Source organism: Micropterus salmoides, unplaced genomic scaffold (assembly GCF_014851395.1).
Source record: "Micropterus salmoides isolate LMB-PRFRI ecotype aquatic unplaced genomic scaffold, ASM1485139v1 Ms_hic_scaffold_1, whole genome shotgun sequence".
NCBI classification, from domain to species: domain Eukaryota; kingdom Metazoa; phylum Chordata; class Actinopteri; order Centrarchiformes; family Centrarchidae; genus Micropterus; species Micropterus salmoides.
The window spans coordinates 19940392-20084570 of record NW_024040040.1 but is presented as its reverse complement, the minus strand read 5'-3'; the positions used below and the strand labels follow the sequence as shown (position 1 = coordinate 20084570).

Genomic DNA, 144179 nt, shown 5'->3' with positions numbered 1-144179 from the left:
TTAGGGTTCAGCAGTCGGCAGATGACAGGTATTATTTCATAACCCAAAGACTGAAGAGGGGTTGGTGGTGGGTCACACACAGTCTCACACACAGTTTTACTATCTGTTTGAATCATTAACTATTTGCTTTGTGATTTCCTGTTGAGTTTTGTTCAACATGAAATCACACACCATTGAGTTTACATTGAGTTTTGTATATATATATACATGTAAGCCTACATATATATGTATATATATATAGTTTTATCACCTAGAAGATGCTAATGATTCTAATGTTAAAAAAATGAATACACTCATGATGAGTTTACTTTTCTGTGTGGTCTTGAATTGTCAAATTAAATTACAGTCACCAGAAATCTTTAATTTGGTTTTGTGATTCCCTGAATTAAACCACAGCAAACACGCACACATACTGTAGCGCTCAAAAGTCACAGACTGGTACTAGCAGTAGCCTATACATAATTTCACACACTTAGCCATTGACACGCACACACACATTTATCTGAGGCTCCAACCAGCCATGTAACTCTGATGTCAGGGCAAATCTGCCTGGCAGAAAGTGCTTTTTGATGAAGTCGTTCATAAATTTTAATACAACATGTCAGCTAACATGATGTATAGACTGGCTGCTCATTCATATTTCAAACAGTCTGCCGTTGAGAAAACAGCAGGATTGTACCTTGCTCTACCTTAAAGTGCTGTGTGGTTACGGCTGACAGAGTGGGAGAGCAGAGAAACACTGCTAGCATGTCTGTTACACTTTAGATATTTAGGTACAGGGATTTTATTACAAATCAACCATGTCAGGCTGCATAATGGAGGAGCATTAAAAACACAGGGAGCTAAATAATATGAAATCTCCCAAAAATTAAGAAAATCTGATACATTTTGTCATGAAAAATATCTTTTTAGTCATAAATCATTAATTTGTTATTAATTATTTAATAATTTTAAGAGCTAGAAAATCATTTACATCATAATTCCCGCAGTGCAGCCTAATGCTAGCTTCTCTGTGTTTGCTAGGGTTCTAATTAGATGTGTTTACAGGAAGATGTTGATTGTTAGCTGTAAATTACACAGGTTAGGCTAATGCGATCTTCTACGAGTTAGCTGCTGTGCTAATCCAGTCCACACTCATTCCCGTCTAATGTCTATGCTTTATCACGTGTGTCGAAAACCAGGCTTTCACCCAGAAGACCACTGTTCGTTTCCTGTGTGAATCAAAAAGTCAGCACTGATTGTTACGTTACTGAACTTACTTAAGGTAAGTCACCTTAGAAACATAGTTCTTTTATCTCAAATCTTTTCCTTAACCTAACCAAGTAATTTTGTTTCCTAAACCTAACCAAATTGCAAAGTTATCAAAATGTTAACCATGTGCCATTTCACAACATTAACCACCAAAGTGTAACCAGATGTTACATAATGTATTCTTGCTAACTTGCAAAACGACGCTAAAGTTTACGAAGGGCGGTAAAAGCGACACCAAGGGTGTTGACCAAGCGTCCATGTGTGACAAGTTGGGAATAGAATGAGTTAGCTCATCAGATTGGCAGCAAGAAAGTCTTAGCTGTAAATACACTTATTAGGCACATGGTAGCTATTACATGTTAGTGAGTGTGCTAATCAGAAGTGTTATCAGAAAGATAATAATTGTTATAAATTATACAGATCAGGCTAATTTAAACGTATACTTGTTAGTGTGCTGATATATGCATGACTTGTTGAAAACTCATAAAATAAATACAGTATTATAAAAATGTACATTTGAGTAGTAAATTAACTTTGGATTTTGACGCGCTAGTAAGTTAAAGGATAGGCCTAATTTTATCTGGATATATTTTCTCTTCTGTCAGCAAATTCTATGAAAAGACCACAACCAACAAGTGTTGTCTTTAAATACATTCGCGACTGTCTTTGGCACTGTACCACATTAAAAAACACATAATACTGTCTGATTGGTGGTTGGATGGTTGGTCACCTGAAAACTAGCTTTTCACTTTAAAAGTTTCAACTAAAGCAATGTAGCCCCTTCCAAATTCAAATAAAGATCTCAGACACTGAGTGTTTCAAATGTGAAGAGTCAAAAGGAGAAATATGAGGCAGACGAAAATATTCATTTTGCAATCCTGCTCCGAACAGCTGAGCATCATATTGAATTCCTCTTCACATAACTCAGAGTGATTCTCGCCTTGCTGAGTCGAAGGTGGCCGATATCTGATTTTCCCAACCTTAGACTCTCGTCTTGTATGAAAATGAGACACATTACCGGTCCATTAATTGATCCGGGCGCTGCTTTGAAATGTGTACCTCGCTGAGAATCAGGAATTAGGGCAGAGCAGGAGCCAATTAGGTGAGTCTTTGCTGTGTCTCCACCGGCTCCTCTGACGCATCTCAATCAATCCAGACCGTCCGCAGGTGAAATGCCAGACTGAGCGGGTCACCATTGTGAATGCTAAAGGCGCTTGGGTCGTAATGCTATTCATGTCCAAATCATGCCATGCATACAGCACAGGGGGAAGAGGCTAATAGTCTCTCATTGGCTGGTTTTACCCTTCATGATCATCATGATGTTCTTCACTCAGTATGTGATACCACCTTTTACCTTCCTTTTTCATCTCTGCCAATAATAGCAGCAGCTCGTCTATGAATAGCAAAGAAGAAGAGATGAGGAAGCAATTATGCATCTGGTCCCTCTCTCCTCTCATTTTAGAGATTTTAAGATGTAATACACAATTGATAAGAGTTATGTAAAGTTTTATTGATTTTCGGGGTATTTTCCTCTTTCGTATGAGAGGTCAGACCTCATGGCCAGAGGTTCGACTTCACTAAAAAAGGTGAAAAAATGCAGTTTTTATTTCAATATGTAAACTCCACTTGTATCAGGATAATGTCTCTTGATTATTCTCAAAATGAGCTGTTTGCTATTGAAGTCAGGTTGCTAAAAGTTATTAACCTCATTTTCGGAAGAGCAGGTCAGCCATTAATGGTAGTGTTGGTGGTTTGGTCCCACACTCCTCTTGTCCACATGTCAAAGTGTCCTTGAGCAAGACCCCTAGTGTAGGTTGCATTAGAAATAAATGAATGCCAAATGTAATGTCAAGCTGTGCAGCCAAACTTGATTCAAACCCAAAAAATCTTATTTAAATTCTAGTAGAGATCCAAACGTTTTTGAGAATACCAAATATATAAACTGAAATTTGGAGAAATGTGTATAAATGATGAAAAAATTTTGATATTTGATTAAATCATGCATATAAAACATGGAGGCTGGGATTTGAATGTGGAATGAATTTATATGATACTGGTAGAGTGAAAAAGGATGAGATTAACAACCTTAATGTTACTTGAGGGACATTAATCAGAATATGGATCAATTTTATTGGTCAAGCCAAGAACAAATGTACAAGACGATGCACATCTAGCTAAAAGAAACAAAGCTAAACTTGCTAACCCTATGTACAGGTCAGACTGTTACATTAATGCAATAATGTGTTGAACCTTTCCTATGTGGGAGGGCAAAGAATGCTGAAATAAAGATTTCTATTCTTGAAATAAAAGCAAAACACTAGATAGTAAGGATTAAAAAACTATAAAACTATAAAAACTGCAGTCCTAACACCAGAAATGACCTGCATTTTTCTTTCTACAAAGTACTAAAATAATTCTTAAATTAAATACAGTGAAGAGAATATAGATTCTAGTTTTTAAAATGCCCTCCAGCTAAACCATGAACAGCATTGAGTTTTAAAATTCAGATCAACAGCGAGTTTTGGGGTGCTAGTGGGGATTAACAAATTTACAGTTTAAAATCAAAGTAGTAGATAAAATAATATTAAAAAGAAGTGAACTAACTGAAAAATAAAGTGATAGTATGCAAACAACTTCTCTGTAAAACAAAAATATTTTTTTAAATACATACTTTTTTCAGAAAATAATTCATTGTGCCTGTATTAATAAACATTATGACTCCCTGTCTGTCATATTCAGCCATATAATCCCCGGGAGCTGTCTGGCTGACCATGTGCTGTGTTCAGATGTGTCCTGCCACTCTAAACCCTGTTGTAATCCCGCGTTCAGCCAGCATGAGCCTTAATTGAAATAATCCCTGCCGATGAGCGGGGTGGTGCTGCACAAATCTGCAGCCGGAGCCAGTTTTATGATGGGTCCAGTTTAACCCACTGTGTGACTCTGACCTTTCCCTCGCTGCTCGCTGGGACCATCTGAACCAGTCCCAGTAAGGACATCTGGTCGGATACTGGGGAGGTCGTTAGATTCGCCTGGCTGGTCCCAGAGGCCTTTCAGACCCTGTCAGACTTACTGTACAATGTTGAGTGCTTCTGGAGGGGGACATGACACCAGCACAGTTTGATATCAGTAAAGTAAAGAAGGAGCTTCTTCTCAACTGTCTGATTTCTGACTACTGTGCCAGTAATTATACTTTTACCAAGACATGTTGTGACTGAGCAATTGTGCATCCCTACATTTTAAATCCCAAATGTGAACAAAGGGGTCACCCCTCAAGAAAAATCTAAAATATAGAACTGAGCAATATGATAAATACATTCGCAGTGAATGTGCATAAACGTGAAAAAAATATTTTATTAAAATTCAGTTAACTTTTACCAGGACAATGATATCAGTATCAATATTTCCAGGCAGTAGTAATAAGTGCGAAAAAACACCGTCAAGAGAGATGTTTCAAGTTATTTTATTAATCACGTATTGAGTAATTTGAATGTTTTACTTGTACAGATAGTAAAAGACAGAAAATACATATAAATTGTTCCATTCATATTGCATTGAGAGGATGTCTGTGTGTGCAAATAAAACACAAACTTAGAAAGGATTTAACAGGATTAAATATTTTGCTTAATTAGAGTAGATCTTAAGTGAGTCATTTTACTTTGAGGTGGTAAAAAGGTTCAGCACATTTCAAACAGTCAGTATAGAAGGATATTTTGAATTTTCCATCCCGTTAATATTGGCAACAGAGCAACCTATCTCATCTTCTATCTCTAACAACCAGCTTAATTATTCTGCCTAAATAAACTCAATTTAGTCATTTTCAGTTGAATTTTCAGTTAGAATATTAAATTGGTCAATAAATAAAACTATGAAATACAAAGTCGCACAAAAACTCTTATGTCCTCGATGTCTTAAACTCCTCTGATGGTGAATGTTTAAACACACATATTTAAGCTAATAAACTGTGAGACAAGATGAGGCTAAAACAAGTCAAGTCTATACATTGTCTGTTTTTAAGATTTTAAACATACCCTCTGTGTTTAAACAGCACTGTTTATAAAGCATCACCTCTGAATTATGATCCACCGTGTGTTCTTTGCTAATGAATGTGTTTCGCTCTCTGTATTTAGTTATTCTGCGTCTGAATGGGTCTGTCTCAGCCTCTTTTTCCTGCCACTGTATCTAAAACAGTGCATTAACATCTGCAGCCCATTTAGTGCTGCTGACACCAGGCTAATAACAGTGTGTGTGTGTGTGTGTGTGTGTGTGTGTGTGTGCGTGTGTTAGCGCATAGCTTAAGCACCAGCCAACAAGCACAGCTGAAAGGTGTCACAGAGGCTCCTACGCCTCCTCTAACAGTTACTGATTCAGGGGGCTTGGGTTTTTTTTCTTCTTCTTTTTTGTTTTTCTTTTTTCTGCGGCCTCAAACTGCCGGCTTTAAAGGAACGTTCTTCAGAAATGCTGCATGTGTTCAACATCCAGTTGGTTGTTTCTACTCTGGATTGGTTGTTGTAATGGCCGAGTTTTTAGAAGTAAACACCTCAGAAGGTCGACGTCGCCAGCACCTGAGGGACTAATTCTCATATCTGGAGGAGAATGAGGGAGTGATAGAGCTGATTGGTGCATGCAGATGGAGAGGAGGGGTGGGTGAAAATAAAACTATAACACAGTGTCCACACCCCTCGCTTATTTTTCCACTCTCTCTTTCTCTGCATTGTTATTTGTCCATTTCAAATTATTGATCTTTTACAAATATTTTTCAAGGTATCTTAATTACTCGCAAAAGAAGCGGCGCCTTGGCCAGCGGACAACACAAATAAGTTAATTTGCATTTCTGTGTTGTGAGTGTTTTGGCAAGCGCCGTGCTGGTCCAGATTGTAACCCCTATTTCTGCCTCCAAAAACCTGCCTTGGAGGAGCGTCCACGGAGGGATTAGGGATTTAGTGGGGAAGGTAAGTGTGACTACAAGCTTTGGCTCGCCATCTGCTCCCCAGCAGAGTTGAGGCCAACCTGTGCAGCCTGCAGCAAAGACCTGGGCACTGTGCTAACTCTGGTTTGAGCCAACCTGGCGCCCGCGGCCCCAATCACCAACAGTCTGCTGATTAGTTGTAAGAAGCACTCCATATGTAGCAAAGTTTTTTTTCTGTCTCTCTCCTTCCCTTCCTTCCTCTCCTCCTTATGTATTCTCTCACCACATTAAATAAATATGAATGTATGGAATCCTTTTTTCAGCAAATGGGGGATCGCCTTCGGTTGTCTGGCAGGGAGAAAAAGAGCCTGTTCTTCTAGCTCTTCCTCCCTCTCACCTCTGACAGAATACCAAGCCAGGGAAGAAAAAGATGAAGAAGAAGAAATTCTGGCTGTCCTCCTCTCTTCTTCTCCTTCCCTCCCTTGCTCTCGTTTGCCTGGCAGTGCCGAGAGACAGATGACAAGGGTTTGTGGCCGTCTGATCACCCCTGGGTGGGTATTTTCTAATTTATTTAACGGCAGCTTATTAAAGAAAAAACACGATGAAGAAGAAGAGGTGGAAGAATGACAAACACAGGAAGAAGACAGGTCTCTCGCCCCAGTGGCCAGGGGAGTCAACCCAGCCAAGGAAGAACCAACGAAGAAGAAGAAGATATGCCGACTCCCCTGGTAGAGATACCGAGAAGATCAAACGACACCGGAGGAGGAGGAGAGGAAGAAAAGGAGAGAGAAAAAACAAGAAACATAATGCTCATTATTAAATTGCATCCATTCCTGTTGCCAGGAACCTATTTCTCAGTATTAATTATTCATATTTTATTTCAGTAATCCAATACTCAGGTGAGAGCGGCTGTTCTTGATAGAACATGTAATTTTGAAGCTTAATAGCAGCAGGGCGGCCTGAGCAAGGGATTAGAAACAGAGTATAAATCACTAATGGCTGCACAACTGCACAGCGGCTTGAATCCGTCTTGCTTTGTGTTTACTTGTGTTTTATTGCGCTACGTTGCTCCGAGGGAAACACTTTGCCATGACCTTTCCCAGAACTCGAGAAACACAACAGCAAAAAGAGGGGGGAAGAAAAATAAAAAATCACGCGTTCCAGGCAAAGTAATTTCCTGATTTGTCCAAACAAAGAGTTCATCAGCATCTTTCTCTCTTTCTCTGGCTGACAATGAATATACAAAAGCAGAGAGCAGAGGAGGCCTGACATGTTTGCAAATGCACACATGGCCTGATTCATACAAATTATGTTTTTCAAGCAGAATAGCACCATCACTTACTTTTGATGCGATTAGCTTGATTCTCTTTTCTCCTCGTTTTCCTTCTGCTGCGTGAAATTCATCTCATCTTCACCCCAACACCTCTATTTGTCTGTTCGATGAAACACTTCATGATAATGACAATTTATGGACTTGCAGGAATTTGGTCAAGATTATAAATATACAGAGTTGCTGTCAGCTAACTGTAAAGCCAGAGGCTGTGGCTCTGTCACCCCCCTCCCCATCGCTCAGGCTGACAGTGCAGGAGGCGTTCGCTCCTTCTCACCCATCCATATTCTCTGCTACTTTACGGACATGGAAAAAATGGGAAAACATGATCATGACAGGCACACATGCTGTAATGTCAGACAGAAGAATAAAAAGCTCAACTGAATCATGATTATTCCTGGTTGTTTTTTAACACTTTTTTAATAAGGCACCCGTTAGAGTTAATAAGCAGTTATTAATGGATTTATAAATGGTAAACAAATCATTTCCTGATGCTTCATAGTAAGTTTTAAAGCCATTAAAAGAATTCTTTGACATTTTGGCAACTAAACCTGTTCACAGTTACATGAGAAGATTGATTTTCATGTCTGTACAGTAAATATGAAGCTACAGCCAGCAGCTATTCAGCTTAGCTTAGCACAAAGACTGGAAACAGAGGGAAACAGCTAGCCTGGCTCTATTGGTGGTTTCATGTGGGGTTATGTGCAGGATTATTTCTTGGCCAGGCAGAGTTTTATATGGACAAATGAAACATAACATGTACATTAACATGTAACATTATTGTAGAAGGATGCTGTTTGTCGCTGTTTTCAGTCTTTGTTCTAAGGTAAGCAAGCTTTATGCTAGCTGTAGCCTCAAATTTAACATACTGACATGAGACTTGTGTCAATCGTCTCGTCTGACTCTCAGCAAGAAAGCATACAAGTGTTTTTTTTTGTTGTTGTTGAAAATGTTGAATACTGTAATTCCATTTGCAGGAACACGTTTTAGGCTGCCAGGTTGAGGTCAATTCCATTATTCCTCAACATTTGGTTATAATGCAGCTATAATTGTTGGTAATAATTAAAAAATACTTGGATGGATTAATGGATTCTTACTTTCAAATACACTGTCAAGTCTGCAGTTTTAAATGTTAGAGTTGTTGATAATGGGTTTTTACAATAATCCTTCTTGAAAGAGCTAAAAAGTCAAAGCAAGTGTCATGCTGGAGGACAAACACAAACAAAAGGGATTGTTGATGAGTTTTATTCATAATAATGGCTTATAACTGATCTATAAAGCTTTGGTAGAATGGGTTACCTTTTCACAAAGGCAATGCTCTTTATCGTCATTTAACAAGCCAAGCTTGCTAAAAACGCCTCTGCCACGGGGAGCAGTAATGTCTGTGAGTCCAAACATACTTTAAATGTGCTGTTGTATCTACTGTAAGCTTAAAATGCACATGTGATTTTTTGACATCCCACGTTCTTGGGGAGAAAAGGTGCTGCACAGCGTTTAACCACACAAGGAAAAGGCAATTAGGTCATAGAATATGCACACATCTTGCATGCTCTCTGGTCACCCGCAATTTGGGCTAAAAAAAGTAAAGGTCAGCCACGTTAGTCAGATTGCGCTCGACAAATTCTAAAAAGGCTCGCTGGTCACGCCGAATGTATTCCCTGCAACATAATTAGCCCCCTCAATTCCCTGTCGTGCCAGGCTACCGGGTGTCTCAAAAGCCCCACCCCTTCCCCCAAAATGCCTTTCACCTCTGCTTGCTCTGTGGTGATGCCCCCCCTTCTCTCTTTTCCTTCCCTTCCTCTCACCGCTCTATCACACATTGTTGCTACCCTAAACTTGCTGCAGATGCGGCCGGCTGATGCATAAATTAGTCATCAACATTAGCATTAGCCGGCGCGTGGCACCCGGTGCCAACTGCTCTCCGAACGGCCATAAAAGGTCATGTTTTGATGACTGAATGCCACACAGGCACCTTGGCTCCCTGGAGGAGGGTTCCCCAGGTGCACGTGAAAGGTTAAAAATTACCTACCCGCCACCGCCTGTCTCTGGCGAAGGAAATAATTAGGGGGTTTTTAGGGAGCGGCAGAATGCCTCGCTGTCAGATGACAGAGCGTTACCTAATGGTTGTATCTGGGGAAGAGTCAACCGGCCTGTCATTCTCTTGACAGGACAAATGAGCATAATGGTGGCAGGGAAATGGGCTCCTATTCCCCCCTTCTTTTCAGCCAGGGAGGTTGGGAGGAGGAGGAGGGGGGTAAAATGGCAGCGCCTGAGCAGAATAACACAAGGACGTTAACCTTTTACATAAATCTGTTAACACGTGTATGAGTGCTGTTTAAAAGTGAGGCTTGATGCTCTCCTCCTCCAAGGTGGGCTGAGGCTCTTGAGTTATTTTCTGTTACTTTCTGCCTGAATGTGTTGTAGTATATTTCATCTTATTGCTACACCAAACTGTACTTTTATCATGTGAACTTACATCTGTTCTGGAGTTGCGAGAGAGAAGAAAACCTGACCAATTACAGGGAGGGCATAGATTTGTTCATTTAAGCAAACTAACTAACAACAATATACATCCAGAGCATGATGAAATACAAACTCTATTCAGGCTTCACAATATTTTCAAGCAGTAAATACTTTTTATCATCTAATCAAAACCAAAAAGTACTAATTTTCCAGTGAGTGATAATGCCTGGTTCAAACTGAGCTCTTCCTGTAGATCCTTCATATTAAAAGCCTTACAGCAAAGACAAATGATCTTGGCTTTTAGTATGAAGCAGTTTAGGAAGTATTGAACTGAAATTTCAGGTTAATTTGCCAGAGAGGATCTGTCAGTGCCATATCCGTACCGCCAGCAAGAGCCGTTCTTCACATGCGCAAAAGGGGTCCTGTCTGTCAAAGAAGGTTACCGCAAACGTGCCTGTTCATAATTATTCGTGTGTTGTTGTCTGTTTTAATCTCAGGGCATCAAATACTTACACATTATTAGTGTTATTTGATGCAAAAGGTACCTTTCAGTGTCCGTATGAGATGCCTCTGGGTTTGTCTGAATGAGACGCCCTGTCTAGACCGGAAGTACTAGTAGCTAACTATGTAGCTAGCTAGCTACGTTAGTATAAAATGAGTTGACAGCTTCCCAAAGCATCTTATCCTAACCCTAACCATCAGGATGTGTGCCTAAACCTGTAAGTCAGTGATTGTATGCATGTTGACCGGCTAACCCTAACGGCCGATGTTGCTCACAGTATAGTCATATTACATCATAGTGAACAGTGAAATCTCCATCCATCCATCATCAACCGCTTATCCTGCGTACAGGGTCGCTGGGGGCTGGAGCCAATCCCAGCTTACATTGGGCGAAAGGCGGGGTACACCCTGGACAGGTCGCCAGTCCATCGCAGGGCCACACATAAACAGACAACCACCCACACTCACATTCACGCCTAAGGACAATTTGGGAGACACCAATCAACCTAGACTGCATGTCTTTGGACACGGGGAGAACATGCAAACTCCACACAGAAAGGCCAACGATCATTTGAATAGGCAGATTTGCGGTAACCTTCTTTAACTGACCAAACAGATTTTGCGCTTGTGAAGAAAGGCTCTTGCTGGTGGTACGGATCTGGCACTTACAGGATCAATGGGTAGGAATTTAGTCTTTGGTCCACACTCCAAAGCAGAGGGTGGCAGTAGTGCACCTCAAATGTCGGTTGAGGATTGCAATTCACAATGAACAGAGGAAGAAGAAGATGGAGGAAGTGGTGAGGCATTACCATTGGGCTCATGTTAGTCAGGTTTTAATTAAACAAGTCTGAAAGAAGTGTGAATCTACATGTGGACATGTTTCATTGCTACTGTTTTGGTGAATTTACTTCAGTCACCTCCCATGGGTGCATTTTGCATTTTGGGTGAACCAAAAACATAATCAAGGTAAGTGACGCCTTTTCACCTGCTATGTCTGTTCAAAGATTTCCCTAACACTTCCACAAATATGTTTCTTGAAGAAATCAATAACTTAAAAGCAGATTGAGATTTGCTTCAAAGGTGGAGTTAGGAAAACAGGCAAACAGCACCCGAAGCTCACCTCTATCTGTTTCAGTAGGTGGTGAAACCTGTGGGACAGACTGATGAGAGTTAAACCAAAAAAGCATAAATACAGACAGCTTTTTAAGCTTAAGGTTTCCCTGCTGTCTGTGTTTCTGTGTGTTTTGTTGTAGTCAATTGCTTCAAGAAAAGTTCAGGTGATAGAGTTTTCAGTTTTTGACATGCTTCTAAGAAAATGAGGTCACAACGGACGAGTCTGGTAAAGGTTTTGTAGATCAAAGTTTTCTATATTTCAGGTAAATACGTAGTAGTTTAAGTAATTCCCATGTACAAAGTCAACTCTGCAGTGAAATGGTGTTAACTGTTAATGATATGACAGATCGTAAATTATTACTTCTGACTAAAAATAAACATAATACAGACACTAACAATATTAAGATTCAGAGTCTTCAGTAGAGCGTTAAGAATAAAACAAGGCATTAACATATTCTTTACAGCAAGTACCAGAGTTGCAGAGTAATGCATGCCGGGGTTAGGGGCTTGAATCCACCAGTTCAAGGCACTAACGCAGCTAGGGATAGGGATTTCATTTCCTGGATGAACTCGCACACAGTGCCTGATGCCCATGGGTTAAAAGATTAATTTCAAAGGTTGTTGGTTAAATTTTCTTGAGCAAGTCACAAATAGTACAGGAGTATCTCCACTGGGGCCATTTGTACTAAAAATACATACAGTACTTGGGTGTATTTATGTGGTTGTTTGACTTTTTTCAGAGTTCAAGTTCATCAATGCTGTCTTCAGCTGTGTCTCATCCACTTTTGCCAGATATCCAACCTACTGGTCACTGTGAAGCTCCACCGTGCAGATGTTGTTTCAGTAAGTAGCATAGTATTGGGTGTTTCTCGACCCTTTCCTGGTCTCCCTCAGTTTACTGTCTGTCACTGTCTGGTTGTTAACGTACAGGTATATTATTTGAAGGGTTCTGACCTCCTGCAGCAGTTGAGCTGATTTAGTCTTAGTTCAGACAATTTATTGACCATTCAGGTCTTTAAATTTCCAACCGTCTCAACATCTGGTACTTTTGGACTTTCTTGTAAAAGGATTTTTAGATTTGAACTTGAACATAAATTTGAGATCATTTCCATGTAATTGTGTTACATTCTTAAAGTAACTCTAGTGCAAATGTAGGGTTCTGAATTGTATGCAGATACAGATATACGAGATTGTCTGAGATATATGTTCTTATAAGACAACTTTCTAATCAGACTTGCTATACAATAGTGTGCTACTGTACTATTCAATATTATCATTATTAAAGCAATAACTAATGATAGTCAAGTTCTTTTAAAATCATACCCTTCTTAATTTAAAAACTTTCCCCAAAAATTCCTTGCACCTTGCACTGTAAAGGTTCTATGTGTAACTTTCAGAAAACCCATATTAACATAACTGAACTGCACTCAGGAGGCTCTCTTCAGCGTCAGCCCAAACAGTGATGTGACATAGGCAACATGAGACTGAACGCTGAAATGAACACTGAATCCTGGCCAGCCAGCCACAGCTTAGTTTAGGTTACAGTTATCTACTTGCCCCTCTTACCTTTCATCACTTTTAGTAGAAAGCAATTTTTAGTTATAGGGGTTAACTTGGGCCGGCTCGGCCGTGGCACACAGGCCTACGACAGGCCGAGGCTGTCCGGGGCTCTGTCCGAATTAAGGTTTCCTAAATAGAATCATTTGTTATTAACTTAATTTAAAATTAAGACCATAAAATCATTTTGTGGTCTAAATCTCTGGTGGATCTTGGATTAGACTCAGCTGTGTTGGTCTTCAGTTGGCTATGTTCAGTCTCATCTAAACTCCGCTCCTGTCAGCTATTTACACCTCTGATCAGCCTCAGAGGTTTCACTGAGGCTCTGAGGTGCAGTTTAACTCTCTGCTGCAGTGCTGTTTAATTCTTCCTGTGCCACATCCTGCATGCTAACAGAGGGGTTATTAACATAACAAACTTAAATGCCCTATATAAATAATATGTTCGCAGAAATGCAAGCCGGCTCAGCTGACACTGTTTAGGCAGCGCCTCCAACATCTGTTTATGAGCACTTTGCCTAATGATATCATCCGATATCATTAAGTGTGGCAGTACGCGCCGCAGCAGCAGGTGCAGCTGTTTATGCCCCCCCACCCCCCACCCCATCCCCACCAACACCTCCCCAACACACAGATATAGGTTACACACACACACTTGAAGAGAAAAGACTTTCACAGTCTCCTCCAGCACCAGCACCAGCACCAACCCTTCCCTCCCTTCCACCCCACAAATCGCCAAACCACTCATTAGGACAATTTTCCTCAACAAAAAAAGCGGCCCCTATGATTTCAATCTGTATATCACCTGTAATTGTAGTTTTTAGCGAGAGCCTGATTCCATACATTTAGCGGGAGTAAACTGCGACTGCGGGTGCAAGCTCTGAAAGCACGCCTCTCGCAACGGCCGCCAGCTGCAGAGGCTGTTTTTAGATGGCAGCCGCTTTCCGTGGGGAGGCTCTCATAGGCCTCCGTGTGTGCGTGTTTTCTGGAGTAGGTGTACCCCTGCTTTGTTTCCTGACTTGGTTTGCTCTGTTTGGATGCTGGAAATTATAGAAAATTATGGAAATTATTATTTCTGGCAGCAACAATGAGGCTGCTTCCTCTTCCTGACCGGAAGGCCACGTTCGGGGTCTTCACAGGTTCTCAGGAGCCTGATTTGATCGCAGGCGCTGCTGTAATTAGTCAGATGGTCGATTCAAATGTTGTGCGACACAGAGCTATCTGTTGCATTAGCACTGTACCCGAGGAGATTACAGTATTTATAGATCCAAAACAAACAATGCGTATGGCAAAATGTTAACTGGCTCCATCTTTGGTTTTATTTCAGGGAAGGAAACAAAATGAGTACTGTCAGCTCTCAGTGCTCAACTGAAACACTTTGCTTTGATTGCAATATTTTTCATTTATTAGCCCAGATTACAGTTCTTGACCACTTTACATTAGGTAGGTACACAGGTTAGTTCCTAGTACTCAATAATCAGCTGAGGACCAGAGTTGGGCCTGGTCCAAATTATTATATTAATTCTAATAAGGTCTGGTATTGTCCAGTTCTCCTGCCACAGGTCTCAGGTCTGTTTGTTTAATATGTCTGAGGTATTACTCAGTGGATCTGCGTGGACTTGCTCTCAGCTCTCATCAGGTGGTGCCTCTTAATTATGGAAAAATTACATGGATTGCATCTCCTTTTTGATAGCAGCTACTTATTGATGTTAATGCATCATGCTGCTGTTAGGGTTCTCTCTGTGTTTGGGTCTGTTTGGTTTGGCTGCATTTGGTCCAGTTATCCTTAAATTAATTCACGTTAGATTTGTGTATGTTTTCCTTGGCCAACTCAACCTCAAAAGCATCACTTTGTGTTGAAAAGTGGTGGGGACATAGGGGCTCAGATCAGGGGTGTATAGAGACACTTCGCTCGCGAGACATCATGATACGTGAGATTAGGTTCACGAGAACGAGATAAAAAGATCCTTAAACGGTGTTTTAAAGATTTCCTCAATGCCAAGATATTTGAGCAGGGTGTCTGGGGGAACTCCGCCAGGAAATTTTGAACATTAAACACTCAGTTTCCCACATTCTGGTGAAAGTTTCAGCCCCAATTTATGGTGGAAATGTTTTTATTTGTGTAAAAGGAAACACAAAATCCAGGCAGCATGTGACATTTCAAAATATATAAATAGAAAGCAGTACAGTTCTCAGGCATTCTGTGCTGCTTTCAGATCTGTTTCTCCTGTAGATCAACTTTTCTCATGTAATATCATCCTTGCTGGGTCAGCACACATGCAGGCATGATTTAGTCTTCGCTCCTCTTTTGTCATGTTCACAGGGAGAAAACGGAAAACTGTGTCAAGAAGTTGTTAAAGTTACTGATTGCGGCTGGCATGTTTTTGGGTCATTTTAGAATCAGCAGCTTGTTTTTTCAGCTTATGTTGCTTTTTTTGGACAATCCACATTTGTTTCTTCTATATTTTAATTGCATTGCATGTTTTCTTAATGTGCAAATAAACCTAAAGGCATTTACATTTGTTATTTAACTGCAAGCTATATTTCATGTAGTTTTTGAACAAATTATGCTTTAAAAAAGTGATGGGGACAAAATCAGCCATATCAAAAAGCGATGGGGACATGTTCCCTACATCCCCAGTGTAAATGACACCTATGACTCAATACAGGATTACTGACTGAATTTACATAACTGCGGCCCATTTTACAAACCAAGCTGACATCGACTTTTATTCTGCACGATGAATTCAGAAATGTTTAAAAGTTACAAATTCTAAAGCATACATTGGAAAACAGTCTGTATAAAGTATACATCATTTATATGGATAAAACCCACATATAGAAGAGAAATGTGTGCAGAATGAGTCCCTCTGAGAGGTGAAACTTAAATTATGCTTATGCTCTTACATTAATAAACCAAATATTGCAAAAACTCCCAAACATTTTAAGGAGTACTTTAGAATTATATTTATATATAATGATATGGTTAATAAATTTTCACTGAAGTGATTCTCCCTTACTCTTTGATACTTTAAAACTGTAAATATCACCGTCGGTCTTCTGCATTTCTTCTTCTCCAAATCTGAAATTCCTCACTCTGACAGTTCGACCCAAAGACGTGCATGTTGGCACCCAGAGGAGGAGTTTTATTCGCAGGCAAAGACCCCGACACTGAACCCGCTCTGAGCACTGAGGGCCGGCAGGGAATACACACCGATCACACAGACACACAGACACACGCAAAATAAGCTCATATCTACTCTCGTTAATGCTGAAGTAGCCATTTGCGTGTGCAAACACACAACAAAAACACACATACGACAGATCAAATATATCAGAACATGAGAAAACACACATGTGCACCACGAACACACACTCCTCCTCCTCCTTCCAGCTGTTCTCTAAATGTTGATTACACAAGACACCGGGGGGAGCTGTCTCCTCCTCCTCCCTACATCCTCCTCCTCAATCCGGTAGCCCGGCGATTCCCCCACAAGGAGGCTGAGCAGGACCGGCTGACCCGAGGTGCTCAGTGACCTGGGGTTGGGGGTCCAGAGAGGGCTGCGGCCCCAGGGCCTCTTGGCTGGGCTCTTCTTCCCCCTTTCCCTTCCTTCCCTCAGCTCTATGAGCAGCACATCTCGGGGTGGGAGACATGGGCAGAGACAGCAACGGCCCGGGGACAACTGGCCGAGGAGCAGAACACAAAAATAAAAAAACATACAACTCATCTCCACTGTCGAGATGCTGTGGTAACTTTGTGTCAAGTGAAACAGAGACGGGGGAGAATTAAATTGAGATGATTTTTATCCGATGTGAACCTGTTCAGGCGTTGGAGGCTTTTATCCAGCAGCAGAATAAGTACGTGAGGCAACATGTTTATAAGAAGTTACTTTTTATCAATCTAATCAGCAAGTGAACTCTCATTTTAAGTTATCTGCAACGTTATCATAACATCTGCTGACGACTACTAGGAGCTGCAACAACTGTGTTTAGATGAACTTAAAGACATTTTTATTCAAATGGTAAAATCAGAAGATGGACTTTCATTGGTCCAGGGGAAATGTGACACGTATGTCTATATGTGCCTGTGTATGTGCACAGAATCAATGCAAGATACATTTCAGAGGAATTTGACAAAAAGTGCCACTTTGTTCTTCCTGCCTTTGTAGGTCTACTTACTAGCCTCTTGGAGCTTTCAACTGTACTCCACATTCTTATATTTCAGCTGTTGTCATTGACCATTCACAAAGCCTTAAACATTCTTCGTAGTTAAGAGGTTTTAAAACAGAATGGTTGACTGGGTGAATACTAGTTTATTTAACTGGTTGTGCACACAAGAGATTATGATTACATTTATTACAGTGATCAAGGCAATGAAGATGTGCATATAATCTAACACCCTACCTCACTGCGTGTTTTATTTTGTGTTGTTTGTCTTTATCTGAAGGCATTCACTTCAGACTTGAACTTCCGAATATAGAATAATAAGATGGCCAATCAGAGCAGAGACCTTTTGTTAAGTTAAGTTTCTGAGCGTTACATAGAGCTCACAAAGTGTGTGTTCTCTATCAGATGTTACTTTACTGTTGTACTGCTTAAAAAATTCTGAAGTACAAAGACCTTATTACAGCAAGATGAGAAATTAAATGACTTACTTCCAGCGGCAGTACATTGGGATGTTGACATGTTTGTGCTGGAACAGACAATTAGAAATTGTCTGCCCACTCCTGAGTTTAAAGACTTCATCCCCTCTGTATGTAAAGTTGTGCAGTGAACGTCTCGGTACGATGGCACGGAGGAGCTTCATTTTCACTTCGCAAATCTCCTAATGGGGAAACTAAAGAGATCTCTGTGCTTTAGCACCCTCAGGCATGAGACAGTGGAGCTAACATTCAGCTTAATGATCGACCTAGCGCTGTGTTGTCAGAGTGCTAGATAAAAAAAGGAAAAGCCATCAGAGTGCAGAGATGAGCTGTTCCTTTCTGATTCTGCAGAAAATCTGCAACATTGTTTTTGAAGCTGATTTGTGTTTTTTTTTATGTACAATTATTGTGGTGAACTAAACTTCTGATTGCATAAGAGTGGACTTGCTTAATTTAATAACTCCATTACAAAGAGAAGGTGACATTGGTGAAAAAAACAAATAAAAAAACAGTTACTGACATAAAAGATGAAAAACATCACATTATTTTTCAAGGAACATTGAAAACAGTAGCTTAAGTTACTTTTTTGGTCAATCCAAATATTCTATATTTTAATTGCATTGCATGTTTTCTTAATGTGCAAATAAACCTAAAGGCATTTCCATTTGTTATTTAACTGCAAGCTATATTTCATGTAGTTTTTTTAACAAATTATGCTTTGAAAAAGTGACGGGGACAAAATCAGCGATTTCAAAAAGCGATGGGGACATGTCCCCAGCATCCTCAGTGTAAATAACACCTATGACTCAATACAGGATTACTGACTGAATTTACATAACTGCAGCCCATTTTACACATCTACTTTTATTCTGCACGATTTAAAATTCAGAAATGTTTAAAAGTTACAAATTCTAAAGCATACATTGGAAAACAGTCCGTATAAAGTATACATAATTTATATGGATAAAACCCACATATATTTAATGTTTTGAAACTGAGGAGAAATGTGTGCAGAATGAGTCCCTCTGAGAGGTAAAATAAGACCAAAGTGAAACTTAAATGATGCTTATGCTTTTTACATTAATAAGCCAAATATAGCAAAAACTCCCAGACATGCAAATATTTATGCAAATATGCAGCATGTCAATAAATGTATATTTAACATGATGTTTTAAATCATTTTATTTCAGATTGTCAAATTAGGCGATAATTATACTTTCATAGTCGACCAAGAGACATGTCAGTTGTTGAACACGTCGTCCACAATATGTGTGATGTGCAAAGGTAAAACGTTGTACAGTAGGACAGAGCCAGACAGTGGTGTCGGAAGCTTCGTGGAGCATGTCGCAGGCATTGTCAAACAGAGAAGTCTTTCCACTGGGGCCTTGTGAGGCATCCCACATGCAGAATCATTTGTCTTCCTCTATGACACACTACATGGGATAAAACAACAAATTGTTTTCATTTCTAACACCCTACATCTGTCAGACTGGGCCGTTATTGGGCTGATATCAGGATTCCTATATTGCTCTTTTTGTCTCTGAATTTTCTGTAAGCCAACTTTTACCTGCTACCAATGAGGTTTGAGGTCAATCCGAAACAAATATTAAATAATAAAATCAGTAATAAATAATAAAACCCGCTCGGTATGTATCTGTTCTTTCAAAAAACAAATCTAAGGCATCCATATCTATATTGTTGTTGATGGTATATTTTGTATTTTCTGCTACTTAGTACTTCTACTCTGCTACATCTCAGAGGGAAATATTGTACTTTTTACTTCACTACATTTATCCAACAGCAGTAGTTTGCATATTATTTTACATTAAAACATAATGTTGAGTTTATAAAATCCCATGCATTGCCCAAGATTAAACCAGTGACTTGTGGCCCCTTACAAAAAGCTGTGTCCAGTTAGGGCCTTTGTCACGTTTCAGATGTCTGAGTTGTTAAACATTTCACCAAAGAGACATTTCTTCTCAGATAGATTCATTTAAAGAGGTTGTATTATGCTCATTTTCAGTTTCAAAATCCTATTTAGAGAAAAGTCCAAAACATGAATATAAAAGTAAAAAGAATAAAAATAAAAGTGTGTCAGAATTTTGTTTTTTCTTCTTTCCTACCTCATTAATTATCTCACAACCCCTCAGATTTATATGTTGACCCTTTCGAGGGGCCCGACCCAGGAGTTGGTTACCACAGGACTCTATATATATATATATATATATATATTACACACACACGGATAATGTAATGTCACTCATGAAACACTAAGTACATTTAGCTGAAAATACTTCTGTGCAGTTGCATTTTAAGTGTTGTTTTTTTTGTTTTTTTTGCATACTTTTACTTGTAATAGTGTATATTTATATTGTTGTTGTGTTGGTACTTTTACTCTTGGAAAGAATCTGATTTCTTCTTCCAACAACATCACATCATACCCATAGTTGGATTAAACTGTTAATGGGCCCCTGGACACAAATTTGTTGCTGGGCCCCTGTTGACCACCCTTTGCACTAATGCAGGACCGTCTTTTGTTAATGTTGTCATTCAAATTCCCAAACAAATTTTCAGTATAATTATTGAAACCAATTGACACACAGTAAACGTAAAGCTTTTGTGGCCCCTGGGGGTCTGGGGCCCTGGTGCAGTTTCCCTTTTTGCCCGGTTTGTTATACATCCTTGCTGTCCCCACTGTCACATGCTGTAACGCTGATCTAGCAAACATCAAATAATCTCAAAACTAAAGCTGATTTAGGAAACTGCACAGCTGCTCAAAGGCCATGCAGAGGAAGCAGCCGAAAATAACTAAATTTATTAAAAATACAACCTGAAAAACAAGTCAAGCTTCTGTGTGGTGCAAGTACAAAATGTTAAAACGTTTTTTGAGCAGACAGAATTTACATATACATTCATTCAGCATTCAGTTCCTGCATCAGCTGTCTCCCAGCCTGAACTTCCTGCTGGTTAATGTATGCTCACTGTGCGTTTGCACGACCTGTCTGAAGTGATTTCTGACGGCCTTGTTTAATTAGCCGCATGTGTGTGTACTTTTATACATATTCATCGGCCGCAGATTTCAGCCGATTGATGTTGTAATTGATTCAGACGGTTTTATAATTCCTGCAAAAGCAGACCCAGAATTTCAATGACTTTGCAATTTGGGGAACAGGAGAAGAGGAGGAGGCAGGGGAGGGGGAGAAGGAGATCTGAGGGTGCCGCATCTACACCTGAGGAAACGTCAACGCGCCTCGGTCAGTGTGATTTCTATCATTTTACAGAGGGAAAAGAGGGAGAGGGGGAAGTCAGCTGCTTTGTTGTTCCTGTTTTACAAGTAAATTACACATTTAGGATTTATTAAGACAAGAAACCATTTTCAAATAGTGACTCCATGGAAGCCTCCATGGAGATGTGCTCATTACTCTGTAGCCCCAGGCCATGTTCACCGCCTCGAATGCATCCTTTTTTCCCCCCTTCTCCTCTTCCCCTCTGTACTTTGCGGCGCTGCGTTGCCATGCCTGATGTCGTAATGTCACAGCAGTTTGTTCAAAGCTGCGACAATGATTTGGGCTCCCAGCAGGTGCCGCCCTGATGTCTGTTCAATTATTAAAGTGAGGGCCACATGGATGCATTACAGTCGCCGCACCCATTAGATAAAAAGACGACGGCTTTTGACATGGCGCATATTTCCTCTCCGCCTCACAAAGACGCCGATGCTGCTGCAGCGCTTTCGTGTTGCTTCTTTTTGTTTTATTCATCACCGTTCTTGTGATATTTTTTTTTTTCTTTTGGTAGGCATGGAAATATTAAAGAGCCATTTGTTCCCTTTCAGTATTGTGGGCACAAGAGCTATCATGATCTTTTTGATTCCCTCTCGTCAAACTGAGGTCATGTCTGCTCCTTGTAGCTCCCTCTACTCTTTTTAACTTCCCAGCAGCCCCCCCGTTGCCCCAATCTAACCATGAAAACGGCCGGCGTGTTGATAAATAAATCATGCAGTGAACACAAAGTTAAACCTCGACACAATCGCTTCCAGCAGCTGCCTTTCTTCTCTTTTTCCTCTTCCTCAAGTGCTCAGATGTTCATACTTTGAGGACACTGTAATGACCAATCAATGCCTGAACAAAGTCCATGGCAGTTGTGGGCATCGGACCCTTTTGTGGCGGCATCAGCTCGACACTAAAAGATGTAACCTATGAATTCTTTATCTGTGATTTTGTCTTCTTTCCTCACTCAAAGAATCCCCTTAGACTTCACTTATTTTTTGTCTGGGTCTGAAGTCTGGGAGGCAGCAGAAAATTAAATGCAGATCCACACGAGAAGATCTGTGTTTTTAAGCAGAGGGGTGTAAGTCTAAACCTATGCGCGGGGAGACGGTGTGTTTTTGGAGGACAGATTCTGTGACAGAACAGACCTGTTACAGAAGCTGACTGACAGAGGACACGGTGACATAAGGTCACCAGCTCCAGGTGTGATGAAAGACTTTGGTCACGAGAACAAGACAAGAACATATTTTAACACTATTTTGAATAAGTATTTGATGATAAAAATGTATGTAATTTTGAGCATTAAACACTTCCTGCATTCTGGAGACATTTTCTGCACCAATTTATGGAGTAAATGTCTTTATTTATATAAAAGGCAGCACAAAATTCAGCAGGTGACAATTCAAAATATAACAATAAAATGGAATATAATGCAGTAAAATCAGTAGCTCTTTTTGTTGCTTGAGTAATTTTTTGGACAATGCACATTTGTTTCTTCTATATTTAAATTGCATTGCATGTTTTCCTATTGTGCAAATAAACAAAGCATTTTCTTTTTTGATTTAACATTTCTTGTTCTATTTTTTTTTTTTTAAAGCTATTTTAGAAGAACATATTTTAACCAATTTCGCTTTCAAAAAGTCTTTGGGACATGTCCCCAGTGACCCTAGTGTAAATGACACCAATGGTAATATTTTATGTATGTGACTGCCACACAATGCTCAATAGTTTTTTAAGAGCACACATGTTAATCGATTGTAAACACTTTGAATATAGTGAGAAATGTAACAATTGCTCAGAGCTCAAAGTGACACCTTCACAACGCTTGTTTTGTCCGTCTAAACCTCAAAATGATTAAAAATACTCCAAAAAACACACAAATTTGCACATGCAGTTAAAACAATAGCTGTCTGAGTATGTTGTAGAGTCTCTCTGTCTGTTTGTCTGTACTGCAGAGTCAATTACAACCCGAACATTTTTGTGTGACTGTTTTCTTCCTACCTCTACCACGCTCCCTGTCTCTGCTAGGCCTACAGTAGCATCCTTCCTCCCTGCACTAGCCCACAAAAAGACCAGGGCTCTCTGTCTGTACCGATTCCATCAACATCCATGAACATAGTAGACTATAGAACATTGCAGAAAAATGTTTTCTCACACACCGCTCTCAACATTGGAATGCACATGAATAAAAATATTACTCACCAGCCTACTTAATTCTGCTCTCCTTGCCTTCACTTCTAATATTTCCACACAAGCACGGAACATACACCTCTGCTTCAACACATCTTTCTTTTTCTCTTTCCCTGTATTTGTCGGCCCTCTTGACTTTCTCCATCAGCAGTGGGCTGTTTTATGAAGTGGCCGAAATGATACAGCACTCGCGATTTTCACCCGTGATACCGTTTTCACCCGTGGGTGCGCAGAGGAGGCTTGTTAATGAGGAAGCCAATCGAAACCGAAACCAACATTGTGCCCAGTTGCACCTGCACCAAAGTGTTCACTATTGCTTTACCTGGTCCATGCTTGTGAAATATCACCTTCTGAGTCTTATAACGTAATGGATGATCATTTCTCTCAGTGTTTCTCTGCAAAATGCTTAAATGGGTCGCCAAATATATTAGGCGGCCCTTAACGTACCTCAACGGCTGCCCAAGTAAAGCTTATGTGTGGGAAACACTGATATTAATATCAATCTGACCGGCCCACCCCGAAACATATAGTCCGGTCCCTCAGGCATATGCCAGAATTGCCAGGTGGCCAATCCGCCCCTGGAAAGGGTTGTTGATTCAGGTTAGCTTCAAGTTTTAACTGTTCAAATCAAAAAAAAATGTGGGAAAAGAAACCTGCTTTCAGATGCTGCCACCTGTCTACTAGACACTTTTAGTGTCTAGTTTATTCAAACGCTTTCATTGTTTTTTTCATATGCAGAGCAAGTTGTTTGGATTGGTACTGCATTGTGTTCTTTACAATGGTCAAGTGACATTTTAAAGAAATGTGATTTCATTTCAAGTTCAAACTCAATCAGAAGTCAATTTGAAGGTAGTTTTTCTAATATATATAGTATATTTATCCCATCTTCTAAATTGATGAGGAAAAAAAAGTAGTTGAGTAGTGGTAGCATCAGGCCACACATGCAATTCTCCACTCCAACACCAACACACCCCAACCTCTCCTCCTCTTCCTCCTCCTCCACCACCTCCTCCTTCTCGTTTGATTCTTTTCTGTATGTTCTGTACATGCCAACAAATCCTAATTGCACCCCACACTCTTTTCTTCCCACCGATGCTGCACGCTTCGTGCCACCAAATTCCTTGTGTGCTAATTAGGCACGCAACCACAGTGGATACACTCCTGACAGGTGCTGCTGGCCTGCCGGGGTCACACACACACACACGCACACATACAACAAACACACACAGCGAGAGACAGCGAGAGAACGAGAGAGACGCTCATGCTCACAGCATTAAAAATAAATGGAGAGAGGAGAATAACGAGAGAGGCAAGACGTGTTAATTTCTAGCTTCCATCTGTTATTACATAAGCACTGCCAACAACTACGCATCTCTGGAAGAACGGCAAAAAGAGAAAGAGAGGAGGAGATGAAGCCGGAGAGCTGAAACAGCCGTAACTGAAGTCTTCCTGCATGGAAGAAGAACTCCCCAGGGAGGCCGGTGGAGTAGAAATCAGATTGATCGAGGAAATGCAAACTTGAAGATTCATTTGGAGGTTTTGCTTCCAAGACAGTTTGAACACATAACCTGGTGTTCCTTGCTCAAAATGTGGCAAAAAAACCCCCCCAAAAATGTGCGGTCGAAAACGTTTGCTGTTTCAGAAGTTACGGCCTCCAGAGATCTGGTTTCTTCAGAAATGTTTAAAAGTGAGTTTTTAAACTTGCAAACACGTTTGCAAAAGAGAGAAACCAAGGCTGAAGAGGAGTTTCTGTGGAATATGTTTCAGAAAATTGTAGCTTATAATACATTACAGCTTCAACTTTGTTTTTTCCCGCTGGTCTGGATGAGACCAGGGAGAGAGACCCATATGCTATGCTACTATTGTAAAACATGTTCGATCACGTTTAAAGGCAAAGGTGTTAAACCTGTTCCAACGGGCCACAGTTGAAAGCAGGGTGATTGTCGAAGGCATCCTGATGTTACTGAAAGTGATGTAAGTTGTTGTGTGAAGAATAAAGTGAGCTTGATTCGATACCCAGTAACATTTTCATTATCACACATGATTTCATTTTCTTGCAGAGAGTTAGATGAGAAGATACTAATGTCTGACTGCTGGCTGTAGCTTAATATTTACCTTACAGTTCGCTTAGCTGAGCAAAACAACAGGCAACTGTGGGAAATGTGCCTGTGTCCAACAAATCTACCTACCAGCAAAGACCGGAAAGTGGTACCAGCCAATAAATAGTACATACTGAGGTCCTTATTTTGACATGTGGACCTGTATATTTAGATTTACTATTATTTCAGTATTTGCAGAGAACAAAAAACTTTATAATTTTGACAAGAATGAGCCACCCCTGCTCTGACGACTGATGTTTTATTAAATCTCAACATTTGTCATTTCCACCAGCTCTTTCCCGCTGAAGCTGTCCTGTCAAAATAATCTAGTGATGGCGAAGACGTAACATTTGTCATCTAACAAAAACATTTCCCTTTCTGAGGAACAATGGGACAAGCCCGGAAACAAAGAGCTCCGAGGAGTGATGAGTACCTCGAAGGGCCAGTCGGGTCTCTGCTACATGTTTGGGTTTGGGATCTTTTCCACCGACGAGGCGCTGAAGACGTGTTGATGTCCTGAGGTGCCATTTGTTTCCTGCCAGCGACGGTGAATGAGGTGCAGCAGACAGGAACTGTGTCTTTTGTTTTTCTGGATGGAAAGACACCAGGAGAGGCTGTGAATGTCTTGCATGTTTGCAGGGACAGAGCAGATTCTTTCCCAGGGTGGAGGGACAGTACTGTCAAGATACTCGCTGCCAGAATACACACAAGTCAACCATAGATCTTTGCAGCATTTCAACACTCCTACAGTGATATATTTTGGATTGGAGGGAAGCTAAACAGCACAAAAGTCTGTATCTGCTCTGTCTCTAACAGGCAGTGTGGGAACACACATTATAATTGTTTGTTCAATTATTTTTCTTGGAAGCCGCACCTGCACTTCACCAAGTGAACTCCTGAGACCGAAGTGCAATTAAGCCCCGCAGAGCAGCGCTGACGCCTGTTTAAAGAGCAGGGAGGGAGTCAGATAAATACCTTTTTAGCCCTCAAGGTAACAAGCAAAGGGTGACAGTGAGAAGGCTCGTGGGGAGCAATTTCCTATTTATTTGTCTTCTGATTTAACCTCTCTCTTGACAAGGTTCCAGGGCTTATTACTGTATCTGTCCTGAGCTCTAATTGAGGCCCATTACAAATGTTCAGCAAGCTGGAAGTGCCAGATGTGGGCGAAGGATAAAGGAGGCAGCTAGTCCTGCTGACCGGTGTTGACACCCTCTGAAATGTTTTGTGAGGTTTGAAATTTCATGGATAAGTAGCTCACATGTTTGCAGAAATTGTAAATTATGTTTTCTGACCTCTACTGGCCATTTTAATGAGATTCTTTGCAAAGTGAAGTGCAGAGATGTGAAGTTGTTTCATATGAAAGAAAACAAAGTTTACAGTTTCTGCTTCTTTGAGGAATGCACAAGAAAACCTTGTGTATTTCAAGTTAATTGTTACTCTATGTGGCTTTTATCAGCTAGAGTCAGAACTTTGATAGAAATTGAGTAAAGTTTACAGATGTTTTGTGATAACACAAATGACACCCAAAACTAAACTGAAAAAAATACTTTAATCTGCTAAACTGCACCTGAATGCAACTCTTTATCAATAGATAAATCCCTCCATATTGATATTATTCTATTCACCCTTTACAAGTAGCTGCAGTGCCAGGTGTAATACTTAATATATAGACCCAAGTTTCACCAGCAAGGATTCGCTCATCAAAACATTGCTCAGTAGCACTACTAGTGGCCAAAACTTAGCTTACCTTTAATCTAGTGCTCTGACCAACTAGAAAAACACATTCATATATTGCACATTTTAAATACTCTGTATTTGTATAGCGCCGTTCTAGTCTTTTTGACCACTCAGAGCGCTTTTACACTACATCTGCATTCACCGAGCCTAAGTGCTCAAACAGAAACTACAATTTGCACACATTCATACACTGGCGGAACAGTCACCAGACAATTCGGGGTTCAGTATCTTGCCCAAGGATACATGCAGCCTGGAGGAGCTGGGAATTGAACCATCAACCTTCCGATTAACAGGCAATGCGCTCTACCTCCTGAGACTGGCACATGATCAGACAGGTTTTGTTACTTTACAAAGTAGGATTTTTACACACAAAATATATGTAGAGTTTAAAAAATGTTTGTTAAACAGTGCATACAAGTACAGCTAGTACATTAGTCGATTGGCATTTATCAAAGTCCTTTTTCATGTAAAACAATTTCATGATTCCAGCTTCACAAATGTGAAGATTGGCTGCTTCTCCTTTGGATTATTTTTTGGAGTATTTTTAATCATTTTGAGGTTTAGACGGACAAAACAAGCGTTGTGAAGGTGTCACTTTGAGCTCTGAGCAATTGTTACATTTCTCACTATATTCAAAGTGTTTACAATCGATTAACAGAGAAAATAATCAACGTATGAATCCATAATGAAAATAATCATTCAATTAGTGTGATACAAAATAGTTCAACCTCAACCAACAGTAAAATCCCACTGTTACATTAATGCATGATATAATGATATAATATATAATAGTATAAAAGTCATTGAGTACTTTTACTTTTAATACTTTAAGTATATTTGCCTGATTACAGTGAGGTACTTTAACCGCTGCAAAATGTGTTCAGACAAAATAAGCAATTGGAAGATTTCACATTGGGCTTTTTTCATTCAGTTAGTTAAAAAAAAAAGTTGGCATTATTTGCCTCCCTGCTTTTCAAGACTTTTCAGTATGTAAGGTCTTTGACATTCTGCATTAAAAACAGTCATTAGCCATCACAGAGGATGTATTTAACTCTCTGTGACACTGTGGTCTATGGGTTTCTTTGGAATGACCATTTACATTCACAGACTATTTACTGCTGACAGTCGACTTATTCTGCTCATAGATGCCGGTCACTGTTCTATAGCTTGCTCTGGTTTACACTGACTCTGTCTTCAGTCACACAGCTATCATCCCAGCCATGCATACCTCCCTCTATGCTTTCCATGCTCACAGCCCTCCATGCATTATTCACAGCCAAATTAAAATACCGGGCCGAGAGTGAGAGCTGCATGTTAAGGCAGCTGAATCGGGGAGGTGCCGTCACAACAGCTGAAAGTGTCTGTCACAGAGTTATGAGGGTTTTTTTCCCATAGTTCCCCGGCAGTGCAGCTGCCTAAATGAGAAGGATTAAGTTAACTCCCTGTTTAGAGGAAGAGCAGGCCCTGGATTAGGGCACTGGGCATGGACACTGAGAGCATTGAAGCAAGAGCCACAGCTTTTTAAAAAAGAGACATGGGGGAGAGAGGAGGCAGTGGTGCACAGCCCTCGCAGGGACCGACGGCCGAGTTGCTTGAACAAATACATTGACAAGTGTAACGCCGCACCCGCGACATGGAAAAGTGTGTCGGAGCAAAGAGGAGGAACACTGGCTGACACGCAGACAATCACAAATGCTTTTTTTTCTCTCCCCACCTCCCACTTCCACCCTGATCCCACTCCTCCATCTTCTGTCATAACCTAAAACACTCTCTTCAAGAAATATAAGAAATATCTCCACTAGTCTAGAGGTAGGCAACAACAGCTAGTAACTAAGCTACTGAAGTCAATAAATGAAAATATTGCACTCTCAATCTACCCTCTTCTTCCTTCTCAATTATTTTTTTCTTATTTAAAATTAACAGGCAGAAAACCTTGGCCCCTGAGAATCTGGGGCATGTACATTATAAATGCAAAGTAAAACTGAATCTGTCTATAGTAATCTGCTGTGTGATCTGTACCTGATGAGCTACTACAAGTCAACAGGATACAGACACAGCGATCAGAGTGGGAAGACGGGAGGTCGTTTTTGCCCTGCTAGCACCATAATCTGGCTCTGGTGATCAGGGATGTGTCAAAAGATCAGCTTTACCTAAACAATGTTCACAGTTTTTAGCAGGAGAGCGTTTGCAGCCCCAAAGAAAGTCATTGAATGCATCACAGCATCTCATTTATATTTTGAATTGGGGTCAAGTTTGAAAATTGTCCAAGGTATATACTGAGAAAAACGTTGATTTATTTAATGTTGGACTAACTAATGGGCACAATAATTTACACATCTATTTTCAAAAATAACAATGATCTCTTCCTCCATCTGCTTCACTTGTTGCATGTTGTTTCATAATTTTTCATACAATTTCAATTGTTTCAATTTCTTATACAATTTCACTTGATACAGCAATAGTCAAAGCTAAATGTATACATGCCCTGTTCTCTGAGGTCTGAAAAGCTCTTCACAGAGAGGGGGGGGGAAACTGGGACAGAGTGGAGATGAGAACAGGTGGTGAAACAGTGTGAGAAACACAAGGGAGAAAAACAACAGACACCTGCTCGTGAAACCCAACCTGGTTCCTCCATCACATTCCAGCACAGTTCAGCTGACTGAGCTGCTCAGGCAGAGGCTGGGAAGGATACACTCAATCTCCTGCACTGAATTATACTGCTCACAGTGTGACCATGTGAGAGAAACAGCATTTATAAGGCAGACAGATCTGTATGGTTTTGAAGACAAACAAAAATCTTTTTAGAATAGTGACATTTTTGTGCCTAAACACCTGAAGTGGCATTTAGGTGATCATTGTAAACTGAAACCTGCAGTAATTCAGCAAGCCTTAAGTCTTTAAGGACAATTAAGTCTTAGGACATCTTATATTCTGATGACTTTTATAACTTAGCTGAATAATGTCACAGCACAGTTTTTGTAAGTGAAGAAACCCACAAATCAGAGGGAAGAAGTTAAATTAGCTTGCGGGTCCATATCATACAGAAGGATTATGCTGCTATTAACTACAGATTAACCAAAGTACCAAAATTGATAATATTATGTAAGAGAGTTGCTTTTAGTAGAGTTAAAAAGAAACACAGGAAACAGGCCGCTATTGCCTAAAATTGAATTGTGGGAAAATTATTAAAGGGTAATACAGTAAGTTAGAAAGTAGTTAAATGACTTGTTTAATCTTGAAATCTCTCTCAGACTTGGATTTGGATTCCGCCCTGTAACCCAACCAAGTGGTACAGACAAGTGAATGATTTTGGTGTCACTTTCCCAAAAACCTGTCTCAGTTGGATCAACCTGAATATTTGAGCAAATAATTAACCGCCTCTGATGTTCTTTGTCTTCTTCTTCTGTCTCTTTCTTGCTGCAGGGAGAGAACCAGGCGTCGGTCACGTCAGCTCCGTGACATCGAAGTGACCGTGACACCGCAGCAAACCAGCAGTGACGGATGCCTTTTTGTCTTCTGCAGTCAGGCCGGATCGCCTGACCCACGGACGACTATAATTGTACCGACAGGTGACACATCTGTGGAAACCAGAAGATGATGGCGGAGACTACATAGATCATGTGACCTGCGCCTCACATGCCTCCTCCAAGTATTGTAAGTGTCTGAAGAGCTTCACTGTTACAGTGGATGAAATTACAAAACCAAAATGGTGTCCTTCAATTGATACTGTCGTAATTTACACTAGAATGCTGCTTTTTTAAGACATGTTGAATGATAACTAAGAAAGATATTAAAAACTACTTTACATAATAGTAATTAAGTGAGTGTTTTTCTCTAATATAAGACCACATTACCCATCAGCTCTGCTGTCTCCTTTCCCTTCTTCCCCTACATTAACATTTGTTCCTCATTCTTTGTCTCCTTCCACCATCAATGGAAATTTTATGACTTGTAGCTGGTTTTGCTCTGGAAAAACAGCTACTTTCTACCCTAGATCAATCCAGTAGATTTTCTTTCAAATCTAAACCAGCGGATTACAGTAAAAACTCCAGGATAAAGGCCATTAGATACTCTGTTTAATTAAGTAATTTTACTACTGTATCATAGCTTATGTGATAAAGATTCACCCAACCATCCACTCTCTGCTTAGTAGGTTTTTCCTTTGCCAACCAACCACAGTTAGAAGTACTCTCAGTTGCAGCCAAACAAAATACAATTAGTCTCAGTAATATGTGGACATAGTTATACAGTAATAAAGTACACAGAGTACATGTGGACATAAGAACCAAACAAACAGTTTGGATACGTACACAGCCGAAGTGAAAATGCAAATTGTGGTACAAATGTTGCAGCAAGATCTTTTTTTTTTTTTAAGTAAATAGTTGACTTTGTCTTTAAAAACTAACTGCCAACTTCTTTAAAAGTAAACCATAAGAAATGGCCGGAGCTACAAAGAGCTGTCCCTGTAAAATGCAAAACTGTCACTTTATTATTTAAACTGTCCTCCAATCTTATTTATACCAAGTCTTGAAGCAGACTTATTGTTGTTCAATTCCTGGCATTTTGTCTCCTTGAGATGCTGTCAAATTTGAAATTTTTGTTTAAATATACAACAGTATAGTTGTAAATGCAAAAAAAAAGGATAATAGAAAAGTAAAGATCACTAGTTAAAAACATGTTCTAAGTAACTTAATGTTAATGTTTGTAGTCATAGACAATACTGTAGATACTACTGTATCAGCAAATATTAAGGCATTGAACTGCATTATAAGTATGTGCGTACTACTGCATACATAGACAGCAGATTTCACAGACATGTCAAAGTATCTATAGACAGCAGAAGACAAGTTACTGCATACAATGTAGACAGCCCACTGTCTATACACTATATGGCAAAAGTATGTGGAAAAATTACACCCATATCTGATAGCTGAACTTGATTTGTTTTTTCTGTTTTGGGCATTTGGATATGAAACTATTGGCATTAGAACACACTCAGGTTTTATATGTACGTATAACCTAATCATGACCAGTTCCCCTTGAATTCTTCTTTGAACCTAACAGCAGGGTGGCTGTGTAAAGTGCGCTGTTTGAAGCAGATGTTTGTATTTTGCTTGACGAACTTCAGAGACACTTTGTAGCGCTCTTTGTCATCTGTGGCCCAATTAGCAAACAAATTTCCCAGCAAACAGTGAAAGTGAGAAAATAAATATTCTTGTATGTAGATCATTAGTTGGAAATAAATGAAAAACCCCTCAATGCTACATCCTCACACCCCGATTGTTTTCTAAGAACAACTGCTTGTAGTGAGCTGTCAAATCCCCTCGTTGCTTATTAGTTGGGGCGTCCTCAATGGGTGCCGCAGAACCGAATCTGTAATCTTTGCTCCAGCTTTTCGTCTCAAAAACATCTAAGCCGGTGAAGCTTGTGATAGCCCTTCTCCTCTAAACAGAGCAAAAGACCCACAGGCTGAATTAGGAGATGCAGCTCCGTTTGAGCCCAGGGGAGGCGGGATCTGCTCCTATTTGTCAGAGCTTTCCATCGTCACTTTTCATCGACGGGCAGGCAGAGAGGCGGCGGGGGGCTCTAATGTACTCGGGCCATCTTCCTCCCCACATGAGTGTTTTCTGTTTGGCTGCTGTCACTGAGAAAAGACACATAAGTACTCGCTCTGTATCCTTTCACACACACACTTTCTCTCTGAAACACACACTCTGCAGACAGAGCGATGTGCTCTCCAGGGCTGAGAATTTCCCCCTCTCTGTCTTTATCTGCTGGTAAATGTTGGCAGACCACTGAACCTTGATGTCGGACTGTGACAGGCTTAGCTGTTTGTAAAGTGTTGGGGTGAGAAAAAAGGAGAAACAAAAGGGCCTCTGGTGTGGTGGTTAGCCATCATGGCTGCTCAGCTCGCAGTGAAAGGACCTCTAACACCATCGCAGCTCCGCCACAGAGGCGAGCGCTTGGCTGCGCCTGGGTCGGCCGGCTCGCAGACCATTAGGGAAATGGCTGAAGGGTTCTCGTATTTCAAACCCGGCTGCACCGTTCAAATTAATGAGGGGATTGTCAGCATATCAGAGTTGATGGGTGTGACGAGCGAGGCCCCAGCGCAGATCCTGAAAACAAGAACACTCAGGACAAAATTTACTTCAGTGAAAAGCTGATGTGACTGTTGTCTTGGGCCTAGTTTGTGCTGCAACTGGAAACTTAAGTTTTCCATTTGGGATACAGAAGTTTTCTATCATTTACCACCTGTCTTTTAGATACAAAGCCTCCGCTTTGTCAAGGCCCTGAAAAAGCCAACCAAAAGTCAACTGGAGGATCAAAGTTTTGTTTTCTGTTAGGATTTTAAAACTCTCATAAATGTTTGTACAGAAAATTGCAAAGAATCATTTGAAAAGCTGAATCCAAAATCAGCTGTAAATTTTTTAGCATTAATATTTATTAGGGGAAAGAAAAATCAACTATAGAAATAATCCCAATGGAAGTTGCCATAACGGGCATCCACTAGACTTACAGATGACAGAAACAGGCTTGTGATATGAACCAAGGCAATGATGTAGGGCTGTAGATAATCATACACTCATTTCAAGAATATAGCCGTCAATATTTAGAATACTTAGAATATTTATGTAGTATGCAGGTTAGGCTTTTTATATACAAAAATTGCACATTTTTAGTGTTTTCCATGGCAGTTTTCTTCTACAAGCACTGTGGCCTCACAGCAAGAAGGTCGCGGGTTCAAACCCCAGTTGCCCCGGCCTTTCTGTGTGGAGTTTGCATGTTCTCCCCATGTCTGCGTAGGTTGTCTCCAGGTGCTCCGGCTTCCTCCCACCATCCAAAGACATGTGGCCCAGGTTGATTGGTGACCCTAAATTGTCCTTAGGTGTGAGTGTAAGTGTGACTGGTAGTTTGTCTATGTGTGGCCCTGTGATGGACTGGCGACCTGTCCAGGTTTTCCCCCGCTTTCCCCCTAATGTCTGCTGGGATTGGCTCCAGCCCCCTGCAACCCTGTACGCAGGATAAGCGGTTGACAATGGATGGATGGTACAAAGAAGGCAAAACATATATATTGTTGTAGGTTGATGATGTTATGTCAGGAGCATTTTATTTCTGCTTGATCTGTTTGCAAATTATGTAGCACTGGTGTCAACAGATATGGAATCAGAGGAAGTGCTCTGCTTTTTTTTTTATCACACATACTTCTTGAGTGGCAGCTGGAGAGAGCATGATGGGGCGGAGTTAGGTGACCACGTATTATTGCTTGACTTTTCTTAAGGCTGTGTGTCAAACAGCGTCCTGACCGCATTTTCTGTCTCCCAACAAGCTGAAAAGGGAATTCACAGGGAGTTGTAAATAGGCAGTCAAGAAAAAGATGTTGAGAAGCTCTGGCCAGAGAGAATATAGGCAGCTTGCAGATGAGCAGCATCTTCCTGAACACTGAAACTGGTGTGTTGGAGACTGAGGATCTTTGATTTTTAAACCAACCAGCTGCAGGTCAGCTGCTGGAAGTGTCACCTCTCCTTGTTTGATATGCTTCTCCTGTTTTTTCATAGTTTCCACCTCTCCACTTCCTGTGGGAGCTGCGTTTTGTTGAGCCCTGTTTCCCCTGACGAGCTGGAGTGGGCCACGTCTGAACAACCCGCCAAAGCGACAGTCTATAAAGACACAAAGGTGAGGAGAGACAATGAGGTGCAGCGCTCGTCGGGTCTTGACCCGTTGCAGCACTGAGCTTTGACGGTGACAGCGTCTTCCGCCGAGGATGTCGCCCTGACACATAAAGAGAAACAATGAAGGCCGGGCGGGAGGATGTAACTAAGCAAATTAAATTGGAGTCACTGGGGTTCCTTCTGAATGAAGATGAAAATGTGTCACACACCTCTGTATTGGAGCTCTGTGGCACTAACACGGCCTACAGGGAATGAAGAGAGAAAATTGGATTTCAGCTGCTGATGTTAACCTGGAGGACAATTTAAATGTGTCCTTGGTGTCCATCCCTGCGAGCTTGCCCTTCAGTGAGACCATGCATGCTTGAGCTTTTAGTGAAATGTCAAGAGGTGGAGTTTCTTGGTGAAAAAGTGCTCAGATGAAACGAATCTCGTTAACTTGAACGAGAACTTAACAGCTAAACAGATCTGTTCCAGGAAGAATGGTGAAATGAAATTCTTTGAATATATAGATGTGCGGACAATTTAAACCGAGGCAAGTTCAAAAACGCAAGAAGATACGAGCTGGCACATTTGTGGAGCATATGTACATATTATCCAGGCAGTGCAGGGGGTGAGCATGTGACTTATCTGCTCCTCATCTGCTCTTACTTTACCATTTTCTTTTTCTTCCAACTTTCCTCTGTCAGAATCTACTTCCTGTTGTTTCAGCAGGAATTTGACTAGAGCAGAAGCATGTGGCAGCAAGACCGGCATCTACAATAGAAGTAGAAGGTAATGTACAGCAGCATCATTGTTTATTTATTATTATGAAATGCACCCAAAGAAATGGGATGGAGGGAAAACTTGCAACGTCTTTTCTACAACTTTGGAATGTGCTCAAGTCTTGAACTGTATGTCCAATTAAACTGCTTACAGCTTACTGCTTATCAGATTTTTGGAGAAAGCATCTCTTAACCAGCATCAAACTGTTTAGTTCAGGGCTGTTTCAGGTTTTGGTTGACATCAAGGAAACATCCTCCCACTAGAAAGTGTCTTGTCGTGTGTGTTATTACAGCAAGTTGATTAGAGACACTTGAATGCAGAGTTAAATGTGCAGTAATGACTCCTGACCCTGTTTGATCTGAACTCTCATGCGCTCACAGTGGAAAAACATCCAGGCCTTTAGATAGCTTTCACACCGCTGATTAAACTAAAGCTGAGCTCATCGTTTCTCCTCCACATCCTGAAGGAAGCTGTTTTCTTTCCTTGTCCTCTCACACATTTCCAGTCCTGTCCACTAGTTTTTCCTTTTTTTTCTTTCTCTCTCTTTCTCTCTCTCTCGCTCTCTCCTTTCCCCCTCCATCTCAGGGAATTCACTTCACTTTAATTGTTTGACAGTCTTTTCCTGCCTTTATGCCACGGCTGCGGAAGGTGCAGAGGATTTTTTCCTCCTTTTTTGAGGCATTAATAACATTCCGCTCGACTGATTCCCCGGGGCACAACCTCATTATGGCTTATAGGCAGAAAAAATAAACTGTCTGTACCGTCTGGCAGCTTTTTTCCTACTTTTCACAGAGAAATGAGGAGTTGGTGTAAAGTGCCTGCTTATAAAACAGTCTTCTTGTTGCTAACTAAAGCACATGTCCAGGGTGTTATCTGTTTCCATGACAGAAAGTGACTGGCTGCTGAGAGACGGCTGCTGTTGACGGCAGTCTGCACTGGGTGGCAGCACTGTGGGTGAGATCACAGAGGAGATAGGCTCAGGACTGATCAACTGGGAAGTTTGTGAGCCAGCATATAGAATAAGCATATTTTCAAGGGAAGATCTTTTATTGATTTGATGGACACCCTTTACTTTATTCCACCTCATCCACATTTAGCATTTATAAGCAAAAAAAGTAAATAAATGCTTTTATAACACACTTTAACTTACCAGAATGTAGTTGTTACCAGAAATATGCATATAAAATAACTCATACTTAATAATTGATTATGCACATTGAACAAATCATTAGTGTGTGTTATAGAGCATTTATTCACAAATAATTCACAGGCAGATTTAAAACATTTTTAAGCTTTTAAACTCGATTGTTTATTCTTGATCTTGGAAATAGTAACAACAACCACTTACTTGACATTTCCTGTAGTTTTCAGCAGCATTGCATGGCCTTCATCAGTGGGTAGCGTTTTCCTATTTGTCATGGAGACTGAAGAAGTATTTATACATAAGTAAATAATTTATTAATAAATAATTATACTATTTTAAATTATACTCTGATATATGCAATATATTGTATTTCCAACAATTCATTATCTGCTTATATACGTGTAACTGATGCACAGGAGGAGTTGAGCTGGAGATGGAGACTGATGCATGTTAACAGATTGACAAAGACAAGCTGATAAATATTGTGATACAGTTGAAAGCTCTGGGAAAAGCTAGTGCATGAACCTTGAGTTGGTGTTGTTTGGTCAAAATAGTTGTTCTGATTTTCTTATTCATTTTGAAGATACAACAATGTTGAGCATACAATAGGTATTTTAAAATGTGAAACAGGACTAATGCATAAATTATCTCATGTGTTGTTTTTTTTAAAGGGCATTTTATACTTCTCTCAGATGTAAAGTGAGCGTAGAGGAAAGTCAAATGAACAATTTTAAATCATCTGAGGGGCTGAGAAAGCACATCCGTATATTCATCTCCTACAGTTTATTCAAACTGGAAGCCGGCCAGTCCTCTGCAGTCGGACACACAGCAGCCTGGGGTCAAATGCCTTGCCCAAGGGCAGCCAGGCAGCGGTAGGTTGAGTCAGAGAGTATTTTCTCATTGACACAGAGCAGGAAATGTGCCCATTCAACACTAAAAAGGCCAAACGTGCGGTCTACTGACAGCAGCTTTGAATTTTACAAGTGAAGTATTTCAACTTTCAAAACATCACCTCTGTGACTTTTTGGAGAACCCATCGACATCTGTTGACCTTCACTGCGACCTTCTGGTTATAAACCAGCTTCTTCACAAACTCGAGTTAGAACCACTTTATTCAACTGTTTGAGATTATAGTATTAAGTACTATAGAAAGTAGACCATCAGTCATCACATTCTAACTATGGAACAGATTTTTATACCAGAGCTGCAGCAGCCATTCCGAAAAGGATTCATTTAACAAACATGCGAGACAATAAGTCAGCCAATAATCGATAACAAATGAGCAATGCAAAATAAGTGATTGTGAGTGACATTCATGTTAGGGGGGAGGGGGAGAAAGATTGGACCACAATCAGTCCGAACCTTATATCCAGACTGGAACTAATCCTTATAACTTTAAAGAAAAAAAATAATACAGACTATTCAACATTCTAAAGTCTAATGAAGACAGACTCTAAAACATTGTACCAGATTGTAAAGAAATATGTACTAAAGCTGCTACAGGATAGCCGAGGTCTACTCTGAATGGAACTTTTCTTCTTACTGATACCTTCTTTTGTTTCTCTAGACGTTTAGCTGTTCAGCAGAGAAGTTCATTACTTTCTTTGCATGATTTCCTTCAACACTCAGTTTGAAATTTGTTTTAAAGGTGACAATGTTTTTGTCTGCTTATGACAAGATTGCTTTTTTTGAGTTCTGAATGGAAAAGTTTTTGCTGTCAATTTAAGCAAATTGTGGCCTAATATCCCATAAAACAATATCAAAAAGCAGAATATATCCAAATGCATGTCTGTTAAATATGAAATTGAACATTTTATGAAGTGCTGTCTTTATTTTCATCCATGCTGATGATGATGATCCAAAGCAAAGCATGAAAGTCTGAACCCTACAAGCCCCTCCCCCTCCTCTTCAACAGGAGCAGCAACAATTTGTTGCTGCCTGAAAGCACCCAGTGATTGAATATTCAATATAACACAGATTTATCATATATATGCCATTAGTATAGTCTTTCCGGCCTCTTTACACTGTCACTATTTTAGACATTAGTATCTCTGCTTTTTCTTCACTGAGACAAATTTCTATACACTAAATGTAGATTCTGTTTATGAAAGCTTTGCTTACACTCAATTTATATTCATTCAGTTAAATTAAGGGTTTGGTTTGCTGGAGAGAAGTTAAGCGTCAATAAGACTTCAATCGGCCAGCCTGAATTTCAGGGAGCACCCGGGCAAGGTCCGCATGAAATCCCACTAATGTGCCTTCCAAACTGATTGTAGCGTTACTGTTATTGAGTGAAGGGTTGTAATTAAAGGCAGGTTCACATCGATGGATATGGGTTATTTAGCTCAAAAGATAATTTCTAGTGATGCTTTACATAATCCTTAATATACACAAGGAAGCCCTGCTCTTGTGGAAAAAATATAAATTAATGGGAAAGCTAATGGACATGTTGATGGCAATTCGGTAAACCTAATAAGAATTGATTCTTGGTTGTGAGAACATTTTCATTCCTCAAACCTCCCCCGTGCTTTACATGTGTAATGAACGTGCCTGAGCATTGATCAAAAACAAAAATTGGAGGAGTAAATCTGCTTAAAAAGCCTGTCTCCCCCTCGTCTGCCTGGGCTTTGTCCTGGCAACAGGCTGGCCAGCACTTACAGAGGTGCTATATGTCTCTTAAATTACTAAATTGCCTTTTGGCCCCCTTGCTTTTTTCCCCCACGATGGTTTGCGGGCATTAGTGGAAAGTTTTTCCCGCAAATATTTAATCCTTGCCGTGACTGACAATGTTGTCAGACCTCTGGACGGGTTTTATGCCGTTATTACAAGCGCTCCTCCGTCCGTGGCACTTTGGATTATTCAAGATTATGTTGTAATCCTTTTAATCCTCATTGCATTAAGATTTCAGTCAAAATACGGCAACAGTAAAGTAGCACTCAGAAGCAATGAGGTCTTAAGCAGGCGTCATCATTGGGCGGCCGCCTTCATTTCCTCCCTTTTTCTCTTTATTTATTCTCCAGTCCCTCTACATTGTCAATAAGCTGAGCAACAGATATGTATTTGCTTTTCAGAAGCTACAATGATTTATTCCAGGCGTTGAAACCCATCTCCAATCACTGCAGAGGAAAACACATATTTACCAGCATGTAGTGTCAAGGCGAGGCAAAGACAAAGTGAGGGCGGGGTGTGTTCACAAGCACACTGAGCATCCGAGTTTCCTCCAGCCTGTATCTGAGAACTTTTCTGATGACATATTTGTCTCCGGCTGTGTGTCCTGTGGTTACTGTTGAACATTTCTCCCCCCATCTGATGTTCTCCTGCTGCTCTATACAGCCCTTATCTCTCCTCGCTTGACTTCCCGCCATGCCAGAGAGCTTCCAGCCGACTCCTCTGTCTGCCTCTTGAAGCTACATGAATAAAACAACCTCCAACTTTGAAACTATGGATTGTTTTGACGTGTATCTATAAAAAGCAAATCCGCTTCACACAGCTGCGTGAGTCTTCGAGTCTTGCAAATCCATGCAAATATAGCAGTTTTTTATTTACAAATTACTAAGTGTGTGGTTCCTGATGGAATAGTCAACAAAAGACTTATTACAATGCCTTATGAGATGGTTGCGGTTTGTATCGACACTTGGTTGCACTTTCTCTATTTTCTGTTTTTCTCACTTTGAACCCACTGAAGCTTTTCCTGGACTGAGAGGTTAAGGTGCAGAACATGAACCGCAGCATCACTGGTTTGTGACTGGCTTGTGCGGGACATGTGTTGCGTGTCATTCCCCCCTTGAGCTAAGGTTTTTTTGTTTCATTTTTTTCAGTCTGCTTTTTCCAAGATAAAGAATTAACTAAAATGTTTTGAAGTTGGTAATAGAAAAAAGCCGAGCCAGAACTTTATTTATAATTATAGTCAGAGTCCCAACATTTAGATACCAAATATGCCAGATTGATCTGTAGTATAGATTGTAAAAAAAAAGTTTCTTTTTTCAAAGGCAAGATAGTTAAAAACTAAAAAAGGCTTTATTTTTTATTCCCTAAGACTGTTAAAGGATATGAGCTTTAACTTGAACACTAAAGGGAATTCATACAAACTTTTAAATGAAAATCTAAAGATCTCAAGATACAGTGCACAATGTAAGGTCCCAATTCTATTCTTGCAAATGGCTCCACAGTTTCTGATGCCTGTACAGAAACTCCAAAAAGATATGAGCAGTATTTTCACCGGTACAGAGGAGCCTCAAGGCCCAGAAAAGAGAGTAAAATCATGTCTGAGGGAGACTTTTAACAACATCATCCTTAATGTGATCACTGACGCTCCACTGATCCTTACCAACCGCAGAAAGACACCACTTTTGCCTGCTGGAGATGTTGTGTTTTTCCTTCCTTTTGCTTGATCTGGGAGATACTTGACAATTTTGTTGCTTTGCTTCTGGGGGTAGAAACGCTTGGAGGTGAACGGAGAAGCGGGTACTTGTTGGTGCTGTGGCTCTCGACTTCAAACCCTATAAGATCTCTATCGCGCCTCAGAGTCAAACTTCAAACTAGCAGCGAGTTGTTGAGGGAAGACAGGCAGGATGATCCTGAGTGCAGCAGATCTTGGTCTTGGGGCCTGGCATGTCTCTGTGTGTTCATGTTGGTGAGCTTGCATCAACTTGATGCCGCACCAAGGTTAGTAGGAGGGTTGGCAGGAAGGTGACACACAGAAACAGAACAACCTTGTCTCCCACAAAATGCTTTTATACGTTACTAATATGCTTTGCCAAATATGATTTGGAAGAAACATAATTGCCTGGACAACTTTTTTACGCATTATGGGAGCGTGGAATTCTGTGTTTTTGGAGCTTGATCCCCACAATAGAGGCTAATATTCAGATTGCCTCTGCATCTGCTGCTTTATTTTGATCGTTATTTTTAAAACACTCTCTTCCATATCCTTCAAATTTGTGGTACTCCTTTAAAAAGTGTCCAAATTATATGTTGGAATTGTTTTGGGACAGTAGGTGTCCCTTTAAATGTAAATAAACTGAAACTTAATATCGAATCTACGGTGTCTCATCATCTTGGTATGTAAAATGTATACTTTAGCTGCAGTTGTGGAGATGACACTAACACCGCAGGCCTGAGTGATTCGAGCCACCCACACCGAAACCAACGGCACTCTGGGATGCGCCAAAGTTTGTTGAACTACCTCTTGTCTCTTGTGGCCTTTTGACTTTGCAAAACAGACAGAACGTCAAGAGTGGACTCCGTGGCAGGATGCCTGGCTCACTGTAGTGTGTGTGTGTGTGTGTGTTGGGGGGGGGGGGTGAAAGTAGGTTACAGTTTGCTTTAAGGACATGTAGCTAACCCCCTGACCCTGACTTGGATCCTGCTCACAGACCCCTTCAGCAGCAACAAACACACACTTCTCCCTGACTGTCGAGGCCTCCAGGACTTGGCTACCGGTGTCAAAGTGCACGGGCAGCCCGGAGATGCTTTCACATAGTGGCAACACTCAAACAGCCACCCGTCCCTTCCTCCTCTTCTTCCAACCACCACCCTACAGATATGGTTTTCTCCGACTTGTCCCCAGACTGCGTCCTCATAATGACCACCATCATCATCGGTGTTGTCTCTGTTGTGTCGCAGCAGATGAGCGGCTGCTCTCCGTCGGTTGAGGCTGAAAAGGTTGGTGTTTCGTTGAGTCAAAGCTGCCCCTGATGTTTTGCCTGTGGATGACCCATATCATGTTGACAAAAACAACCACGGCGGTTGCACCTCAGAGACACAAAAGTCACTCTGAAAATGTCCCCACAATGACGCTCAAGGGTTAAACTGACATGAAGACGCTAAAAGCATATAGCGATTAGAGGGTTTTTTGTCCATGTGTCTAACTGTATACAGTGGTAGCTTCCATTTAACTTCCATTTTGTGATGCATTATGCCAGTTCTGCCTTATGTATTTGTCCATAAATGTTGTGCTAGATTTTTCTTTTACTATTACAGTGGTAATCAAATGGAAACTTAATAATTCATCCTTCTTATCCAGTTCAGCCAGTTTTTCAGAGATGAGGACAGTTTATTTTCTTCAGACAAGTGAAAAATTTGCTTGTGCAGTAAGATTTTTGCATGTTTCCAAAAGGAATTTACAAATTTAAGAGATAAGATATCTGTCACAGGGTAACATTAAAACAATAATGCACATTAAAAACATCAAGAAACACACAAACACACCCAATATAGGATTAAAAAACTGTTAAAATTACCATATGACATAACTTTGACATTGTCTTTGTTAAACAGATTATAATACAATATTTTTTATAGATGTTCCTCCATATTTTTATTTTTTTTAAATCAAATTCTCTCTCTCTTCATATAGTTTTGGCTGTGCACAGAGGGTCTGCATTGACCCTTGCAGACACACAGATTTAAGCATAAAAACTTTATTTCTTCTTGATTTAAGTTACAAAACAAATTTCTAGAAACAGTTTTGTATTTTGATTTCTATCATTTAATTTATTTTAAGATAAGGTTTTTAGGGTCAATAAATCACAATCAATCTGCTGCTAGTCGCCACTAGACTGTGTCCATCACCCAGCCAATAACTGCAACTTCAGATAAAGTCTAGTTTCATGTATTTTTCCTTAAATATTATATTGTTCGATGATTCTATTTATCCATTTCTGCAAGTTTGGAAGGTGGGTCAAACATGATAATTTTCCAAGCTGTTTATTTTGGGTACACTGCAAAACTCAAGTCTGCATTGAAGCTTCAATTAAGTGAATTATTCCTCGCGCAACACTAGTATAGTATTATTAAAAAATCTCGTTCTATTTTTCTTCTATATCTTTCTATTGACACTCATTTCTTGAAAAGTCTTGAAACACTGTGATTGGAAACAAGTTTAACTATATTTGGACTTCTTTCTTTAAAATATGAACTGTAAAGACATACATTACTTGATAAGATGGATATTTTTGCAAGTTTTATTAAATTCTGGCTTCATGTATTCATCCTTAAATATAATAGGTTCTTTATTAAATATCAAACTATCACATCAAATTAGTATCTTCAAATAATTATTTCTCATCCGGTTCAGCAAGGTCGTTTCTTAATAGCTTTCGATGCTTGGAAAAGGTCAGATCTGGTACTATTGAAGCATTGTCTTTTGGGGAATGGATAGCAGCAGTAATGCAGTAAGTGGACTAAAGGTAAGACTTGTGCTCTGTCCACATGTCTGAGGTTTGTAGTGAAAGAAAACACAGGTGGTCAGTGTTTTTTAAGCTGGTATCCGGAGAGCTTTCCAGGGAGCACTTGCATGAAATGGGCGAGATGTTCCCGCCAGCACACTCGTGTTTCTTTTCCAGTTTACACGAGTCCCAGTATACACATGCCATAACACAGAAATATTTTGTCAATAGGCATATACAAAGCACTCTTTGGGCCACAGGAGAGCAATGAGAGAGTGTCCAATGTTTTAAAGAGGTCGATTCTGTGTTAAAAACAATGGGCAGTAAAAAAATCCCCTCGTTGGAGGAAAATAGCCACTTTCACCGTGGCTCCCAGGATGAGTGTTTACACATGCTCAGCTGGATCCGTCGGACCCCACCTCGCCGCCGACCTGCGCCGCCGTACAAATAAACAGGAAGGCCACAGGCACTTGGATGAAGGCCACAGTCATAATTCACCAAAAGCAGTATATTTTACAGAGGACTGGGGTGCTTTGGTGTGGCTCCAGCAAAAGGAATAAACTGTTAATCCATAAAAAGGCACGCTGGTTATGTGATACAGCACTTAGGTGCCATCTGAAAGCTCCATATCCTTTTAGCACTGGCCCTCTGTGAACAGCGCCAGTTGATTTGGATGGAAGTTAAAAGAGAACTGTTAACAATAGGGATCGTATAACATAGATGTTATGGTTGTTTGTTAGAAGCATATTTATGTGAAAGGGGAAAACTGCAGTTATGAAAGAATCTGGATACTTTATTGCTGGGTTCAGGAAAGGCATGAATGTCAAAATGTCCAAAACAGCTGGCAACTCAATGAAGTTATCTCCACAAAATTACTATTTGCATCAAGCACTGACTGTTAGCACAAGTCATTTTGCACGATGTTGAAATTTGACACCTTTGGAAGGAGCTCTGATTGACAGAAAGTGTTTATCTCATTAGTGTGAAACAATAGCAGGAAATTGCCTCTAAAGCTGCCGTTTTCAAAAGCTTCAAGTTGTCTTAGAGCCGAGTGACTTCTTTTTTCTCTTCTTCATTTAAGAAGCCGAACTGTGCCACAAAAGAGAAAAACGTCCAGATCTCCTCCGCTCCACTTAGACGCTTAGACAAACGTAGTGAACATGAAAAGCAATCTTCAAAAGCTATCTTTATCCCTCTGCAGTTTGAAGTGCTGAAATTAAAGTTGCATATGGATGCCATCGAGACGCGAGCCACTCGGGGAGATTAACGACAACACGAGGCATCTGTGCATTCCTACACCACGTGTGTCCTGGTCGTATCCACACAACGCTGACAGCAACGAGGGCCGACACATCCACACTGATCAGGCCATGATAATCTGAAATTGCCTCTTTTAAAAGATCTCTAAGTCCAGACTAGAAAGTCACAGCAGCAGCGTCATATGGTCGGAGTTAGATGGAAGCTCTCTGAATTATCCCGCCAGTCAGTATCAAAACCAATTCCTACTGAACAAAGTAAAGGCCAAAAAATAAATCTTAGTTGGAAGACATAGTTTTTAGGACGTGTTAAAATATAATATATTGATGCTTTATTGATCAGTAATAATATTTTTTATATAATGGGTTAACACACTGAATGATGTTTAAAGGTTCTTTTTTAAATGCTATATAGATGAGTAATGATCCATTTGTAAGAAAAACTTTTAGGTTGTGAAATCTCTTAAAATAGTTTAGATCCTCCTTCAGCTTCTTGTAGCTGTTACTATAGTGGAAGAAAACTTTATTATTGGCATGATAAGGTGTCTCTGAGTCTTTCCGCTAAATTAAATTAAAGAGCAAAATCAAAAGAGAGAGATGCTCAAAAAGTATATACCGTACATCCGCAACATGGACTTTTTACAAACTGGTATCCCTGAATTGGGCGGCACAGTGATGCAGTGGTTAGCACTGTCGCCTCACAGCAAGAAGGTCACGGGTTCAAACCCTGTTTGCCCCGGCCTTTCTGTGTGGAGTTTGCATGTTCTCCCCGTGTCTGCGTGGGTTCTCTCTGTGTGCTCCAGCTTCCTCCCACCATGTCCAAAGACATTAATTGGTGACCCTAAATTGTCCTTAGGTTGTCTGTCTATGTGTGGCCCTGCGATGGACTGGCGACCTGTACCCCGCCTATTGCCCGATATCAGCTGGGATTGGCTCCAGCCGGTCTGGACACAGTGGGACTCATGTTGGCCAAGAAACGGAAATCAGAGACTGTTCTGCCCACATCTTCACAGAAACCTGCCCCATCAAATTCCCAGATCAGATCAAGCACTTGGCAGGTGGACCGTGTTCTGAGCTTTCAGCGCTAGACTCTGTGTCACTTACATGAAGGAGACTGCTATTCGCCCCCTGTCACACAGTTACAACTAACATTTGCTTTATAATACACATGGCCGTTTTCCTTTTTTAACTTAGTTGCATAACGCTGATGCCAAATTTTGCTCATTGTTGATCTAAAAAGCATGATAACTGATCTGATCTGACTTATTTTTTTAAAGGACACCTTATTAGAAAATGGTACCAAATGTTCTAACATATGAATCCACAGCTGAAGGTGCATTCTGGGATATATTAGGCCTTTGGGACATACCGGCCGGACCGCAATGGGGCAGGAAATATTTCACAATTAAATATACACCAGGATGGAGGGAAAGAGCTTACAAAATACACCTCTTTTGCAATATAAACAGGATTTTCATCTAAATTGTGTACACAGCCGCAATAGTTCAGCTGGAGAGCCTCAGGTCTTAGCTCACTAATATGGCAAACAGCATCGATGCGGATATCACTCACGCAGACCCCAAAGTAAATACAACCCAGCTATTCGTCCAAGGTAACAATTGAGGTTGTGTACGATATGATGGAATGCACAAAAAAACCCCATTAAACGCTAGTTCAAATATTTATATTTCTTTTTGGTATAAATATAACAGAAAGTTTCACAGTTCTGGCATTGTTTGGAAGGGCAAGAAACCCGCTCGTGTTATAAATGAGAGCTCGGTGACAGGTGGCGATGCAAAAATGAAGAGCGTCGGGGCTGAAGGTAAACACAGCGCTGTAACAATACGGACTGATGTGTTTGGAAGTGGAGCAGCGGACCGCAGCGCCGCAGCAGCATATTTCCCGAGACTAAGTCAGAGTTTTATTGCCTCGGTCAGGCTGTGAAGGAGAAGTCCACACACCGAGTGAACAGCTCTTGTATCCTGGATGGATTTCACTACTACCCCCCCACCACCACCACGTTCACAGATTTAAACATTTCCAAAGGGATAAATGTGTGTGCGATCCTGCAAATGCACACATAGACAGTCTCAAACTCTGCAACTCAATCACTCTCCACTTCCCTTGATGTTTAGCGCACACTATACATACTAGAAGCGCACACACACTTCTCACCCTCGCTCACACGAACACACAGATACATTTACAGTACTAGGTTTATATGGCTCTTTAGAAACTAGATTAATTCCCTAACTCATATCTGAACCCAAACCCAAGTCCTAACCCTACCTAACTTTAACTTATCTATAGCTATTTCCAACACGTTCAGCAGTCATAAAAACCAGAACACACTATTTGCTTTGTCCCATTTCAGCTGCTGGATCCTCCAAAAGTCAATTTCTAGACTCCATTTCTAGACTTGAATTGGGACAGGCCTCGTCTACCTGTGATGATGATAAAAGCTCCTCCAAACGTTAAGAAATGCAGCATCCTTTTGCCGAAATGTGTTGTTTTCAGTATCCCATTATCCTTTGTGAAACTGTGAATTGTTAACATGCTGTTAATCACAGCGTGTTACAGGCAAATAAAAAGGTGCATGAATATATTTACCCTTTATATCGAATAGTTTGCCTCTGTCACGACACAGGGAGTGCTGCTGAAATGATTTGTTGTTATGTCTAGGGGAATAAATTAACACAAGCCTTGCAGCTATACCAGGTACAATCAGGCCACCACATAAACTGAGTACACTGGTGGCTCACAGCTTTGGGCTGGTTTCAGTTCATTTAGTTTGACACAGAAACACAGACAAACCCCAGATACTCCCCACCTTTATCTGCAACCTGCCAACTTTCTTTTGTTGGTCTTCCTCCCTATTCCTCTGTCTTTTCCCTTACAAGCTCAGATTTGATAAGAACTGCCTTCTTGACGTTGACAGCAGGCAAGGGAGAGGGAAACTACCTGGTACTTTGCCTTAAGTACTTAAAGGCATCATAGGTCTTTGGGAGTCATTTTGAAAACAAGGTGCAGGTTCAGCCTCTGAAGGATGATCAAGCCCCTGAAAATGGACACAGCTGTTTAGATTGAAGGCCAACACTAACCAGCGGCATCTGACACCCACATCCATTGTATTCTGTGTAAGCCTGCACACCTGCGGGGTCAGCTTGTCAGGATACCCCACAAGGGTATCGTTCAAGGGTGGATAGCTCTGTCTAACCTAAATCTGATCCTTAAATCTTTAAATCATAACCTTTAAAAAGTCAGAACTGTCAACATTTTCATACAAACACAATCAGATCTCTCCTGCCTGTGCAGCCTAGAATCCGGGGCAAAACCACCGCAAATGAGCACAGACAAGGACCAACATCCTGACATGTGTTTTCATGGTGCCTGGTCTATAATGAACCAGAGCAGAAAAAGTGACTTAAAATATACAGTGTCTGGCTGGCCGGCCTCGCACGAGAGTGGATATATATTGGAGGCGGCTTTTATAATTGCTCAGCGCTTCATTAAAAGCATGGCAAGCTCGTTGAGGATGCCCCCTCAAAACAGGGCCACGACACATCAGAGGCCAGATTAGGAAAAAACAGAAACACATACACACGTAGACACACTTAAAACCTCTCCCCTTCTCTGGCCGTGATGGTAAACATGTTCTGATTGGCTTTAGGAGGAGATGAGCGAGGTATCAAAGCCAGTTAATTTGCCCAGTTAGGAAAATCTGTCAGTGCATAGAAACCGTAAGGAGGAGGACACTGTCGGCTTAAATATTACGTGACACGTCCAAAAGCCATGACCGACCATCTCCATCTCATAGTACAGCACACACACTGCAGAAATTGTCTTTTTGTTCCTCAAACACACCAGCAGAATTGCATTTATCTGCTCCAGTTTCTCTTGAATTCTTTAAAAATTTGATTTCATTTGCTAAACAAACAAAAAAAAAACCTCCTAATACTTCTTGCTGCTAGTGAAATGAGGTTCATTAAGGTTTTGATGTGACTGGATAATCACCCTTCAAAATATAAGCAGCACTGGTAAACATGAATTATAAGAGGAGGAGGAGGGGGGAGGAAAAACCCAGCAGGAGCAGCAGGACCTCATTGGTAATGCAAAACTTTAATACTTGTGACTGAAGAGGCTTGACGTGCCGAGGTGTAATGTCAGCTATCGATTGATTGGCGGTCGGGTGTCTCAGTGTCAGGCCCCATTGACATTCTCTCATCTTACGAAGGAGGGAACTTGTTATATTTGTTTACGGCCGTGTGGATGTGCCAGGAATTCCTTGTCTCAGCGGCAGCTCACTCTTCTTCTTCTCCCCTTTTCTGGGAAGGAATCGTAACAGATCTTCCAGTGTGTTAGCTACGGCTCGGGCTGTTGACTGTAAGTGCTAAGGCAATTGATCACCCTCCTTCCCCCCTCTGCGACACACACAGACACATAATCACACATGCAAACATAGACAGCACAGTTTCCTCTTACAGAACAGCAGCCTTTAAAGAGCTGATTAACCTGAAAATTTAGGTTGAAAAAATAGTTTTGAGTTTCTGTCAGGTTTTTGAAGGCCAGATCTGATATTTTAGACTTAAGTCACCAGATCCTGCAACATATTTAGATTTTGAACAGTCTAATGCCAAACAATGACATATTAACCCTAATCCTAACCCTTTCCCGCAAGATTTATTTTCTATGTATAGAAGCCCAGTCCCGCTTTTAAAAGTAAATTTTTAAAATATGGATGAAAAGTTACAAATGATGTAAACAAAAATCAAAATCAAAAGTGGGTAAACATCCTCACTCTCTAAGACAAAATAATTAATATAATATTCAGTATTTTCCATGATGACATGATGATGATTAACATTCTTCTTCTTCTTCTTCTTCTTCTTCTCATTTTTAGTCAATATCAAAGCAGAAGAGGGTTATTTTGAATCCTGAGTTTTAGTTCATAATATCAGTCAAGCTCCAAAATCCTACATGTCCCAGGATGCGACCTGAAAGTAGACTGATTTACCTTGACTGGTAAATGTCCATGTCTGTCAAACTCCATGCCCTAAATTTGTAGTGCAGGCTTTGGCGTTAAAATTGGTGAAGTAATTTGAATAATTTTTAATTCAGAGTCACAATAGACATCACACAGACTTGTCTTTGACATGTAAAATGTGTGGAGTGCCCTTTTAGTTAAGAGATTATATGTCATAATTTTAATATAACGTGAGAATATTCATTACTGCATTCCAAACTTGCCATACCTACACTAGCATTATTTTCCATGGGGCATTTAAACCAAATTATTAAGAGCAGTTTTTTTCCTGAACAAAGGACACTACCATTCAGAAATATCATTAGACAGAAAATATTGTCAAGTCATGATAAATTACCTTTAACAACTTAGACCTTACTGTAACCTAAATGTTTCCAGTGTCAAGGCTAGCAAACTAACTGCAACTTACTCTATACACCGAAACAGTTTTTACAGGAAACTCCCACACTGGCTAGCTAACTTTTTTCTTGCGTGTAAGTAGTTTCAATAGCATAGACTGTATAAAAAGGTCAGTAGTTGCCACTGTATGGTACTAGCTTGCTAGCTATTTATTAGACCTTTTTTCCGTTTTATCGCGGGTGGCAACCTGCCCTAAGTTGCATTAGCGCTACCTGCTATGTTATGCAGAAAGACACGGAAATGATTTAAGAGATGCTGAATTATTTGCGCGATATTTCCATATGTTTATAGTTCACACAATATCAATATTTCATTTTTTAAATAACACAGTCATCGTCAACACCATTTTAACACCCCAGTAGCAGCACATTTTTTTGATGTCTCCTATCTTGTTAATCATTTTGAGACCCCACAGATCTAAAGTATCTTGCGATCCTTTGTTTGAGAAAAACTGGTATTAATGTCATTTCATGAATTCACAAGATGATTCTGTGTGGAAAAGTGGGAACAACTACTGCTGTAATTATTGCTTGTTAATGCATCGTGATGTTTTTCTCCCTCTCCGCAGCACTCTGTTGCATCTTCCATTCTTAACTCCTATTTTTTGATCCCTCCCAGTGTTGGGCAAGTTACTCAGAAATTGTAATATATTACTAGTTACTTATTACTCCTTAAAAAAGTAATATTATTACTTTACTTATTACTGGGTGATAAAAGTAACTAGTTACGTTACTATATTACTTTCCAGTGTTTCCCACAGAATGACAGTGGGCCGGAGGTATTCTAACGTTGGACAGGTTTGTGCAGCGGTGTTCACGAGAGAGAGGTAGAGAAAGAAAGAGGGAGCGAGCCAGGAGGTGCTGCATGAATATATGCTACTCAATACAGCTCCTTGATCAAAAATGATTTAAATATGCCTAGTAAAAATTTGGAAAATCAATATGTGGTGCTTCAATAAATCAGATGTAGAATTGTTCGCGGTTGAAAGCTTTTTGCCAGTCGCACAGAGTTTACACTAGATGACTATGTTCTTTGCATCTTAAACTGTGACACAGTAATGGCAGCAGCTACTTACAGCTGTGGAGAGAACGCCTCTCTCCCTAGTTCTCCTTTCTTCCTTTAGTTTTGGCTCTCAGCAGACATGAACAACAAAGTCCAGTCGTGGATTTACGTCAAGGATGGTGCGTTCAGTAACGAGTAGCGTTACTTGCCTTAGTAACTAGTAATTAGGGCTGCAACTAACGACTATTTTGATAGTTGATTAATCTATTGTTTATTGAAACGAATAATCGACTATTCAGATTATGAATTGCAAAATTACACAATGCGTCTTATTTAACTATCAGCTTTTAAATTAAACTTGAGGTTGTTTTAGGCATGTGCTAATTAACAGCCACAACAATACAATAAATTTAAAAATGCAAAAAGGAAAACGTCATGCATTATATTTACAGGGGGGTCAATAATTATTATAATAATAATTAATTAACAATTTTAAAATAGACAGCGTTTCACAATGTTTATATATTTTCCCCTAATTCAACAAATCACAAAACTCTTTTTCTTCAAAGATTTTTTAAGGGAGTTTGGGGCGGATTGCCTCACGCATTGACATGAGAATTGTTTTCTCGTCTTAGAAAGTATGAAATTGTCCGGTGTTGTCTAATCTTCCACACTCGGCAGCAACACATTCTCCAGCTGGGAACATCGCCATGAGCGATGCATCGTTTATGATTGTAAATTCAGGGAACATCTGGAATGTGAACGCGGCCGTTGTGTATCATAATTATGTGCTATTTTCAGCTGCATAATCAATCAATCATATTGTCCAAGGCAAACTGTATAGAAAACGTTACAGCTCATAACGTGAAGTAACACGGCTTTAATGGGAAGCTAGCTCGCTAACCGAGCTAGCTTCCGAGACGAGTCTTCATCATCCACAGAGCAACAACGTTACGCGCCTCCTCTTCAGATGCTCCAGTTTTTCCAGGAAAGCTCAGCTTTGCAGGCGCTGCAGTTCACAACCTTTTTGGCTGAGTGAAGATTGAAATGCTGTCACACTCTGGAGGTTTTAGGTGGTGAAGATGTTACTGCAGTGCTGATGTTGTTTTAGTAATTTTACTGTTCACATCACTTTAGTCCGTTAAGCTGACAGTGTCGTTACGGCCCGATGACGTCATGAACGAATCAATTATTAAATTCGTTTTTTGATTTTTGTCGACAAACCTTCAGAGCTCGCTGTTCATGCATGCATGCCTGCGCACACTGCATATGTATTTTCTCAAGAAAAACACCTGGAGCGAGCGTGTGTTGTTAGGTGACAAGTCAATGCCCCCACCCGCTCTCTACCACCACACCCTCCACCTCTGTACAAAAATAAAAACAGGGGGGGGGGTGTACACCCCCCTGGTCCATCGCTCTCAGCAGGGGTTATTGATTGTGACGTGCGCTCGCAGTGCACCTTCCCAGTTGCTTGTCAGCCAGATGCATGCTGGCAGGTCCGGTCCTCCCCCCTTGACAGCTCCCGCGTGGCAGGGAGGTTGTAGGGGTTGCGATGGTGTTGGTGAGGATGGAGGGGGGAGGGGGGAGGCGTTTGTCAGAGAGCCAAACAGAGGGAGAATAACAGCTGGCGGGGCCCTGGCCCTTGATTTCGCCCTTCTCTGCCATCCTTGAGCATGCAGAAGGTGAACCCTGACCCCTCGATCCGCTCAATCTCGCTCGCATTTGCGTCGTTGTCGTCATCGCTACAAGGTGAGTGGAGCTGCCTGCGCGGGTTAGCCTCTCTTTGAGGATACCCAGGTCTGTCACACTGCATTTTTTCCAGTTTTTCACCCTCAAAAAAGCCCCTCAGGATAAGGATGAACCGTTTCAGTCTGTACTCTGCGGTGCTGCCGCTTTTTACCGCCACATTTAGAACGACAAATCCTCCCCTTCCTGCCCTCTCTGTAACAACCAACCAACCAACCCCCCACCTGTGCAGCTTGTTTAACGCCAGCGTCTCCAGAAGGTGCATCCTGTGCACACTCGGCGGCTGAGACAGGTAATGAGTTAGCTCGGGGGAGGCCGACATGACTGCACGCGTGTGAAATTACCTGACACAGCTTTCATCAGAGCAAGGTGCTTCCCTCGTCTGTGTCTTCGCAGCCGTGAGATTTGTACACACATGTTCACAGAGAGAGAGAGAGAGAAGGGAAGGGGTGGGAGAACATAACATATGCCATTTGGTGAACGCTTTAATCCAAACCGCCTAATTGCGCCGTTAGTGTATGAGGCTCAGTGAAATATGCAGAACATTGCAAGTCACAATGATTTCATCATGGTTCAAAGCTCCTTTCTTTGAAATTTTTATTTAATTATATGCAAATACTTAATTGCAGTTTCTGCGTTAAAGGATAGCTGTGAGACAGGGTTCAGAATTATGAACTCTGTTGCAAAACAGACCTGAGTACAGCCTAGGAAGCATACAGTACACGGAGAAGAAGTACAAACAGTTCAGTGACAGATATTGTACAATTAAAGCACTTACAGTACACGCTTCAGAAACAATCTTTAAATCTTTAAAAAGTTTGAAGTTTAAAGTCCCCCTGTGGGATAACTTCTTGCAATCCATTCCTATTTACTGAGTCTAAAGTATGGTTCTGTTCAGTATTTACACATGTGGGATTAAGAGTTGATCAGTCTTGAAATCTCGTCCATTTTGAATAGAATAGATTCAATACCTCCATCCTGCTGGGTTCCATTGTGTGTATTTACAAGTGGAAGATGATGAACGTAATTCCTATGGACACTGTGAGGTGCTTCTGTTGTCCCCTCCTTAGTGGACTTTTCCAGGTTAATTTTTCCGTATGGCTGACAAATGACACAATCACAGCATCGCAACTAAATTGGCTATAAGTGACCGAAAGATGCAGTGTCGGTGGACGGTGTAGCAGCTTTCACAGCATTAGTGTTTCATTCAACCTGATATGATGAAATCTGCATTGTCCCTGAACCATGTGCCAATCTTTTCTCATTTTGTGTGAAAGAAAATACTCTCTGTGGTCTTTACAGGTACATTAAGTGGCCACTTTATTAGGTACACCTGTACATTTTATTGCTATTCAATACAACAGCTTTGCTATGAAGCTGTTCAGTTTTGTGTAAATTCAACTATTTATTTCATTTTTAAAGTCATAGTTTAAGAGTAACTTAACACCAGGCTGAAAAGCTGTGTACCATCACTGATAGGTTTGGTCAGAAATGGGTGCTCTTTTGCACCTTTAACCACACACAACAGTGATGTCACAGGGTCCTGGAGTTCACCTGCACTTCACTACAGCAAGGCGAGAAGTTACACAACCAGAGGTCAGCAAAAAGGGTGTTAAGTTGCTCTTGAAAGGTGGTGTTGTAATGGACTACTAATTTGTTTGTTTTTTACGATTCCAGTGCCTAAACAAAATGCTTTTTTAAATCGTTTTTAAAAACAACATAAATTGTTTAAAGTATACTTAAATATAAATAAAAGTAAATACAAAAAACAACAAATTCACATAATAAATTCATATTAAACCTAAGAAAACTAACCCAGCTACAATAATTTAACACTAAATAACAATTACAGTACTAACAGCAAAATCAATTTTGAGATGGTATTCTTAGTATGCTACAAATCAGCTTCAAACTTCAGCAGAAATATGATCAAATTTGCATTCTCTGGGAAAATACAACACCTCTCTTGACTTATTGCATGTCCTGCACAGGAGAAAACCTGTACACACAGGTATGCATTTGAAAGTGCAGACAATATGGGGAGGCTGTCTCGCTGAATCACTGGCAATCAATGTTACATTAGCCTGCTGGTCAGACTAGGGTTGGTCTCAAGCAAGCTGTCGAACACAGTGCATCTCTCTGCTTTCAGATGTTTCCGTGTGTTGCCGCATGTTTCATGAGGTTTGATGTGTTACCCCCATTTACTTAATGTTGTTTTACAACATTTGTTGCACATTTGCACATCCTTTCTTGCAAAATAGAACCATACATTCAAACGCCTCACTTTAGATAGCGGTCATATAGGAACCGGTTCCATTTTGGCACCGGGTTTCAGTACCCATTCCTAATTATACTGAGAGGTGTTTTTTTTGTTTTGTCCTACATGACGGGGGCAAAATATTAGAAACACCTCTGATTATAATGCAGTCCAATACAACGCCACCACTACCTGTGACCTCAAAAGTAAAACATATCATTGATTTAACATAAACCCGAACATTATTAGCATCATAAAAGTAGAAGTTATGGCAGAACACTTGTGTTGGTTTGTATCAGATTGTACAGGTGTGTCTAATAAAATGGCCACTTTGTGATGGAGAAAATTGTAATCATGCTAACAACTTGTAATCTGCATGAAAAAGCTCATTTTACAAAAATTTCTCAGATTGTGTTGACGTCTGTTAAAGGAGCACACTATCAGCCAGTATTACATTTCTGTGTTTCACAGAAGGGTGAACAAGCCGTGGTGGACTGAGAGTAATAACCAGCATGTGTTGGGACAAGCCCGAAATACTAAATGGATCATAAGTAATAATCACCCCAGGGTTGCAGACAATAAGCCCCCCTCCCCTCTCAGTATCTCAATCCATTCGTCTTGGAAAAGGAAATTACTAAATCCAATACAGTCCGATAAAAATCTGGCCTGTCTGGATCGGCTGCAGGAGGATAATGCGGCCTGATAAAGGCGCTCGTTTCCGGCCGCGCACCATCCGTCATCCGGGGGTTGCTCCCCTGGTCAAGCTGTCTGCTGCTCCAATAGATGACTGCAGCAGTTCAGCTGCTCACTCCGCCGCCTCGTGGACTCCTCTGCAGAGGTTACAAAGTTTAGTTGTTTGTAACGCCCACTCTGTGCCACACAAACTCTCAGGATTACTTAGCTGCTTTTTACGGCGCTGCCATGGCCTTTATCACAATAACACCAGGTTTAGCAGGGTGTAGAACTGGAAGATATTTCCTGACTTTGTCCTCATGCCAGTTACTGATCTGATATTGCAGGAATATAAATATAAGCCTATTCTACTGTTGTAGTCTCTTAATGTCGCTCTGGATTAGAACTACTTTATACATCACCTTTCAAAACCGTTGTAAAAACATTGAGTAGACTTTACTAGATGCTTTACAGAAGAAATAAAAGAGAGGTGGAATACAGAGGAAAATAACAAGACTACACAAAGTGTACAAACAACTAAATAAAAAGTTATAAGATCATCTTCATCTGCTGTGTGTTCACATGTGTCATCACATGTGATTGCTCTTGAATGTTCCCTGGAATAGTTGCATTTTAACTGGATGTTGTGTTCCCTCATTTGTTAGTGTGTTACAGTTGCATTTGTCTGTTTTGTATTGTTTGTCATGTTTAGGCTGCTCTCTTTGCCAGGTCACGCTAGAATAAGAGATTTTAATCTAAATTACAAATTACTGCTCACAACTCATGTACTTGTTTTGTACTGTATTTACGGCCCAATCATTTCTGTGATGCAGTAAACGCAGATGTAATTGCGGAATTTGATAATAAAAATGGAATCATAGGAAAACATATCAGTAATCAAGTAATAACCAATTTAAGTATAGCGACAATACATTCATTGTCAATTGTCCCCATAAAAAGTTGTTGAATTGTATTCAATCAACACATGATTACTACACAGAATGTGCTGAAATTGTAAAACACAGAATTCAGAAAAATTTCAATGAAGAACACAGAATTTGGGGGGAAATGAAACGGAATTCGTCAAAAATTTAAATGGATTTCATAGGACTCTATGTATTATTGAATATATTTTACTTGAATGAACTATATTGGGTTGTACCGTGACCTCGGACCCTTGCAGGTCTCATTACTGGGTTGTTTTTACGGTGCCAGAAATGTGAGCATATTTCACTACAGCAGCAGTTTTAAGTGGCTCTTGATGAGAGCTTCAGCTGAATACCTGAGATGTAATGTAACTGAATATGCTGTACATCCTGCAGTCCAACCTCCAACTCCTCACAGCTTTATGCATGTGTTGTTGGCAAACACAGTAACAGTGAGCACAGAGAGGCCATACGCTCCTAAACATAGAGTTTAATCAGGGTTAAGAGGCCACATAGGAACCTCTGGATGTTGTAGGTATTGTTCAGGCATATCTCTTGTTGATACGTAGAACCTGTAAATGTTGAAGTTCTTTAACTCCTGAGAAACCTATCAGTATAAGTCAAACAAGGATTCAACAAGGAGTGTAGAAATAGGACACAGAAATGAATGCTAATAACCTATTACAATGCAGATTTGCTTAACAACTCGCTCTTTGTGGCCTGAGGGAGAACAAGATGTGTCGTCTTTTACTTAAGGTGCTGCGAGACCTCAGAACGACCTGCCATTAAAGAGGGACAAATGTTGCTACTGTTAATGAGCAAAGAGCAGCGGAGCTCATAAAAAGGTGTAAATATTGGGGCACTATCACAGGCAGAGAGAATAAGGAGAAGGAAATGTAGTGTTAGCAAATTGTAGCTTTAGTGTTTGGAATTATAGTGTGGAGGGAAGCAGAGAACGGACGTCTACCGCAAAGGCTGATATCTTTGGACAGGAATAACATGAAGATTTTGTTCTACTTTTTGCACACGACATGACAAAAGCAGGAAGTCGACATTTGCGTAAAAATGAAAATGAAAACTCCAAAAGTGAACCTGGGTCATCAGAGTAACACGTAAATCATACTTACACATCAGTAAAACATATTGCGTCACATAGATGTGTAGGTCCTCACCAGAAAAACGTGGCTACGCCCTCTAGTGGCCATATGACAATAGTAAGGAACTAAGTCAGGTGATTGTAATGAGCCAGAAAGTCTGCGTAAGTGGATGGATGGATGGATGGATGGGTCAAACCCCAGACTTTCACACAGGAAAACGGCATTCCAGTCCTGTGTGAAACCAAGTAAATGTTGAGTTATTTAGAGTTTTAAGTTAAAGGGGCCACATGTAGTTTCTCAATGAAATCACTTATTAATAAATCACTTTTTTACTGCCTTTGTGTTTATGGGCAGTAACTTCACTTAGAAATAAAACACACATATTTTCTTGTGCTCGCAACAGCCAGTATTCTGCTTATATAATGGTATCAGGAAGGAATGTAGCCCTGTGTGTGATACCGAGCCTCTACATTGACAACACTGCAGCTAACGAAATGCAGTCCACTAACACCATAAAACAACTGTCCCCCAGCACAACACAGACTCCAACACAAACTCCACATAAGGATAACAACAATAAAGTTTTATGTGCTGAAGCCTGTCAGGCCAAACGATGATGTCAGGTGAAAACACAGTCAACATCAGAAAAGCTGATTGTTAGTTTGCCGGCTAACACCGACCAGTTGCTACAGTTATCTGGTACAAAATACTAAAGTTATAAGGTTATGGCTTTCTACATGACTAACGCAAACCATATTATTATACCGTGTATAATATAAATAACGTAACAGTGCAAATATGATAGGATATGATAAAATATTACTGTAACATTGCAGTGAGAGTTTACCTGAGTTTCCAGCATGTTGTGTGAAGCTGTCCTCCAAAGAGTCTGTCCATAGCTGCTTTCACACTGCCTTCTTGTGCCAATATGCGGCTAGCTGCTGTGATTTACACGACTTACTTACTTTAACGTCAACCACGATGTTTTCCTAAACTTAACCAAGTAGTTTTGTTGCCTAAACCTAGCCAAACTGACTACCTATTTTGTCATTTAGATAGGAGGGCAAGTTGGAGGGTCCACGTGGAGTACATACATTTTTTTCCATGTCCCTTGGTATGAAAAAAACTTGAGATACAACTGAACACTACTGGCTTAGCAGCAGACAGCAGACAGACTGTGTGACAGTAGCCATGTTTCCATCTAATTGTCAATTGTCAATTCAGTAATTGTCTAATTTAAAGCGGACTTTTGAAATGTCACCCAAAGAAAGCTGGATTGTAGCGAATACAGCAGGCTATGGCAAGCGTAGTTACGTCAGTAGTTAACGTTACACATGGACCTGTCACATGGACCTGAGGGCCATTGATCTTAGAATGTGTTTTAAGCGGGCAAGTTGCTACCAGCCATGTCTTCGCGCGTTACGGGAATATCCGGCAAGAGGCCTACAGCAGAAACAGCTGATCAGACGTGAGTTACAAGTTCACTATGTCAGAATTTGTTCATCACACAGGATCTTAGTGTTTCCAGCCCCCCTTTAGCGCATTAACTCTTTTTCAACAAAAGCAAAAACCCTCAAAACCATCACGTAAAAACTTTTTGCAAAATTAAGGATATTGTTTTTCAACGTTGATGAAAAACATGACTAGTTAGAGACTAGCTGGTGAACATACCAGAGCATTTAGCATCTAAAGAGCCAGATATTTCGCTCACGAGTTTACTTAATTTTCTTTACAAATATGTTCTATTTTGCCTTGTAGTTCATCTGGCTTTGTCTTTTCCACTATTTGTCTTTCTTTAAGTATTGCGTGTGTACCATAAACAGTTATACAGGTATTCTAGTATACTCTGATTTAATTTTATATTTTCATTCATAAAATGTGTCTACATGGCAATAAGTGATGTAAAAGTGGATAAAAACATACCTACAACATCTAATATGAGGCCAGAATTGTTAATATTTGCACCAATACTCTTCACTTCCAAATCTAACACATTTAACATTCTGTTTTTTCAGTCTGTGTTAAAATCTGCAGTTTTCACAGAGGTGATCCTGCAGTCTTCTTTGTTTTAGTCAATATGGACTGACTCTTGAGTGATTTGACTCAAGAGGCCACTCTGGTCACCCGCCCACCCTTCTGAAGCCCGCCAAGGCTGAATAATGTGAGCGTCTCAATTCGATTCACGTCCATGCCACAGCATTTCAAAAGACACTTAATTTCATACTTGTTTACGGCTCTCTCCAGAGATCTAAAGTTCAAAATCACATGCATTTTTAATTCCAAATTAAGCCAGGGAAGGAGGAGGAGGAGTGGGGGAAAAATTCCATGTTCACTTCACCACATTTTGACAAACATGACCTCCCCTCGCTGGGGTGGAGGGATTATGAGGAACAAAAGTTGGCCCACTCGCCGTACCAGGGCTTAAGGCTATTGGGGCGACAGATTAGAATATCTTTCACCCTCTCAAGGAGATAAGAGAGACACAACTATCAGAAAACGGTGCAAAACATAATGAACTCATGATCTCCCACCACCAAAGAGCATGTGTGAAGTTGAGATTCATAAATCTTCAAAACAGTAATGCAGATTTGTGGATTTTTTTTCCAGTACTTATGCGTCTTCTTAATGCTTAAAACATGATCTGGGTTATCAAAGGTTGGAAAAATCTTCCTGCTCATTGTCTTTTCTTCGAGGAGTCCACTTCTAGCCAAAACTATCACCCTCAGCTTGGCTGTTTTGTTGCCGTATTTCGTTTCTTATTATCCCAGATAATTACAAATATGTCAGACGTGTCACCGTATGACGTGTGCTGACGCTGGCACGTTTGCGAGCCGTGCAGCTGAAATGAGACGGTGATATATCTCACCCTCTCCCGCTCTCAATTAGCTCCCGGTGCTTCAGGTTAATGGAACTTTTGATTGGGGAAAACTCTTGTTTCCTGGACGCCCCGTTTCCTTGTAGATGGGACGGATGGGGGGTCGACCCCATCCTTATCTGCTGTTGCAGAAAGCCGAGTTACTCTGCAGCTCTTATGTGTTTTCCACTCCACCTAAGTATACCCAGCCACCATGCTTTTCTTTGCATTCCTTTACATTTTACTTGGTGTTTCTATAAGCAAACTGCAAGTACACTGTAAAAACTAATGTTGTGATAATTTGTTGGTAATGCAATCAATTTGATAAAAATAACCTCTAAATGGGTCAAAATATAATAAACCTGCTACTGTAATAGATTTAAAGGTAATTTAGTGCACTAAATAATTGCATTCAATTATGGGGAGAATAATCATTATCAGGCAACAGTTAAAGTAACAGCCAATTGGTGTAACAATCTGTAATTATTACATGGTACCTGGCACCTATTTCTAGGAAAAACGGCTAAAATAACATACCCAAAATAAATCAGTAATATCTCCTCAATCATTAGGCCTAGATGCATAATTCTGGTCTCCTTTGAAAGGTCAGAAGCTAAGGAATATAAATTCATTGTAGATTAACATATTTATTTTACCATTACAGACTACATGGATACGAAATACAGAAAAAATATGATATTTTCATCCTCGCCTGGTAAAAAAAGCTTTATTTTGATGCAATAAACCATCAAAACCATCCTAAGATTATAATGCACCTGAATATCTTCTAATACACCTAGAATACAATTGTAACTGTAAATTTGATGAAAAGAAACTGATATACAACAGTTATTACACAATCTTTCAAAAATATACCAGGCGAATGTCCATGTTTTGGCCATATTTACTGTTTATATGTTCACTTTTATTGGTAGTTATCTTCAAAACATTATTTCTCTCCATACAACCACATTCCAAATAACATAAAGCTTCCAAAACATTGAAATATTGATAAAAACAGTCAATATATATGACCAAAAGCACTCCCATGCTTTACAGGCCCAAAGCTTGAGAACAGAATGTCTGTGTAGCTCCTACGGGTCGTCAGCAGAGGCCAATAAAGATCGCCTCCGCGAAATTACACTCTTCTTCTGCACTTATATCTGGTGACACAAACAAAACTTAAGACAGCAGCCAACCTCACCAAGATGGCGGCCCACCAGACGATCTCTGTTGATACAAAGCACCGCTGTTTTTGGACGGAAAACAGCTAGAACAGCGAAAATCGATTACGTCCCCGTACGGGGTTAGTCCGTTCCCATAGCGTTAACATGATTTGATTGATAGCCTGATTCCTTTCAGAAGCACCTTGCTGCATAAAGTTGCATTTACTGAGGAAAAACATTTTAACAAAAAATTGAACTTGTAAAATAGAATGTGTATCATATGTACAGAAATATAAGTATATTGATAGACTGTTTTGTTTACCGATTATGGTCCAGTTTTGTCCAGTCCATTTTATTAACAACTTAAGACAACAAAAGCCTTGACAGCAGTCAAACATTTAAAGTTGGAAGGTTCTGAATGCACTTTCTGTTTTTTAAGTTTATTAAGAAGCTCAACTCTACACTTGTTTTTATGTGTTAGGTTTTCCAGTGTTTTTCCACTCTACAATTTTGAAAGAATAGCTTGGGCAGTGATGCAGCATCAGCATCAATAGAACTGAGCTCAGTTGCTTTGTAGCAACCTTTGCGTTTTTGTTTCTCCGTACAAAATTGGAACTGACCTTCACAGGAAGGTCAAGATCTAAAAGGAACAGAGATTCAGCAAGGGTCACTCCAGCTGTTTTCAGAACCCATGATAGGACAGTTTAGGCGAAATTTGACACCAATAAGTTGTTTGAATGAATCTTGAGTTAAATCACCTCTCACACACTTCACATCATAAACAGCTCAGGTTAGAATTATACTAAAGATAAGGCATTTGTAAAGTTGTTTCACTTCATTCCTGTTGGTTTGAAGTAAAAATGTAAAAGACAAATAGCCTATTACTTGCCACTTTGAGTTAGTTAAGAAACTTCAATACATCAACAACAGCTCATGGTCTTTTGCTTAATGGGGCACTGTAAAGTATTAACAGTGTACAGCTCTGTCCAGGACGCAGGTGATTTAGTGTATTTTAAGATCCTGTGTGACTGTCACTGGAGACAGAGTTTGGAGGGTGAAACGTGGAGTACAGTCCATCTCAGACTCGGCCTCACACTGTGTTCCCTCCTCGGAGGCTGGGCAGGGAGGTCAGTGAGATTACTGGACACACAGTCAGCCTCCCGTTCAACATCCCTCTGCACAAACCTCCTCCGGCCAAACAAAACCCGCTATCAGAGGATGACATGACACACCAACCCCCGGGCTTCTTTCCTCCTCCTCCTCCTCCTCCTCCTCCTTTTCTTTCTCCTTCCTCCATGGCTCCGGAGCAAACGCATCAGTGAGTTTCACTTCAGCTTGTTTGCGGCCATGTTGGGGGCAAGGTGACAAGAGCAGTACAAAAGAAACATTCCCCTAATTCCAAAAAAAAAAAAGAATTGTTGTCCAAGGGGGAAAGCCTGCTACCTCTCTTTCTTCCTTCCCTCAGTTTACCTAACTGGCCAAAAAGCGGGGCGGGGGGGGGGGGGGGGGGGTTCATCCACAAACACAGACACACACACACACACCACTCTCCTGAGGAATGGCTGGCGAGCAGAGAAGAAATGCGCCCTGACAATCTCCTCTTCCCCACGGCGGCTAGACGCCAGAAACGAGCGCAGTTTCTACTGAGAGATCTTTTACCGAAGATGCCAGGGATTAAGAAAGAATAGACTGCAGGACACTGCTGTGTCACCTAGCATTAAACAGCCCTAAACTCTCCGGTTATGAGATACTCTACGCAAAATAGGTCAGGCCAGGCAAAATGGGAAAAAGAGAGGTTTTGATTTCTTATCTTTTCTCACTATTCTTGCTGTTGTTTTTTCTTTCTTTTACCTTTTCTTGGTGGTCAGTGCCTTCACACACACACACACACACACACACACACACACACACAAGCTTAACGCAGAGCCAGTTATACTGGCAAGCTGCACATGATAAACGATTTTTAAGTTTATATTTTTTGTTTATTGAAATGTATGGGATTGATTGTTCATATGCAGTTTGTATGATGCTTTGGCAATACTGTTGTTACACATTCATACCAATAAAGCTAATTTGAATTTTTAACTATTTTTAAGATGAGATGGATGGATTGAAATTAAAATTACTGGGAAGTTATTAACTGCTGTGTTCTCTTCATCTAAAAACTTAGATTAGCTTCTGTGTTCAGTAATGTAAAACATATTCACTGAATAAAATCTATATTAGGTAGATAGATATTTACAGATTAATATGTGTAAATGTGATCGTACAATTTCAGGTGTAGGCTTGGTAATTTAAGCAAAACAAAAGAAGGAACCGTCTCTATTCATATCCTTTATATCAAGTATTTTGCATTAGCAGCTGGTGCTGATGGTTGAGCAATGAGTGCTTTCCCTTTTTGGCACATATGTGAGCTGTTGGTGATGTTCTCTGTGCAGTATACCTGCAGTGATTTCTGTCATCTGGGACTCTCTGCTAAAGCCGTTTTTTAGAAGAGCAGCTTTACCCTGCTTTTCTGCTAACTGCTTGTTTTTAGACATTACAAGACTTAATCTGTTCAGTACAGAAACTACAGCAGCTGAATGATACAAATATCTGTCTTTTTCTTACATTCAGTCCATAGAGAACTGTTGTATTATGCTATGCTTAGACAATGAAAGGCAGCAAATATTAAAATTTTAGAGCCTGGAACCCTCTGTTTGGTAATTTTGCTTGAAAATAAGCTCTGTAGTTGAGGTTAATGACACCTTTACAAATCTGAAAAACTTGTCTACTTTTCTTTTCACATGTCCTGACCTTGTTACAGGGTCTTTGTTGCTCTTTATACTACCTTATCTGACTTCTTCTGCCGCTAGAGGTCACAACCTAACTAAAAACATAGATATGGGTCATAATAAGCTGCTGCATAATCGACCTATATGGCAGTTTTTCTGGTGAGGATGGGCTGGTAGATTGGGTTCTACTTTTTACACAATGTGGTGCAGCTGGGCTATAAAATGTTGGTTTCATTTTTCAGTTTTGTGTTTTTGTTTTACAGGCAACACTTCCTCAATGAATTAATGGAGGGTTCCGGTCCCGATAAAGTGACTGAACTATGTGATCTACAATGTCTTGCTGCTTTGTCTGAGAGTAACATCATCAGTTTTGATTTAAAAACATTTTTGGATTTTAGCATTTTTGCCTTTTAGCATTTTTGCATTTATTTAGGTAACTGATAGCAAAGAGACAGCCATGAAAGATGGGGCTAAGAGAGTGGTATGTCGTGCAACAAAGGTCCCCAGCAGGAATCAAACTGCTGCAGCTATATTGGACATGTATGTTTCTTAACTGCTGGGCCTTAAAAGGAACTTTGTCGTCACAGCCATCTTTTTTCTTTCAAGAAGTGTCTGGTCTTGCAATCTCAAAGAAAAGAGGCCAAAAGTTTCCAGTCGTCTTTGTCATCTATGCGAAGTCGCTCGGCCCTCTCTGAATAATTCAGTGGCTGCCTGGTCGACAAACAAACGGAATAAAACATAGATAGTTATGAGGCATAAATATGAACAAACAGCATCAAAAAGCATTAAGGAAACACGGAGCATCGGGGGTTTGGACAGATGAGGACAGTGTGTTTGACTGGCTGGACGAAGCCGTTACCCCCCTATGTCTCGTTCACCCCCCTAATGATGTGCTGTCTGTCAGAGAGACGCAGCCAAATTACATTCAGGACTACAAAGCCTTCGTCCGAGGTTTTCTCTCTCTGTGCAACACCCTGCAAAACAATAACTGGGATTCAGCAGCTGCAAATTGCACTAAAATTTCCCATTCTCTCTCTGTGAATTATTAATGAGAGCCAAACCAAAAAAGACAAAAAAAAGAAGGAGGGAGAGAAATATCTACAGCATGCCCGAGCTGTGGAGAATGCTATAAAGCTGTAATTATGCCAGAGAATGAGAAATGGAACAAAGTTGTTGGAGCCAGAAAAGGCGAGGCAGAAACTGAAACTAAGAGCTGGAAATTTAGAGCTCAGAGGGTAAAAAGAAGAGTAGTTTTATTACATATGCAAAACGGCAAAGCTGCAGGATCGACACACAATTAAAACGGGAAGGAACAACAGCATTTGCATCCGTCTCTGTCAGGTTTGTTTCTTGTGAAAGTGAAGAAATATTTTAGAGGGAGGAGAAGAGGTCGAAATGTCAAAATATACAGGATCTGTTTTGGAATGAAAACCCTATAACTCTAAATATGTTGACTTTTTTAGGAAGTATGAAAACAGCCTGGGCTTCCCTGCAGAAGTTTGGCAAGCGTAACACAAAAGTAAAACAGAAACTGCTCATAGGATTTCTCTTGAGACCCCCAACACTGTACCTGATGCTCAAAAACCCCAGGTCTCAATAATTAATTAATAAGTAAATGTCTTAAGTGACAGGTAATATAGATAATATTGTCTCTTTTTTTAAAAGATTGTTGGTTTTTGAACGTCTTGTATAACATGTTGCAGTTCACATCAAGACAGGGCAGCTTTACCTCACACACTTAATGCCAAGTAGATACAATAAGTAGAAACAATAAATAATAGATTGAATGATAAATAAATAAAAAGTTAAGTAAACTAGGATTTCCTGGTATGATTTGACAGCGGAGGGTTGTAAACTCCAGTGGCCAGGCTGATGCACTGTGGAGGCTCATCAACAAGAGCCGCTGTCTTTTAGTACATATCAGATATCAATTTGTGACTTGCTGACAGCAGTGGTCCTCACATCCTTTACTCAAGTATTAATACAACAATGTAAAACACTGCATTCCAAGTAAAAGTGCTACATTTAAATGTTTTGTTATATATGTTTCAGTAGTTTAATCTGTGTAATATTTTAAAAGCTGATCACATGTTTTGATAATTTAAGATGAGATTGGACTTTATGAGGGAAGGTTTTTAACAAAGATGCTCAAAATACATAGCAAAGTAAGTAAAGATATACATAGTGAAAAGTACAACCATTAGATATTGCATAAAACACACCATTTCTTGTTTATAGTAGTATTTATTGTTATAAAGTAGTATAAAACAAAAATCTTAAATAATACAACTTTGATGTACTTGTACAGTAATTGAGTAAATGTACTTAGTTACTTCCCACCACTGATGACTGTCAACCACCTCTAAGATTATTCAGGTTGTGGATCAAATGGTCTGGAAAACCTAAAATATGTCAAACAGTGTGAGGTAAGTTTTTAACTGACTGATTTTAAAGGCAGGGTGTCCCAGTGTGAGTCTCACTGCTTTAAATAGTGACTAACAGGTAATTCTTTTTAATGAATTAAAATTTTAGGTTTCATGTAAAACATGCTTTGAAAAGTTTAAACATGATATTATATGTTTTACATGCCAGAGTACGGCAAATTTAGGAAAAAGGAAGAGCTTCGAGCAATCGCGCCGCATCCCTTGAGGTGACGTCGTCTCACGAGTTTCTCAGCGCACTGTGAGGTAGTCAGTCTGGACAGGTGTCATAAAGTTTTGGTTTGTTTTAGCTAGTTTTTCTCTTCATTTCACCATCTTTCATTAAGGGGAATTGTTGTATATAAGCATGTCAGAACATTGAGTCCGCAGTTTTCCTGACAGCAAAAGCAGCGTTGCTAGCTTTTATGTCCGGGTGTGTTGTTGCTGAAGGATATTATTTCTCCGTCATCCTTGCCTGGTAGGCATTCCAGCCTATTGCGCACCTAGCAGGCTCATAATTATAAGGCAGTGGTGCGGCATATATTCATGGATCATATGGATGCATGCTGTGGTATTCAAACTTCATATTATTGAAGTTGACCTAGCTTGGCTACACTCCCTTATATGACTACTTTGTTTTAAGGTGTATATAAAAACTGTTACAAAAACAAGTCCAGATGTCACATTTGTATAGATATTTGCTTTTTTGAGTGTTTTTGAAAATCCAGTTCTGGCTACATCATTTTCCCACAAATTATTTAACCGGGAGACGCTTTTAGTAGAAAGTTGCAATTTGCCGCCCTCCACTGTGGTAATCTCTCTCATATGAGATTATCCTGTTATATCACACATCAAGCATCTAACAAGTCAGCAATTACAAATAAAATTACCTAGTAACTAACGTTACTAGTGAAGCTAGCTAACGAGACAACATGCTAGCAGCTGAACTAGCGATTTTTTATGATTGTTTAGAAGAAAATCACCATATTACGTTGAAATGATATTAAACTAAGAATAACCATGGTTATCGTAAATTATACGAATTATACGATATAAGAAAAAACTTTCTTGTAGCCCCCTGTTTTGAGTGTGCCTCTGAAAAATCTCCGTTTCGAGGGCTATGTATCCCTACCCCTTGCCCTCTATCGCAACAAGAATCGGGACACCCTCCCCCTAGATATGAACGTGTGAAATGAAGGGGAGGGCCAAGGGGTAGGGGCAATGGGCAAGGGGTGAAAAGGGATTGAGTCTTATTATCCGTTCAACATTAAAACACCAATGTCATCTTGAGAGTTGAACAGAAAATGAGTGTGTTTGCATTAGAAAGCCTTTATGTTGGTGCCCTTCAACAGAGCAGGGTTGTGACTGATCGCAGCTTCACAAAACCTGTCTGGAAAACCTGGAAGATGTTGTGAAATAGCTTAAGTATGTTTTCTGAATAGCACTGATGTATTATTGTATCTGCTTCCAGGAAAGTGTTTGCCACGGGGTTTCCCACCCTGATAAGAAGAAATATCTGGAGCAAACACTGAATATTTGTCTCTTTTTTTTGCCTTTGAAATGTTCAAGTTACACAATAATTAATTTCAGGATTCATTCTTTGAATACCTCGTTTAGTGTAACGTTAAACAGCTCAACTTCTCAGTATGTTTGCATGAGAGCACACACACAAACAAACTTCCTCCCTGTTCTGTCTTTTGGTGCATGTTTGTGTAAGTGCCAGCCTGAATATCTGCCTCTCTTTCAAACACACATACACACACGTGGGTCGACTGAGGGCCTGGCATGTATCCTCTACTCACAGGAGGCAGTAGCGTCCCTCAGGGATCCATAACCAACCAAATAGCTCAGAGAGAGAAAGACAGAGAGGGAGCAGCAAGCTCACCCAGCTGGGCCTCTGCACTCTTTCACTGTGTGTGTGTGTGTGTTTGTGTGTGTGCGTGAGTGCGTACGTGCATGAGTGCATGTGTGCATTCGTGCACGGTAGGAAGAAGGAGGCTAGTAGACCAGATGACACAAGCAACTCCCAGCATACTGTCGGTGAAATGAGGTCATTCACCTGATCTGGAGAGACAAAATTCAGGAGGTTGATCGTAAAAATGAGATTGTATACTTACACTATTTGGCCAAAAGTATGTGGATGCCCAAAATCCACCAGATGTTGAACCTGGCTGCAGGGATTTGCTCCCATACAGCCACAAAAGCATTAGTGTGGTCCAACACTGATGTTGGGTGATCAGGTCTGGTTCGCAGTTCACCCAAGAGTTGGATGGGCTTGTGGTCAGGGCTCCGTGCAGGTAAGCAAAGTTCTTCCTCACCAAACAGGGAAAACCATTTCTTTATGGACCTGATTTTGTGCACAGTGGCATTGTCATGATGTGACAGGAAAGAGACAAACACAAATTGTTGAAGAACAATGTCATCTAAAATATAATTGTATGCTGTGGCATTAAGATAGCAAGGGTGTCTACAAACTTTTGGCCACATACCTTATGTGACCTTTGTGTATCTTTTCTTTTAAATAAAATGCCTGATGAAGGACATTGTACTTAAAACGTAGCCTTGGAAGGAGCTATTTTTTATATTTAAAGGCTAAGTTTGATTTTTTTCAGCTCCTACTTTTTAAAATAGTACAGACTTTATTGTCATTGTACAAGATGTGCACAACAAAATTAGCTGTGTCGTGCCTGAATTAAAAAAAGAAATTGACCAATGCCCGAACCAATCACTGACCTATGCCTGAATTTGAAATTGGTTCAGTATTGAGCAAGTGCACTGCTGCGAGACAGGGCTGCAGTCAAATAAAGTTTTTAGTCAAGGGAACCTGGTGGCTTTGACGAGAGGCATATAGTGATCTTACACTTTAAAAAAGGTCTTCCTCTGTAGAGATCCCTTCCACAACGTTGTCCTAACACTTGTAATAACAATCTGACATATGCCCACAAGAATTACACTGCAGCCCTTTTTCACTATTGCCGACTGCAGCATGCTCGCTTAATACTGGACCAGTTTTTAAAAAATGTTGTCCCAATTAGTCACATAGACAAAAACATGGGAAGATAGAGTTTAGATTGCAAAATACTGAACTTACCCTTTAAGATAAGAAAATCAATGGCCTTTAATCTAGATAAAACAAAATTGATACAATTTTACTGCTAATGGATGATAAACCGGTTATTTTCCCTAAATATGACTCAGAAATAATTTGTTATGTAAATGCTTTACACGAATCAATACTTTGCTAAATGAAAATCCTTGCTTTTACTGATTTGTTGTGTAATGAAACAATCTGCCCGCAGACTGATTTAATTTTAATGCAACATATTTCATCATTTTTATCAAATCAGGACACCACAGTTTAAAAGGAAGGACGGACCTCCACAGCCAGACTCTTGCATTTGCTTTTAAGACTAGATGTGGTTGTAATGGTTCAAATGTAGCGTTTTTAGAGAGTGCGTTGATACAAATTTGGTTAAGCAGCAGGAAACTTTAAGAAGTGGACTCACAAGTCAGCTTTTCTTCAGTCAGTATGTAGTTTTTTACATACTGACTGAATGTAAGAACCTGTCAGTAAGAACCAGTCAAAACCGCTTCATGCTCCCACAGTGGTCTTTACATGGTTTCCAGAGGAAGTTCAACAATCTGCAGCTCAGAGCTGGGGTCAAATAGTTTAAAATGTGCAAAAACATTCTTCAACCTAGATGGGAGGAGTTTCACCACACATGATGATTCTTTTTACTTAAGTCAGTTAAATATGTAAAAGTGAGTGACCCCGACTTTCTGCCATTTTACCTGGTTTCTGTTAACTCCACCTGGTCAGGGTTAAAGGTCACGATGAGTGTGTTTGTGACTCAGGATTTTAAAAACTCTTTGCTGGATACCACTGCTGGTTGAGATCCTGTCGAGTGTTTCCTGGTGCTGTTCTGCCCTCTACTGGCTGCTGCGTGGAAGTGTCAGAGGTTGACTGAGTTACAACAGGAGTTTTGGAGTAAATAGTTTAAAGCTGCATGGCATCCTACATATTAGTTCACAATATTTCCATGTATTGGTTTTCTTTCAGCCTGCTCATTGCATTGCTCATTTTTCAAATCTTTTGTGTAGTCTTACAAATGTATCAGTTGCAGGGGCGTTTGAAACCTGCTGACACAAATGTTTTTCCCTGAAAAAGACGCTGTGTACTTGCAAATATCATTCAGCATTAATAGTGCCTTCACAATTGTTAAAAGCCCTTCTAGGGACAGGTGTTGCGAATTAGCCATGGCTATAAACACTGTGATACAGGCATCGGATTGTTTTTTATGTAATAATCTATGTTTTTTGTATCTGTCCCTATTCAAATAAATAACAAAAAATAAATAAAAATGGGCAGGCACCATACCATCACAGACGCTGGCTCACACACTGTGGACTGATAACAAGCCTCTCCTCTTGAGCCTGGAGGACCCGCGTCCATGATTTCCAGTATTTCAGAATTTCCAGTATTTCAAATTTTGACTCGTCAGACCACTGGACAACTTTCCACTTTGCCTCAGTCCATCTTTGTTGAGAGCTTGGGCCCACAGGCGGCGGCAGTGTTTCTGGATCTGGTTTATATACAGTTTCCCCTTTGCATGGTAGAGTTGTTGAGAATTTGTGGATGCAGTAACGAGCTGTGTTCACAGACAGTGGTTTTTGGAAATGTCCCTCATGCGGTGATGTCCATTACTGAATTCTGTCTGTTCGTGCTGCAGTGCCATCTGAGGGCCTAAAGATCACAGGCATTCAATATTGGTTTTCGGCCTTGACCCTTGCATATTTGTTCTGATTCTCTGAATCTTTTTTTGTTATGAGAATAAAATATAGTAGACAATGAAATCCCCAGATTCCTTGCAATTTTACATTGACAAATATTGACATTGCTGAACTATTTGCCAGCCCAGTCTTTCAGAGTGGTGAAGCCCTTCCCATCTAACTTCAGAAAGGCTGTTTTTACTCCCAATCATGTCACTTACTTGTTGCCAGTTCACCTAATTAATTGTGAGATTTCCACCAGGTGTTTTCTTTTAGCATTTCACAACTTTTCCAGCCTTTTGTTGCCACTGTTCCACCTTTTTTGAAAGTTGTTGTTGGCATCAAATTTGAAATGGGCATATCATTTTCCAAAAACAACATTTGATAAGTTGTCTTTCTGTTATTTTCAGTTAAATATGGGATTTCAATGTTTTGCACATCATCACATTTTGTTTTTATTTAATTCATTTTGGGAAAAAGGGCTGTACTAATAGCACTGAACACACTTACAGTAGTCTATGTTTTGGAAGGTAACAGTGCTAGAAGAAGTATTCAAATCATTTACTTTATTTACATATACTAGTAAAAGTGGCACTACGATAAAATACTCCATTATTAAGTAAAACTCCTGTGCATAATTCAACTTAAGTAAAAGTAAAGTATTAGCAATAAAATGTATTAAAGGTATCACTCACCAGTAAAAGTACTTACTATGCAGAATGGCGACTGTATTCAAATAGAAGCAGCAGTGCGATGTTGTTTTAAAGTACTCACTACCTCTTTATATACTTTAGTTTTACTTTACTTTAGTTTAGCTTCAAAAATCATATTTTATAAGCTGATCATGTGATTTTGTAAAGATGAAAAGTCTGTATTTTGTGACTTTCTCAGTTAATCATGATCTGCCAGTCAATTGGAGTGTGTTAGGGAGGTTTTCCTAATATTTTGCCATCATTCACTTTGAAGGTGAAACATTATTGACCAACTGGCCAATAAACCTCTTAATGACCCAATAAATCAAATTTGTTTCCAAATATATACATAAATACCCGTTTTTGATATGTTTATTGTTCCGCTTTTATGTATTTTATGTATCAAATTTTGAATATGTTATATACTGTTATATTCAACTGCTTGTTTGTGACATTTAATGCAGCTATGGCAATTTTTTTATCCATTTGCAACCAGGATAATTTGTTGCTTAAAATCCAGATCTCTCTGTATAACCTTCTGCATATGCATGAACCTGTGTACAGTATGAGTGTGTTTGAGAGCTCCTGTCACTGCCGTCTCCTCCCCCTCAGAGTTCAAGGTCGCCGTGCGGCTATTTCCAGCTCGTCTTTGCTTTGATCCGTGTCGCAAAATGACAAGGTAACGCAACTCGGGGGGTTAGCTGTGTTACAGGAATGCATCCACGGATCGGAAAAGAGAAAATCAATCCTGCCTGACAGTGTCTTCAGGATACTCCGACCTGACTGGACCATGACAACTGCACACACACACACACACACACACACACACACACACGCACACACACACATACACACTCAGGAAAGTGTATACACATGCATAGATAAACACTTGAACTCGCACTAACATTCACACACGTAAACTAACAAACACTTGTAGTACACACAAACACAAGCTGCAACCAAATATAGCACACACACACACACTGCAGCTGTCTCTCTGTCTGACACAGATGACCTCTGTCAGCTCTGGTTTGTCTGTTGTCTTGTCAAGGTGCATCAGAGAGACAAGGTGTCGGCCAAAAAGTTCATCAACAACTAACTGCTTCTGAAAAGTTCAGCTCGGAAATGCTGTGCAAGTGTTTTGAGTGTTTGTTTTTTTTAAACAGACAGCAAAGACAGTGTCGACAGTGTTTCAAGAAAGAGACGGAAGTCACAAACTACCGTTAAGTTAGTTCTGACTGAGCACTTAAGTGTGCTCAGTCAGAAGCAGCACATTACTGTGAAAAGGACATTTGTTTGTGGACGTGAAGTAGGCTATATTTGTTCACAAGTAGATCAACTTTGGTGAACTTTGACTCACAAGTTTGTGCCATTGACCAATAGCAAACCATGTTGACAGATCCAGGAAGTCTAAAAGAAGAAGTTGTCATATTAGCTGTGCTGTGGCCTGCTGGAGAATAAGCTGCTCTGCAAAAGACACATATTGCTCAAAAATGCATGAGCCTCCTGCAACAACATTTTCATATTACTCTCCCAAACCTCTCCTACATTTTTCTTTGAGGGTTGCTCGTACGATTGTTCCAAGTTGGATTCACCATCTTAACTGCACAAACGTGTCATAAATAGCTTGTCTCAACATAATGAACGTCACCTGTTCAGGAGGAGATTTGTTCATCAGTAGCGTAATTGAGCTTCAACATGACGTTAGGTGCTAAATAACGTGTTTCTGAAGACAGACACGACAGGTCTGGACCACTTGAGGGGTTTGCTTTGTTTTGGAACATTTTATTTGTTCCGAATCAATTTGAATATGCTAAAAGTGGAGCAACATACACAGCTCAAGCTCCATATTGATCTTTTTGGCGTCGGTTTCCAGGCAGCACATTAATTTGTTCTGGTTCCCAGGTCGATTTTGTTCTCACAGCAAACGAACCAATCCAGGGTTTGAACAGAGAGACCTATTCTAGGCGATCTCGGTTCAGTTGTTTTGTTCCAGATCAGAGTGTGATTGTTGTGTTCTCATGTCCTTGTTTCGAAACAATCGATCCAGGTGTGAAAGCCCCCTAGGAGAAAATTCAAGTATGAGAAGGTTTGAGAAAGTTTGTGTATGCCAGAAATTCTCTTAAATCACTCGTACATGAGCAAACAAATCTGCTTGTAGGCGTGGTTCTTGCATGATGAGGCCCCATAAAATTTGAGAGGGAAGTTCAAACCTGCCTACTATTGCACCAGCCGTGCGTCTTCATCAATAACCATATCTGCTCTCCTCCTTCAGAGGTTGTATTATCTGGTGTTTCTGTGGCCAAACAATATCTGTAAGCACTGGCAACCATTAGACTCCCTCCCAGGTCATTGAGCATTCCCTGCTAGCTAATTACAACAGGGCTTGTAGTTGTCTGAACCCCCCCCCTTCTCCTGTCTGGAAACACACTGGCAGGGGCAGGGGTTGCAAGGGGGACATATTTCTGACAAATGTGCCATCTCCATAATTAGCTCAGAAGCAACATATGAAACATTAAACACGCAGGGCGCTAACGACAATCAAAACATTTCATTTGTTGTCAATTATTCATTACTTTGAAGGTTCTGAAGGGGTTGTTAATATGGAAATAAGCTTGCGATGCTAACAAGGTTGTAGTATCTGATTCCAAATCATCACTTTTTCTTTTAGGCTAATGTTTTGCCTTTTTTTGTATGTTCTGTCCGTCTATTGTGATTTCTTCTGTTATTCATGAAGCCTGTTCTTCAAACAAAACCATTTTTCTGACTGAAAAACAAGCTGCTTTCATCCACTTTATTAAAAAGGGGGAAACTATTTGATGGAATTCTTTGATAGCTTCAAGTTCAGCTCAGCCTCAAATGAAGTTAAACCACCCAAAACTAATCCAGTACATTGTTGGTTTTTTTTGCTGTTTTCTTTGTGCACCTGGCTTTAATGTGTACTTCCCCTTGGTAGCTGTCATACCAGACCTGCCAAGAGAGCGGCCACTAAAGTTCCCCTGTCTGTAGCTTTTCACGGTTTAGTTCCCCTACAATTAATTAACGGGATGAAAAGTCCCACGCAGCACCTCGTCGCCGCGGCTACCTTTGCCAGCTGTCAAATTGGAGAGACGTGGACTGGAAAAATAAGCCCGAGGCTGGGGCTATTTAAAGTAATTAGTTTTGATGCGTGCAGCTCTCAATCCCTATTACCTGTCGACTGCTGCCACCACCGACTGCCCAGGGCGCCGTTAGTTGGGGAGTTCAGCTCAGCATGTAACCACATATAACAGCACAAAACCGGTGATGTTTTACCTCCACTGAGTCGATGTTTATTAAAGAAAGGATGTCAGAAACCATAATTCCTGTGTGAATCATGGAAGGACGGTCATTATAAATGTCAAAATAAGTTTGGACGTATGAAAATGTCAATAAAGTGGGGATCTTAGCTTAGATTAGTACTCTTCTTTAGCTAGTTGTTCTTTGATGTTTTTGATTAAAACTCACATGTATATTTTGTATATATCATCATATATGTTTTGAAACATGAACATATGCAGGGATAAACATATCAGTATTCAGTGTTCAGTGTTCTGAATTGACATGATTACTGGGTCCCCATAAGTCTATAAAATATGCCATAAAGAGGAACTGTTTTAGTGTCTTCTGTCATGCTGACACGGTTCCGTAGACATTTTACTGTCTTGATTAAGTAATGATTAAGAGACATGCCATGTTGGTGGCAGAGATAAACATGATTAAAGATAAAGATTTATATGAGGTATAATTGAGCTCATTGTATTCTAGGTATAACAGTACTGCCAAGTTTTATGCATTACAACTTGTTTATCACTCCCTGCTCGTCCTGCCTGTCTCAGTGTATCAGGTTTCATTGATATCTCAAACGTGTTGTGCCTGCACTCTTTTTGTATTAGTTGGAATGAACTAGGGTGTCACTGTTTCAGGTATGCATTCTGGCCTTTCCAAAAGTACTTGATACTCTCTCCCCTACCTACTTCCACTCTGTTTGCACGTTCACGCTGAGGGTCCTCCACATTGAGTGCCATCCGAATCCATTGAGGGCGGAGTGGAAGTAGCGAGGTTCTAGTTTCCTAGTCACGCAAATCAATAATGAAATAATAATTGTCAAAGGTAATACATCAGCCATATACTTGGATAATAATCAACAAATTAACAACATGGTCGTTAAAGATTACATGCATCTAAACCAACAAATGCACTAAAGAAAGTAATCAATAAGCTAATGTGCATTTATTGTAGTTGCAAAACTTTCCAACATTTTTTAAAAACTTCACTGCAATTTCATGTTTTTATATATATTTTTCTGAGATTAGGACTAATACCAAATTTCCAGTCCATAAGTGTGGATGGTGGCGCTAGATGAAAACTCAGTGGATCAACAAAGTAAAGTAAGTGGTCAGTGTGTTAAGGAATGTTTATAAGTCCTGAAGTTGTTGGTTTGAAGCTACCCATTTTAAAAGCGGATGTCCAAACCAAGGACTTATGAGCTCTTAGGTTTTGAGGCTAGGTTTTGACACGGCGGAAGAAACCCAAAGACAATATATGAAAAAAAAACCCTGCTGTGTGGATTTTGTGGATTTGATTCGAATGCCGCTGTCCAAAACAAGGAGTCAAACTCTCCACAGGGAAACATTCAAAGGTCTCCAGCACATTTCTTCATTTCAGATGGTAAAGTACTTCTTGGAAGTGCTGAGGTTGTGGGTTAAATCCTTTTCAAGGCTCAGTTAATTATGGAATTTCAAAACCCAAAGTGAAGAGATGAAAGTGTCCAAAGAGCAAGCTCAAATGCAAAGGGGACTTGGTGGCATGGTGGTTTTGTGTGTGCCCATAAGGCACCAGTAATGCAGTGTCTGGGTTTGAATGCCACATGTTGCTTGGTAGTCAATCAAGGGCTGAATGTGTGATATGCTTGTAAATGTTGACATACAAAAGGCATGAAAAGCACTATGAATGTGTCTCTGGCCTAGTGGCTCAGGGTGTTAGATGACTTTTCAGTTGTTTTGAGGATATGTGTTCAATCTAGGCAACAAAGTCCAACACCCAGAGTGTGGTCTGAAAACCTTGAATTTTGAAAGCCAACAACCAGAGGAGAGACTGAAAAGCTTATAAAATGATGCCCTCTGTGTCTCTGGCCCAGTGGCTTGTGGTGTTAGATCCCCCTCAGGTGGCTGGAGGATGTGAGTTCAATCCCCACTCCTATCTATGACTTTTAAAGTCAGATGTCCAAAGGAAAAAGTGAAAAGCTCTAAGAGAGGAGAAAGGGCTCAACTCAATTAACTCAGGGTGCTAGAGGAATGGTCAGAAGTTCTGAGGATGTGGTTCTATCCTTATGAGACCCAGTGAATTTTAAAGTTGGATGTTCAAAGGAAAAAGTGAAATGCTCTAAGAGAAGTTGAGTAACTCATATCAGATAGCTCATGGTGTTAGAGTACAGGTCAAAAGTTCTGAGGATGTGGATTCAATCCTTATGAGACGCAGTGAATTTTAAAGTCCCAACATCCACAGTGAAGAGATAAAACCGCCCAGAGAGAAGGTCCTAATGCGAAGGTGGCGTTCACTGGTGACCAAAAGGTGTAACCAGTGTTGGAGTTTCGGGCTTGAAGCCTGCCTGTGGCCAGTACTTGGAGCATAAAAATTCTATCCTGTGGTTTGGTCAAGCAGGGGGGATAACCCCTCCAAATGTTCTGGAGATATAAGCTGGGGGTTGTGGGACAGAAAACCAAAGACAAGCTGAACTTCAGTAAAGTTGCTTTGCAACTTTAACACATTTTGCCAGTAAGTTGGCCTTTTTACCTGGAGGCAACAAGGATGGGAGCACGTGCTACAAACATTTTGGTAACTGCAATTGGATAACAATGAATTTGAGTGTATAAACAAATAAGATTGAATGTGTGTAGTTTTTTCATTGGCTTGTAGATTTAACGCATCATATGCATACTGAACTAACCAGAAATTATATTCAACTGTTAGCTAAATCAGCATTAGCTTCTTGATTGACACAAGTTTATCGCCCTGTACTGTCTCAGTACAAACGTTTGCTTGTTTGTCATTCTTTTTAGAGTCACAAACAAATTTGAAGTCTGTGGTTTTGAATGCTTTAAATGAAATGGAAAAGCTTTGAGGAAAACTTTTTTATTGGTCTGAATTAGTAGCCTTAGACTTAGGATTTAAAAGATGAGTATCACAGTGAAATTTGAAAGCAGACATCTCATTTATTTGTAAGAATGACAAACAAGCCAATGTTTGTACTGAAAAACAGTTCAGGACAATAAACTGATGTCAGTCAACAGGCCCAGGACCTCTGAGGCCAAGTATGTTAGCTTTAGCGGAACATGTGGGATTAAAACATGCTAATTTAACAGGTAAATATTATTTCTGGTTAGTTCAGTATGCATATTTTATCTACAAGCCAATGAAAGAACAACACAAACACATTAAATCCTATTCATTTACATTCAAATTCATTGATTTCCAATCAGTTCCCCAAAGGTTTGTAGCATGTGCTCCCATCCTTGCTGCCTGCAGGTAAAATGGCCAACTCTCAAACAAGAAGTGGAAGAATATAATCTGATTTATACAAGGGGGAACCCAAACTGTGTGGGGTACAGTAGAAAGGGGGGTGCTTTGTTCATTTCCACAGCAGACGTGACATGACATGATAATACCAGGCTCTAATTAGACATTATTACATACAAGTATATTTCTGAATTCTTCTGTCTTCATTTAGAAAGTTTAGGTGCAGAATCGTCCTTAATTGGTCTTGAAAACTGCACCATACCTTTCTTACACACTGAGATAACGTTGAGGGTCTAAGCAGAAGTCTTGACTCTGATCTTAACATTCTTTCAAAAGTAACACTGCTCGTCAAACTAATTCAGAATTACTTTTAGTTGTTCCTTTTTGATCACAATTGTCCCTTTTCCTCTGCAGTCACACAGTTTCTTTGTATTTTTGTGCTCAGACGCTGCGTGCGTGAAATCAGCGAGCCTACGGTCATCATTAAGACAGTAAATCTGCATATTCCCTTTTTCTTTTTAAACAGTACAGTAGCCCAAGGAAAGACAATACCCATCCTCTCTTCAATTATTTATTCTCACATCACCCCCAAAAGATGACAAATGCTAATTCTGGTCCATTCCCCAGCTGGGCACCCAAGTGCTCATTAGTTTTAAAGAAGGTTAATCCATTTAGGTTTTGCATATTGATATGCCAATTATGTCTAATCGTGGAATAGGCATCCGTCAAGGTAATAGTGCATAAACACATGCAGGAACATTAGGGAGAAGTCAACGTTATAATAAAGTAAGTGTTAATTGGTGAGGGAAGGACTGTCGGCTAACTCATGTGTGTAATGTACGGCCGGGTGAGGCGGGAGGAAGGGGAGGAGAAGGGGTTTTCATCAGATCCCCCCCCCAAAACCAAGTCATTTGCAAACCCCATGCTGCGAGCTCTCTGGGTGTCGCGCCCAAACGGTCGACTGAAGAGGAGGGTCACAGGGGTAGAGAAAATGTTTTTGAGAGAGTTTCCTGGTAAGTTTAGATCTGATGACTTTCAGGTCAAAAGACATTTAGGTGTTTTGGTGAAAACTGGGCTATATTTAATTGAAGATTTTACATATAACAATTGTTTAACCAGTAATTCATTTACTACTTCATTTACTGCTTCATGTTGAAATGTAGTGGTTGAAATGCAGCCAAAACAGTTACATGTAATAATATATAATTTAATACAGAATAATTTGTCCCTTGTGAATAAAAAAAGAAACATCTGTGTTCTTCTCCAACTCTGAAGATAATATTTTCAGAGTAACCACTCTTCATTCATTGGCTGCTGGCAGTGAGAGCTGATCCCAGTGTATCTATGAAGCGATGAACGTCGCTGAAGGAGTTGTAGAGCGGCACCGGAGCGATCCGCAGCACACTGGGCTCTCTCATGTCACACTTAACGACACAAAATGACAAAGTTAAAGTTGATCGAAAAGAGAAACTTACCTCTGAATGTTTTGACACCGCTATGCTATGACAATTCTGATTTTTAACTCCTCTAAAGCATCTACTAAGATGTACTCACAGCGACGCCCCTCTTCTCCAGTTCCTGGAAAACCTTTCGGATGTGGACAGAGAAGGAGAGAGAGAGCTGACAGCCTCTCTGCTGAGGGTCAGAGGGAGTGATGATGCGGACGTGAGGTTTGTGGGGCTGGGTGGGGTCCTCAGTGTAATAATGCTGGATCAGGTACTCCAGGTAACCTGTCAACAGGAGGGACTTCTTGCGCAATGCCTGCATACTGGTCATGTTAAACACCTGGCAAAATGAAAATGTGAATCACTTCTCAAAAAGCCTCATATCGTTGCTGACCCAAACTGAAAGGTTATTCCTTAGTAGATTGAATTGGAATTTATAAATAAACCATTTTTTCACTGACTGCTTGTTCTCTTTTGTAACACAGGATGAATCTCAGTGATTGATTATGGGGATGTTCATTCATTGTTCAATCTGAGCATTAAATCAGTGCACTGCAGTACCTCTAAACTGGCCTGCAGGGGGCAGACCAGAAGGATGGGCTGGTTCGACAGTCGGAAGCCGCTGACTCCAGGCTGCAGCTCCATAACTGAGAACACATAAAAACCACTTACAGTACAAAGTATCTGTGTAAATATAAAAGGTTTGACCTAAGAAAAGACCAATGTGGGGATAGATGAGGGAAGTGTTTAGGGTTCAGTACTGTACTACAGCCGTATAATATCGAATGAGACCACAAGATGGCAGCATACAGCAACCTTAAAGAGGTGGTATTTTGCTCATTTTCAGGTTCAAATCCTATTCATCCTATTTAGGGGTTGTACCAGAACAGGTTTACATGGTTTAATTTTCAAAAAACACCATATTTTTTGTCATATTGCACATTGCTGCAGCTCCTCTTTTCACCCCGTGTTGAAGGCTTCGTTTTAGTATGGAGTGATACATTTTGTTTCTAAATGATCTTTGTTGGGAGTTGCACATGCACAGTTCCTAGTTAAGGACTACTAGCCAATCAGAAGCAGAGAAAGGCGGCCAGCGAAAAGACCGTAAACAGCTTCGATTCAGCTGTAGGCTACATGTTGCCGACCAGGTTGGCAATTTGGACTGGAGCAAGAGTTTCAGAGTGGTGAATTATTAATCTGTAACAAATGTATCTTTCATCCATAAAGTTTTAACTGAGGTCTGTCTCTACATCACAGTAACAACTTCATGTCCACTGACTGCCTGGAGGGTAGCTAGTTTTTGGAAGGGAGAGGAGAGGGGTGCTGCAGCTCACTGTTGACCGGTGCTTTTGAGGGCATATCGGACTAGTCGCTCAGCGAGCATTATGACACGTATTTTCATTTTGACGTCACAAGAAAGGGAAGTAAAGGCTGAACTACAAACGAGCTGTTTTCTGGCAGTTCAGAGCAGAGTTTTCTGTGGGAGATGGGAACTCCCTTTGAGGTGGACTTTGGGCTTTTTCACTTTGCAAACCTAGTACATGCACAAAAAAGGTATATAACTCATTAAAGGAGAGGGAAAAAGCCAAAAACCATAATACCACCTCTTTAAAATAAAGTTTGCACAGCAGGGTGCGTCTGGGTGTCACACAAACATGATAGGTAGACTGGGAATTATAAAAACAATGATCTCCTTTTACCGTTATTCATCTGGAACCGAGTCTTCAGGTCGTGTCCCCACCATCCCATCAGCCTGGAGGAGACAGGAGAGGAAAATTATTAATTAATTAATTATTGATTAAGCAGTTTTAAACATCACATTTTGTAAAAAAAATAATAATAATAATAATAATAAAGTATATTAGTGACTGAAACTAAAGACTAAACAATAATACAGTAGCTCTACTGCTGCCAATTTGGCTGCATTGTGATTATGTTTACTTTTACTTGAGTAACATTTTGAATGCTTTTACTTAAGCAAACTATCTTAATTCTTCTTCTACCACTGATTAAATCACAACAGACACCCTTAGACAGTAGTTTGTTCATGTATGTTAACAGCGTGGGAGCTCTCACACAGGTTTGATGGTGTCTTTATGTTTCTCATGGATAAATGCCCCGGCCAGACCACCAGCACCTGAATTTATATACTGTGAGAAGACAGTCAGTCATCACATGTACTGTGTTATATTCAATCATATGTGGGAAATTCACCCTTGATAATACTATCAATAGAGACAGCAGACTCATTTCGGGTACAGAAAGCAGGTCCTGTCAGCTGACCTTGTAGGAGCACCAGCAGGCGAAGTCGACTCCCCAGTCGTGCAGCTTCAGCTCGGCGTTTCCCGCAGCGTGGGCACAATCAAAACCCACATAGCAGCCCTGTCGGACAAAAAAGAAAGGATTATTAGTTCTACTGTGATCATCTGCTTTACTATGGTCAATATCACTACATTTAAGGATCAAGAGTTTCATGTCAGAGTAGAAATATGAAATTTGAAAACACCATGGCCAACAATACAGCTCCTTGAAATGTCTACTTATATATATATATAAAATTGTATTAATAATCTGTAAAGTAGCTGAAGTATATCAAATAAAGTAACATAATGTACCTCAGAAACTTATGTATGTAATGCAAGTTTGAGCAATCCATTGATTCTCTGCTCATAAAGTAGCAACATGCAGATGCCACAAGCGGATTACCCTTGTGGCATCTGCATGTGCTGATGTTACCTTCCTCTGGCCAGCCTCAGTGATGGCGGCCATGTTGAACAGCTGGCCTGTGTAATACTGAACTCCGCTGAACATCACCACAGCAATGGAGTCGCCCTCCTTCTCAATCACCTCCAGGATGTCCTCTGTTCTTAGAGTCTCTTCTCCCTGAACAGCCAGCAGAGTCATTGATCAGATTGTTTCCAGTTTGTTCAGATTTTGTTTACTGGACAGGAGCAGGCATGAAACATTAAGAAGTCAGATCTGGATGACAGATTGCAGTGAATATAAGCTGTGTGGCTCCAGTACCAGTCTGGGTGACAACAACAGCATGCTCATCTGAGGGTCGAATCCTCGCAGTCGGATCTGAGACTCTACAGCGTACTGAGGACAGGAGAGACAAGGGGAGAAACTCTCAGCATAAGAAAAGACAATATTCAACAGTTTCTTTGTGGTAATCATTTAATGCTTTTGTGCTGGAGTCTTTAAGTTTAATGCTTGATTTTATTTGCTTCTGGTCCAGGCCTGATTTATTATTTGTGGTTTAGTTTAAGTACATAAACACAGAAGAATACCAGCAGCAAAGGAAGGATTTTATACGAAAAACTGGTGTTTTAGTGTTGATATGGGGAACCTAGACCCATACAGAACAAGCCAACAGTTGTAAATTTACTCACATGGTCTGAAGGAAACGCCTTGTCCTCTAGAAGGATTTTGTGCCGAGCTGCTGTGGGATTGTAGAAGGAAAGCTGTAGAATAATGACATGAAATTCATTGATATTGCCCATGACATAGTTTCCAATTATTGTTACAGGTAACCAAGGAAGGTTAAAATTAAAACAAGAATTGGATAACTATGACCTGGATGAACCTTCACAGACAAAGTTCACAGGTGCTTTTCAACACATTGGAACATCACAACTATCATTTTCCTATTTCTTGGGTGTGATCATCGTTTGCATATAGAGAGCTTGTGTTTTGGCATGCACCAAATGTACTCCAACAGAAAATGACTATCTCACCAGTAGAAGGTGTAAATTAACTGTCAGGCCATTCATCAGTGCCACCTCCTCATTTTTAGCTCCTGTAAGAAATGGAACAAAGCAACACGAGTCATCTTCTCATTTCAGTCATCAACCTTTCAGTGACTTGCTCAAGGACTTGAGCTTTATTTAAAATTTCTAACAACAATGCAGTATTTACTAAAAATCGGACGATGCAGTTGAGATACTCCAATAAAGGACAGTTCAGGCATCTGACATCATCAGTCTAATTAATCTTAAACACAGTATTCACTGGATTAGTAAGGTGAAAACTTTATTTTGTAATATTCATAGTGCTTAGCACAAATTATTTATGTCTAGTGGGGGCCTGTTATGAACATATTTTCTCAGAAAAAACAGATACTTTAAGTGAAGGAGAGAAAAAAATTATTCTTAGTTCCATTTTAAAAAGCAGGTATAAGGAGGCGAAAAGGCATGTTTTGTTATGTGATTTAGGTGATAGTCCATTTCAGGTTTTATTGCTAACGATATGATACTTTAAAGGTTCAGTGTGTAAGTTCTAGTGACATCTAGTGGTGAGGGTTGCGAATTGCACCCCCCCTCCCCTACCCAAGCGAGCAGTATAGCTAGGGTGCCTGAGACAGGACAAAGATGTCATCTATGAGATAAAAGAGATTGCCATTCAAGAAATTAGGTTTCTTTAGATAGATGTGTTAAGAAATTATATAAATTATGTAAAACCAAAATGTTTTTCTTTAATATTATTGTTACTTTTTCATTAATAAACAACAGCCACATGAAGAAATTAAGTACTACATGATATCTCTTACTCTTGGAATACATTATTTTACAGGAGGGTTGGCTCATCTGGACTAACATAACAAAGCAAATGAAGAAATTCTCAAACACTATCACATCTAGTGCATCAAGTATGACCACTGCCAGCTACCAGGACAATGTAAGCCTCACTGTTTCTGCACCACAATCCATTATAAACCACATAAACATAAAGTTTACAAAGGCATTGGCTGGTGAGAATCAAGGCTCCTCTCGCTTTGCTTAATTAGATAAGCAATCTGCAAATATTACCAAAATGTCTTTTGAATTTTTTAGTACTGACAGCCATAATTTCAGCTTGTGGTAAAACAGTGCAATGTTTTAATGGGCATTTAGCATGTGAAAGTACAAATTACATATTTATGTGCACAGTGGGACGCAATATCCAATAACATTTTTTAATAAGTAAAAAGTATTTATTATTGGTCACTTGATAGGCACATGGTCTTGTTATATATCACCATTAGCAGTAAAAAGAAATACATGTTTTCCACCAGGGCAGTAAAATGTGAAGTTTAGCTGCTGATCTGGGCTTCCCTGCTGTTACTGTTTCATTACCAATAATATTCATCAGCTTTTTGTCTCAGGAAGGAAAGGGCACATTTATGTCAAAGCCATAACAGAGCGCAATAACTACATGACAATAACTACATGAAATTACAATCCAACTACATATTTTTTCAAAGTTTAGCTGGCTGATCTGAGCTTCGATGCTGGAAGCTGCTATTTTATTGCCAATTAGCGATCAGCTGAACAGCGCTGGAGAGAGAGTAACTAAATGAAATTAATCCGACTAACATAACACCACAAGCCAAAGCACAGTGCTGGAGAATAAACCAATCCAACTAACAATAAATGTTTTTCTACCAGTCAGTAAAAGTTTAGCTGTCTGATGCTTCCATGCTCTATGCTAACGTTACAGTTTTATTGCCAATTAACGTTACTGATCAGCTGATTGTCTCGCTAAGTAACCAGCAAAGCTAAACCACAGGCTGGAGAATAAGTAGGCGCCATGAAATTAATCCATATTTTACACCACTGACATGTCACGGCTCTCTGTGATTATGGACAGCTTCTAGCTAAAGCTATCAAACAACAGTTTTCATTTGCATCGATAAAGTCTGACAAACAAAGTTAATTACCTGTCCAGCAGAAAACAGACAACTTCAGCACCGCTTTGAAAACATCTGTCCCACATTAACTTTATAGCCTTCCATCTGGGAAAATCCACAAAATCCGTGATTTCTGCAGCTGTCTGTCCCGAATCCGTCTGGCTGTCGGCTCTCGTGCTAAATAACATGTGTGTGCTCCTTCATTTGTCCAAATTTCACTACTCTTCTTACTTCTAATAAACCAGAAGACTACTCGGAGACTGTATTAGTCCCTCTTCTTCTTCTTTGTACGTAATCAATGTGTATTCAATGAAGTGATGGGCGTCTACTCTACTGGAATTACACAAGCAGAAGAAGAACGCCGTGATGTCTATGCTCTGTAGCGCTGTTTGTTCGTTGACGGCAACGGTAAAAACATGACGACAAAATACAGCGACCTCCAGAGCAGGGGGTGCCCGCGGTTATGTAGATATAAATAGGTGCATTCGAGATGACGGCGGCTGACTTTCGCCGACTTCATAGTCTAACGTGAGCTGGTGACTGCAGGGGTGGGGTATAAAAACGGCGCTGTAAAGTTGGATTCTACCTGCATTAGCTTACTGTGAGCTGAGATCAATGACTGATCTCGCGGCAACTGCAAGGAAAATGCCGCCAGACTAGGCAAAAGTGTGGTTCCAACTTTGTGCAGCTGGAGAAATGCAACTGCAGCCGCCGGACTCGGCGCCAGCAATCACTTTGCTCCCGCGAGGTTTTAATGTCATGTGACGTGGTGCCGTTTTGCAGCGCCAGCGAAAGTCGGACACAATTTCTAACCAGCATGCCTTATTTTAAGTCCAGCATGCATCATGTTAAGTCAGCGCTGCGCAGCGCCGCATAAAGTCAAACACACCTAATGTCTCATTCTAAGGTAATAAAAACATAATGGTTCATTATGTAAGGCCTTTATACACCACTTCTGTCAATAGAGCCTCAGAAGTATTACACACTGGACCTTTTTAAGGGTGATGAGTTTATAGTTTTAGTATTTTTTCATTTTATTGGTTCTACGTATGCAATGTAATGTTTTGCTGAAGAAGTTATGTCTCATGGTATCAACAGTATGTTCATGTGGGCTGGGCACTTACTATGTGCATGACACAATACATAACATAGCTAACTGCCATGCATAATGAAAATAATGCTAAACACTGTTTTCAGCTTCTCAAAATTTGAGGTGTGAAATGTGTTTTCTGACAAAACAAGTTATTGGAAGATGTCACCTTGGCCTATGGAAAGTTGCGATGGACATGTTTTACTATTGTCTGACATTAGTAGACTATATAATTAATAATTTCATTATAAAAACAATCAAAGGACTAGTTTATAATGAAAAATAAAATGTTAGTTTCAGTCCTAAGGAATCCTACCAGAGCGCATGAACTCTGAGATGATAATCTGGATATCATGACTGAGCATGAACCAAATAGTGAGATATCTATTAAAAGTGAACTTACACACAATAACTAACCTGTGTAAAAAATTTCTAAACAAATTACTTAAAGAAATTCAAGAATGCACACTGCAGCCCACCAACCTACACAGACCGTGTGTATGTAACTGCAGATTTGTTTAAAGTCCTTCAGGTGTACTTTAGACCCTACAAAAAGTGCAGTGACCTGAACAAGCAGCTTCACAGAAAAAGTATGAAAACGTGGCAAAATAGGTGTATGGAACCTTACAAACACTACAGAATAACACGGCTGAAGAACAGCCATGAACAAACCTGGGAATTTAAGAATTCAACTGCTGTGTATGCAGCTCTGTTTGATTGGCAGTTACATTCAAAAGTTTTCAAAAGTATAAAATGGTTCATGGTTAATGAATAAAATATTAGAATCACTGGCTACAGCAGGGCAGACAGCTTCCAAATAGTTTTATTATTTATGTATTTATTTTGAAAATAAATATTCCTCTTTTTGTCTTATGTGTCATTTACATCAGAGTTTGGTCTTTTCATATTTTATTTCATTCTCCTTTCTCCTCAATTACTATTTTCTTAGTGTTACGTCTGTGTGTGATGGTGCTTCCAGGACAATCTTGAAAAGGACATTTAGATCTCAGGAGACAATCCTGGTGTAATAAAGATCCCCAAGTCATATACAGGCCAGAGCCAGCTCCTATTTGTATCTGTAGGAACGTTGGCTGCATGCCTTTCCCTATTAGGGGCATTAATAGTAAAGTTAGCCAACAGGAAAAACTCTTAATAACGTGATCTTCTCAATTAGAACAGCCTATGAGAAGCCAGGGCTCGGTAGCTTCGTGGTTTGAACCATCAGAGCTCTGTAGGCTGAGAGGAAAAGCAATTAGACTCAGTAAAACCATAGCAGATAAAACATTTATAACATGCTATGTGTTTCTTACCAACAACATTAGCCATTAGTTCCTCTATGTTGTTTTCAGCCCACGCCCAAGGTCTAGAGCCCTCTGTGTGACCATGGACACCCCTGTAAAAAAGTTTATTTTATGAACTGTAACTATACTATTTATGTCTTTTTGGAATCCTTTTGGGAAATGTAGAATATAAGAGTGAACATACGTTTTGGCCCACTTCTCCAGTTCCTCTTCCAGGTACTTCCTCGCCATTTTGGGCTGAAGCCCCAACGAGTTTCCCACAAGGTAGATGCATTCTTTGGTGCCATCGACCAGCGAGAGATCAGCTACAGAGACATCAAAGAGCAAATACTGCAAATCATTTTCATACAATTAAGTTACTGAGCTACTACATATCCAAATAATATCAGCAAGTATATGCACTATTTTTGACTCACAAGGAGGCAAATCAGCAATTTTGGGCACCAGGAACTTCTCTCTGAGATGTCTCAGTGTGTCATGTTTGTCGAGGTACGCAGCCACTTCTGCAGAGGTCGGGCTGCAGCCCAGCAAGGCTGAAACTCGCCTTAAAGTTTCTCTCGGAGTTGAGCCGATAAGCAGGTCCATTACTGTGGGACTGAGTGGCTGCTTGCCTGCAGAGAGATGAAGTACAATTTTTTCTATTACAAAGATACCTTCCCCTTAAAGAATCGATTTCTTCTTACTACATAAATCCATTAAATCTATTTATTTCTCTGTCTGTCTCCCAACCTCTCATGATTAAACGTAAAGGCTTCAAATGTCAAGTGAATTTTAATATGGCATTCTGCTGTTCTATTATCAGTCACTCTTGAAGACTCCTGTGACCGTGTCTGCTTATCAGAAGAGCTCAGGATATATGTTTTATCTAGAGCCTACAGGCAAACAAACAAACAACTGACTCCACCTGCTGGCATGTAAAGCCGTCTGCTCCCAGCGCTGTTCCACAGACTTCTATTCCTGTCATCATCACGCATAGACCAGTAAACCGAAATGTGCACATCCAACACAGAAATATTAGTAATCTCTTAAGGATTAGGACAACTGCACCAACTCCAGCACCCAGAACAAACTCATTTAAAATGGCTCTCTTCAATGTGAGATCACTTTCAAGTAAGACTTTTATCTTAAATAATTTTATCTTGTCTGCAAATCTAGATTTTATGTTTTTAACTGAATCCTGGTTGCAAATGAATGACTATAGCCAGCTAGCTGAACTGTGTCCGCCTCAATATGATTGCTTTAGCCAACCGAGGGTCAGTGGTCGTGGTGGTGGGCTAGTGAGCGTGTATAGGAAAAATTTTAAATGTCATCAAGTACGCTGTGATGAATTTAACTCCTTTGAAGTTCTCACTCTTAAAGTTGGAGGGCTGCAACCTATCATATTTGTTATAATTTATAGCCCACCCAAAACCGCCTAGAGGATTTTTATCAGAACTTCCTGAATTTTTATCTACTCTGGTTTTAAATTATGACAGAATTGTTCTTTGTGGCGATTTTAATATTCATGTTGATGACCCCAACAATGTTAATGCAACTGACTTTTTAAATATGGCCACTTCTTTTAACTTCAAACAACATGTCAAAGGGCAAACACATAACCGTGGTCATACACTGGACTTGGTTTTTACCCTGGGTGTCAGCATTTCCTCTGTGGAATTAGTGGACATGACCATATCTGACCACAGATGTATTGTTTTTAGCTGCGATTCGCCTGTTACTCATGCCGCCTCACCAAGCTCCGTGTGTTGTCGCATCTTTAATGAACAAAGTGTTTCAAAGTTTTGCGTATTCTTTCAGAGCCAAAGCCAACACCTGTCTGATTCCAACACCAACAATCTGGTCGATCACTTCAATCATATCTGCTTGTCGTCACTAAATATTACTGCTCCTCTAAAGGTTAGGCCTACGTCTAAAGCTAGTAAGCAATCCTGGATAAATGACAGCATTCGCAGCCTCAAAAGGGAATGCAGGAAAGCAGAGCGCAGATGGAAAAAATCCAGTCTCCAAGTCCATTACCTCAGTCTGAAGGATTTATTAATTAACTACAATAAAATGGTTAAGGATGCGAGAACACAGTATTTTTCTGAACTCATTACTACACATAAACACAATCCCAGGTTTCTGTTTAAGACTGTGGATCAGCTGGTAAACCCAACCCCTCCTTGTGCCTCAGCTGGAAGTAATGATGACTGTGAATTGTTTTACCAATAAGGTGGTGTCAATCAGAGCCTCTATTACCCCCGTGGCCTCTTACTCAGAGGTTCCTCACCAGCAACAAGAGAGTTTTAACCAGTTTTATCCCATCGACTTGTCTGAGCTTTTAAAAACAGTATCACAAATGAGAGTGTCCTCCGGCCCACTTGATATAATACCTACAAAATTTTTACTGAAAGTAATAGATTCTGTTGGGCCCCATTTGATCTCTGTTTTCAACAGCTCCCTATCTACTGGTTGTGTCCCTGATTATTTTAAAACGGCTTGCGTGAACCCACTTTTAAAGAAACCTGGTTTAGATCCCTCCCTCCCACATAATTTTAGACCAATTTCAAAACTGCCTTTTATTGCAAAGATTCTAGAAAGAATTGTGTCCAAACAGCTGCTCACTGTGCTGGAAAATAACAAATTATTTGAAAAGTTTCAGTCTGGTTTTAGGAAGTACCACAGCACTGAGACTGCCCTGCTTAAAGTCACCAATGACCTTTTAATGTCTGCTGATGAAGGTATGTGCTCAGTCCTGGTACTCCTGGACCTTAGCGCTGCTTTTGACACCATTGATCACAACATCATGTTAGACAGACTGAGGCACTGGGTGGGGATCTCTGGTACTGCTCTAGAATGGTTTTCATCCTACCTGTCAAATAGGAAGTTTTGCGTGTCTGTAAACAACTGTCTCTTTGTTCTGTCCAGTTAAATATGGTGTGCCTCAGGGGTCGGTCTTAGGACCCATTTTGTTTTCCTTGTATCTGCTTTCCCTTGGACATATTATCCATAAACATGGCATTTCTTTTCATATTTATGCTGATGACACACAAATATACTTGCCCGTCAGATCCACAGACCCTGGAATGCTGAGTTCACTTAACAACTGCCTTTGTGAAGTTAAGAAATGGATGTCAAATAATTTCCTCCAGCTGAACTCAGACAAAACAGAAATCCTGGTCATCGGGTCTCAGCAGATGGCAAATCAAATACTGCCATCTGCTGGTTCCCTAGTAAATCACATTAAGCCTGTGGCAAAGAACCTTGGTGTTTGGTTTGATAGTAATTTAAATTTCGAGCAGCACACCACAAAGCTTGTTCAATCATGTTTTTATCAACTTAGAAATATAGCTAAAATTCAATCTATGTTAACTTTTAAGGACACCGAGACCATTTTACACACCTTCATCTCATCACGCCTGGATTATTGCAACAGCCTTTTCACCTGTTTAACCCAAAAATCTATTGATCGACTCCAGACTGTCCAGAACTCAGCTGCCAGGCTTTTAACCAGAACAAAGAAATATGACCACATTACTCCTATTTTAGCTTCATTACACTGGCTCCCAGTATGTTTTAGAATTGACTTTAAAATTCTATTGATCACTTTTAAAGCTCTTCATGGCCTCTCGCCTTGTTATATTTCTGAACTTTTAGTCCCATACGCACCAGCACGTACCTTGAGATCCTCGGGCAGAGGTCTGTTGTCTGTTCCAGAGTCTCGACTGAAAACTAAAGGGGACAGAGCGTTTTCTGTCAGGGCCCCGAGGCTCTGGAACAGCCTGCCCGAGGAAATCAGGTCGGCTGAGTCGGTGAACTCTTTTAAGTCCCTTCTTAAAACATACTTTTATAGGAGAGCTTTTCCCGATCTTATTTGACTTTATTTTATCCCTTTTATTTTATTGTATTTTACTAATTTTATATAAATTTTCATGCTCTTATCTTTTTGTATTATTCTTTACACTTGTTAAAGCACTTTGTAACTTGTTTTTGAAAAGTGCTCTACAAATAAGGATTATTATTATTATTATTATTATGATGTTTACCACATTAACGTGTGCTAATATTAATTTTGTCTCTCTCCAGTGAAAAACATTTCGAGACCTAAGAAAAACAGGCATTTGTCAGCATGACCATCATGCATTTTTCAGTTTAAGCAAAACTGTTACAATCAAGTACCAGCAAGTTTTCTGCTGAAATTCACCAATGATTATTCACAGCATAACCTGAACCTGCTGTTAACAGAGCATATATCAGGAAAAGTTGTGTTCCAGGTTTCAACACACATTTTCAAGAATGTAACCTGTGATTGTAGTTGTTAATTACATACACATTTGTACATTATACATTATACACACATTTTACAGCATATTGTATAAGAAACATACATGTGTGAAAGAAAGGTCACAAATAAAACGTCCAGGGGTTCCCCCTTGGTTCACAGAAGCCAGGCTGTGTCATATGAGCCCTTGAAGCGGTCTTTACGCTTCATGCAGACAGGATAGCACTACACACCACTCTGCATGTAGTGTTATCCTATCGCAGCTCCACACATTACACACGCCGCGCACGCCAGAGCCCAGCCGGGGGCTCGTGCGTGACCACGGCATCACTGACGCAGTTCCTCTTCCTGCATCCAGAGGTGAGTGACAGGTTGTGTTGTGCGCTGTACATGTGTGATGTACGGCATCAAGTGTGTGCCAACAGGTTGCGCACGGCAGGCGACAGTGACACTGAGGAGAATTGTGTTTCTTGTAAACTGCAAAGTGTTGCGCTTTACAGACAGCTTCTCTTGAGATTATGAAGAAGCTGCTGTTTCTCACTTCCCCACATTGTGTGAACCAGCTGTGTGTTGGCCAAATGGCTAACAAGCAGCCTGGGCTTGCTGCAAAGCTGCACATCCTCTCTCCCCTTGCCCCCCTCCCTGACATGGTCAGGTGGCTGGCCATCTATTACTTTAAAATGTCCATTTCAAATTTTGTCATAAAGCATCTATTTCAACAAACTCTGTTGACTCTAAACATTAGCTGAAATTTGTCACTGTACTGTAAAAAAAAGAGAAAAAAGGTCGGTACACATACACATAGCCTACAATAGTCTTCTGCTTTAAAACCTCAGTTTAAATTTATTCATTTAGCTGATGCTTTTTATCCAAAGCAACTTACAATTGCTATACATGTCAGAGGTCGCATGCCAACGTGAAAGTAGGGGTTAAGTGTCTTGCTCAGGGACACATTGGTAGATGGGTCAGTCATTTAGTTTTACTTTAAAAAGGTGTTTGGTCTGCAAGCTTACCTGAAAGGTCAATCAGTTCTATGGCTTAAATAGCTGCTTTTACCTTTAAAACATTTTCATTGTTACCTACATACATTACAGTCTACAGTCACATTTACACACATAACAGTAACAGTCCAGTTATTTTTTTTACAGTCCAACAATCAGTTGCTTTTGGTTTACATTGAACATTACCTATTTTGTGTACTGAAAGATATAACTCACGGTTTGCAGATGAGCCTCCTCTCTGCAGGCAGCAGTCAGACTGAGTGAATCCTCTGCCCTGGAAATGCTCTTTAACCTCAGTATGTGCAGCCTAAAGTTAATCATTGTTCTAACATACCAACCTCAAGCTAAGATAAAACCAGAGCTGAACATGTCCTTTATCTCTTCATGGATCCGACTAATTCCTGTTATTAAATGCTCCTCGATTCGACAGGCAGACAAGACAGACTTCCTCATTTTTGTGGTTTCATTTTCGCATGTGAATATTGAAACCATGCAGTCTGAAGTTCCACATGTTGTAGGGGTAAAAAACACTGTTGAGCGGTAATCTGCTGATGTAACTGCTTCCACTGCATGGATTTGCTCCTATTCAACAAAAAGAGTATTAGTGAGATCCAACACTTGAGCCTGACTGAGAAATCGGTGTGCAGATTTTATCGGTGGACAGCAGATAAATTGGTATCTATGTTTATAACAGCCGATAAATGACAATTAAAAGAGAAACGAAGAGACGGATTCTGTAATCATGTTATGAGTGTTGTGATTGCATAGTTTGTCCATCAGAAGGCACTCTGCAACTCCTCTATGGGTAACACACTAGGTGCAATCGAGATGACTGCGGCTGACTTTAACATACTTGACGGTCAAATGTGAGCAGCAGGCGACTGCAGGGTCAAGCCGGACACATTCTACCTACGTGAGCTAACTGTGAGCTTAGAACAACGACTGATCTCGCGTCGTTTGCTAAGACAAATGCCACAAGACCATGCAAAAGGTGGTTCCAACTTTTGTGCAGTCAGGAGAAAAACTACTGCGGCTGCCAGACTCAGTGATTGCAGTCGCCTCACTCCCACGAGGTCATGTGACATGGTGAAGTTTTGTAGCGCTGGCGAAATTCGCACACAATTTCAACCAGCGTGCATCACATTAAGTCAGTGCTCCAAAGGGCTGCATATAGTCGAACGCACCTACTGTTTAGAATACCACATATCCACCACAAAACACAGCAATTAGCTGACATGATCAGAATTGTTCAAAGTTTTTATGACATACAACAATTTATACCAATAAAAAAGTTTATTTTTAAACTGCATTATGTCATGTTATTTTGATGAGGTCTCATAACTACACGTAACAATTATTAGGGATAATGTTTGTTCATGTTATGTGTTTCTGAAAGAAGAAGAAGAATATCGTCTTAAAAATCCCATATCTGTCAGGCTCTATCCAACACTGATGTTGGGTGATAAGGTCTACTCACAGCCGGTGATCCAGTCCCTCCCAAAGTAGAAAAAACACTCCAAAGGTATTGGCTGAGGTTGAGGTTAGGGCTTTCTGCAGGCCAGTCAAGTTCTTCAAACTAGGCAAAAACTATTTCTTTACTGAGATGACTTTCTGCACAGGGGTCTTGTCATGTTGAAACAGGAAAGAGACAAACATTATGTGTTGACACAAAGTTGGAAGCACAGGGGTGTCCACATACAATAGGCCTTATAGTGTATTTGTCCTTGTGTCAAGTAAAATATTTTAAGTAAATGTGATTGCTCTTGTAGATGTAGATAAACTGTGTAACTTAAACTCACTGCAGCCACAAGCACTGGAGAAGAGTCATAAAGTCAACAAACTGACTCACTATTGTGCATCACAGAGCAGTAGACTATTGACTTAAGGTTAGCTGATCATAGGCGGAAATCCCGGGGGGGGCGGGGGGACATGTCCCCTCCTATCTGAGGGGTGTCCCCCACTTAAAAACCAATTAAATAATATAATGATATATACATAGAATAATTGTGTAAATAGTAAAACAATACCAACACAAACAGGGCAATTAAAGTGCGCTTTAAGTTTAGAAACATTTTGAGTCCCCCCTCTCTTGTCTCACAGTGGTTTAGTCCACTGCCTGCTCTCCTTCACAGCAGTCCGGTCAGCGAAAACCAGTTCTATTTTGCATAGGCTTCGCCCTCTAAGCTATAGGGTTTACCCCTTCCGCGCCTGCGCGGCACTGAGAATTTTAGTGTACGCCCAAACACAGCGTGTGCCTCTCCTACCTCCGCACCTTGTATATAAACAACGGTGAGACCCAGCCATTCGGCTCCCATTTTTCTTCAGCACTGAGCTGTCTAAAGAGCAGAAGATTTGTCTAAAGAGGAAAAGACTTTCCAGCCGGAAAACAAGAAGAACGATGTCTTCCAGCAAGCTGGCCAGAACGGGGCGAGAGCACGTAGTGGTCCGCACCGACTACAGGCTGCCTACATAAAGCGCCAAAGCGGGGTGCGCTCGGCGCAGCTGTTGGGTCTGACCAGACGGCTGCTCCTGTGGGCGCACACTCACCTGCTCTCCATCAGAGCAGAATACATCCCTGGCGTGCTGAACAGAGGGGCGGACATCATGTCGAGGGGGGGCCTGTCCGCTGCCGGCGGTGCTTTCATTCCTCCAGTTGCTCATGGACGGGTGGGCTGGCGTTCAGTAAAGTTAGAACCTACACTGCTGCCATTTCATCCTGTCAGGAGGGCTTTGGGGACAGGACTGTGTTCTCCCACCCCCTGGTGAAGCGTTTCCTTAGGGGGGTGCGGAAGCGCAGGCCGGTGACGCGGCCTGTTGCCCCGCAGTGGGATTTGAGGCTGTTTACGTGCCTTAACCCAAGCCCCGTTTGAGCCTTTGGAGACAGCAGACCTGAGATTCCTTTTGGCTAAGGTTGCCTTGCTCCTGGCTCTGACATCGGCCAAGAGGGTCAGCGATCTGGCTGCCCTCTCTGTGGCTCCGTCGTGTCTCAAGATTCAGGGCGACGCCAGCTCGGCTGTTCTGCGCCCTAACCCAGCGTTCATGCCTAAAAGCATTACGAACTCCTTTTGGTTGTGGGGCAGCACCCTCTCTGATTCTTTTCCTCCCTCCCATGGGTCGGTGGAGGACGCCACGTCCCAACTCCTTTGCCCAGTGCGAGCGCTGTCCTATTATGTGGCGCGCACGGCCGCATGGCACCGTTCGCAATGTCTGCTTACGTGGCCCTGCCTTGTGCGCATCTGATGCGGTTGCTGTCATGACCCCGTCTGTGTCTGTACAGCTACGGGGCCCCCCACCCAGTTTCCAGATTTACGCATGGGTCTGCCCTCGGCCTCCCATGCATTGGTGTCGGCGTGCCTTGCACCGAGCGGGCGACTGGGTGGCTCATTATGGCTCTGGGCAGGTGAGTTGTGCTTCTTGGTACAGTATAGGCCAGTGAGGCATTGACTCATCCTGCTTCGCTTCTTACCCAATAGCGATAGCCTTAAAGGGCGAAGCCTATACGAAATAGAACGGGGGTTACGTACTGTAACCCGGATTCTATGAGTATAGGCGCAGCCCTCTAAGTTGAAGGCCTCACTGGACCTTGGTTCTCAGTGCTGAAGAAAAGGCATTTGGGAGCCGATGGCTGGGTCTCACCATTGTATATATACAAGGTGCAGATGTAGAAGAGGCCCATGCTGTGGGTGGGCATAGACTAAAATTCTTAGTGCCACGCAGGCACATGGAAGGGGTAAACCCAATAGCGATAGCCTTAGAGGGCTGCAACTTCCATCTGTTTACGTGTATCTTATAAAATATACAATTTTGGCTGTATTATTTGTGTACCCTTCAAAAATTGCTCTTGAGAAATTTTATGTTTATTGTCCCCCCCTACTGTGAGATGAAATTTATGCCCATGTAGCTGATATTTCTTAACATTAGACACTAAAATAAGCTACTGGTAAAGCTGTAGAAGCAAACCTCCTGTGTGTATTGAATAAACATGGCTGTGTTTATTGCTTATGAATTCAACTTCTCATTATTAGTAAGAGGAAGTATTAGGCCTATTTCTTGCCTCAGAAGTTAAACTTGTACATTTATTCACCCAGAAATACACAACGTTTCTTTGTAAAGACTCTTTACTTTGACAGAATGAAATGTATGGTGCACAGTGGCAAGTTAAAGTTGCATGAGACAGTGACTTGTTGATTCTGGTGAGGACCTGCAGACTGACTTACGGCTGCGCCACGATTTCCTTCCTCTGCCCCGAAGCGTTTCAGCAGCGGCGCGTGTAGCCTACCCCACATTATTGACTTGTTGTTAATTTGTCATTGTGGTGCTCCCACTATCTTCTTCACAGCTCTATGTGACCCCTTTTTGTTACATGGTCAACTGCAGAGCAAATGAAGAGCATTTCAGAATCAGAGCATTTTGCCTGCATGATTTTGCTGACATGTTTAGATTTTGTTGATTTGGTAATCAATGCTTGCTTTTTGTGATTTTATTCTTATTAAGTAGGTTACGTAGTGAAATGGTTTCTTTTTGTGTCTGTTTTAACCATGCTCATTTTTGTTTTATGATCGGGAGTCTGCACAGGGTGTTTTATTTTGAAAACTGAGCAGATTCTCTAAACTGTTCTTTGTCTGACTTCCTGCCCAGTTCGATCTGCTCTTTGCTGCTTTCGTCAAAATATAGGGCCCAATCCCAATGTCCCCCCTAAGCCCTGAACCCTCACAGACTTTACTGACGTCACTTGGAAAGTGATTGAATGCATGAGGCTGCAAGGGCTCAAAATGCCGTAAACAGGAATGGGACAGCACTTTGCCACTTTATCACGTTATCTTGACGACGCTGACGACATTGCACACTTTTTATTTTATGTGTTTCCCTGATTTTTAAGTCCTGCAAGCTCTTGCCCTACAGAGTGGAGGAGAGGTAAATATCAATATATATTTGTCAATAATCAATACACTATTGTTGGTCAAAACAACATCATTAAGCAAAAACTAAAATAAATAGTTAGTAATAAGGTGATTGCATTCATCTGACTTCATGTGTTTACCGTTTTTATTTTTCTTCTCTTATAACGCAGATTTGCCATGATTTTTCTCTCGTCTCCGGGCTTCCCCTGGTAACCCCCGTGTTTCACGTCATACCGCTATTAACTGTGGGCAAAGGCGGACTTAAGGATCTAAAAAGGGCTCAAAATGTCGGCGAGAGAGCCCTCGCGCTGCGCACTTGACGATTTGACAGTGGGACAGCCCTAAGCCCTCACGGACTTCCAGGGAACGCGCCTCAAAGGGCCTTTCCGAAACTAGACCCTCACTTAAACTCTGGTCGAAGTCACCCTCCAGGTCAAATCGACCTCCCTAACCCGCGTAGGGTCAACTTTCGGACGAACTACCCTCTCTCCCCAGCATAAATAGAATCTGACGTTACCGCTGCTCTCACTGCTATAATAGCCTAAGTGTATCAAATAAACAACAGTGGTATTAAGATTCAGGATTGATGTTGAGGAAAAGTGTGGTTTTTGCAATAACGAAATTGAAAGCATTTGTCATTCATTTTGTGGTTGTGTTCGTGTCGAATATTTCTTTAAGAACATGACTTTATATATTTACGAAAAATAAATATTATATTCTTTTATGAAAAGATTGATATTCATTGTAAAGAAAGGCCTATATATTTGAACATCTTTAGCCTATATGAAAAATGTTACATTCACAAATACAACATTTCAGTATAAATCATATGTGCTACGTTGTTAACCTGTGAATGGTGACGTGACAATGTTAGTGTAGTTTCGAAATAAAAAAATTCTACATGTTAACCGGCGAAGTCACACGGAACGCAAAATGAAAGAAAGGTCCCCCATCGTGCAGCAAAGGGTGTTACACACCTTCAACAAGCCAGCATCGGTGCTGACTCGGCATTTGAGTTTAACAACCCACTACCACTCCGCCCTCATTGGTTTCAGATGGCACTCAATGTGGCGGACCCTCCGCATGAAAGTATGTAGGGAGAGGGAGTAGCAAGCAGTTTCGGAAAGGCCCAAATTCTGTGAGTCTGTGAGGGTAGACATTGGGATTGGGCATAGGAGTGCGGAGCCTTTTTTTTCTCACTATACTTTTCATCACATCTCCACTAGATGGCAGCAAAGTATTGGCGATCGTGGAGGTGAGGAAAAAAATGTACAGCTAATATAAATCTATACACTACAGCCAAGCAAAAAAGTATAGGCCCATTCAGGGTTTATGCCAAATATAATACAAGTAAAATATTTAGTGGAATAAAACCTTTTCTTAGTTATGAGACAAAATTCCATTATTGCCTGAACATTTGCAGAAATATTAGTGTGCATGTAGGCCTACTATGTTTTTTTGTTTTTTTAACATTAATATGTGGAATTAAATTGTGGAATTGTCTTAGGAGTTATTTAACCCTTTCATGCATGGTGTCCACATTTGTGGACAGGACTGCATTTTGGGGTACTATATCATGGTTATGTTCTCCAAGTCATTTGAGGACAGTGTCAGTTGATTGATTACAACATTGTAACAGTGGTTACTCTTGTTTTCCAAATATTTATTGCTGGATGACCACATCAATCCAAAATGGCCGACTGTGATGGCCATGTGCTAAATGCATCAGGGATATCTGTGAAAAAGTTTCATTCAAGGTCAGTCAAGATAAAAAAAAAAAATTGTTTGTTTGTACAGTAAAGTATTATTAACAGGTTTATGTTTTATAAATTAAAATTTAGAGTAAAATGTAGTTTTTATACACCAAAAACCAACTGTCCTCGTATGTGGACATCATGCAACAGTGGAATCAGATTGCATTAAGTTTGATTTCTGTAACAAGCTTGTTTATCTATTTATATTTTTCAAAGATGTGATAAATTGTATTATATTATAGTAAAACAGACATTTAATAAATATATGAACACTAATAATAATGCCAATGTGCATATTACAGCAATACAAGAATAGCAACTTTTGACTGCTTTGCAGCCTTTACACAAAATAAGTAAGTATTATCTGTTGTAAAATGTTGGATGTTAAACATGTTAAAACAGAGATGATTCAACATGAAGTTAGATGAGGATAACAATATACTACTGGGTTTCCGCATAAATATAACTAAAGTTATCAATACAACTGTGAGTGTTTTTCCCCTATTTGTTCCTAAAATATGTTTTTTATTGTTAATTTTCAACTATTGACCTTAAATACATAGCATAACATGACATAAAAATTTTGGTTAAACATTATCCAATAAAAAAAGTATAAAGATCAAATAACTTGACAATACTTACTTATAGAGCCTTTCGCCCGATGTCAGCTGGGATTGACTGAGTGTGATTTTGAACTATTTATTTGAAGAAACAGGCAGGTAACGGGTTTATGAGATTAGATTTGTGAATTTTAGAATTAGAAATGACCAGTCTGAATCTAAACCTCATGAGAAAACCATGTGTAAGATTATAATGACTTAAGATGAAGTTTTATTGTACTCTATGTCCTGTGTTTTCACTAATAATCAACATGTCCGGGGATCAAGTATGGGTTATTATTGCTCTTGCTAAATATACGGCATGTTTTTGAGGCAATATTAACAAACCATCTCCCTAAACTCTGTAGGATTGTTGGTTTTACAAAGGACTTTCTGATGAATGTCAGATGTAAGTTTCAGTCTCTGGCTAAAATGTAGGTTTCCACAACCAAAGTGACTAGTGTTTTTCATCTTCTTCCTCACCTTCTTTTCTTCATCTTCTGCCTCATTATTCATTTCCTCCTGACAGCTCACTAAGCTGTCTGCATTCATTTCATCATGTTAGCTGTAGCGCTGACTCCTGCTGAAGGTGATATTTTCCATCCACAGAGCATCAAACTGTGCTAGAACCTAAAATAACACACGCATAGTCTGCATTAAATACACAATACTGGTTTTTGTGATGTTTTGAAAACAGATTAAGATTATAGATTCACTCGTTCATATATTAAAAATGACTGGAAGGACTTCTTTAGTGGGGAGAGACAATCAAGCCATGTACAGTGTTGATGAGTGGTGTTTCTAATTACCCATATTGGAGTAAAACAGACTTTATTTTCCTCACAGCAGCCTGACATCGCATCAGGGACACCTCACTGTTGGGAGTTGTCTCATAATCAAACTTGACAGAGTGAGAAAAGTAAAAGGTTTACAGTTCATACTGTACTCTGGCCTACAGTGCGGCGATGTAACCGTCCCTCTGTGAGGCCAAGCAGCCTGTGTTCTGACTTAAACTGAGGCCAGAACCTTCTGTCAACATCATACAACATCTCTGGAAAACCTCCTGCATTCACACGACTGAATTGTTTTCACTGCATTTTGGGGAGTTTTAAAGAGGACCAGAGAAGTTGCCTTGTCGTACTCCTTCAATATAAATTCATGAACCCTAACATTAGTTACATAAAGGCTTGAGGAATTCCCTACAAACATTAATCATTTTTCATTTTCAGTTGTCGCAATCACAAAGTTAACGACTTTCCAAAAATTTGTTTCATGAGTTTTACCAAAGAATTTTTGAAGAAATGTGTATTGCCAAATTTTAAGAAATAAGGGGGTAATTTGAGAGGGAAATCAAGTTCCTCCTTTAAAAAAATCACAAATCTGAATGTACTAAACCTCAACTTGATCTTTAATCATATGTACTGCATTGTTAAGCTTTATGTAGCTGCTCCTGAACAGTGTGTCCATATGTGGCTTCAAACTAACCATGTTGCTGATAAATCGATTTGTAAAGCCTCACGTGTTGTGCAGAACACAACAGTTTACCTCATACATGACCTTCAAGGAACCTTGATAAGAAGTGCCCTCTAGGCCCTAAGGTGACTGACCTTTAACCCAGACAGAAATTCTGTCTGTTTTCCACAAGAGCTGGAAGCAATAAAGCCAAATTAGCTTGCTGTAACTTCTCTAACACAAGTTGACATAATGAAAACAACCAGTAAATATCTTTTTACTGCACTCCCAAAAATAATGTGTCATATTTAAAGACACGAGGACAGCACATGTTTGCATTTTCCAACATAACGTGTCAAGAAAATATTTCTAGATTGCATGTGTGGTCAACAACGAGCCATGTTTGGAAGAAACCCAAGTTGGTATTTTGGAAAGCTAAGCATGCAGACGTGTTAAAAATGACTCATGGTTTTTAAGAGTGCAGAAACAATATGGTTGCAAGATGTTTGTGGCCAATGTAGCCGCTGACATGCCTCTTGTATGTCCTTCCCTTGTTTTTCTCACAGTAAATGAGGATGTGTGACATCTGGAAGCGCTCAGAAGGCAGGACTGAAACCTCCCCCCTTGTCGTTTTGCAGGGCACAAACATCAAAGGAGGCGGCAGATAATGTTGTGTCTCCCGCAAAGACACTTCAGCGAGGAGCCACCACCGCTGCAGTCTCAAACCCGGGAGGTTTTCAGGAGGTTCTCGGGAGACTAATGTGGATGATGTGGCGTTTCTGAACACAAGTAGGACAGGTGTGAAAAGGCTAAGAGTCACAGGACAAATTGAGGCTTTAGTGCAGAACAGCAGGGAGGAAAAGAGGGAACTTCTGATTTAGTTATGTATCAACTGCTTTATGTATGAAGTTTATCTTGCCACTAAGTAGGGTTTGCCAATATGGCAACACATATTAGGAGATGACAGAATTCTCCACTGGGGCAAATGTTGCAAGAATTCATGCAATAAAGTACCTTGATTTGTAAGGTATTTAAATCACTTCATCTGCCAAAACCTGATAATCCCATCTGGTTATTTTATCTCTAATTGAATTCCCTGGAAAAAATATATATATATTATTGTAATATAAAATGGCATATATGCGAGTGATTGGTGCAGGTGTTATTGAGGAGGTACTGAGAACATCTTCACCTTCTAAATAACTGTGAGGTGGCAACAAGTAATTAAATGTTTTCCCCTGGAAACTGTTCAGCAGAGGTAGTTATCATACCTTAGCTCATCTAATGGTCAATTTAAGCAGTGGAGGACAGCCTAAACAAAAGCTGCGCTCGATAAATATGTGGTATTTAGCATGTGATTTAAAGGTTCGGTGTGTAACATTTAGTGGCATCTAGTGGTGAGGGTTGTGAATTGCAACCATCTGTCCAGTCTACCACTACCACCTAACCTTTCAAAGAGCTAAGACTACAGCAGCTGACACAGCACAAAAGGTGTCTCTTCTGAGACAGCAGAGAGTGTGCAGTCAAGAAATGAGGTTTCTTTTGGTATATAAGAAATTATATTTAGTTATTAGTTAGTTATTCATTAAAACCATATGTTATTGTGACTTGGCCACTGACAGATAACATGGAAAATGTAAGCTAAGAGTGTTTACTGTAATACTTTATTTGGCCTGTTACAGAATGTAGTTTTTAGTGAGAGTGGGGATGTCACAACCGTGCCGCACCAACGCCAGCGACAGGCAGGCAAGAACCCCAGTAGCCAATAGCGGTGGGAGTGAAAAAAAAAGTTGACTCCCAGACGGATCGCAACGCAAACACAGAAGACCCCAACCCGACCAACAAACAGCAAAGACACCAGCACCAGCGATACAAATGTCAGTCGACAACGTAATGCCGTCGGAAAGCAAAAGGCGGAACCCGCAGAAGAGCAGCACCCGGACCGACCGCGGTGCGCACACAACAGAGACCAGCCCCCCCCCCCCACGCGCCCGGCACCCCACTGCCGCAAAACAAACAACCAAAACACCACGCAATCATCAACATCAACCCGCAAGTGACGCCAACAACCCGCACACTGTGCGAGCACAGTGACACCCAACACCCGGCAGTCCCCTGCGTATTCTGCGCGCAAGGCCGAGCAAATGAGAGAAAGCAAGCGGCAGAACACAACGGCAAAAGCCAGCGGAGAAAAACACTATCAGCAAGTCCCAGCCCGCCATTAATGCACCACCCAGGCCATGGTGCACATGCCAATAAAAGTCCACTGCCCCCCCAACCGCCGGAGACATGGGGGCCGCCAGTGCCAGCCCAGCATCCCGGCCGCCTCCGGCCATGCAACGCCAGCCAAACAAGCAACGAGGACCCTGCCTAGGGACAGAGGGGGCCCCCACGGCCCATACCAGCAGCCCCACTCACACCCAGGCCAGGCCAGAGGCCTACCAGCCCCAACCCCCCACGCCCCTCCTCCACCCAGAAGTGAAGCATCCCCCACACACACCCCCACCATGACCAAAGAAAAGAGACAGCAGTAACAACCCTCAGCCCCAGGACGCCACCAGATGCACCGAGCCCCTAGTACCCACCTAGGGGTGGGAATCTCCCGGCCCCCCCATGACCCGACCACAAACTAAACCATCGACGCACCCCAACGCACAATCCTCCCCCACACAGGATCTCCAGACGATCACCAAGCATCCAATCAGAGCACCAAAATCCAAAAGAAACACCCCCCAACCAGCTCAAAAGGACCGTAGAAACATGACGACGCAACATGGCAACATCCACGGAAGGGGGGACCCACTGTTATGGAGATATAAATGGCTCATTTTTAAAAATTCCTCCCTTCTTTTAAAAGGTTGAAATGTTTTAGAGCTAAGACAGCCAAGATAGTTCTTCAGTATTTGTTCTAGTTCTTTTGGTTGTATCACACAATCTTCCTCGGCAGCTCGAGTTGGCCTAGTTGTCATGGAATTGTAGATGCTAAAATGTTGTAAACTTATCGAAACTTACCCAAATACGTTCAATCCAGCAAAATGTTGTTCATTTTGTTTTTTAAAGTGAAAGCCTTCCAATTTATTGAAAGATGAAATTGTAACCATCATTACTTGATGTCCTGTTACCCTGTACATAGGATAAGCGGTTGACGATGGATGGATGGATTACTTGATGTATTTTCTCATGAAACAGGTCACTGAGAGGTCAACCTGAAGTGTAAACCAAGCAGCTTTGAGTAATGGAGAGACAGGCAGTTGGATTGGCTAGATCAGCTAAAAAAGGCGGGATCAGTGAAACATTTGTGATGACTTAATTGGTTGGACTTCAGTTACGTCCAATGCCCATTTCATGGAATCTTTAGGAGTTAATCAAAGGGATTCTTGGATGAAACAATAAATTTACCTGAGCTTGTGTTAAAGCCAAATAAACTAAATGAGATCACAGGATAAATCTAGACTGAAAATCTTGAATCAAGTTTTTAATTTGTTGTTTAATTGCTTGCAATGGAGCACTTTGGGCAAGATATAGAAGGAAATTGGGATTAAAAGTGACAACATGTGAGTAATCGTTGCTTTCCATATTGTTTTTGCTGCCATTTCATGGAAGTGGAGGTAAAGTGAAGCTTTCTAACTAGAGAATTTACAGTTTCCAAATGAAACCTTAAGGCGTCAGGATGCTTCAAAATTGAAGTGCTTGTCGGATGGTCGAACAGCATCTGAAATAATCTCCCAAAAGGAACCGGTAAACTGCAAAACCATGGTTTGACACAGCCCCCCAAATTCCGATGTCGTTAAGGTGTCGGGCAGGGAAGTTTCAGTCGCTACTCAATGATCCAAAAAGCACTTCATTTGAAGCATACTGACACCTTAACTTTCCAAAACCGACAAGTATGCCCACTTTACACACTGCCTAGTCAGGTTGCCGGACGTTAGAAAAAAGGCAGCTCTCATTTTTTAATCAGCATACTATTTCTGACTATTTCTGTCACTTTTCATGTGTACAACAAAATAGACAACACTCCTCAAAACAAATTAGCTTGAAGCATACTGAAACCTTTTCTGTATTTCTAGGGCATTTTTAGGCCTTTATTTTTTTTCCAAGTCTGAAAACTGAAGGTCTGAGACTTTCTCACAGTATTGAAGTGAAGTCTGAATGAAAAGGCAAGCGGAGAACACCTGCTGCTCCTCTTGGGTCTTTTATTTAGTGGAAAGGTATGTCTTTTTGTCTCTAGCCTCTAGCACCTGATGTTTACTCTATACTCAGGAGGCCGACATTCTCTGTTTCAGCTCTGCAGGTTCTCACATCCCCCTGTAGTGAAATCAGCTCAGTCACGAAGTGGTTTCATTCACATGAAGAGACAATTAACTGATTAGGCTGTTTTAGTGTTTAGGTGAGCTTTCCTGAGTTTTGGAAATGGAAAATGTGTCATTTGCTGTAACAAGAAAAGCTATTTTTAGGAATTTTAGCTCAGTGAATATGAGATTAAGTATAAAGTACCATCTTCTTTGTTTTATTATTTGGTTGAAGAATGGGTCAGGGTCAAAGTCTATGTACTGTTTTGCTGTTTGTGCTGTGCATGTATTTCTCATGTAAACTATATTATGTGTATTTTGAAAATCATGAAAAATAAAAAAGCATTAGGTTGCTTGAATACAATGTGTTTAGAAATAAAGGTTAAGGTTCATTTAATAATTACTATTGTAAAACTATGGCAGTAAGATAGGTACACAATAGAAATGATAAACATTACATAAATAAAGTAAAAACAGAGGTTTAGAGAAACATGGCTTTAAAATTTAACCCAAAACCAAACACTTGTAGCAGCTTTTTTCTTTGAATAAAGACTTTCAAACACATGTCCTGCGCAGTTAATAATTCATTTCAGGTGCATCATCTTATCCTCATGTTTGTCTAACATAAAGCCTGACTGGATACTCACATTCTCTATAGCTGCTGACATGCTGTATATACAAGTAAGGCACTGAGTACATACAGCTTCAGAAGTCTGCCTGTCTATGCAATGCACTTATATGTAAAGTCTGCTGCACAAATGTCCTAACTGTCAGAATAAGTCTGGAGTTTGATCTAATAAAGTGTGATTTTTTTTTAAACACTATGTTTATTTCTCCACTTGGTACATGACATGGTGATTAAAGTGATTTAGTAATTAGCAGGATTAATTAGGTTAATTAATTAAATTGCAGGATAATGCATAAAATACTTTAACATGAGTCAGTAATTTGGTTTAAAATAGAGAGGATTTTGGATTGCTGTGGAAACATGAGATGTTAACATGTGGCAGCAGCAGTCTAGCATGTTCTACTGTGGACTTTTATCTGACGTTATAGCCTACTTATTTTTTTTACTTTTTTCTCTTTTACGCAGGATTTTGTGTCTTATGTTTTCCAGCAGTAAGTCCACACAGTTCTTGAAGTTCAGAAGCGCACAAAGTGTACTGTCATAAACCGAGATGAATCTGACATGCTGCTGAGATGACTTCCGCTTTGATTGGGCCGGTTTGGATGGATCATTTATTGATTTGTATCATCGTCATATTGATAGAGAGACGTTTGAATCGGAGATCATAGAGGACCCACCTATAGGAAGAGACTCCTCGGTGGTTTATTGCCTCCTCCCTCCTTTCCGTTTGTCATCTTGCGCCCTTCGCACAGGGAAGCCGCAGTCTCAAGCGAGCAGAGCGCACGTTTATGCCCCATCTCCCTCATTTTAAACGGAAGCGCGGGGTAGGTACAGTTTGCGCCACTTTTGCACCGCTTATCCAAACTTTCAATGGGACCTGACGACTGAAGCCAGCCTGCTGCATCTCTAACCCGGAGCCGCAGCCATGGACTGTTGCGCGTTTGATTCGGTGCGCCTGTTGTTCCCTGGATATTTACGCATCGCATTGCTGTGGGTCATGCAATTGGGGGCGTTCGCGCAAAATGGTAGGTGGATGGAAAACGTTTTTCATTTATGGCTCAGGTTGTGGCTTTTTGAAGACAAAAGATAACGCTGAATCCTTTGAATACCACGAGTTATGATTTCCAAATGGTCTCCATTTTACCCATGAGACACAAAACTACGTTTCATCTTCATGATCAGGGGCATTTAAAATGGAATGATATGTCTCAGATATTCCGTTTCTTATCTTGTTAGCCCACATCTTTAAATAAAAAGCAGATAAAACAACTGCCTGTAAAAAGCAGCATTCTGCAGAGCTGCGTGACTTGGCCTGTGAGGCTGCATTCCTATCACTCTGCAAGTCCAGAGGTTAGATGGACCTTCAGAGACAGAGATCACAGACAAGAGAAAACCAATAGGCACATACAGAAGACCAAGATCAAATAAAGACAACAGTATATTTGCTAGATGATACTCAATAGTGGATATTTGTCAGGTTATAGTGTTCCTCACAGAGAAATATTCATGTGTCTACTTTTGATTTAGGTTCCAAGCTTTTAAGATGATTTGCTTATTATCACCTTAACAAACAATAAAGTTACTTATAGAGGAAATAGTGTCCCTGGTGTGTGAAATAATACTTACCACCTTGCACTCAATTACAGTCAGGAATTACTTATCATAAAAAAGTTAACAAATGCTGTAAAAACAACATGAACAGAAATCAAAGTAAGAGACATATAAACAGAATGAGAGCAGTCCTAGTAAACACGCAGCTCTAATTCAAACAAGATTACAAAAAGTTGTGTTGACTCATTACACACCATGATACACTTGTTGCTCAATATATTCCATTGAACTGCCTCATATGGCTTACTCATGTTTTTCAGTGTTGTTTAGTCAGACTTCTCCCATCATGCAATTTTCTTTCTGCCATGACATGTGTGGTCAAAAGTTGAAAAGAGGGTTGTAAAAGATGCACAAAACAGCAAGGGCAGTTGTCAAAAATGTAATGCAGGATTGCAGTTTGAATGAGCTGGAGTTCACATGGAGGACAATTAGACACATATGGACAGAATGGCAAACAGGATTAATTGATGTCTTACTTATATTCAGATTAGAAAAGCAGTGTTTTATTACTGTCCATCCAATTACATTCAACAATAATTCTAATATCTGAACTTGAAATTCTGCAGTGTGAACTTAATGTGGGACTAGTCCTTTTAGTCAAATGAAAGTTTTATCTTACTTTGACAAAAAGCTGTTGTCTTAGTCAGTCCAATTTGCCACTGTGTCTGCCACCATGTCTTCCATCTCGCTCACATCGTTGTCCCCAGGATGCCCAACAACAGATCAAAGCACACAGTTGTAAACTTTAAGGCAGGCCCTCATAAAATGAAACGCTGTTAGTCCTCTCAGAGCTTTGCAAGGAGAATAGCATTTTTGTGCCAACGCAAAGTCTACCAGAACTCCTGTAACTTGAGGAGACATATAAATGACAAATACAAATCACACGGTATTGTTTTAACTTGCTGAAAGGGATGTGTTTAAACAGCAGCCGTTCTTCTAAACTCTGCCCCAGGTGCTTAAAAGCCCTCTAAAGTAGTTAAAATAATTGACAGGACAGTTTGAATTTTAAATTTGACGTATACCAAAGTTGGTATACATCAAATGGGTATCCATCCATAATAACTGACTCATTTGACCCAAAACCACAAATGTCAACATCAGGGTGGAACTACAGGAAAAGTCAAAGAATCAGAGTCAGTAGGCTTCATCATCTGGGGACGATGAATGTCTGTACAAAATTTCATGGCAAGACATCCTGTTTACATATTTTAGTTTGGAGGGTAGCAGTAGAGGAAAGGCCATGGAGTGTCTAAAATGGAAAGTTTTAAATTCTTGGGAGCACGAATGTCCTTAGTAAACTTAAAGGCAGCCTGCTAATAATATTTTGTTGGTTCAAGTGAAAATAACGGTGGCATTAGAGTTAAGGTTAAGTGGGTTATTTTCTGGGAAATATAAATATCTTTCATGGGAATGCTTGTTGTTACTTCTGATGCCGGTTGACCAATTTGGCCGTTGCCTGCTTCACACCTGTGCTGATCTACATATGTGAAGCCCTTTAACTTAATTGATTCATCCTTTCATTTTAATTTTCTCTTTTCGTTTTTGTCTTTTTTTAAAATGTACTGTACCAGCGGTAGAAACGCTGCTTTTCCATTTTGTCAAGAAAGACATGGACAAAACACGTGATTTGGTGTGTAAGTAATTAAGCCGTCACAAGCTTCATCCCAAAACCTTTTCTATCACTACTGGTCTTTAAAACCCCAGAATTTTGAAACCCTGCCTTTCAATGCAGAGCACGTTATCTGCCCCAAAACTGCTTCAATAATAATAATAAATTCAATAATTATCTTGGTGATAATGAGTCATAGTCAACTTAAGCATTTTCAGATCTCATCCAGACCCATAAACCTTTCTGTTGTGGTAGTGAGTGACAGGCCCTCTGGGAAAAAGACCTGTAACCTCAGTTGTGTTAACACCACGCACTCCAAATTAATCCTATTTCCATTTGAAACTGGAGAATTCCCAGCAGAGTCCCTCCTGCACATCTGGGCTGCTGAGGGCCTCCCTCCCAGTGGGATCTCCTCCTACCGGGGGACGCTTCATTAGCTTACACCCTTCCCCTCCGGCTCCGTAAACTCATTAAGCCGCCAATTGCAGCAGTTTAGTCAGCGGCCAAAGGCTCACCGATTATCCTCCTGCCTGAAAACTTTGTTTGGACAACCTGTGACCTCAAATCCTGTCAGTGGAGCTTCCAGACGAGGCATACACACAGACAGGCGGCGATGTAAACAAGAGCATTTGCTTTCAAGGGGCTGTCAACATGAAGCCTGTAAGACCTTGTTTAGACTTGGGATCACTGGCAGTAACTTCGCCCTGTCCATTGAAGGCTTTGACGGTCTCAAGATGTCCTAAATGTTTGTTTTGCCCACAGTCAAACTCAAACAGGGGAAAGACAACAAGTTGAAAGAACAGCCTTTTCTTTTTGTTTAGGCTTGTTATGAAAGGCCTCTGTTGACGTGTTTGTCCCATTTCACTTCTCAGATTTAGAGCTTTTGAGAGTCTGCAAGTTCTGCTCAAATAATATCCCCGGTTGTTTCAGCTGTAGCCGCTGTTCAGAGGCCAGTCATGCGCCGTTGGTTTTAGCATCCTTAGCCGGGGCAAGTTCAGAGTGGCAAGAAGCTCACAGGAATGTCTGTTATTCTTAGCAATTTAGTTAACCCGTGGGGGTGAAATTACCCTTCCTGCTCTTCCCCTCAATGCTGACTGACAGTTTAAAGGGCACATAGCTATACTATGGGCCTTTCTCGTTTCCAAATTTGTACCTCCTCGCCTCCTCGATCCTTGAGCCTGTGAAATTGATCTTAGCGCGCCATCTTGAAGGACATCTCAATTCCTAAAATGCATCTCAAGGAGGCCCTGAAAATAGCAATAAGTGGACCTTGTGTTAATATTGTTTTCTCAAACCATTATTCCCAAGGGCAGGAATAAACTTTTACACTCAAGTTTCAATGAAGCCTTTAAGCTACAGTGTACTGGGAGAGAGAAAACTTCTCAGTCAAGCCAAGGACAAACCAACTTTGCATGCAGTTTCCCATGACAGCATGAGCTGCTTTTGTTTCGTCTATCTTCATCTGTCCTCTCAGACCCGTCCTGTACAAACCCAAACAGCAGGACTCCGTCAAAAAGATAAAGACACGACTCCAGGGTAAACCCGCTCATCTGATCATGGCCTGAGATTCTTCAGTTTTCATTTCCTTTTCACTCAAAAAGACAAAGTGAGAGGAAGAGATTTTAGGTTGGAAAACACTGATATTTCAGCAAAGGCAAGCATCCAAAAACAAAACTCCAAAGCTGGAAAAAGAAATTTCATAGCAGGGCCGCTCCATCTGGAACAATCTGTTTTTTTTGTTTTTTAACTTCATCACAGATTAACATCTGCTAAGTTTCCTCTTTCTGGATAAGAGTTTGACATCATCCTTGTTGTGACTGTTCTCTTCATCACAGCTCCAGAGTGTTACCCAGGAGGCCATCGGACTTTGCGTAATCCACATCGCAGCATCGACTTTGACTCCACAGAGATCCAGAACAAGGCCATCCAGGACCTGATCTGTGACCACTCGCTGTTGCCGGGCTGGTACAGATTCAGTGTCAACAACAAGCCAGCAGAGATGCCGACCACCTGCGTTGAGGTAAGACCAAGTTCTGCCAAAAAAGTGGTTGTGTTCACATCATTGCACTTTTTAGTTCTACTCTCTTCTTGTACCTCCTGTGTCTCTTACTTGATGGTCAAAATCAGTATCAGTACCACCATCTAGCATCCAGAAGATTGTTTTAATAAGCCCCTTCAGCCCAGGTGGAGGGTATAATAACCCTTCACTTCAGGTAATGACTGTTTCTTTTGACGCCCCGCCCCCTGCAGATGAATCGCTGTGGTACACAGGCTCCTGTGTGGCTGTCCCTGAAGGACACCTCCTTGCCACGGCCTGGCGAGGTTCGCCAGCTCTCTGCCTGCGCCACCTGGCAGTTCTTCCACGGCAGCGCCAAGGACTGCTGCCTCTTCCGCATCCCCATCACAGTGCGGAACTGCGGCGAGTTCCTGCTCTACCACCTGCAGCCCACACAGGGGTGCATGGGATACTGTGCCAAAGGTGAACATGCTTGCTCCAACAAAATTGGGGCTGAACTGAACATGTTTTCAAATGCTCTGTACTATTAGTAAAGTTCAATGGTTATTAGAATGTTAGAATCTGATAATTGTCATGGTTCAGTTTCTCCAGATTTGGGACCCAGACTATGCCCACCAGGTGAGGTAGAGGTCAACGGACAATGCCAAGGTGAGACATTCTGAGAATTGGGGTCTAAAGCATTTAACATCATGTAACACTGTACACAGCTGTGTGACACTATTCACTCTGCTATGAATGTCTGCAAACTAGTGATGTGCGATACCACTTAATTCCTATACGATCCAATACCAAGTAATAACCAGGCTGGTATTGCCGATACTGATACCAATACCAACATTTTTTACATATTTTATTTCTAGTTTAATGTGACCTTCCCCCTCCCGTTTCTGTATTTATGAGGGAAATAAAGAGTAGGCTGTAGCCTTACCAATTCAAAATAATAGCTGCATAATGACAAGACATCAACTACTGTCATATTCTTTAATTATAATAAAAATATCCTGCTCAGAACTGCCGCTTCATAACATCGTCATATTATTTTGACTTAATCTCAGATGTTTAGCGAAGTTTGCGGTGTTGCCAAAGTATTTCACTGTCTTTGCACACACATCACACAGAGCCTCATTATTACATTCACAGCTAAAATACAGCCACACGTGACGGCTTTCACAGTCAGCCAGAGTCAGTATTCAATCGTGGAAAATGTAAGGAGCTCCAGTGGCTCACTTCAAAGTAGCTCCGTCACAGAGCCGTAGTGCAAGCATGACTTTGACAGGAGAAGTAGTTCCTATCAACAGAGTATAATTAGACCATCCTGGTGACAGTAAGATATTTATGATAAAACACACATTCACTCCAAATGACGGAATTTAGATATCGATCCTTTTATGTGAGAATCGATCCTCAAGCAGGAAACGTTGGTATCAGAAATATCGATACTTTAGGATCGATCCACACATCACTAACTGCAAACTGTACATCCACCTTTTGGCAGGTTATTTCAGGTCCACATTGCATTTCACTGTCTTTTGTAGCAGAAGGAGTTTGCTCAGTTTTCATCATATGACCTAACTGTGGAACTAAAGTCACATGATAATGAATGGTTGTATAGCGCATATACTGTATGGTATAAAGAAAACAAAATGAAATCAGGGCTGTTTTTGATCTCTGTGTAACACTGCTTTACTCCACTGTCAATGTTTTCAGCTGCCCTTCCATCCCTGCCATCCCGGCCGGTGATCACACCAGAGCTCATCGGCCACAGTGTCCACCTGAAGTGCTCCTTCATCCCGCCGCCATGGAGCCAGACACTGGGCTTCCAGGTGGTTTGGGCCAGACACATCGGTCATAGCATGAAGGCTGAGGTCAGGCAGGAATCCACACTGAAACCGTTCTCTCTGGTGGAGATGGATGGCGTTCACTTCAGGCTTGGAGAAATGGTAATTCCTGCCAGACCGTGCTGAAACTTTTGGGGGGCAGATGTGGAGGGTTTGACCCCTCAAGTGGGCAGCTTAAACCATGGATCATTCTGACCTCTGTTTGCCTGGATTCAGCATCACAAAGCAAAGGCAGAGAGCCAACGTGTGTCATATCCCGTTAAGAGAAGGCAAGAGGAGGGTGGGGAAGTTAAATCAGTTGCAGGTTGGAAAAGCCGTGCTCCACATGCTTCCCATTTAAACCTCCCCATTCAAATCTTCACAGTGAATTCTAGGGAAGTTATTTTTTACATGGACAGATGCACACATATTCAATAAAGCTGTATCTTTACACTGTTTTCTTGACAACTCAGCACTTTCACAGTAGAGTTAGTGGTTCATAGGCGTTCACTTGGCTTTTCTTTTAAACTTAATTAAAAGATTAAAAGATTTCTGGGTGTAATATTAACGTGTCCAGTTCAGCTCCAGTGTCCATCTTTAAACCTGCCTCCTGACAGGAAATTGCATCTACAAGTTACATGTGCAGGGCAACATATAGTTATCCAAGACGCTTACCCATAATCTGCGTGTAGGTCCGTAGTAATGTTTACTTATATATCTTCATATATATAGATATATAGAGAAAAAACACCAACCTCTCATGGCAAAGATGCTCCAAAACCCCCAAAATCTGTTTTGTCATAATTTACGACTAATTGGCTATTGAAGTTCTATGGTTGATGGATGATGAAGCCCTGTGGTTTTTGGTCTGCCAAGGTTGATTCTAGCCAGGCATTACTGGCAGCTGTTTGGCCATTTGATAATTTCAAGCAGTGTCGGAGGCAAAGACTTCAACTTATCTGAATCAATTATTTCACCCATTTAGGGCAGTTCCCATTTAAATTTTGCCCACTTTCTCTTTTCTTCTTACTTTAGAAAAAGACCACAACTCACTGCAAAGCATAGAAAGGGAAGAGCAGACTCATAGTGGCATGATAACAAACTAATTTGTTGTTTTTGTGTTTCTAAAACTCTTTTTGGATAATAAATACAGACTTCAGAGTAGTTATTTCTTCTCAGCCACCAAGAATATGTGCATGTTGGTGGACAGATGGCCATCAGCTGTATTCCTTCACCAGAAGAAATTAGGTGATGCAAAGCATTTGATCAGTAAGCCATTGTCTTAGCAAATTCTTTGAATTTGGTTTTGTGTTTCAAGAAGACCATTATTTTTGGACCCAGGATCTAGGAAAGAAGCTGCAACTTAACTTCAACTGCATTTGTCTATTAGGATTGCAGCTGAAACTCTTCCCCAACACGTGCGCACACTGTCACAAATCAATATACAAAATTCATTGTGCTGCTGACCAGTAAGCAGAAGAATTGAAGGCGTTTGTGATTGTCAAGTTGAATTATCGCTCATGAAACTAATTTGGATGAGAAGGGAAACAAGGAAGAAATCTGGCTTAAACTTGAACAGTGGTGAAAAGCTTGTTGAACGTTTTCTCAGTCGTTGGACACTTTTGGTTGCTTCCTTACAGCTGAAGTCAACTTGTAACATGACTGCATTTCTGCATTGGGAGTAATAATTGTTAAATTTATTCTTTATTCTGAGAGTCTGCTGACAGCGCTCATTTCCTGGAGAAATTATTTGTTGCCAGGAAACATTAAGTTATTAGATATTTAATGTGATGCTGTTTTTAACTAAGGTGATGTCACTCTGAGTATTTACCCTCATACAGCTGTGGACCATTGTGCTGCGATATTTGGACACTAGGGTTGTATTAGTTGTGTCTGGAATGTGTTGCAGAGGTCTGTCTTTAATAAATGATGTAGCAGCTGAGTTGGGTCAAACGTCATCTTCATTTTAGCACCGTGAATCAGAGACGCGCTGTACTGTGAGCTAAATGGGGAAATGTTTTGATAAATCGCAAATACTGCGTCAGCCGTACATTGTTAGTCTTTTCAGGACTAACAAGCACACGTTGTAAAAATGTAAGGCACTGTTTCACTTAGAAATATAATCAAAAGCAGGTCATGTGAGGTTCTGTATGGCTTTAAAATGACTGATGTCCACAAATACAAAGGAACAGCAAACTTGCACAGCTCAACAAAAATGCATTGTGCCATTTACAAGTAGACTTTTCAGGTGAGATTTAAATGTTAGCTTTTGCTTAGAAATGAATGTAAAGTTAAATAAAATTAATGAAAGAAGGATAAAAAGCAGTATTATACCTTTATCTTTCACTTCTCTTACATACATACATGTACATTTATGGATAAAGACAAGCATCGAGTGATGTCAGTCATGTTTTCCTTGCAGTTCTCCTGCAGTGTTTCAACTTTCAGAACCAACTTCAGCCACAGCAGATCTACTCCAAAAGAAAGTGAAGGTTTCTATGCCGGACTGAAGGTAATGTTCTTGTGTTGTGTTTTAACTCCAGTCTACACCAAGATAAGAAGGATTTGAGACGGTGCCTTTATGGTATACTGTAGCAAATGGAAAGCTTGTAAAGCTTAAACCTGCCCAGCCAAACTCACCAAAGGCTCTTTTTTCCCCTCTTTCTTTCAGTTTTCTCCAGACTCGCTCCACATAGCAGAGAATAGCAAAGAGCATGAGCTGACCGTCCACAGCACAGTGCCCATCCCCTGCCACGGCCCCAACCACGGTCACCAGTGTGGAGTGCCTCTGACGCTGAACGTCCACGACCCAGGTCAGACCTGCAGGAAAACAGGAGATAGTGTCTGTGTCACCCTAATTTATCTGTAATGAAGATTACACTTTGAGTATACTGCAAGTTAACGATTTAGTTAACTTGTTTGGAGACGGAAAATCCTAATTTTGGCAATGGGATTGAGTAGGATGAGCCTGCAGCAACCACCACAGCTGACCAAACATACCATTCCTTAAGCCTCAATATCCCCTAAATTGGGCAAATTTGCGGCCAAAACACAAATAAGAGGAACTGAAATTAACTATTGAGACCTTCACTTCTTATTAATGCAAATAGGATAGGATCCTTGTAAGGAGGCATTAAGATGCTTTCATCCTTTGAAGATGCAAACGTCGTCACAAGCATCTCACTCCGGTAGGTATTGAACTGGCTATTTCATGCAGAAAACTTTTTTCATGAGCTGTCTTTGGTTCTTCTGTTATGCTCCGACTTACCCTGTACATCATCGCATCAAAGCCAGCTCCAGAAGACATTATTACAGTTCTGGAAGCAGCTGTGTGCCGTCCATTAACACTAACTTACTGCTGTGTTGACATTCACAGACACTCTCGGACACGAGGCCGCAAATGTGGTACTGTCCGCCTGCCAGGTGGAGCTCCAGCCTAAAGCCTGCAGCGACGGCAGCTGCGGCCAGGCAACTTTTGTTGTCACTGCTGTCACTGATTTCACACGAGATGGGAACCGGCCAAGTCTTATCGGTGTTTTGCCAGGACCCGGCGCTCCACGACTCTGGAGAAGCTATGTTCCAGCGTCCCTGAAAGTGAGTTGAAGTGAAACTCCTTGGATGTTCATGGATAAACATACATACATTGTAAGTTTTCTCATTAAACTGAATACCAAAAGTCACCACAAAGTGATAGATTGGCCCTTTAGGGGTTTCAATAGGTTTTCCAAGAGTTCACAAAAAGTTTAAGGCATTCTTGAAGGTGTTCTAGGGATCTTTAAGGGCTTTTCACTGGTCATTGAGGAGTCTTTGATGGGGATCCAGGAAAACTTGAGGAGTTTCGGAGAAAACTAGAATTTGGGGCATGGAAACTGCAATGCTTAGTGTCCCTTTTAGAGCTTCTTATGGACCTTAAGGGGATTGATAGTTTGGGAGAAAATGAAGATGTTTCAGGGGTCCTTGAGTAAATTAAAGTGGTCTTTTTGGAATCAGGGGTCCATTTGGATGTCTCAAAAGTAATTTGGCTCCATAGATTCTTGATATTAGGGTCATGTGGTATGTAAACTGCACTCCTTGAGGATGCCCAAAGGATTTTTGATGAGGTTCCAGAGGCTCTTGGGGATTCCAGGAGTCTTGTAGGGGTATCCTGAATCACTTAAGAGGGCACCAGGGTCCAAAATTAAATGAAAAATAAAGGAACAGCAGCAAAGTATTACTTTAATTAGAGAGTATCAGAAAGACGGCTCTAATTACAGGTTTCTCTGTCATACTGTTTACATAAACACTATGCTTTATAAAACTGAAGGGGAGGGTGGGGGTTTAGGGCAAAAAGTGCGCCTGTTTGATGGTTTGACATGATGTTAAAGAATGCTGCTCAATGTAGCCATTAGTTGTGTCCACACAAGCAATAACATTCCGTTGACAGTTGATGATGTCAGCCCTCCAGACATTTTGTCTCTGACCTGTTGCAGGGGTGTTATCCCATCTGTGATTAGAGAAAACATCAAAGCTCACCTACTCCCAGCTAACCCAAAAAAGGGTGGAGCGTTGGTGTAGCTGAGACGGGCTAAATGAAGCCTGGTTGCTGTGGCTGGCCACCTGTGATGGCACCCATCTCTCACTCAAAGTGGCAATGCATAACTTTAAGCCTTAATATAATTTAAATGTGTGTTATTTTTTTGTACCAGGCTGTAAACATGTTTATTTGGGAATTTAACATGGGGTCTATGGAGATTGACTCGTTTTTAGAGCCAGCCTCAAGTGGCCATTCATGGAACTGCATTTTTTGGCACTTCCAGGTTGGCTTAATTTTTCAGCCCCGGAGGTTGCAACTTGGATGAATCCCTCTAATCTTTGTTCTCCTCACCTCTTCCCCCAGGTCACAGTCCAGGATGTTCCTACTTCCATCTGCTACTCTCTGACTGACCCACATATCATTACCCTGGATGGCAGGTAATTTATCTCCTAAACAGTTATCAGCAGACATCAAATGGTAATTTTAATTTCAGTTTGGCATGTTAAAACACCAGGTTAACTCAGATACTGACATATCTGTACGTGCTTCTGTCAATCTACTATGTGCAGACATTACGAAAACCACCAGACCGGCACCTTTGTCCTTTACCGGAGCCTCGTCAGGGAGTTTGAGGTCCACTCTCGCCAATGGGACTGTGGCAGCCGACACTACGGCGTCGCCTGCAACTGCGGCGTTGCGGCGCAAGAGGGGAACGAGATTGCCATCTTTGACATGTGCAATGGCCAGCCGCACGAAACAAGGCCACAGCTTACCCTGAAGAACCTAGGTGATAGGGAGGGCAGTCGAGTAAGGGTGCTGGAGTCTCACCAGGGGAAGAAGGTTACCGTAGGTATCCGAACATTTTGACACTGGTGCAGATTTGTTTGGAAAATCATGATATGCTGTTTGCTTGCCAGGAAACAACTTTGGCTAATTTCATGCTTGTACTCTCTCTGCATGAGGGATCTTGACTTTAATAATATAAATGTAATGAAGAATGCTTTCAAAATGTTTACTTTTGCCTCATGAGGAGATTATGTTAACTAGTTGCTGGATGTGACTCTCCTCTTGTAGTTGATCTTTCCCTCCGGGGCCTTTGTTAGGGCCGATGTTGGGGATTGGGGGATGAGCCTATCTGTCCGGGTGCCCAGTGTAGACTTCAGTAACACGCAAGGTCTGTGTGGCACCTTCGACCGCAATGGCAACAACGACTTCCACAGCTCTGATGGTGCCACCTATGGCCCAGATGACCTGCAACGCTTTATAGAGGACTGGAGGTGAGTCTGCAACAGCAATTTAGACAAATACATTTTTTTAACTACTTTGTTTGTTTTACTGAAATGGTCTTTTCTTTTATGTGTGCTAGGATTGCTCCCGGTGAGAGTTTATTTGATAAGACCCCTCTTGGGATGACGCTGGAGGTCAGGAGGCCTTTCTGTCAGTGCCACAAAGGATACAGCACTTCTCATCACCCTGGGAGAGAGATGAGGAACATGTACAATCCTTCCGCTCACTCAGACTGCATAGCATACGATAATGTGGATTACACATCTGTTTTCCCCTCTATGGACACAACAGTGGAATACATCAAGAGTCCAGAAAAAGAGGAAGGCATCTTGGATATGTCTGCCGTTAACAGTCATCCTCTGGAGAGGAGGCACCTTCAGTTTCACAGAGAAAATAATAAAAACAGTGACAGTGATCTTGAACTAGACGATGAGTTCAGAGAACAGCTTCTGCTTTCTGTTGACAGGCTAAGGAGACAGGCGTCATTTGAATTCCAGCCTGTCTTCACTGCTCAGAGCCTTAGCCAGGCCGATCTGGAGAACTATGCCTACTTCTTCCCTGAGGATCACTTGGCGGAAGCCCGACCGAAGTTGCAGCCTCAGTGGCCCACGCCAAGCGGCCTGACCTCGGCCAAAGCTCTGGAGGTGTGCCAGATAGCTTTGGCAAACTCAACTGTTGGTGCAGTGTGCCTGGGGCTGCTGGGACGCCGCCTGGATGAGGCAGTGGATCTCTGCATTCTGGACCTGCAGCTCAAAGACGACCTGGGCTGGGAGGAGGCTTTGCTGCCATACCTTGAGAATGAGTGTGAGAGGAGGCTGTTGGAAAACCGGACCCAGAGAGCCTTGGAAATGGCAGGTCCACCAGGAGGGCCAAGGGAGGTGGTGACAGCACTGCGCTGCCCCAACTTTTGCAACGGAAATGGAGAGTGTACAGAGTGGGGCTGTCAGTGCTACCAAAGCCACAGCTTTTACGACTGCAGTCTTGCCATCAGTATGTACCCTGAGACAGTCGTTCCAATTATTACATATTTATCTGTGTTCAAATTACACTGCCTTACCACAGTGCAGTGCTTGAAGTGGGGCTGTACGCTCCGGTAAGCAGTACTGGCACCTCAACATTTTTCTCTTTGGCGTACCTGTTCCCGTTCTCACCTGCCTGCTAATCTCTGTCGGCGGAGAGAGAGCAGGAAGAAGAGAAGCTCGGGTGCCTTTCAAGCAGCCGTGTGCTGAATGTAGCTCGTCAATGTCACTTGTTGTGAACCGACCAATCACAGCCTGGATGGGGCGGGACATTTAAAAATATTGACAGATAGGTGTCATTTACACTGGGGACACTGGGGACATGTCAGAATCAGAATGTCTCCATCACTTTTTGAAAGCTTTTGTTAAAAATTTTTTGAAAAACAGCAACAACAAATGATAAATAACAAATGAAAGTGTGGGGAGTACCGGCGTCTATTTTTTTCCACTTCAAGCACTGCCACAGTGTACAGCTGTAGAATCACCATCAGAATACTACATCTATTTTGACCTTATGTTGAAGTCAGATTAGAAAAGCTTTACATCGATTACTATGTAGAGATAATTAGCTAGTAAGCTTGATGTCTAAGAGTGGTATGTTAACAGATCATACGAATCTCTATTTTAATTAGCTGCCGAAATAACTATATTCTGTCTTTTGATTGGCATGTAATTTACTCATAAGCAAACAATAATCTCTCCTTGGATAGGCCAGCCAGTAGAGTTAACAGATTTGGAGAATGGTGGACTATGTGACATCCGAGCCTTCAACTGTCGCAACATTCGAGTGTTTGGCCTCGGCTTTATCGACTCTCCCGACCTCAGCTGCCATGCCACCAGACTGAAGGTGAGGAAAGGCAAGGTCAAAGGTCAGGTCTTCAAGATGAAAGTGTTTTTTTTCCCCAGATATTTCCTCTGAATTGTGTTGATGTGCCTCCACAGTACATGAACGGATTTTGGGTTCCAGGGGAAAAACAGAGAACAAAAGCCACCTTCCTCAGTTCTAAGGCTTTAGACTGCACTGTACCATCTCTGAGCAACACAGCCGTCAATACAGAAGACTTTATGATGGATGACAAACCATACGCACGCTGGGAGATTAAGGTAATGTCTCTGAAACTAACCTGTTTTTGTTGTTTGTTGGAGGGGTTTGAGGCATTTTTCAGAGCCCCTTTTTCCTGTCCCAGGTGACCAATGATGGCTCACAGTACAGCCAGGCCAAGGTGGTGACAATCTATGATGGCGTTTGCCAGGTCTGCGAGGCATCGCGCTCAGGACTTTGTAAGTTAAAGGTAACTCACATACAAAAGTGAACAGGGTTTTTCTCATAGTCAAGCTGTTCATCTCCTCTGAAGACTCCGAACATTAACTGATTGTTTTAATGTATTTTTCAAGCCCAGGACACCATGACACCACTACAGTAAAAAACAAAACTTTTGAAAAAACTGCATGATTATTAAAATCTAAGTAGATGGAAGTCACAAAAATATCCTTCCAATGAAAATGAAATAATAATAATATATTTCTGCTAAAGGCTTGACCGCTACATGGAAAATATTTGCACCTTATACCCTATACCATACACCTAAATTCCAATGCAACAACAAGTCCTTGTACCTTAATAAAGTTAATTTGTTAGTGAATTTCAAAATGACCCATATGAAGTCATAGCTGCAGTACCTTTTTCCACGTTTGGGAGACTCAAGGTATTTGGTTGAGGTGAGGTAAAACTGTTTAGTTAGAAAGTCAGACTTTGTATGACCTTCCACTACCACAACTTCTTGCTTTTTAAGGAGGATGGCCATCATTCAAATGACTATAACAGGTCACTGGTTAAGAAAACCTCTTATTTGTTTATTTGGGTACAGGAAACAGATTTAGGAGACAGATGTGATTCAGTAGGTGCTTAGCGGAAAAGTGTGGTGAAGCGTTTTATATGTTCTGTTAGGACTGCAGCAGCTACGCTGTGAACAGCTTATAGCAGGTTGAATGACTAAACCAGAAACAGTGTGATTTCCCATGCTCCCAACAGCTGGCTATTTAAAAACCAAACATTAATAAAAAAAAAAAAGAAAGGTATGTTGTTACTGGAACTGTTTTTTATGGGAATGGAGACAACACAACATGTAACCTTACAAACAACCTGGGGTGAACACTTGCGCACTCACACATTTGCAGAAAGACACAGAGTTTTGCATGAGCTTGCCAAAGCTGAACTAAATTTAATTGAAATGATGTGTATTTAGAGCACAATGTCCTGTTACACACCTGGCATCTCCAGAGAACACCACGAAAGAAAAACAAACAGCTTGAAAAAATGTGTTTATAATGTGTTTTCTGAAAGCCTCAAAATTTTACACTGTAAATAAGAGTACACAATCAAACCTTTTCCATTTTCGCTCTCTGTCTCTGGTTGCCAGGAAAGGACATGCAATATTGATGGGATGTGTTTAACAGAGGGAGACTCTAATCCCAGCAGCCCTTGCCTCCTCTGCGACCCGGCTACCTCCAAATTCACCTGGTCTGTGAACCAAGGTACAAACAAGAGAACAAGAAAAGAGAACAACCTTTTATTCAATTCACAACCATCATCAAGATGACCACAGATCTCTTTCAATGAAGTGATTAGTGATCCAACATATAATAATGTTTTAGACAATAGGGCAATAAGTTTGTTTAGGGCCCTTTCTTGTTTCAACATGAAAATGTCCCTGTGCAGAATCCCTGTATGGCTCATTTTGTCATTATTTTGTTTCAAAACCAAATCAGGAAAACCAAAAAACCAAGTCGTTTTTTGTTTTTTACGTTTTAAAACCAAAACAGATAAAAAGATAAACAGAAAACCAAAAAACAGACAATCGTTTTTTGTTTTTCTGTTTTAAAAACAAAACGGAAAAATATTGATTTTGATTTTTAATGTGTTTGATTAGTGTAGCTTTGTGTGTTACACTTAATAAACGGGGCGGCTGTGGCCCAGGAGGTAGAGCGGGTTGGCCGTTAATCGGAAGGTGGGCCTTCAATCCCTGGCTTCCCCTGGTTGCGTGTCGAAGTGTCCTTGGGCAAGATACTGAACCCCGATTTGCCCCTGGCGGCTGTTCCACCAGGGGAATGAGTGTGTTTGAGCACTTAGGCTCAGTGTATGAATGCGTATGACTGGTGAATGCAGATGTAGTGTAAAAGCGCTTTGAGTGGTCAAAAAAGACTAGAAAGGCGCTTACAAGTACGGAGCATTTACTTAATAAACCTGCAGCAGATGCAGCACTTGGGCGAGGGCGACGCCTGAATGTAATTAAGATGAGCTTGAACATCAACATAGGTGGGTTTTTAGTTAGAAAAACAGGAGGCTCACCGTTTAGTTTGTAAGATTTCTTCAATATCAAATTAATTCAGTGATAGTTGTGAGTACATCCAGTGGTACACATCAAACATGAACTGTTATTAGTTAAATCGGCGAGCTGTGTATTAACAAATCATACACGGATTAAAAGGTTCAAGTAATTTTCGTTCAGCTTCTCTACACTGTTTCCACCAGCAGTACTGGCGCTGACCTTTATTTTCTTCTGAGATGGAAGAATTTAGAAAGTTCCGTGGCGCTGCGGAGAGCCTCCAGCTGCAGTAGGCACATGGATTAGGCTATGCGTAAAACAGGAGCATTGAACTTCATCCAGCCAGAGGGAACAACCACTGACTGTCCAGTGCGCCGGTTCCACTGGCAACACAACGCATCTCAGGTCTACTGGTTAAGGAGCGGGGCGCTGGATTGTACAGGGCGAGGGAGAGGAGGTCGTGGGAGCGACCTGGTGCGCTGCGGACGGTCGGTGATCATTCTGCCTGGTTGGATGAAGCCCGACCATAGACCATAGCCCGACGCAAACCACTGCTGTTGCAAACAACAGGCACACGTGTAGGTTGTGCCCCGCTCTCCCCTACAGCAGCCAGTTAGTTTGAAAACCAGTAGGGATACAACACCGGTCAAAGAAAGAACAAAACGCAGCTCCTTTGTTTTCAGTTATGGGTTTAAAACAGAAAAACAAAACAGATGTCTGTTTTTTTGTTTCCTGCTTTTCCATTTGTCTGTTACTAGAAACTGTTATTAGAAACTTAACAACTTGTTTTTTTGGTTTTCCGATTTGGTTTTGAAACAAAATAATGAAAGAACGAACTATACACGGATTACAAAGCCAGGTGCTTAAAGAAATGTTTTTTCCAGTTTGGTGTGGAATACCTCGACTGGTTTTGCACAAAGCCCTAACCTCAATCCAGGAGAATCAACACCCTAACCTGTCACTTTAAAATTATTGATATGACAAGTTGGATAACCCGGATAGCCGAACTTGTAACAGCTGGTATTTATTCAATACCCAAACTGACTAAAAGATTGGAGGTGTTAATGACTCAGCTTGCAGCCCACTAATGGTTAATAACAGGGAAAACAGTATTTATCTTACTTTATAATTGTGCAGTGGCAGTCGTGGTAGTCTGTCATTGTGGTAGCTGTCCAACTGTGTTCACATTTGTCGCCATTAGCAGATCAAAGGAGCAGAGGTTTAAGTCTCCCAGCAAGCCCTGACCTGTCGCTTAACATCTCAGAGAGAGAGAGGGGAAGGGAGAAGAGGGAGTAAATCACGTGGTTGGTTGCTACAGCTACATAGACTAACAATCATCCTTCCTTACACTCAACAACCCACAAGTCAGCTGTAATAGTGAGGCTGTGATAGCTGATAGCAGATAGCAACAAATGATCAACTTAACACCTCAATTTGTCTCACGTTCAATTTTCTTAGGGCAGTAATTCTAATAGATTTTTCAAGAATGTCTAATTCTTGAAAAGTTATTTGGATACGTGGAGTTATCTCACCACATTGCCAAACTTTTTGCTTATTTCTAGACCGTTGGTTTAAGGAACTCAATAATAGTATTAATCCTATTAATCAGCGAGCATTCTCTTGTCAGTTTCTTAACAAATGACATGCTGAGCAGGTGTTTCCTGGGATTATCATTGCTTTCTTTCTTTTAAACATCCATGGGGAAAGCATGATCTCAGTAGTGGCCGCTACATGATCTTGTTGAAATGGCCTTTGAGAGCTCCACTTGGAAAGAAAAGCTGGAAACCCCTCCAGCCGTGGACATGTGTGTTTACAATGACTTTTTCCAGGAACAGCCTGGAGGGATGTTTTTCCAAAGCAAGCTCACCTATAAAGAGTTTTATTTCAGGACAGGAAGCAGATTCTTTCATAAAAACACAAAGACGTGTCGCTGTAAATGTAACAGTAAATAAATTGGTGGGAATAACTATAACCAAAAGAGCTAATGATGTTATTGGTTAGTTGTAAATACCTGCAAAGCATGTAGTATTTGTAATGTACACAGAGCTACTTTGGAAGATAACTGCATATAAATTGCATAAATCTATTTTTACACTCTGCTTTAGTTTGTTTCTTAAGTTTTTCCTCCTCTGTCTTCAGTCAATGAGCCGCCAGCCTTCCACCAACCTCAAAGCAACCTGCGGACATTTTCTGGGGAGAACTTTGTTTTCCAGTTTGCAGCATCAGACCCAGAGGGCTCGGCACTCCTCTTCCAGCTGGAGGAGGGGCCAAAGGGGGCTGTCCTCTCCCCTGCTGGCCTCCTTATCTGGAGGGTTCCTATAGAGGAGGGACGTCAATCGAGGCACTCTGTCCGTTTCACACTGTCAGACGAGTGCAACGCCCAAAGCACCTTCACCGTGGAGGTAGAGTTGGAGAAGGAGAGGAGAGAGCAGAGATATAAGAAATAGAGAAAAGAGAGTAAGGGAAAAGAGACACGACAAAAAGTGAAAGCAGAAGAACGGAGCTGAGCACTTCATACCTGTTCATTTAAAGATCATATGTTGATTGTTAAATATTATACATGCAGTATAGCAATAACAAACAGAATATGCCTCAGTAGTGTCTCTCTTTTCCATCTGTAATACAGATTGATGTGGTGCCGTGTGGGTGTCACAGTGGAGGTACATGTGTGACGGATGTCAATTTCCCTGCTGGCAGTGGGAAGTACCTGTGTGTATGTCCTGAGGGTACGCAGGGTGACCTCTGCAAGGAGGATGTTGACGAATGTTTGTCAGCCCCATGCACAGTCGGCAAGTGCATTAACACAGCCAGCGGGTACAGGTGCGAGTGCCCTGCAGGGCTGAGAGGTAAGAATTCAATGAAAGTCTTTGTAATGGCTTCATTTTAAAAACTCACAAAACTCACATCAGGTTCTGTTTAATCCTGTTTGCCCCCTCTGGTGTCATTTGTTTGTTGGTGTAGAAGATTAATAGCAGTTATGGTTTGTGATAGCAGAAACAATTTCCTGCGTGTGTCTTTTTGGCAGGTGTCACATGCATGGAAGATATCAATGAGTGTGAAAGGAAGCCTTGTTTCACAGGAGTCCAGTGCTTCAACAGCTTTGGCTCCTATGGCTGTGGCCCATGCCCCAAGGGCATGCTGGGAAATGGGACAACATGTACAGGTAAGCATGAGCATACTGTGCATTTGTAAGGTGTGTTATGCCATGCTTGAGGCATTTTAATTATTACTTATTTTTATCAGGACAGCTGGTGAGATAATTCTGCTAAGACCATATTTACAATTTGCTGTGGAGAACCAGTTCCATACCTAAAAAGCATGGGTTATTATGTTCTCTTTTAAGAGATATTCAGGTACAGGTTTGCCAAAGCCTGATCATTGCATTGTGTGACTAAAATGAGAAAATTTCACTGACCTCACTGATAAAAAAGATTGGTAAAATTACACAGCAAAAATGTCCGTCTTAACAAATAGTTTCACTTTTTTTTTTTTACAAAATAACAATTTATCATGATGAAATAACTTCTCATAGAACTTCTTACTGTGTGCATAAACCCCTACACACGATGACATGGCTCATACCCTCAAATCTGGATCTCATTAACTGGCATAACATGAGTTTATCAGATACTGTACACTGTTTGTGAGTTCAAAGGTCTCACATTATGAAACAATCTATTTATTAATTTCCCAACATTTCTTTATATGACCATTTCTTGGAAGCTATGATCTTGGTTCCAACATTCTTTGTGATTATTTGCATGCAACCCCAAACATTTAAAGCTTGCTCTGTAAATCACTTTGGAGCATCAGCTAACTGCCCAGACTGTGAATGTGAATTTGATCATTGCAGCTATGCGTCTCTGAGTAACACACAGCAGGGATGCACTACTTGTGCTGCATGGAAACCAGATGGATGAAACCGTTGCCTCCCTCCATGTGCTTACTTTGCATTTTAGCAATGCTAACTGGAGTTAATGCTTTGAAAACACTGCCACAGTTTTTTTTTTGCCTGCTTCCAGCTAAGTTTCAATCGCTCAAACGTTTTTGTGTACAAGCATGTGTACAGATGTCAATTCACACAATAAACACATCACTAATTGTATACTAAATTCATAATGCTGTAAGCTCCTGCTGTTGCAAACTTGCAGCTGCTTCACAGTGAACACAGCAGCTAGTAATTTGTAGAAAAGCAAAAATGAAAGGTACAAGGCTGCATATCTTATAGACTTTTCTAAATCAGGGCTAATTGGTAAAATAAAAGGCTTGATAAATTGGCTTGATAAAAGTTGCCTTTATTTGTATCTGAACAAACTGTATGTCAGTCAATGGTAAGTGAGAAAGGGGTGTTTTTTCTGCAGACTTTTCAATGCTAACCGCTAATTGGCTCCTCCATTATATATTCAGTTATTCTACATTTATTCTACCAGCAAACACATAATGCTTATTTGAGGTGGCCAGGTTGACATAGAGAATAAAGTTTGAGATTGGCTGTTGTTGCAACAGTGCGCAAAAGTTCAACAAGGTGGGCATCTTAGCATTAAAGGCAACACATTGAGAGTTGAGATAAATGCAGAGTTTTGTCTACAGCCTAAGAGTGAAAAGGTTGAGTCATTTTAGTGAAATCATTTTGTTTTGAGCAGCTTGGTGCCACAGGTGTATTTAAAGTTTGTAATCCATGGCTTTAAAACAAACCTGGACTGAATATCCATCCATCCATCCATCCATCCATCCATCGTCAACCGCGTATACAGGGTCTGGAGCCAATCCCAGCTGACATTGGGCGAAAGGCAGGGTACATCCAGGACAGGTCACCAGTCCATCGCAGCCTGGACTGAATAACATTAGCAAATTATCTATAGTGTTTTCTTTTACATTGGGACTTTCTAAATGTCAACTGAGTTGTGGCTTTCTTAAAATTGCATTTTCTTCTTTGAGTAATCAAAGAACCTCAGAACCCGGCATCTAAACAGACTAAAACTCAAACCAAGGTGTATGTTTCAAGACATTATTGTCCCTAATGGAAAATTGGCTCACAGCAAAGCATACAGCATAAATTACTGTCAGTAATGTGTTGTTTGTCATTTTTATAGAACTTTGTAAAACTGGACTCATGAGGACAGATCCTTGGATTTCCTCATCCCCTTTGTTTAACGGCTTACTTGTCAGCCCTATGAGCAAAGGGACTTTGGTTTGCTTATTTTGCCTCCTTGTTTAGTTCAGTGCTTAATCACAAGCAAATATCTCAAACTGAATATAGGAAACCAACAACAGCAACAATAAGATTAGAAATATCCACCTAGATGGAATAATCAAAGACCAAGGTATGACAGATTGATCAGGCCGATTATTTGAGATAATCGACATGGGCCAATACCTGCATTACCTGCATTCATATCAGATTGTACTCTGTGGAATAATGGAAGTACACATAACTTTCAATGTTTTGATATCAGCATTATATAAGCTCTCTAAATATTGGTGTCGGGCATTTAAAAACAGTCGACCACTACTAAGAACAAAGAAGAGCAAATCATGTACTGGTCATGACAACTAGAACTACATAGTAATACACAGCACATGTCTCTCACAAACCACAAAAACTGCTGAGGTAGTTTCCTTCAAGATCAGATGAAAATAAACACTCTAAAACCCTTCGACATCCAACTAATCAACTGGCATTTGACGAATCAACCAAGCAAGGGTAAATTCACCTCTAGTAAGTTCATATAGATGAGAAAAGTTTAGTTATAAGAGTCAAGATGTCGGAGAAGCGAGAAGCGAAACTGGACTCAAAGATTTCATGACAATGTAATCTGCCACTGTTTTATTAGATTGAAGCAAGAAATGTGGGCTGTGCTGGTTCAGAATATATCAGTCTGGTTGCTGTTGTGTCTGAGGCACGCCTGCAGTCTGTCGTCATCAATCACTGAGGGTTTCCTGCTATGCACATGGCTTGTAAATGTGTTGATAGGGCTGTGAGTGGTAATTATGCCTCATTGAGATCTTTACACAAAGTCTCTTGTTGGGCGTCTGTCTTATTAAAAACAACCTTTTGACCCTTCCAGGTGTTTTTTTTATTGCACTCGTATTCCTTTACTGTGTTTGTTTTGTTTGTTAGGCTACAGTATACTCTTCGATGCTTCACCTTTTTGCTATTGGTTCACTGCAACGTGGTGATCTAGAAATTGAATAGGTAGAAATTGTGGATAAGACCATCAGTAAAGGTGTTATACGGCAATTCAAAATATAATCTGTCTTTCTTCATACAGCAGCCATCAGGACAGTTCTTGTCTCTCCCACATCTGCTCCTCGTACAAGTGTATACAAGATACCAGATGTTCCGCTGCAACCACCCAAAATAAAGACAGACCCTTTCCGGAAGATCTCAAGTGGTAGCTCCCCGCAGATGAGGGCTGAGGTGGGGAAGACAATTCCCAGGATTGACCCCTACCGATCACAAACTAAGACCACCACTTGGGGGTGGATTCCAGGAATAAGCCTGAACCCAGCCCTTACTAAGGCAGAAACTAACAAGAGCATCACAACAATTACACCAATCGTGTCTCAAACAAGGACCGATGCTTTGAAAAAAGGTCAAGGGATTAAATTTAACACATCCACAACTAACACAGGCACTTTCAGGAACATCTCAGGAATTACGCCGGACCAAGTTAATCCTGATCAGCCCAAAGTCAGTGCCAAAACATCCACTACAGCCCAACCACAGGGAAATGGCAGACCAGCTTCAGGTAAGCCCACCGTATCCAATAAATCTCTATCAACTGTATTTCTTTATACAGAAACATTTAGTTGTGCACTCTACTTCACCCAAGGGGATTTCTAGAGAAAAATAGGAAAATAAGGATCAGTAAACCGTAAAGAGAAGATTATATTTGGAAGCTCCATGACATGTTAATTAGTAGAGCTTTGGTACATGGGGATACTTGAACTTCTACTACCTAAAAATTACATTACTGTGTGAAGACTGACTTGTGGACTGAATGAAAACACCTAGAACAATGTGAGATAATAAATGCTTAGAGGGCCCTACTCCGCTTGGCTGCCATGATTATGTTTCAGCTAATATGGATTACTTAACACAGTTTGTGTCTCTCAGGATCTGGCCAGTCTCCAGCTGTGAATGTGTCGGCTACGTGTGCCAGTAGGCCCTGCTTTCCCGGGGTTCAATGCATCAACCACAGGCCGCCACATGTCGGCTACGTCTGCGGCCGTTGCCCGCCTGGCCTTTATGGCAACGGCCGCATCTGCATGAAGAACGCCAAGGCAGGTAAGGGATTTTTTTTCTTAATATTTAATTTTGCAGTTTTGTAACCAATGGACCTGCAGCTCTGACACCTAGTTGCCTATCATTGATTTCAAGCTCTTCTAAACCTGAAACATGTATTGAAGAGTCCACTATTGGGCAAAGTGACATCTTCATTGAGGTATCCATAAAAGAAAGTATGAAGGAAAATAAATGAATGCATACATGAATATAAACATACACGACTATGCCTAAAGACACTTTTCTGTGTTGTTGATCTGGGATAAAAAATATCCTGAATTTGATGAAAACATCGGTCACTAATATGAAATCGCTCAAAACATGTGGACTACTTTAAAGATCTTTTAATTAGTTCTTGTGATGTTCTGGTTTCCCTGATGTTGTTTTCTGTGTTTTTCTTGGTTGGAAGGAATGTCATTTATTGCAGCAGATAAATCAATTTAAATGGTTACTGACTGCCTGGATGTAATAACCACTGTATGTACTTTGCTTGTGAGTCAGCGCCTGGCCGCAGAGTTTCAACAGAAGAACTTTTCATGATGAGAGCAGAGGGTCCTATCAACTCACAAGAGACAGTTTCATTCCAACTTAAATCCTTTTACTATGGTTCGTGTTTGTCTGGAAAGTCACAAAGTGTTTATGCAGATCTGTCAGTCGGCCTCAAACAAGACATGAATCGCTTAAATCAGTTGCAAGGCTGTTCTGAAGAGTTCTAATGAAATCAGTGCCAGTAAAAAAATCACTTAAAATTTGATTTCACCAAGGACCGATTGCGCTGTATTTTTCAGCAACATTCCATAATTTAAACAGATTTCCATTGCAATTATTACAATTGACTGTATTTGAGAATTTCCATACCATAGAGCTCAATGTGCCTCTTAAGTGACCTGCTACACCCGTCGCCCAGACTTACCACTCAAAATTGAAAGGCTGAAATGACATGTCACTAGCAGATTTTTTCCGCTGTCACTAGCTAGCTAATTAAGCTAATGTTAGCTCCATGAGTTAGGTGAAAACACTGGCTGACTGGCTCTCTGGCTCACTTGTTATTGTCTCCAGTTGACTGGAATCAAGAATCTTGGGGTAAAATCTGCACTTCAGGCTGAAAATACATGTCTCAAGTAAAAGGTCAGCACCGTCAGCAGTTGATGTAACAGACATGGAAATGAGAAATAGCATTGTTCTTGTATTACAGTGTAAAAGTAATAAGTCTGTGTTCTAGAATTATTATGATGAGTCTTTGGTGAATGGAGTAACTATCTCAGACAATGAATTTGGTTGGGGTTGCTTTTGTGTAAATTTTCCCAAATCTAAGCAGGACAGAGCAAATAAAGTTTCCCTACAATAGAGTATGAAATGCTCCTTAGCCTTAGGAGTTATGTTGGTTTAGTACTATGGGTAGCAGGTTATCCTGATATGCTAACATTTGCAGTTTACATTAAAGCATACAAATGCACTGTTTACTCCATTCCTTAAACATTTGCTGTTGTGGGTTTGATTTTAGGCATGATAAAAAGAACACCTTCCAAACTCTTTTCAGACCCACCATTGCTCCTACAGTCCCAAACCCAGCACTTTAGCACCTGAACAAGTTAGTTACTGTGGCTAAGCTATGACTAGACAATAACTACTTCGGGGAATGTGTAAATTTGTCTTATTCACTGATGTCACCTCTTTTCTTTCCTCAGCATCCAATCACCTTTCTCAGCAGCAGCAAGTAGGCAAGGCTAGCCGATCCCCGCAGGGAAGCAGCAGCAAAGTCTCCCAGATCCACCTGCCCAGCCTGCCCACCAGGCACGGTATCAAACACCTATCCCTGTCTGTCACTAGTGCAAACCGAGATAACACACAACGCCAGGTTCCTGTTTCAGGGAGGGGAGGCGGCACGGGGAGGAGAGAGGCGGTCACTGTTGCTGCAAGAGATGTTCCCAGAACATCAGTGAGCGCCCTCCATGTCACTCACATCACCCGCCAGAGGGCCAACCTCAGATCTGATGACAGGACAAATGTCAGATCTAGCATGACCATCTCCCAGCAGCCTGAAGGAGCACTGACTGGTGGCAAACCTTCCATGATAACACTCCTTGCTCCACACCTGTCCAGTGAGTCTGGCAAAGAGACGCAGTTCAAACAGACTACGCAGCCCCAGCTCAACCATCTGGCATCCACCCAAGTCAAACCCTGGACCCCACCAAGACCTGTCCTCCCACTTACAGCGGCCTTTACCGCTCTGTCTTACTCACTGTCTGAATCAGAGTTCTCCGCAGATGGAGATGAGGCTGAGCCTGGATCCGAAGGCCCAGAGATGCCACCGGAGGTCCCAGCATTGACCTTCACAACGCCGGGAAAAACAGTCTACAACAGCTTGCTGCTGCAAAGAGCTACCTCCATCCAGCCAGAGAATAGGAATGGTACAACAGCCAACAAACACGTGACGACATGCGCCGACTGGCCATGTTTTTCTGGTGTCGTGTGTGAACCAGTAATGGATGGAGGTTTCCGCTGTGGGAGGTGTCCTGTAGGATACACTGGAGATGGACGAGCATGTCGAGGTAAGGCTTGACAGGCTCTTCAATACTTGTCTGATGATAATAAGAATTATCTGGAACTGTCAGGGTTGCTGTGTTTGGGCTCACAGGCTTATGTGCAGTCATGGAGTCCAAACACAAAGAGACCTTCAACAAAAACAGAATCCAAAAACAGACAAAACAATCCAACTGGCATAGAATTCAGGCAAGGCACAGGAACACAGGGAGGGCAGGACAGCACTCGACATGACATGACAGAGCACAAACAAGCTACGATGATCCAACAAGACAGAACTCAAATGACAACCATTTCTACACACAGGCACACGAGCAGGGCGGGAGCAAAGAAAGTGGAACAGATAGGGTAACCAGGCAGAACACAAACACAGGCAAGCAGATGACACCAATCAGGAGGATCAGGGAGACATAGACTAACCTTACAACAAGACACAGAGCAGATAGGACCAGACCAAGTAGCATAAACATAACTTAATGACATACCGAGGTTCATACCCAGTGCAGACAGACAAAGAACAGAACAAAGACCAGCACGATAGATACAGAAACCACAGTAACTGAAACAGAATCATAATCTTAATCAATCAATCAATCATAATCAAATAAACTACAAAACAGGCAGAGAATTCAAACTAACAGCCAAAACAAGGATCAAGACAGCAAAACTCAAAGCAGACAGACAGGATCACCTTTGACAAATTTCTTATCCTTAAGTAACTTGAACAAGGTTGATCCTACACATGCTAGGGTTTGTGGCTCAGAGCGCTCCTTGTCATTAGCACTTCATTGGCTGCAATGAACTGAACATATCGTTGTTTGGTAAAGACCATAGAGTCCAATTAAAGAGTTCTTCACAAAGCCAAAAAACAAAGGGATGTTGCATGTTCAAGTTAGGAAATTAAAACATATCAAGCCATCATAGAGTGGAAACAGTCCACGAGAGTGACACTGCAGTGAAAGTTCTAGGAGTGTAGTATTGTACAAAAACAGGGGGATGACACACCCCACTGAAATAAGGACTCAATTTTCAAATACAGATACATAAAAACAACTTCAAAATTTTCAGGTCAAATTCATCTTTGCTAAAGTTTGCTGGAACAGGATTAAATTTCTCCTAAAAAATCAAGTAACCACTTTACTCGGTGGTTCCACTCATTAGCATTAAGTTAGCACTTTAAGTCTTGAGAGATTATTTTAACTAAATCTGTAAAATGCATCTTAAAAAGTCATAAGCCCATACATTTCCTATTGTCTACTATTTGAATTAATGAGCAAATGATGATTTAATGATTAATGGTTTGCCCTGATCTTTGTGTCATGTTCATAGGCCAGACACAGATATGAAACAGCTGTACGCAGCTTTAACAGCCGTTTCATTTCTGTTTTTCAAGCTGTTTGCAGACATACGTGTGGTAGGAACATGGAATGCGCTGCGCCCAATACATGCCGCTGCAAACCAGGCTACACTGGATATGACTGTCAGACAGGTGAACAAATAAATGAATTTATACAAATTGTTTCAGCTATTACTTCTACCTGAGTATTTATTTGTTCCTTTTTTGTATATCCATACTTTCTTAGCAATCTGTGAGCCAGATTGTATCAACGGGGGTGTTTGCATTGCTCCGGGTGTGTGTCACTGTCTCAGAGGTTTTCATGGAGAAAACTGTCAGCAAGGTACAGCTTTACCTCACAGATGTCCAGTGTACTACTGCTTTTTGCCATCAGTTAAGAACTTCTGTAAACACCTATGCATCTAAATGCAAATAAATATAGGGAAGAAATTATTTTCTAAAAGCAGTTTTCATATTCTTAAATGTATCATGGTAGAAGTAAAAGATTATAAATTATCACATTGCACAAAAATATAAAGGTGTTCAATAATTAAGATGGCTTATGATTGAACTATTATAAATGATATACCTAACTGAACTGCATGGCTGCAGCTCTGTGCAGGTTACCATGTGAAAATGGAGGCACCTGTGTGGGACTGCAGACTTGTTCCTGTCCTTATGGGTTTGTTGGACCTCGATGTGAGACCAGTGAGTTCACAGTTATTGGGATATACTTCATTTTCTGAATCGCTCATAAAAGGTAAATGCTCTTACCATTATGATGTGAGTATGATAAATACTCACATAGTTTTTTTTGGTGTGCATCATAGTGGTGTGTAGCCGTCACTGTCACAACAGAGGCCAGTGTGTGTCTCCAGACAAGTGCATGTGTCTGCCGGGCTGGACCGGACCATCCTGTGAGATTGGTGAGTGAGTGTGTGTGTGTGTGTGTGTGTGTGTGTGTGTGCGTCTGCTAACCTCTCAACGCTGATGCTCCCCTCTCTCTCTCCAGCCCTATGCTCTCCCGTGTGCCTGAATGGAGGTTGGTGTGTTCGGCCAAATATTTGCGAGTGTCCTCACGGTTTCTACGGCGCACAGTGTCAGATTGGTAAATCTACAACTTCAGCCATTAATCAATCAAGTGAATCTGTAGTTCAAGCATTCATTGAGTTACTGATATGTCAGGGACATATCACAATGGCTGAATTTGAAATTTCTCTTTAGAATCTTTTTATTATACTACACTTTTTCCTCCTCCAGCTGTGTGCCGTCCTCCCTGTAAGAATGGCGGACTGTGTATAAGGAACAACGTCTGCTCCTGTCTGCAAGGACACACCGGGAAGAGATGCGAGAAAAGTCAGTCTTTCTCCTCATCGTCACTTGTTTGTCCAATTTATTTCCCACTTCTTTGTTTCTTGTGTGGCACTATTTCACGAATTTCATGAACTTTTAATCCTGATTGTCTTCTTTCTGTCTTTCTCCCTCTCTTCCTGCGTCCTCGCTTCTTATTCCTTAAGCATTATTCTCTTCATCCGTTTCTTCATCTATCATGATGTCCTTCTTTATCATCCTTTGCTCTCTTCTCTTCTTTTTATCCTCATTCTCTTCCTTAATTGTATTTAATTAGCTGAATTTGCTACTCAAGCTATTTCAAATCAAATCTGAGATGATTCTGTCATCAAATCACTACATGATATGAGATCATACTTGGAAATAGTTGGCTACATTTTCTCTGTCTCTCTCTCTCTCTCTCTCTCTCTCTCCCTCTCTCTCTGCAGGTGTGTGTGAGCCCATGTGTATGAACGGCGGCAGGTGTGTTGGTCCAGATGTTTGCGATTGTCCGTCAGGTTGGCGAGGAAAGAGATGTGATAAACGTAAGTGCCGTGACACAAGAATCTGATCCAATAACAGCTTCTTTACATTTACAACAGCATCATTCTCCTGGCCAACTGGCTGAATCCTATGATGCATCAGTGTGAGCACCTGAAAACCTCTGAATGCCTGTCTTCCCCTCTCTCCAAGTACAAAGTCACACCACAGCCTGTCATCCCAAAATCTAAACTTGTTTCTTTTACATCTGTCCAGAAACTATCCAGCCAACAAACAGTTTAATGGTTTAATCCATAAAATATCAAAAAATAGTGAAGGTGGGGTCTTAACACAGGACAACTCACAACACTATAAAACAGACATAAACAGCAAATCTCACTTTTAGGTAATTACTTAAGCGTAAAGCACTTTGTTCTATTTTTTGGCTGCAAAGTAACGTTAGCTAAATTAGTAACGTAATTACTCATTACTACCTAACTTGTCGAGGAATGAGAACATCAGGTTCAAGCTAAACTGGTGTCCAGTTCACATACAGTACATCCTGTTATTTAAATTATATTTTAGCTTTCAGAGGAGTCTGACAACTGATTGTTAAAGGAAGGACACCGGTGACCAGGAGGAGCTGAGGCTAGTAAAGTAAATCAGGGATGTAAAATAGTCCTTTTAAGCAATTGAGGAGACGTTAGGATTTTAATGTGCAAATTAAATGCTTAGTAATTATCCAGAAATCACATTAAAAAAAAGATGCATCAAAATGGATCGCCGCCCTCTGATTCGTAATCAAATAGTCGTGAGGTGCCAAAAGATTCCCACCCCTACTGCCCAACCAGTATTCCCATTCAATTACTTTTAAACGTCCTTTGATACGTTTTGTGAAGTGGTTGTCTTTAATTGTCCACTGCATCTTTTAGGGCCTGTCCATAGGCTCGCCTTTCATCTGTGAAAACATCTGAGCCTCTTCTTACATGATGTTATATGGTCGGCAACAGGTCTTCTCTTGAGCGATCTCTCACCACCCTGACAATGAGTTTTCTTGATGTAATTATGTTGTTGTGCTAAACTGCAAAATGTTCAAAATGCATACAGATTGTTCATAAAGTGAAGAAACATAAATAAAAGTTGTAGGGTGTCCACGGGGTCTTAAAAAGTCTTAAGAGGTGATAAATCAATTTTGCGAAAATTAAGGCCATTAAAAAGTATTAAAAAGTCTTAATCGCTTTTTAACAAGGTATTAAATTTTGAAGATATTTTTTTCAATGTGAAAATCCTGTTTTAGTCGGAGTGGCGATCAGGAGTAACGAGATTAACCCGGTTGGCCGGTCGTTCTGTGGCCACTTGAACAGCCCCATTCCTGAAAAACAAGAGCGAGATGCGCCACCAGCAGCTGTATCGATAAGACAGGCGACAACAGGGAAAATTCAAGGAGCGTGTGGGTTTGGCTAACGTTTGCTGGCTATTTAGCTAAATTGGTGCCTTTTATTGAAACACATTCAACTTTTCATAAAGCCGATGCTCTCGTCAGTGTCACTTTTTGTGAACAGATCAATGACAGCCTGGATGGAGCGGGATTTAAACGAAAGTTTGATGTGCTGCAACAAACTTTATAAATGTTGAACTCAATGTTCTGCATAAACGGTTATGATTATTAACGAGTTAGTAGCCTGCCCAAAATCAAGGTTGGAGACTATCATGTAGCCTAGAGCATTTTTCTTGCACAAAGTTAATGAATAAAAAACAACCCCAAACTGAAACAGCTGTAATTTGAATTAATATTATACTAGTGGTAAGTTATATACTATTATATGAAATTATATTGAATATAGTAACATAATAATATATTAATATCAAACTTAAAAGTTTACTATTACATTAACAATATACTTTTAATTTAATGTTATAATATTATACTAATACAGTCATTTAGACTAGTTCATCCTCCAGGTTGTGCCTGTGCTACACCGCCTACACTACTTACGTTATTCATCACTCAGTTTATTCTCTTCATCTTTGTTCCCTCCTGGCCTGTTTGAATTTTGTTGTATTGATCAAGTGGTCGATTAAAGTTATCACATGTATCATTGCAGGCAAGCTCACATTATCTAGTTTAAACCAACTAAAACACAAAATGACACTGTGTTTCACATGATTTGCTGTAATGTTGTGTACATAAACGTCATAGCCTATGTAAGACGGTGGCTTTTCGCAGGAAATCTGACCAGTCCTTCACATAGAAAACAGTTGGCCATTACGGGCTGTTATAGGCAACTGAGAACGTGAATGCCTCAATTATTAGGTGGCATTACAACCTGATGACATATAGGCAATAAAAATGTTATAAATATATTTAAATTCCTTTTAAAAACTCAAAAATGGCCCTTTTAAAGGTGTGTGGCTGATTTAATCGGTTAGCTCAAAGTGGCGCGGCAGACTTAAGATATTGAAAAAGTCTTGAAAAGGTCTTAAAAAGGTATTGAATTTTACTTCAAGATTCCTGTATATACCCTGTCCTGCGCAAAATGTGTGTCACTTTACTTAAAGCAAACAATTACGTGTTATAAGGTCTTATAATTAGTTCATATGGTATTATGTCCACCTGCAATATATTATACAGGGATGGACATTTTAACACTTTACTTAAAACAAACAAAGACATGCTATATAACTTTAAACATTACTATAAGCTATTATTGCATTTTATATAACTAATTCTATATTGTGATTGAAGTGTATTCATAACGAGGCAGAGTCGGTGGTTATAATGTGTTATGGAACATGGTCGGAGATTCTTGCCACACATTGATATAAACTGGTATTACTATTAGTTATAAAACATTAAATCAAAAGTTCATAGTATGTTATCAACTTTGCTATAGCGCCTAATGCATGTTTGTAAGTGATTATAACAACTGTTATAATGTCTTATGGACGCATTATATCGTGTTATAAATATATGCATAAGTCATTATAGCGATGACCTTCATAGAAAGTGTTACCAAAATCCCAAATGGATTTAATATCAGAAACTGACCTGGAGTCAGGAGAGGGGGTTTGACCTCACAGTCAGCCTATCATAATAGTACGTGAGAACGTTTCATCATCTTTCTGTAAAACTCACCAAACTGCAGCAGAAGCAGTACTGTCCAGTGTCTCTAACCTCTCCTGACAGATGTTCCCACAAAGGCGCTTCCCATATGGAAACCATCAGCTCTAACGTCTGCAGTGTTTTATGGGGCTGACCTTCAGACTTCTCAGTGAGACGCTGAAACGGTTATATACATATTACCTAAAAGACCTCCAAACCTCAGAGAAAAGAGGGGGTTAACCACAGATTATCTGTTGAAACTCAAACTTCCAGTTTTTATTTCCAAAGGACTCCTCCTTCGTTGTTAGGCCCGCTTTCCTTCATCATTAGTTGACACTATCGAGATGGCCTGTGGTCTATCATGAGGCCTCTGTAAAGTCTCCACATCTTGTTCAACACTGATCTTTACTTTGTTTTGAAACATTTGGTTTTCAGTGCATTTCTTTTAGCCTCCATTGTTGTTGTTGGTTGTGTGACTTCTTGTTCTGTGGCTCATTACATACCTTCTCTTCTAAACTGGGATTCTCAAACCAGCATACAACTATATAAATACTAGATCATAAGTGTGGATTTATGAAGCTGTGGCACTATAATGTTACACAGAGTTGCTTTTAATTCTTTTGGTGGAGACATGTCCCAAGTCAAGTCACAACTCCTCCTAAGCCAGTTGCAAGTTAAGTCTTTCAGTTTTAATTTTTGTGACTTGAGTGCAGCTCTAATGTTAAGTTGCCTCTCAGCCAGCTGTCTGCAGAAGTGTCTGAATGGAGGGGAATGTGTGGAAGCCAACACCTGCCACTGCGCTCCAGGGTGGCAAGGCATGATGTGTCAGATCCGTGAGTATCCCAACCAAATTGTGTACAGAATGCACTTCATCTCCTCTTAACATCAGCTCGGTTGCCAGGTAAAATATACCATGGCCATGGAAAACTTGACTAACTAAATGTATTCTTGTGCCAGATTCATATTATTATAATTATTACTGTGTCTTCTGACTTACTGTTTGCTTCTGTGTTATTTCTCAGCTCACTGTGAACAGAAGTGTCTTTATGGCAGTCGCTGTGTCCAACCAAACGTCTGCGCCTGCCGGAGTGGATACTCAGGTTCTCTTTGCTCCAGAAAGGTAAGACGCACTGAACATGCAGCATTATTTTAAAGTAAAGTGTCCAGGGCATTCCAACAACCTTCAATCACTTTAAATGAGAAACCAAATAAAATCTGGCAATGCTCCTGCTTTCTAGACTTGTTTAGTCTTCCGTTCAGGTTTTCACTCCACAGGTCTGAAACAAGTTGTGGCTAAATGCTAACGCCAACGTGCTCAGCAACACACAATGGCAATTCTAACATACTGATGCTAAGCAGGTGTAATGGTTAGCATGTCAACTCCCATAACTTAGCATCTTAGCACGCTAAGATTTGCAACTTAGCACTAAATACAAAGTACAGCTGAGGCAGATTGGAAAAATAAAAATTTGACCCAAAGATGGACCAAGATCAAAAGGTCAGAAGATCATGAAAGTCCCCTGTTCATCCAGAGGGGAACATGAATGTGTGCACCGAATTTCATGACAATTCAAAAGTTGTCACCCTAAAGGTGGTTCTAGAGGAAAAGTCAGAGGATCATTAAAGTCGTTAGGATACATCTTCTGGCAACCATGAATGTCTGTATAAAGTTTTGTGCCAACCCATCAAGAAAATGTTGAGATATTTCAGTCTGGACCCAAGTGGTGAACAAATCAGTGGACCTCTCTAGCTTTTCAGCTGGAGCAGATGAGTCCAGAAAAAAGATGATATGAAGATGTGTTACTGAAAACATAGGTTATGTATGTAAATCATTATACAACCTCATGTTCTTGTTTTTTTCAGCTCCCTATTGCCCAAGGCTGAGACCCACTTACAACCCACCGAACAGCTGGAGTTCAATCAGCACCAGTAAAGCCTTCAGGTGATCCATAGCCATCAGCACACACCATCATCAAAATAAAAGCCAAGTGTCTGAACTCTCTCCACTTGAAAACAGAGCAGAGTAAGTTCTGACTCTGGATCAGTTTAATCTTTGTGCATCCAGTACTGAGCCATTCTTAGCAACAAAAAAACTGGAAGCAGGGGGAAAATATGTTTATGTAGCAACTTGATACATATCTAAAAACAAAAGCTCTTACACAACTGCAGATATTTATTGACAAAATACCATTTATTTGTTTGTCCTGCAACTCTGCACAACATCACAGTTGTTGCCAGGTAGATTGAAATGACATGGAGAAAATCTGCGTAACCTGATCTCTCTGAGTAACCTAGTTTCTTGGGTGCATGTAAACCGACTGTATGAAAACTGGACCATTGAGATGTGGTGGTTCTTTATCAAGAAACACTCCCAAAAATAAATCCGCAGCTTTGGAGCAGATTTTTTCATGGAGCTTCCCCCAGCTTCCAGTCTTTGTGCTAAGCTAGCTAAGCTAATGGGATGCTGGCTTGTTGTTGTACTTTATGGACAGATATAAAAACCTAGTTGTTAACTTCCACAATGCTAAATATGCATTCTGCAGACAGGAAATAATTACCTTAATTTCACAATTTAGTATCCCAAAAAAAGCATGAAACATAAACTTAATGTTCTTTCCAAGCAGCTGTTTCATTCAGTGGCCAGGCTGATCATTTAAAAGCTACAGTGGGAACCTTCTTCTCCTGGACAGAGTTTTTACTGTAAATGTCACCATGTTCAGATTCTACAAACCCAAACCTCTGTATGAGTATTTATTTATTTCTCTGTTTTATATTGTTGCATATTTCTTGTTGTATATATCTTCATCACTGTATAATCAATGTTACTTCTTATTAAAGCTAGTTTATTGGTTGTTTTGTAAGAAAACAAATAAAGGCCTTTTTAAGGTATCGAGTTCTTCATATTTCTTTTAAGGTAGGGAGAGTAGCTTAAAGTAATTTATTTTGTAAAAGGAAGGATGGATCGTATGACCATTAATAATCTGCTAGGTTGCTGAGTATGAAGCTTTGCGGTAAAATCTGAAATTTTTGTTCTTTTTAAGTTCCAGTTTGAGACTACAACATTTAGTGGTCACTGTGTCTGGTGCTATGGTCAGATGA

General features: G+C 40.7%; 2 protein-coding genes and 2 long non-coding RNA genes across 8 annotated transcripts; 3 read left to right on the top strand and 1 right to left on the bottom strand.

The window, feature by feature from the left end:
- The first annotated feature begins 11253 nt into the window (after positions 1-11253).
- Positions 11254-30771, top strand: LOC119899625. Its single transcript, XR_005443880.1, has 3 exons — positions 11254-11417; positions 12305-12407; positions 30479-30771. It is a non-coding gene; the product is annotated as an uncharacterized LOC119899625 (long non-coding RNA).
- Positions 30772-79088: 48317 nt separating this feature from the next.
- kynu (kynureninase) lies at positions 79089-95679 on the bottom strand. Of its 2 annotated transcripts, none has more exons than XM_038722002.1 (14): positions 95656-95679; positions 89333-89527; positions 89101-89221; positions 88926-89008; positions 84595-84656; positions 84250-84321; positions 83882-83956; positions 83594-83740; positions 83141-83239; positions 82934-83007; positions 82558-82610; positions 81419-81504; positions 80967-81197; positions 79089-80836 (listed from the first exon to the last, which is right to left on the bottom strand). In XM_038722002.1, exons 2-14 carry the CDS (start codon positions 89499-89501, stop codon positions 80717-80719), a joined length of 1392 nt encoding a protein of 463 aa, XP_038577930.1. In that variant the 5' UTR covers positions 89502-89527; positions 95656-95679; the 3' UTR covers positions 79089-80716. The 2 variants fall into 2 exon arrangements, with proteins under 2 accessions (XP_038577930.1, XP_038577923.1); XM_038721995.1 differs by lacking the exon at positions 95656-95679 and adding an exon at positions 94395-94595.
- A 3434-nt stretch (positions 95680-99113) lies between these two features.
- LOC119905205 lies at positions 99114-105988 on the top strand. Its single transcript, XR_005444789.1, has 3 exons — positions 99114-100334; positions 103451-103682; positions 104567-105988. It is a non-coding gene; the product is annotated as an uncharacterized LOC119905205 (long non-coding RNA).
- Positions 105989-108411: 2423 nt separating this feature from the next.
- Positions 108412-143969, top strand: si:ch211-246m6.5 (von Willebrand factor D and EGF domain-containing protein). 4 transcript variants are annotated; one of them, XR_005444784.1, is made up of 33 exons: positions 108413-108826; positions 112857-113041; positions 113272-113500; positions 113621-113686; positions 114746-114978; positions 117278-117367; positions 117527-117668; positions 118232-118449; positions 119732-119805; positions 119938-120214; positions 120443-120645; positions 120735-121645; positions 122385-122521; positions 122617-122778; positions 122862-122966; positions 124095-124209; positions 127140-127402; positions 127627-127846; positions 128026-128163; positions 131273-131752; positions 132121-132291; positions 133977-134840; positions 136226-136321; positions 136416-136511; positions 136781-136876; positions 136999-137094; positions 137181-137276; positions 137429-137524; positions 137947-138042; positions 141818-141913; positions 142103-142200; positions 142944-143022; positions 143705-143969. XR_005444784.1 is itself a non-coding variant. In XM_038721956.1 (32 exons), the coding sequence occupies exons 1-32, from the start codon at positions 108727-108729 to the stop codon at positions 142962-142964; spliced, it is 6270 nt and encodes a 2089-aa protein (XP_038577884.1). In that variant the 5' UTR covers positions 108413-108726; the 3' UTR covers positions 142965-143969. The 4 variants fall into 4 exon arrangements, 3 of the variants coding, with proteins under 3 accessions (XP_038577903.1, XP_038577895.1, XP_038577884.1); XM_038721956.1 differs by having other exon boundaries at positions 142944-143969; XM_038721975.1 differs by lacking the exons at positions 137947-138042; positions 141818-141913; positions 142103-142200; positions 142944-143022; positions 143705-143969 and adding an exon at positions 137796-137937 and having other exon boundaries at positions 108412-108826.
- The last annotated feature ends 210 nt before the right edge of the window (positions 143970-144179 follow it).

Bases quoted from the DNA above. Each gene is read 5' to 3' on its own strand.
- kynu (XM_038722002.1), bottom strand. From the start codon at position 89,501: ATGGACCTGCTTATCGGCTCAACTCCGAGAGAAACTTTAAGGCGAGTT. The intron at 83,240-83,593 runs GTAACATCAGCA...TTTGTCCGACAG, and splicing joins CTGAGGCTGGCCAGAGGAAG to GGCTGCTATGTGGGTTTTGA. The intron at 81,505-82,557 runs GTAAAAGGAGAT...ATGTGTTCTCAG, and splicing joins TCGGTTCCAGATGAATAACG to TTATGGAGCTGCAGCCTGGA.
- si:ch211-246m6.5 (XM_038721956.1), top strand. From the start codon at position 108,727: ATGGACTGTTGCGCGTTTGATTCGGTGCGCCTGTTGTTCCCTGGATAT. The intron at 118,450-119,731 runs GTGAGTTGAAGT...CTCTTCCCCCAG, and splicing joins ATGTTCCAGCGTCCCTGAAA to GTCACAGTCCAGGATGTTCC. The intron at 127,847-128,025 runs GTAAGAATTCAA...TCTTTTTGGCAG, and splicing joins GTGCCCTGCAGGGCTGAGAG to GTGTCACATGCATGGAAGAT.